This window comes from Amblyomma americanum, chromosome 4 (assembly GCF_052857255.1).
Source record: "Amblyomma americanum isolate KBUSLIRL-KWMA chromosome 4, ASM5285725v1, whole genome shotgun sequence".
In the NCBI taxonomy this organism is placed as follows: domain Eukaryota; kingdom Metazoa; phylum Arthropoda; class Arachnida; order Ixodida; family Ixodidae; genus Amblyomma; species Amblyomma americanum.
In genome coordinates, this window is record NC_135500.1 from 176,013,742 (window position 1) to 176,157,227 (window position 143,486).

Here is a 143,486-nt window from a genome sequence, read left to right on the forward strand (position 1 = left end):
CAAAAATGAAATTCAAGCAGAGCCGCTTCTATTAATCGAGATCAAACAGGCGTATATTTTACCCCACACTTGTCTAAATGATCATTCAGAATTGCCTAACTGACTTTTAAAGTGGTGCTAAAGGGGAGTAATAAGTCAGGCTAGATTAATACGTTAACGTCACATTTTGCGTCATAGCAAATATGACATGTTTACCAGAAACAAAGCTATTAGAAGCAAAAAAACTGCGTAAAACTCAAGACACATGACGCCGCCATGCGGAGATCCGTGCAACTACGGCTGATATGTGTCCAACGTTTTCCGTTTTTCGATAAGGAACTTAATAATATTGGACGTGTTTACTGCGCTGCCACGCGGAACGCTATTTCACCGTAAATTACCGTCGAAATATCAGGACGAAGCGCGGCGAGAGTTGCCAAGAATGCGAACTATCTCACAATTCATGCAGCGCAAAACAGACGACTGAGAGAAAGGCTGAACGCCAACATGAGCTCTGAATCGTTCGGCTCGCATACTGCGCACTTGGAATATTTGGCTGCTGTAGGCAGCAAGTTCAGAACCGCTAGCTCTGAACCGCCTTCATGCTCTACTCTATTTGCTAGGCGACAGGTGAAGCGGTTTTGTCGGCTACTTTGTGCTATCTTGGCTACTCCGGCTGCTCTGTGCAGGCTGGGGGCGTTCTGAAATGGCAAAATCTCTTTTCTTTGTTTTTTTAGCACGCGCAAATGCACGCACACGACTCACATATGCATGTCGTCAACTTGGGAAGTGCACTGTGAGCTTGTAGTTTTTCACGTTTTCTGTGGATGGAAAGGAGGATATGCTTCTTATATATGATCTGAGAAGTATCATATGCATCCATCATCGCCTTTCATTTCGCTAAAAAAGAACAATGTTTCGCAGCGCAGTTCCTCACACTTGCAGTACGTGAGGCACCGGCATGTAAAGCCAGATTTTACCGTCTTTCACTGAACTGCTCTTTCTCAGCGGCGAAGCTGTGCCACAAATATGCGATAAGCCGATAAACAGGCGTAAGTATACACGGGGTTCCGTGGCGAAAACATTCAACCGGCTTATGTGTGTCCGTCAATACTATGCCTGCATTCGTGGGCGGCAGCTATAGCCGGCAGGCGGCAGACTGCAGTTGCACAGAACGTAATGAGGATTTTTTTTCCCGCTTGTAACCCGGAAGAATCTATTCACGAACTTAGCAATCGCAACGACCACAGAAGTCAATCGCAATGGTCGCCAACAATCACACTTATTGATGAGCAATGCAGGTGCAGTTTTCCGCTCAGATGGTCCGTTCAGTGAAATACGTGAAATCGCGACTGCTGCTCGCATGCTTTTGAGGATCCTTCGACGCTTACTTGTACACTTTACAACAGCCCACAACGCACCAATGGGCATAAGCTCACATTGTAGTCGCCGGTGAGCACATGTGTGAGGGCGATCAGCAGTTTGCTCGGCAGTTTTTCGGCTGCCCTCGATAACTTCGCGTAGTTTTTTCGCATCCTCGGAACCTATTTCTGCCGTACGCATGCGCTGTAACGACTCGCAGCCGCACGCCTTGCAGCGGAGATCCCCTGACCGGGGCAGCCTGCTTTCGCCCCTGGCCGCCCTTAGAGGACTCCGCTTCCGGGACACGTTTCCGGACTTTGGGAATGGCGTTTCGGATTGGTCAGAGAGCTCCATCGCAAATGCGTGATTAAAATGATGAAGGTGTTCTCGCTTTTCGCACGTGGTTTGATGCACTAGGCTTTTCGAGTAGAAAAACGTCCGCAGTGTTCCCAAGGAATAATTTCTCTGTCTTGCTTCGTTCCAAAATCTCTTTTCATGTCCCTTTAAAGCACTATAAGCATCCATGAAAATTTTTAACCATAAAGTGAACGGCGTCTAAACAAACCACCTTATTTTATGAAAATGCAGTTTCATTCAGTAGGCTCCATTCACGCCTTTACTTTCGGTCAAAAAACCCTGATGAAGACAGGAATTGCGCCATCTCACATGCACAGATTGTGATTGTGCCGAAGGGATAATTATGGCACGCGCGTGTATGACCAGCAATGGAACGCCGCTAGGTGCGAGATGTCCTTAACACGAATTCCAGCCAGAAGCAATGCTTCGCACACGCTCCGATTTTAAACACAAACTCTTTACCAATATCCTTTCCTGAACAAAAACCATGTGATTGTTTGTTCATCCAACTCATCCAACTTTCTACTTTAAACTTTCGCGTACCTTTAGTGATATCCGGAGCCCTCTACATCGGCACTCTTCGCAGCCTTCATTGTTCCTTCGACGCGTACAAATTGGTCTTTCGGTCAGTCGGTCACCGGACTACTCACTCTGAGTAAACTAATACACTAAATGAAACTATGATTAGTTATGATCTATGAGATGCACAAGATAGTAGTATCCTGTACATCTAGAGCTCTATATCTGCATGATTTTCATGCTAGATTTTTTTTTGTTTCCGGCAGGTGGAGAAGGAAGCATTTTGCCTACTTCAAGAATCTCGGAGTTCCTGGGCCAAAGCCTAACCTGATTTGGGGAAACCTGCGGGAATATTACCAAGAGGCAAGCTGCAACCTTGTTCACGTCCTGTTGCTTAGACTGTGTATTTCACATGAGAAGTACTGAGGGGATTCCTGCTCAAAGAAGTGTCTCTGTAAAGACACACGCTAAAAGCAAAATGCCGAGAAATTGTACAGCAGGTGCGCTGAGCACGAACCCAAGAAAAAAGAAATCGTCTGTACAACACGAAGAAGTTGAAAAACTCTAGAAGCAGTGAGAAAACATAAGTAAGCATATAAAGTACCGGGCTGGTTGTATTCTTAGGACCATGTCTGTTTTGGACCGTTAGCAAATTCGTCGTATATATACCGTTTTCAGGATCGCTACAAAGTTATTGGGAAATGGCTAAAGAAGTACGGCGACGTTTTCGGGTGAGTATAATTCACCGTAAGCAATCTTTCCGCTGCTGCTTGATGCTGCTTACACTTGCTGTCGTTCACCTCAGTAGACACGCTATGGAATGACTTTTCAGACCGTTATCTTCTTCCCTGCCATGAATATGAACTTTTTTACAGGTTCTATTATGGAGACGTTCCTTTTCTGGTTGTGGATGACCTCGAGTTCCTGGAATACGTTTTTGTTAGAAACTTTCGAAACTTCGTGGATCGTGGAGTAAGTATAGTTTTTATAGTAAACCTTTTGTCTTTGAATGCGATTTATGGGGATAAGGCTCAAGTTTACAGGCTGCTGAAAAGTAATAAAGACATAGCGGAGTTTTCACCACTGTATGAAACCAACCAAGTTTTTTATTAATATACACACACAATCACTGATCAGTTTTGAATAGAATATTTCCAGGCAGCCGCGACAGTGGAGCTACATTGAGCAATGGCAGTAAGGTGCGCCCTTGATTGGCTGTGCGTCCATCTCATGGGAGCATGTTTAGGCAAAAGGGAAGTGGCTGCTACAACCAAGGTAGGTTTTGTTAAATATTTATGGGCATCTAATTTTGTTTGCAACTTTCGTTCTCTGTAATCATTCGTAAAACATTAGTATTCACGGATCACCACGTCGTATTTGCCTACAAATGCTAAATAGTTTATAACTGAAGTGCTTCGCTCAGGCTGTTTCAGTTCCAACACCCGAAATATTACTCTTACTTGAAATGTGCGTTTAGGTCACACGAGTCATACAAAACGCTGAAATGTAATCTCTAATACGACGTTTTAGTTTACTACCGCTTAAACCAGCCTGTACCGATGCCGGCGATGAAAATAATCTACCTGTCTGCGATTATGTGCAAGTTCTTTTTGGTCCACATGTGACAGCTATCGTTCAGTTGTTAAAACCGAAACAGCATCAGAAAATAAATTCAGTTTTATATTATTGATGCGATCGTACCTTATAAAAATGGTGTATAGACTTTCTATGGCCTGTTCATAGACTCTATAGTATCCTTTAGACTTTTTCTTTTGTCTATAGACAGTTTATAGAACCTCTCCAGATTAAAGTCTATAACTGCCTAAATTTCCTTTTGTCGATGATTATAAGTCTAAACTGTAATAATTTCCTTTCGTTTATAGAAAGTTTATAGACTTTTTATAGAATAAACTCTTTAAACACTTTAACTTTTGTCTAGAGACCATCTATAAACTAGAGTATAACCTCCTCATTTCTTTTTGTCTATAGGCAGTCTATAGACCATATATAGAATAAAGTCTATGACAGCGTTAATTTCCTTTTGTCTATATATATAGTATATAGACTGTCTATAGAATAGTCTATAACCACCCTAATTTCCTTTTGTCTATAGACAGTCCAGAGGCTATATATAGACTAAATTTCTATAACTGCCTTCATTTCCTTTCGTCTTTAGATGGCCTATAGACTATATATAGACTAAAGTGTTCAAAAACTTTAATTTTCCTTTGTCTGTAGACGGACTATATATTATCTACAGATTAAAGTTTATAACCGCCTTAATTTTTTTTTGTCTATAGACAGTCTGTAGAGTATCTATAGACTAAAGTCTATAACAGCCTATAGATAGTCTATAGACCACTCTATAACAATCCCACCGCAGCGGTGGCCAAGTGGTTGAGCATCCGCCTCGTATGCGGGAGGTGCGGGGTTCGATCCCCAGTGCCGCCGGGTACCCACCGGTGATACAATGGTACAAGCTTTCCCCTGGTCTGGTGCTCGGCTTATTTTAGGGTGAAATGCTTGGGAAATGGGTCTTTGACCCCACCTTGAGAAGTCAAAAAAAAACAACCTATACACTGCCTTTCGACAAAGCCCAGAGCAATGACAATTTATTTTTGCACTTCATGCTGAAGAGAACTGCATCGATTGACTGCTACAGTGCCTAGAGTCCTTCACCTCCTTCGCTATTTAGGAACAAAAAAACACATTGTGTGAGGACAGTGCAACTCCCTTCTGTATACTATTTTAGAAGTCTGGAAAAGCTCCTTTTCGTTATAACGTAACGTATATTGCGAATACGATTCAATAATATTTAATCCTAACCGGTAAAACGAGGAAAGGCAGTCATTCGTGAAGTAAGGGTACCCGCAAACAGTACTACATCAAGCGAACAGGCTCTCCCTTAAAGGAATCCTGCGGCACAATTCCATTCCATCTCTCGATTGTTACTGCCCAGCACGCTTAATTGAGGAGCATTTCATCAGCGATTCTGCACTGCTCGTTAAAACGTCGTGAAAATAAAAGGGGAAATACGGGTGTGAGCATTCAAGGATGTGCCGATCTCTTAGAAGCACCGTTATACGAGCCTTGTGGGCATGGTCCTCGGCGCGACTAACATCTGCCGTTTATATCTTTGCAGTTTGCATTCACGTGAAAAAGTTCTGTGACGAAACAATCCAAAGCCAGTATTTTTTCTTTCGTCCCCATACACCTGCCGCTTAGGAGCCGATTACACGCTGATGTCGCCTATATCAGTTTTCTAAACACGAACACACACAAAAAAGACGTTGTGCTATGCAACTTTTCAATTATTATTCAAGAAATGTGCCACATACTATTCGTTGGGAGATGCTGCGCGTTTGGACAAAGTAAATTTCCTTTTTTTTTTCGCGAAAACAATAAGGCTATTGAAGCGCGAGTGGAGAATTTAAGCTTGTAAGCCAATTTCCCTGTGTGGTCTTGGATACCAGATCAGGCTACATACGGCAAATAGTGCGAGCGGTAAAGATACGACCGTGAAATGGGTTTCTGTTTCACGTTTCACCCATTTTGCCGCGAGGCGGCGGAAAATCATTCGGGCTGCAAGCAACTGTGTGCGCAGATGCGCCCGTGTTGTCGGCGTGTTCTCTTGTGAATTACGTTTTCATCGAAATCCAACTTAATCGTCCACACACGGTAAGTCTACACAATTATTTTTTATTCATTTGGTCTCCTAAATGACTGTATGCTGAGCTGCGTGTGTGGAACAGATTATATGCGTAGCGAAAGACTTCCTAACATCGTTTGTAAGTGGCTTTATAAGCATGGTGTGCTGTTCATTGAGAGGTGTGCATTACTTGTTAAAGTGTAGACGCTTGCTTGGTCGGTGCCAGTCGTGGACAGCACCATTTCACCAAAGATGTTTTGCAGGGCTATAGAATGGAGCACGGGACACTTGTCAAAGTTGGATATTCGTGTTAGACATCAAGAAGTAAAGTATATATATATATATATATATATATATATATATATATATATATATATATATATATATATATATATATATATATATATATATATATATAGTGTGGGCCGAGAAAAGGACAGAAAACAGAAAAAAATTCGAGACTACTGCGGTAACCCGCATTGGAGTAATGGGGAAGCATTGACGCCTCCTCGGCAGTCGTCGCCTCTATTTGCTCCTCTTTGCATCTATCGCCCCTATTTGCCTGAGAATTTTTGATATTCGTCTAATTCCCACCACGCTTTCTTCCAAACTTTCAAATTTGGCGCTGCATGTTCGCTCCGCCCACACTTTCGTTCACGTGGTACTACACTTCCGGCGTTTCAAATTTGGCGCCACTTTCGATTTGGCCACGGCCACTTTTTGCACATTTTTGGCTCTAATTAACTATTCATCCGATCGTCACGAAATTCTTCTTGCGCCGCATCCTCAAATGATCCTCCTTCGATTATAACCACATTTTAGACGGTCTCTCTTTATAGGGCCCCACAATGGCTGCGGGAACGTTTTGATGACACGAAACCGCCGACATAACCTAGTAAAGCTTTCGCTGTAATAATAATGTTGGCCTGGCCGCGCCGCCTAAGGCAAAACGGCCTAAACAAGGAGAAATACATATTCTTTGGCAGGAGCAGCGTAGTTGGTAGCACGCTCGGCTGCGGAATATAAGGGTGGTGGTTCGAATCCCGCCGTGCACATGCATTTTTATTTGTTTTCGAGTTGACGTCATTTGATTTGCAGCTATAGTGACAGATTTCGCGGACGTGCAAACGGACAACGATGAGCCATTAAAGGCTTCCGCCTTAAAAAAGTCGTTGCCGGCGCGATTGGCCAGCACGTTCTACAAACACCACGAATAATCTACGAGCTGCATCTCGTCTGCCCTTTCGTTGCGCACGTATAGATTCGTCGATCCCTGTTGTCCGAGCCGTTGGCTGCCGTCGCTGGCCTGCAGGCACTTCATTTTAGAAGCTATGTAAAAGTCGCTTCGACAAGAGGTGGCTTACATTTGGTTCCGTGAGGCTAGTTCATGAACACCGCTATCGCGTGCACAAATTTCTCCAATAGCATTTGTGCGAGAGGCAGAGTGCGTTTCTGATCTCAGACTGCTATATTACGAAAAAGTCAATGTAACTCGGCACTTATTTGCGCCACGAATGCAATTCAGCTCGCGCTGTTTTATGGCAGCGTCTGTGGTTGAAGACGTTACCTCATTGAAATAGTTCGACATTTATTTGTATAATGTGGTGAATTCTTATGGTGCATGTATTGTATATTCCCAGCCTAGATAGCTTGGAAATCAACTGAATTATTAGGTATATTGATCGTAATGTCATTTGTGAAGACCATGTGGTGACCATTATCAAAGGCTGTTGACTGTCTATAGACAATGGTCGACTGAAGGTTTAGTAGACAGAGGTATATAGACTGTCCATAGAAAGGTCTACAGCAATGCCGGACCATATGTCTGTGGAATGTCTATAGACAGTCTAAAGACCTATGTATACTGGGCCAGTAGACTTTTGTCTATATAAACAGAAATCTACAGTGTATGGCCATAAGTCTACAGATCGTCTAAAGACTGTCTATAGACATTATACTTTCATGAAACATTTGTCTATAGACTGCCTATAGACAGAAATCTATAGGAAGTGTATAGCCATACGTCTATAGATCGTCTATATACTGTCTTTTGATCTGTGTTTATTAAATAGTTTCTCAGTAGACTATCTTTAGACTGTTTATAGAGAAAAGTCTACTAAAGTGTATGGCCATAGATCTATAGGTCATCTATAGACTAGTCTAAGATTTGCCTATAAAACATGTATAGACAGTCTATGGACTCTCTAAACAATTTTCGAAAGTAGTAGAGGAATACGATGGGCTTATCCATGTAGACTAATGTGCAATGCATCACAACAAAATAAGCGAACAGAAACAATAAAATTGACGAAAACGAAAAACAAAGGAAAGAGCAGACAAATGTTCAGACTACCGGTCGAAAGTCCTGGCTGAAGCCAGAGAAGTGAATGAAAGAGAGCATTTACAACTTTGGCGATGGCAGCGGGGGTAGAGATGTTAATGTGCAGGCCAGATTTTCATTACTTTCATTATGTTGGGAAATGCTCCACCTGTGTCCCTTAATAAAAAGGAAAAGGCGCTTCCTACCAATTGTACAGAAGGCCAGTGTCACAAAGAGGCTAAAAGAAAAGCCTTTCAGGACATTTTTAACATTCATTATACATCCTTGCACATCCATCCTCATGGCAAATGACTGATTTCCACGTGCACGCGCAGTGCACACACAGAAGCTACACCTTGCTTATTTTCCTAGCACACTGGATAGATAATTGGACGTGTTCAACAAAATAAGTTCCTCCTACTTTTCAGCTCACGATGATGACAGACCAGATGCATCCCATTCTGTCCAAGAGTATACTGCATGCCCGAGGCGACGATTGGAAGAGTATTCGAGCTGCGGTGAATTACGGCCTCAGCTCTGCGAAGACTAAGATGGTAATTATCAGTAGCGCAAAGGCATTTGGCATTTAACAACAGAAGCGAAAGACAGGAAGGACAGGTTGCGTTATATTAGCATGCTGCACAGGCCCTTTTCAAATCAGCGTTTTCAACAAAGCAGCTCATAACCGCAGCTACCTACAAGCAGTAGCGGCCCGGAACAAAGAACTTGGTGCAGCCGTACAGACATGAGTAATCATGACCGGAATACGAAAAAGACCTCTGGGATTAGCAAGTTAAAGAAAGAGTTGGAAAATGTATTTAGTAGATATGAACAGTTTTATTCCAATTTGTTCCGCCTTGAGTATATATTGATGTGGGGTATGCATCCTAAAGGAGATGTAGCCAAGAAATAGAACCAAAACAAATAAATTCTCGGCGGAAAGCTCGTTTATCCTTGCAGAATTATCAGCTGTATGGTAGCGTCACCAAAGGAGAGGTGACTTTCGATCAACGGGAGACGGCAGGTCTGGTTTAACAGTATCGCTTCGCTTGCACGCAGATGATGCCCGAGATTCGCAAGAGTGCTGACCTTTTTCTGGGGAGGCTGGACGCTGTCGCAGACGAACAGGTGCACTCGTACCAGGAGTACCAGCTCCTGTCGATGGACTACACCGCGCGCGGCGCTTTCGGAATTGACACCGTCTTCCAGCGAGAACCCAACCATCCGCTCCTGTTGATTGCCAAGGGTGTGCTCGACGGCGTAATGACTGGACCGCTGCACATGATCGCACGTACGTAGGTAACAAACGATATATGCCGTACAAGGCAATCACTTTTTAAGCAAGTAGGATCATTGAATTGTTCCATATTGACGCGAGGAAAGGGTTAAGTCAAGTCAACGTTATTTAACATCACAGATATATCAGGAGTCCAGCCAAAAGACTATAGAAGGCTTGACGAAAGGTCTGCACCCCTGCACAAAACTTGGCCATCTTCAGCGAGAGAAAAACATTTCACTTACGCATAAACAACAGGAGGTAACGGAAATTTCACATAAAGCTGACATCAACAACGGAAAAAGAAAGCACACTGGCGGACAAAGTTAACGAAACTTATATGCAGTGTAAATAAAAAATTATTTTACAGCAATACATACCTGTAGGCAGGACTCTATAGAAAAATGCACTTCGTATGCTATAAATCATCTGGTGTGATTAAAAATAGTGGCAAATTATAACTGATCTGGCGGCAAGAACTCGTTCACGTATGCGGAATGTCGAAATGATCATGGGTGCGCGTGCCATAATAATGGGACTGGCGCTGCAATCCGAGTGTTCGTTTTAAAAAACATGGCTGGATCATCACCGGTTGCTCTGTCGCGCCTCAATAATTAAAGTATATTTAAAGAGTTACGGAGCTGAAATCATATTCAGTGTTTAAAAAATTGTCTGTAGGAGCGTAACCGGAGACGCTGACTATTATTCTGAGGGCTCGTTCTTTTAGTTTGTAAAGCTGGATAATATTTGTAAAGTGGTAATTCCCCACATCAAAAACTCCATGGCGTACACTGAGTCCATCTATGAATGAAGGCAGCGTTGCAAGTCCTGGAATGTAGCGAGATGGCTGTAGTGCCAGCCAGGCGCCTGATGCGTTCTGTTGGCCTCGCACACAAGGTTTTTCGTTCTCTCCGTGGGTGCCGTAGAGGTGGTGCTAGAACAGTAACTAATAACGGACAATATTAGCGAGTGGCAAATAATTTTTTTTCACACATTGAGAAAAAAAAAGTAGCGCAGTCTCAATAAAATACCGACGAACATCGATAGTTTCTTTATCGTCGTCTCTATATGTTTATTCCAGGACAAATGCTCATTGAAATTTTCTCCCAGGCTTTTCACTTAGGAAGCAAGCTCAATTTTATTTCAACTCAGACAAAGGGGAAAGCCTGGGAGTTTAAAAATAAATTTCTGGGTCGGAAAAGCACTGCTTTCGTTTTATTAGTATTGATCAGTAAATAATTATTGGCTGTGCATTCATAACGGCCATTTAAACACTGATTCGCTTGCACAACGAAATCATGTGAGTTGATTTAAAGACATAAGACTCATGTCATTGGTATGTATTATAACTGTGCATTTCTTATCTTGAATAATAACATCATTTATGTACAGATAAAACAACAGTGGACCCAAAATTCTACCTTGAGGGACACCAGCTCGTATAAATTTTACATCGGAAAACTTTATCTTTACCATCCTGACCGAGAGGCTAAGATTTGATCAATCGAACAAAAACGCCCCAAAAACCATAGATGCCGAGTTTGGCTATTAAAGAAACATAATTGATCTGGTCGAACGCTTTAGATAAGTCCTTAAATATAACCGGAATAAGCTCTGTCTTTTGAAACGTTTCTAAAATTAATTATTTATATAAAAGGAGGGTGCTCTCGTCAGATCTACTTTTTCTGAAACAATGCTGGCATGACGTTATTAGGCTGTTTTTTTTTCAGAAAAAAATAATAAAATTGTTTAAATGTCTTTTTTTCTAAGGAATTGCAAAAGACTGGAATAATGGACCATCATGATCAGTAGCCTGACAATTTGCAAAGTGATTTCTATCGCGTCCTTTGTGGATAATCACGACGGTCGCTATTTGCATACGTTTGGGAAATACTCCTTTTTCTAGGCAAAGGTCAAATATGTATTCCAGTACTGGGCTGATGAGATGCATAACATATTTCAAAGGTTGTACCTGGAAATCCTCTACATGAAGATACTTTCTATTCAGAAGGGTTGTAATGGAACTTCCAAATACTTGCCTGCCGGCGACAAAACCGCACTATGTCTTCGCTTTTTAGGCACAATTAAGACACGTATTTAAACCAGATTATTGATTTTTATCCCCTTTTGTTCTCCTCATTTAACAAGGCGTTTACCTCTACTGTTTTTTTTACAACACGGCTAGGCACCTATGTGAATAAAAATTGCTCTGTTGTTTCATTTTACGGTTCATTCGATTTACATTTTCTCAAGATGCCATCAGGGAACTGTGCAGGTTACTATACATTATACTACATTGCCAGAAAGTACCATTATTATTCATGGTGTCTTTTCAGAATCCACTACTGCACTCGGCATCCTAATGGTGCCTTTCTACTGGCTAGTCGCACTGTTTGGCGAGTTCACTTTTAAAACGCTGGGCAAGGAAACATCAAAGATAGTAGAACTCCGCAGAAGAAATCCCTCGGTAAGTTCGACAACAGGCTCCACATGCGTATCCTTTCTTGTGATGTGCCGTTAAGACGTGGTTGCAGTCCCTCCAGTGAGTCAGGTTTGGTTGTCGGCCGCAGTCACGAGAGAGGAATGAATCAGAGGTGTGAACTCCTTGTATATTGATTTCAATGCGTTGGCATTAGGACCTCGTGTTTGAAATATTTGTCCATCCGCCGATTGAAGGGAGTATGGGAGGCGATCGGTGGCGGGTTGGGGAGAGTGAAAAAGTAGGATAGCGCGTCCCGCTGTGATACGTGGATTGGTTCGGAAGAGTGGAGGCGGGTTACTGTGTGCTACGCGGTGATTGGCGGACTGGATCACGCCACCCACTCACACAGTCTGAGCTTGTCGGCGGCAACGGCTGCCCCTTCAGCAGAGAACACCAACGCATACTCTGCCGCATCAATTCCATTCATCATTTATAATTGTTTTGCCGCTTAAAATTACGCATCTTGGGGTTATTGAAGATGACGCCATCCTACTTCGTGTTCCAAGGGCATTTAATGCAATGAATCGATTTGTAACAAGACACGCAACCTGTTAGTTAAAACAGAAAAAAAATTATTCATTCTTATTGCAGGTGCTAAACAGAATTACGCCTCCTAATATCTTCTGGCCTTGTTTTGGTGCGCTTGCAGGACACAAGTTCTAGCCACCTAAAAATATAATTTACACACTTAAGCATCTGCGTCCTTACGTTTGCCATTGCAGCTGAATTATAGTCTAAAAAGGGGCTTCGTGGCTCCTTCTTCCGACAAAAGTACAGTAAAGCAGGAAGCTAAACCCCTCTATTCTGCAGCTCCGAAATATGTGCTTTCTTACGCAGGCAACTTACAAAATGTACTAAATTCATGGTCATCTTACTGTATTTATCAAATACTTTGTTTGCCATGAACAAATAAAAAATATGGTTCATTCATTCACTCCGTTCCGCACCATTTCTTTTTAACCTATACAAAAGTACATAGTTTTAAACAGCGATGCCAATAGTTGCGAACAGCAACACTTTAACTAAACTAAATTTTAGTGCTCTGTTCGCTCTGGTGTCGCGAAGTACCCTTCTTGGCACCGTTTACCAAGTATTGTCTCTTTGCATGCGCCACTTTGCAGCTACGAAGGCCAGACTTGCTACAGAACCTCATCGACGCCACAGTGCCGCCCGAGGACGCGTGGAAAAACATGAAAGAATACAAAGCCGATTACGCAGTGGCCGGTTAAGTATGCGTATTTTATTCCTCGGTTATCACGCTATGACAAATTATTTTGTGACTTAGGCAAATAAATAACAAATTCCATTGCACTTTTCTCTTTTTACAAACAGCTCCCATTAAAGGGCGACACCTGAGCAACGAGGAAGTGTTCATGACCGCAAATTCAGTGTTCATGGCCGGGTAGGGGCAATGAACCATTTCGAGTATGTTGCTATTTAGGATTTTGTGCTAAATGTGGTTATCAATTTGCCCGCAAGGTCATAAATCAGGGTAGCTGTTTGGGTGAGTCGGTGTGCCATTGCGCTACGTGGTGTGCTCTTCGTTTTGTGCTATCTGATCGAGCGCTACTTGTCGTCATCAATCAGGAAGCAACGACCACCTTTTCACTTCACCTATGAACACGCTTTGTGTAGTTGAAGGTTTTGGTGGCGCGATTTCGTACTTTGCTATTGGTATATCTTTCTGCCAAAAGTAATGGCCTTCGCTGGCGTCGAGCTGCAATTCAGCACGAAAACAACAAGCTTAGTTCTGTTCGGCGTTAGCGTGGCTGGCGCAAGTAACAAAATAGTCATTTGTATTGTGTCTGGAGCGATTTCAGCGCACGCGCACACACGCTAGCACGGACGCATGCGGAAAAAACAAAACAAAAAATAATGCAGACTACGTTGAGGAAGTCTGTGCTGTACTGCCAGTGCTCGTCGGCTTTATTTTCCGAGTAACAGATAAGGTAGATTACCCAACGTTGAGGTAATGAAAATATGTGGTAAGTCTGCCATAACCCCCTGAGTGGGTTACCGCTATTTCTGCTGACTAGTTATGGATCATTAATACGCTTTTTTCTACTTTTTACCTTCAGAATACGTATGCTGGTCTATGATCAATCGTCAAAGAAATCACTGCGTTGATATGAGAATATATTTAAACCGTGCAACAGCTTCCTACAGCCGCAGGAAAGGCGACAGATGAGGAAAACGTACAGCACCTAAGCCTGATTATGAAGAAAAGCACGGATTTGAGAATAATAATGGTCGCCGATACAGGAATGGCCAAGTTCAGTCCCATGAATTACTAGTGGGAAATAGCAAGAAGGGCACCAATGTGCGCTTTGGAGCCTTAACTTGTGCGTGCAGTGAACAATTTGGATTTCGATATTGTTGCTGAAATCACCCCATTAAATGTTTATTCCGCAGTATCTGCAGTGCCGCAATCACATGTCATAGTCTATACTGACTGTCGCGACAGCACATTTGCTACTCCAGGTTATTAGCATCTGGCAACGACTCATATTTAAACAAGTGGTGGGGTAGCACTCTGGTGGATTCACGTATGCACCCATCGCATTAGTATAATTTAATAAGTTGCCCCAAAGCTGCATAAGGGTTTCTTGCTATGCCTATATTGAAAAAATATATATTCTTTGTTTTCAACTGCTTTCAGGTTCGACACGACAGCGACTGCATTGAGCTATGTGACATTTTTCATAGCAAAACATCAGAATGTACAAGAAAAAGTCCGTCAAGAAATAATGGAAGTACTTCATGACGATGTAAGTTCTAGCTTCCACCTGCGGGGCTTTTCATTTCTTTGTGAAAAGTCCAACTCATTTTCCAAATCAGTCTGGCTTCGCATTGGCTGGTTTTTTTTATGCGTAAGAAAAAACTGAAGATTTTTATAGCGTTTTTGTTCTTGTCTCCCGACGCCTTCGTCAGGGGTTGTTTTAAAACTTTCTTTCTTTAATCTTTAACCAGTCCTCGACTGCGCACTCAATGCACAGATGAAGCGCTATTTGCTGGCTGGGAATCGTATTATGAAGATTTGATTAACAGTTACAGTTTCTTCGAAAATTTGAACACACTAAGCGTGAAAAACTACTTTGTCATGAGAAGGGTTAGCGAAACTAGCAGCGACTAAATTGACCAGCAAAGCAAATGATGATCTCTCCAATTCTACGTTGTGCCTTGTTTCTGCTTAAGGCTACAAGTTGGATAGCCTGTCCTTGTTTTACCATTGTTTGACTCTCTGTACTACAGCAAAAAAGCTTTCTCGATTACGGCACAGTCACAAAAAAACTGAAATATCTACAGCAAGTTGTGGACGAATCGCTACGCCTCCTTCCACCGGCTCTCATGTACGTACTTGCTTACCGCCTGAGTAGTGGAAGAAACAGTGGCTTCTTAGATCTTTATGCTTTGAATTGCTTTTGGTGGGAAAAGAATCTGGGAACATGAGTAAAAGGCGCGGGATGATGCCAAGAGTAGGCAATGTGGCAGGCAACAAAGAGAAGAGAGGGAAATTCCCACCTCCGCGTGTAGGGGTGGCAGAGAGAGGCCGGAATGTGGCCGCCAAAAAAGAAAAACCGCAAGATCAAAGCAATCACTTTGTAACACTGGTAACGATCAGGAATTACTCAGGAAAAATAAAATTCACTAAAAGTACTTCAACAAACATGAAAATAAATATGAATGGCTCAGCAAAACTGAAATGACCAACACTGACTGAGCAAAAATGAGTCCGCGAAGCGAATCGGTTATGGGGTAAGGAGCAGCAGCGCAGCCGGTGAAGCAGACGTCAGCTGTGCCTTGCCTCTAGATCTGTTAGACGTGTCTGGTGCAATATGCAAGAGTTTTGCGAGAGAAGATGCGATGTATAAGAGAAGCAATTAAAAACAAGGGGAAGACCTTATACTATGGCATTGTCATCACATAATAATAATTAAGCACCCAATCTGCTTGTATGCGTGCGACCTAAAATATAGATTACCAATCGTGTCGCTGCATTAAAATAACTAAATGAAGATGGAAGTTTCAGTCTGTTGACATTAGCTGTTAAAAATAACGTCCTGAACTAAGAAGCATACACGTAAAAAAAAACAATCTCACATTCAATCGCGGGTAAGCGTTCATTACATTCTGGTGCTTACAGAACTGCTTCGTGCAGCGCTTTTTCTACGTATCAGTACGAAATCTGGTTGAAGAAAAATGTAATTACACTAATGAGCACAAATCAGAGCCTTATTAAAACATCATAACGTTGAAACATATTTGCACAGCATCCAAGAGCAATACATAAACCTCATTCTGAGGCCTGAGCCCGAAGCTCAAAGCCTAGCCCAGACCAGTGGCTTCAAGTTAAGGCACAGCCCTGGCGAATTTTTTCCCATGCCCGGGCTGCTTCTTTTCTGAGATGTCCTGTCAGTAGGCAACAAAAACTGTATTCTTTGTAATTTTCTCCCTTGAGGAAAATGCAACAATTGCAGACACCAAAATATAAGTAAACACGTATTCAGGATTTTTTTTCTCTCGGTGCTTACCATGGCCTCCTTTCCTCCGTGTCGCCCCTAGGACGCCTAAAGTGCAAGCAGCTAAAATAAGTTAAAAGCCGGACACGGGCCCTCTGCATACTGGCCCGAGTCGGATCCGGCCCAGGCTCAGCTAAACAGGGCATTTTCTAGCCCGGCCGAGATTTTCAAGCCGCCCGAGCCCTTTCGGTGCTCTACAGCACCCTGCATTACATAGAAGCGAAGCTAGTATGTGCAAAACATTTACTGCTTCACTCTGCACAACATCTTAGGATGCTGCCATGAACTTTGCGCAACAAAAATGCCGCCAAAGAGCATAGAAACTATGAAATTTCCTTCGCTGAATTCGCAAATTTTCCCTCCAATTTGAAGGTTCACAACCCGTCAGGCGAAAGAAGATTTTGAGTACAATGGCCTCAGGTTCAGAGCGGGAACCTGCGTTATATAGCCAATGTATCAAGTCCACATTGACCCTCGCCACTGGCCAGATCCCATGGTATTTGATCCAGACAGGTAAGTCGCATTGGTAATAAGGACATAAAATTTAACCTGCATCGCTGATATGATCACCTCTTAGTCGGCCAAAGGGCCTATTGGAAGGTGTGATGGCCGTGCTGGCGGAAGACTCTCACGAAAGGACTACCTGCAGGTGCTATTTGATCGAGATATGAATGAGCACACTAATCTTATTGCTCATTTTTGAAAATAAGCTCTTCTTTTTTATATAAAATGTATATTCGCGAACGTGAACGTCTCATTCGCTGCTACGTAACATGTTGTGTCCGCGGTGTTTCCATAGAAAATCTGTGTCTCAGATTGTACGTTAGATGGCATACCTGTCATAGTTTAAGCCAACAAGACAATCTAACCTGGAATAAACGGGTACCGTTCGTTAACCAGAACATCGCGCTGCTTGCTGCCAGGCAAGCTGCTCAATCCTGTGTAGCGTTCACGGAAGGATGTATATCAGATGTATGTACATTTGATCGTTTTACAACGTGTATTTTATCATTTAGTGCACTTCGAAATAGCCATGCCAAACTTAATCCCTCTATGCCAAAAAAAAATTAAAAAACTTCACCTCCTATCCTCGCATACATCTTTAAAGTAAGAAAGAGGGTTGCAGGGCTTCCTTTTTTTTTTTTGCACTTCAGATTTTCTCCAGAAGGCGTCATTCACAAGATGGCGCACCAGCCCTTCGGCCTCGGTCCACGTCGCTGCGTCGGCATGCGCATGGCTTTAACAACCATTAAGTACACGGTAGCCAGAATCTTGATCAAGTTCAGACTCGAACTGGGGGAGGAGCAAAAGGTGAGAACTGCAGGTCTGCTGTGCTCGACAGCCACGCGATAGTTCTGGGTCGCTCCTCTCACTTTGGAACAGAGGCATTAGGCTGCCAGCTCGAGTGCTTCTAATGCCAAAGGGGTGCGGCGTAAGTTGGCAGCAAATGGTATGCGAGAATATACCCGTGGAAGGAAAAATATTAACAACAAATGGGGAGCGTCTTCTGGCTTCTGCCGCAAAATAACGGGCTTGAAGTTATATTTATTATCATAGTTTAGAGCTCATGGCTAAGAAATGCTGCAGCGATGGTCTGAGTACTAAGATGGTAATGCGGCATAAAATTTCAGCGCCTGTGATGTCCCCTACTTCGTCCATTCCCTGATCCTCTTAGATACAGGTCTGTTTTCTGCGGCACACGATTTAGTCCTTGTAAAAACAAGGCGGAAAATTTTATTTCTACTATGTGAAGCTATAGACCTGGAACGTGTTCGGGGGACACTGATGCAGCAATTTTTCCATGTATCTAGCTATACGAGGATAAATTAGCAGACACAACCATGAAGAACCAATACGGCATTGACGCTAGAGGTGGATGCCTCGTGTGGCATGGTGTAGATAACAGGACTGGTCCGATCTGAGTCACAAGCTCATCAGCTTGTGTCAGCAGCTTAACCACTCAGTCCATCCTCTCAGCTATTCCGAAAAATATGGAGAGCTCTGAAATATAACCCATCAAATTATGAAGGTTCTACTGTCGCTTTCTGCTGCAGGATACTTTGAACATTGCTGGCCATGGAATGGCTTCGGTGCCGGCGACGGGACCCTGGGTAATATTTCGCCGACTGTGAGAGCACAAAGCATCTTTTGAAAAATACAGCAGAAGCCACCACACGTGGAATTTGCATTTTTTTCTGTGCTTTCAGGCACTTCCTTCTATTTCAAAGAAATATATGCATCTCGAAATCTAATACAGCTAAGTTTGCTTTCGTGTGTCATTTTATTCTCTCATGGTCAGTGTCGGCGCTGCTAAGTAGCACGACTAACCAACTTGCCAGAGCTTTAGAGGTTATGATGTGTAAGGAAAGAAACCAGATATTTATCGTCGTTCTTGATGAGGTCAAAGAAAAAGATAAATTAGAAATAGGCCGCATTTTTTTTTCGGAAACTTTCGAGAGACATGTATATGCAAAAAAAAATAGAAATAAGAGAGAAGGTCGAATTATGCAGTTAGATGCCGTACGACAGTGGTTACAATAAACCCTTTATTAAACTGCTGTTGCAGAGAAGTTGATCTCTGATAGCTGCTCCTGCACGAAGTGGCGCCAGCAGTCATAACACCTGTTATATGGCCTGATACAGCACATCGTGGAATGCTCGGCGGGCCTATTTATACTCTGTGCGTGTTCTTCAAATAGAGCAAGGCTTGCGTTCACAGGAAAAAAATTTACGCCAGCCGCATAGTATAAGCACATTTTCTAAGTGCAACTGATTGCTTACGGGGTATAAATTCCTCTTTTCAGTTCAAATTTTCACGTAACATGCGCTTGTTAAGTGAACCTGTATACAAGTTGAGCTTCTATTACGCGTGGTCGCGTGATTTGGCTGAAAGCGCCGCGTGATTTGGCTGAAAGCGCCGCCCGTCTTTCGAGCAGGCCAGTATCGCTTTGCTGCCCTCACTGGGTAGTGTTCGGCAGTGAAAATCCGCAGTGCAGGCTGGTAGTCCGCTGTGGTTTGCCATCGAAAAGCATCTCGTTAGACGCGGTACTCACGGCTCAAAGGGCTTGTGTGGAGAGTGGGTGGGTGTAGAGGTGAGTGCGGAGACGGGGGGCTTTGTAAGAGAGCTGCACAATAAAGCTTTATTCTACGGATTTACAATATTAATAAACAGCATACTTAAAAGAGGAGCAGATAAAATGAGGAGGATACAAGAGGCCGCCATCTGGCTCGTTAAATAGGCTCCATGGTCCCTGCATCCCTTGCTGGGGAATCATGTTCGGAGAGTAAAGTCCAATGAGGTCGCCGCTCGTGGTACGCTTATGCACCGCTCATAGAAAGCGGCGTCACGAGCATACACACACACCCCAGCTGCTCCTCTTAAGAAGAGGATGACGCTACTGCAGGAAGGCCGGGGTCTAATTCGAAGGCTGCACGTTGACCGAAATGGATGAGAGGAATGCATCGTTACTGCTACAACTGTCGTTATCTTCGAGCCGGGGCATCTTTCATTTCCTATTGGAGCATGTATTAGACTTCACCGCTAGTCGCTGTCGACTCTTGGTTGGGCGTTTAGGCGCATTATCTGGGAAAGTTCCCACACAACACTACACATACGCATGCACCAGAGGGCCGGATGCCACTGTCGCCTTCCTAGGTTGCTTGTCCCTTTGCTTTAACTGCTCGTTGGCAGCATGGGAATTCCCCTCATTCTTCAGGACTTAATTCTTCCGGTCGAAAATTGGTGATTGTTTTTTTTTTGGGGGGGGGGGGAAGGAAATGGCGCAGTATCTGTCTCATATATCGGCGGACACCTGAAGCGCGTCGTAAGGGAAGGGTTAAATGAGGGAGTGAAAGAAGAAAGGAAGAAATGGGTGCCGTAGTGGGGGGCTCCGGAATAATTTCGACCACCTGGGAATATTTAACGTGCACTGACATCGCACAGCATACGGGTGCCTTAGCGTTCTGCCTCCATAAAACGCAGCCGCCGCGGTTGGGTTCGCACCCGGGGACTGCGGAGCAGTAGCCGAGCGCCCCAACCCCTGAGCCACCGCGGCGGATGATGATCTTCCTGTCGAGGATCTTAACAATTTGACAATTTGTCTAGGTTTGTAACCAAAGCAACTAAATCAAATATGCAGCAACATTGATTTAAAATTACTTGAGTTTCAGTTATGTAACACACATGACCATACCGCGTGATCACAAGGAATGGTACCACCTGACGCTAAGACTCATGTCGCCTTGAGCAAACATTCATGAATACTGTTTATGAAGTGCGCCTCTTTGCCGTCTGCCTCTGTAGGTCTAGATCCTCAAAAAAAAGAAAAACGTGCGACGTTTTTAGATAGTGGCTGTGCAAAAGGCTTGCAGCAAGCACGCTTGCGCTCGCGCATTTATGAAAAACGCTAAAATAAATTAGGCAGATTATGAAGCCGCAATTAGAAGATCTCTACCTGACAGCTTTCTCGCACTTAGCGAACGGAAATCAAGAGCAGCGTGTATTCTAGTGTTCTAAACACAGCGATGCCCTTTGAAGTGAGAGCAACTCCATGCAGAGTGAATTCATTGCCTGGTTGCTTGTTTATTTATATTTTTATTGAAACATGCTGCACTAGACTCACGAGCATGTGGAAGAGGTTGAAACACAATACGCACCTCATGCATGTTCACAGCTCGCACGCTTGAAGAGCCAAGTGTAAGCCGATTTCCATGTTCTATAGCAATAATTCTCGTATCAAGCTTGCATTCTGTATCATCAGGCAGACAATGGCCGTTAGGCCGCAGCGGTGGCCTAGTCGTTTGAGCACCCGCCTCGCATGCGGAAGGTGCGGGGTTGGATCCCGAGTGCCGCCAGGTGCCCACCGGTGATACAGTGGGTACAAGCTTTCCCCAGCGTGGTGCTCAGTTTCTCTAGGGTGAAATGCTTGGGAAATGGGCCTTTGACCCGACCTGGAGTTAAAAAGAAAAAAAAACATTGTGCCATGGCGCTCTTTGGCCACAGATGCCCTTGCGCCGTAAAAATTCATCATCGCTATCTTCTTCCCTGAACGTGGCCATTAATTCGTCGCCGCCTTTGAGACCAACTTTGAGAGCTTAACATTTGAACCTATAGCAGCAACATCGGCGACGCTGAGGAAGAGGAGAGAGCAGCCGTCCGTGAATGTGCCGAGCGAGTGGAGTATGATAGGCTAACAACAACAACAACGAGAGGAGCTGCCCACTGTATTCACGCCGAGCGCACGCTGTGACTTTGGCCGCGCGCTTCTGAAGGAAATAAAATTTTGGTTTCGTAGATCCGAATTTACTGCTGTTTCTTATCAAATCACGCAAACGTGATGCCCGCGACATCTACAATCCTAACAAGGGGCCTGTTCTCCCACTAAGGAGCTGACTTAGGATGGTCGTTGCGTGATGAATGAGGGAAGCAGCATAATAACAGCACGACAGAACATGCCTTTGTGTGTCACTTTGTTTTGTCGTCCGGTCTTCGAGCTGTTGCTATCACTCTGTCAAGCCTTTTTCGTTGGCACAAAAATAGAGGGGTGGCAGCGCTGCGGGCCCGAACACATAGGCGCATTCGACAGCAGCTCCGACGGAGGGGTCTTACTTTCATACACTATGACCACTATGTATGCGACGCCATTGCACGCGTCAAAGCTGCTGAAATCCACCCTGGAATTTAGCTGCCCGATAACGGAGCCAGGTGACTTCAATGTCGGTGAATGGCCTCAGCTAGCGGCCGCTAGTTCCCCTGCTACTCGTCCGCCAGTCGCGTGGATGTCGCTATTCATAACATTAGCATGTTCTCTGCCTCACCACAGCGAAAACATCCGCCTTGCATACAGCTGCACAAATATGGGTGATAAGGCTAGCTCCGGAGCAGCCGGGCGCCTGCGGCTGTCCGTCAAATTGGAGGCATGCCGCGTCATGCTGCTAATAATGAGTACGGTAAACAAAGTGGAACACGAGTACGCACCTCGGTGGTAACTAAATTCCCCGCTTGATTCACCAGGCATGTTGCTATCCCCGCGCCATGTGCAGATTTCTTTGCGGGAGGGACAAAGCATACTTACACGGGGCTCCTCACACGACTTTCGTGTGTGCAGTGGTGATCGCGCTGCCATGGCGGCGCAGAATGAAGGCCTGTGACAGCGAGGTGGCCACCGATCCATGTGACGCGTATATGGCGCCCTATTTTCAAAAGCAAACGCCACGCCAACCTGACTGAACGTGCCCCCAGTTTCAGGGCCTTATTTCAATGCACACGAAACGCGAAAACATCCGTGTGCTGAGCCATGGCAGTACGCGTTATTATTCTCAAATGGGCGAAAGTAATCGAAGCACTCTACTAAGGCGCCTACTTTAATCTGACTCCTTTTATATCCTCCTTCATCTCTTCTCTCACGACACGGTTCGGGTGTCTGTTGCTAGTGGCACCCATGCCATATTGCTTTAACTTCTAATTTCATTCTTGCTATTTTACACGAACGAAGTTTATGCCATTTGACTTCATACCGTCAACAATTCTCAGAGTTTGCCCAAACTTACGCAGAATTCAATGTAGTCCAGAAATATTGTGTCATATAACAACAAACCTGTCAGTAATTTTCATTAGGACGGAATCACCTCATTTTCCTTCAGGTGCCATTTTCAATGGCGTCATTGTCGCCGACAATTCTGGTCGGCCCATTATATTTCTTTGAGCCAGCGCAGTGGCTCTGTGGTTATCGTGCTCGGCTGCTGGTCCGAAAGACTTCGGTTCGATTCCGGTCACTCCGATCGCATCTCGATGAAGGCGAAATGCTAGAGGCTCATGTACTGTGCGATGTCAGTGCACGTTAAAGAACCTCAGCAATATCAACAAGAGCACGCACATCGTTAGCCTTACGAACGAACGAATTGCTAAGCGATCCCAAAAACCGTGCACAATAAACGCTAATTTTTTGTGATCTAGAGGAGGCGACACGAAGCGAAAGCTTGATGCAGTACTTATTTCTGATAACGGTACAGAACAAAGCACGAACTCTGCAACAATTCAGCTGAAGCTTGCGATTGTCTCTTTTAAGGTCGTCGCTGTGTTCTGGATCAAGAAGGACCAGGAGGGTGTCGAAGTTTCTCCCAACAGCTAGGTGCAACACAGAAGTGAACCTCAGGGCTTTTTCAGTCAAGTCAAATTTGCAGCTTAATATGGAGCCTAAGTATTGCTTGAATTTACAAGGAAACGAGCTAAGAGTTTGGGTACCAAAGTAGGCTGCGTGTAAGCCTCCTTATTCAAGCGCAGGTGCTCTACGACGGGTGCGCAAGTGGTGCTAACATTAAGCTAGCGCAGTTCTGGCAGCAGTGTGCAGTGACTCTTGGCATTGTGGAATTTCTGAGGCAGGAAAATTCAGAATGTTTTAAGGCCCACTGCCTCCTCATTAATGCGAACATACAATGCTGCCAATTTCATGTAATCGGAGCCGCAGTGCCCACATCATCAGATCCCTAGCCTCTCAGGACCGTTTTATGTTTAGTTTCGACGTCAATTGGTGGCATCTTGGGCAAAATTTTCCTGAATGCGTGAGCCGAAACCGAAGCCTTTATAGATCTCTGTCATTAGGTCAGTGGCTAAGCGCACACCCGTGGAGGTGAATGTTGAATTTACCTGCACTAATGTGTGATAGTGAAATAAGGTGAACGCTGAAAACATGAAACCTATGCGCCAAAGACGATTTTGCAGAGACTTTTGTCCATGGCAGGAGGTCCATGACAGGATGGCAATATTTTACAAACGAACTACGGTGTAAAAAAGAGCAATATAGATAAATGAAGGGATACGATACAATCAGCCGCGACAAATCTGCAGCAGCCGGGTATCAACCGTCTCGCCTCCGCTTGTGTTTCGCTTTTTCAGCGCATTTCTTTTCGCCACCGCTTCAGCCAGTCGCGCCGCCGACACCTGGCGTACTGTTTTTCCCTTTGTGACGTTAACCGCCGCACTTCGGCTCGTCAGGCGAATCGAGCGGTCGCAACGTCTTCTCTAGTCGAACGCAAGACCGAAGATGGCGCGGCGTCGACGAGGTCATGGAACGGACTAAATCCGTGCGCTATTCACCACGCGCCTCCACCTCCCACTGCTCCGGGAGAACTCAGGCGCACTCCGCTAGGGCTTCTGGGGTGGTTTACGGACAGCACACAACGGCGACATTGGCGAAGGGTGGCCACAATGCTGGCGTATTAAAAATTACAGCTGCTGAGATACTGCTTTGCACGAGCAATTAAGCGAGCAGTTCTCCCCGCGGCGGCTGCTGTTCGACTTTGCGAGCATGCAGCTCACTCATTAGAACAGGTTTAGCTGGCGGCGGCTACGTCGACTGTCCGGGCACGGCCAAGGGAGCAGCTAGTGCAGACGCTTTCCTTTTACCCTTGTGATACTTCGAAGCATAAGCGCCGTTCTTTTGGCGACGATGCTCGCTTTGACAGCGAAACCTCCTGCCTCACGTACGGCTGGATTTTGCCGCAGTAGGCGCTGCATTTGACAAGAGCACGCCGCACCACGGATGCTGAATGTAGCTGATCTGACGGTGGCGCTTCCGCATGGTGTAGGAGCAGCGCGCCCCGCGTGCTCTCCGCTCTCAGCAGTGCTCATAGCAGCAAAGAAGACAAAGGGTCACGGGAGCGCGATGTGCGGTCGGAATAGACACTAAGCCAACAACAACAACTACTACAACATGATCTTGCTGCAAAAGCAGAAACGGTACAGGCGCTGAACCGTTAAACGAAGCATTACCAGCGTAACAACCCGCGTCCTCTGCTTTGAGCCCCAGAGACGATGAAGCGGCCGTGGGCGCGTAAAGATTGCTCGGGCTGTGTTCCAGCTAGGCTACGCCCCATGATATCGACTTGCCAAGACAACAAAGAAATAGAAACGATAACAGAAGCAATGATTTAGTGATAGACGGAAATGCTGTTCAGTTCAGACTTGGAAGTTAAGCACGAGCTGACCGAATGGGCTAGAGCGGCTGCAAGATCCAATGGAATTCTGTGTTTGAGGATCGACTTCCAATTTTAGTTGCAATTAAAACTATTTCACCATCATCATCCACTTATTCTGTAGTTGACAGGCAAACGAAGACCATCGCGGTGGAGCAAAACCTTTTCGCTGCAAATTATTCGTACTTCTTAGTTACGTCCAGGGAAAACCTGATAGTCCTCTCTGTGAAAAAACCTTTATGGCCATACTATTCGCTCACTAAGCAGTAATTGTCAACGCCTACATTTCCATTTCTTCACTCAAGTAGTCTCTTAATGCAAAGTACAAGGCCGCCACTTTACGCGAATAAAAGCGAGTCCCACTGAATGGAGCTAGACACGATTCTTACAAAACTCCTAGTCAACTTGACAATGCAGCAAATGTGTGACTTCCAGGTGGGTACAGCCGGGCCAGCTTCTGAGTTCAGAAAAGTGAAAACTTCTACAGAAACCGACAGCGAAGAACCCGACGGGAACTGGCGAGCGTCACAGCGCTATTCACGGGGCGCAAAACCGGTTCCAATTAAGTGGGCCGGTGAATGTTCAGCGTCGTCTTGGCATATACAACAATCTTTTGATTGCCGCGGCTTCTTTCCTCTTTTCCCTCGTCGTCCACAAGACCGCGCGTGAGCGGAATTCAAGCAACGACGGCCTTTGAAATTACTCTTTACACAATAGAAAGGTATCAATATTTATTAAACAGAGATTGAGTCTGAACATAGCATCCACGAGAATTAGTCACTTATTTTAAAAGCGCACGTTGGCATCTCACAAGGTCGCCCGACCATCCGTCTTGTAGGTTGGGCTACATATTCAGTGGGTGTACATTGCATATCTTTGCTGCTGTGTTCAGCCACTGAGAAGAAAAGCGTGCCAACTAAGGATAACGTCGTTTACTTACTACATTGAATCCCCCTAACAAAACCTCGCTGTTAAGAGATTCATCTGGTAAAGAGAGTTATTTTATCGGCGTCCTAAAAAGATAGGTGAGGAGGGTGCGTCGAAGGAAGTGCTCATTTGCTGGCCACACTTTCCTTCATGCAGCTCGGAATTTTCGCACTTTCTGCTGACATGGTCATTGCCCACGCCAGCGCGTTATGTCTAACTGCTTTTCGAAACGGTGTGGAAGAAACGGTGGCGCCTCGTTTTCAGAAACATGAACATTGAAAAAAGCCACCGGGGCTCTAAACTCCACTCACTTGCTGAATTGAGTACGAGAGCTCTTACGCTTTGCCTACTCGCGGCACCAAGCAGCGAATGCAAGTACTAAAGTCTACTGTCCCTGCAAAGTTTTTGAAGCCCGATCTCCGCATGAACGCTGCATAGCCGGGTGCAAAAACCTTGTCATTTGTCTGCATATTGCCTTGAGACGTTCTGACATTCGCATGCGCATTCTGTTTCCACTGAACATGGGGAACGGAGGCGTGCTGTTGCGCTTCATAATTACTGGACTCGTTATTTAAAGTGAGAGGAAAAAAGTTTTATTAAGCACGAAAAGTATCCTTTTCTTGTTCAACGATATTAAACTCACTTAAGAGGACACGGGGAACTTATTCACTCTCCACGGTCGGCTGCCTGTACAGAAATCTAGAGCACGTATGGCATAACGGAAACAAATACTACAACTTCGCCTAGAGTCTATGGCAACATAAACGACGCTGATACAGTATCTATATTTCTATTCATACCTATAGACCAAAGAAATAGGCAACCCAAGCTAAAGGTTGGCGGCACAACGTCAGAGCCATGTATCTCCACTGGCGGCAACAAGTGAAATTGCCTTGAGCATGTGGAAACGTGCTTAGCCGTGATAAACACGTTTGGCGTATAAAATTTGCTCTACTTTTTCCTGTTCTTCGCCCTCGCTGAATGCTGAAAGTTATTACTGTTGTGCTGTGGAATGCCACTGGGTTGCGAAATTCGCGAATGGTCAGTAAACTCCCCCCCCCCCCCGCCCCCGTGAAATTTTGCCGCTTCAAAAGCATGTCGCACGAAAGAGAGCGGTGCAGAGACAGGATCGTAGCCGTCCGCACTGTGAAGTGTTTCCTCTGCGATAATATGGATTTAATTCGTATCACGTACGTAACAGTATCACTGACCGCAAGCAAACCTCTGAGCCTAAGAATAATGTCGGCAGAGTCCACGACCGTCACTCTCACAAAAGAGTTCGATGCTGTAACGTTTTTCGTAAAAGCAATGCCCTTCATTAGCAGGTAATTTAAATTAACACGACAACATTGAAAACATTAACCGCATGGGTACTTGAGCTAGTCTGTTTTGATCAATTTATGATTTAGCGGCGCTAAAACATGAAACACAGAGGGACAAGCGACACGCTGTAAGCGTTGTCTGTGTCGCTTCTTGCTTTTTGTACTTGGTGTTTTTCAGGGTGATTTTCAATTAACAATGGCAACTGGCGCTACTTCACAGCGGATTTCGTTGCGGCTATACGAGATCGTGATAGAGTCGCTAGCGATTGCTGGCTTTACCTCGTACGTGCGGCGGAATTCTCGAAGCTCAGTCAGCTGGTTTATAAGGAAATACTTACAGGCGGCCGTTCTTTAAGCACAGCTTAATAGTAACGTTATGTATAAATGAGAAATCTAATATAACTATGTTCATGCTGCAGTGAGGCTACTTTTTTTATTGTGTTCGTCGACTACATGCGCTATTATGCTTCTATATGGGTGACAGTCAGCATCTGCAAGGCACTTTGATGAATTGCATTCCACGGGGACGCGGAATGACCTTGGCAATTAGAGAGGCGTATTTGCTCTAGCACCCCACAACTGTTTCTTGTGGCCAGCGCTTTCTTTGCTCTAATATGTTGCTAACATTTGGCGTTATGCTTTAGAAAATGCAATGAAACAGAGCTGGGGTCCTGTAGAAGCACTCCAACGTAAGTACTTTGAACCAAGGTCATCGCAGTCGGGAAAATAAACGTTCATGTTCAGGCGAGCACCACTTTCTAAGGAAGCTCCGTAGCCAACCCTGCGCCCACTCTGAAAAATTTCCGCTAAAGATGGAGCTGACTGAGCGCTCTCGAACCGCCGCCTGGCAGTGGTGGCAATCTCTAAAAGGTAGTTGAAGGAATACTTCGCTAGGTGCCTCTTGAAATTCATGTTAGTTGCATGTGTTTAGAGCTTCAGCTAAGCTTGGGGATGTTTTACCATTCAAGTAATACTAAGGGATTATCAAACTAAGCAAGACGGATAGATTATTGCTCGGGAACACTACTTATGCTTTTTCTGCGCGGAAACGCGGCTGCGTTGATGAGACAATCACAAATGAAAGTCCCTAAAACATTCCACATTCCAACCACCCGCGAAAAATGAGAAAAGTTGCGTCATTGATACGGTGCATTTGGACGGAACCTCTCCGGCCAATCAGAGTTGCCACTTCCGAAGATAGCAAGAACAGCCGGAAGCTAGAAAAGTGCTGGCTCCCGAGAAGCCCATTAAACCCCACTCCCCCCCCCCCCCCCCCAAATGCAGATCCTCTACACTGCACTGCGTGTGGCAGTGGGTGAGAGAGAAATTGCGCTATGTTGTCTAGGGCAGCCGCAGAGTGCAGAACAAACTCCTGACCTCGCTTACGCACGCATACATCGGCGGCGACAACCCGGGCGTGTGGCTTTCTGTGTGTTGTGCGCTGTCGCCAAATGTACCCATAAGCTTCGAAAGATCCTCAAATCAGTCTCGCTCCAGCTTATTTCATTAGAGTAAATTGCACGCGCATTGCTCATCAAATGTTTTGCTGTGCTTCTGACTATCGCTTGTTTCTCGACTAAATACACAGTAAATATGATTGTAGAAGACATTTCTTACTGACTATACCATGGTCGTTGAGGTGTCCACGTCTAAAAATTGCTTCCTGTGCTTTTTTAAGCGGCAAAAAAAAATCAGGGTGCACTCTGCCCAAGTGCAGCCTGCCGCTTGCTGGTTATAACTGTCGGCAAGGATTGCACGCATTAACTTCCACACACATCAGCTCTTTGAACGTCGTGCTAGCGGAAAAGCGAGTGCCATCAATGCCTGTTTAGCTGCATATGGCATCTGTGTGATAAAGGCGTCGATATAGAGAACGAGCATTCACCTGCCGACCGCTTCACCTGCCAACTATCAAGCCGAAGAAAGCATGAATGCTGATGAGAGCATATGATTACGAAACTGCGACGAACCGCAGCCACACGCAGTCTGCGTGCAGAGAATGTCGGAAGCGAAAGATCCATCGCTGGTTCTTGCGTCTATCCTTCCTCTTCAAAGTTTGTTTTGCACTCTTTGAATTATAACACTGTTCGCCTTCTTGGCTACGCTTGCCACCCTCCTTTCCCCGTATTTTTTTGGGTAATTTTGCCGTCGTCCACTGACCTGTCCAGAGCGCTCGAACTCCGTGCCGCCTGTGCTCCGCAGCGCGCAGAGTGACGTCTAGCGGCAGCGCCTGGTTCGGGATAGCGCATATCTGACGGTGAATTCCAATCGCAGGCCCGGAGCGGTCTGCACGCTCTGTGACAGAGCGCCTGAATCCGGCGCAGAGAGCGCGACCTGAAATTGCGATTGGAGTACACTTGCTCTGGCCAGAGCATGCAGGCCAGAGCATGTAAAGCGCCGCTAGCGCCGCTGAAAAAGAACGTCACGCAAACTTTCGGCCGGATCCGCCGATTTCGGTGGAGCAGTCCCGACTGCTCCATGGAGCAATCTCGGCGCGGCAACCGCTCCCTGTCTACGATTGGAAGACGCGATTCGTGCCTCAGATCTGCGTTTGGAATACAGTTGCTCCGAAAAGAGCAGGAAACGTTGCTCCAGAAGTGCTCCAACTCTGTGATTGGAAGTCACCATGAGTATGGTCTCAGCGTCAATCATGCGCAATTTCGATCCAGGCGCTGCCGCTAGACGTCACTCTGCGCGCTGCGGAGCGCAGACGGCCCGGAGTTCGAGCGCTCTGGAGACGTCTGTGGACGACTGTACACTGGCAGCAAAATGGCTCTCCTCGAAAACGCTCATAAATTCGTCACAAGCCGCAGCGAATGAATCCGTGCTGCACGACGGCGTGACGTGTTATTCACTTTACGAAATTTTCTGTCTTATAAAAGCTTTGTTCCAGGGAAGAATTCATTATTTACTATCACGTAACGCTCACCTAATATTCTAGCCTGATTTAGTAATATCAGTCTAGCCTGATCAATATAACAGCAAAGTGCACACCAGCACACAGCTGAATAGAGAGTTCAGACTGCGTATGAAAGCTTAAACAGCCACATTCGCGCGATCGGTGAGATAAGCCTCGTTTCCTAATGCGTTCGTATAATGGTCGGAATCGTACAGACAAGGGAGGTGCAGACCAAAGCCTGCAGCTGCTGTCGAATTCTATGTTTGATGTCCGTCAGTGCGCCGCTAGCGAGCCTCATACAAGCACGAGGTTTCCCCTGGAATCAGTGCGCATGTTTCCGCGAACACGCAATTGCCAACGAATTCTTTCGCTTAAAGTAGGTCAGCCTGTCAGTCGGAATTGGTCCAGCTGCCGACTGTGTGAAGGGCGCAGTGACCGTTGCGGTAAATGAAACTGCGCGGCCTTCACCCTCCTCCAGGGACCTTCCTCCAGTGAAAAATAAAAAGCAAAAGCAGGAAAAGGTCACAGAAGATGTATTGCGGCGAGAGAGGCTCTCCTGCTTTCCTTCACTCTTTCCACCCATTTCGTTGGGCCGCAGCTGCGCTACAATACTCCAGTGCAGCTTCTGCCTTTCAATTAGCACGCCATATCTTGTTGGCACAAACGCATTCCCCCGTCCGCTCTACTGGGATGTTGCTGCTAGTCGGGGCCCTTACTGTGATCGCCGTCCTCGTGGCCACTTTCTTCAGGTGAGGAGTTAATCTCTCAAACCTGACATGAGTACCTCGCTGTTCAGGTGGGGCAGTGCATCCTAAACGAGCGTTTCTTGTCCCGTCTTTCACATTAAATAAGTGTTTCGCTGAAGAACAACGAAGCATGCTTGAAGCTGCACGGCATTTCTTCCTTTTATTTTTTTAGTTTATGGAGCAATAGGGCTTAGACGGTTGAAAACGCGCAGGGTTCGTAGGTAGCGCAGTGGACAGGACGAGAACATCGATAAAGTGGTGATGTGCAGGCGGCTGTTATTTGTCAAGAGATAAAAAATCTAGTTTTCAACGAAGCAACTCTTTTCTGCGCAGAATATGTGGCATGTGGGATAAAACGTCAAAAAGTGACACACAGACTTTGAGGGAAGCCCTAGTGGAAGGCTCCGGACTAATTAAGACCACCAGGGGTTGTTTAACGTGCGCTAACATCGCACAGCACACGGGTGTTTTTGTATTTAGCCTGCTTCGCAATGCAACTGCCCCGGCCAGGATCGAACCCGAGATCATGGAATCAGCAGCCGAAGGTCAAACCCACTGAACCGCCACAGCGGCTACGGTTATAGTGTGAGAGCTTTGTTTTATTTCTGGCAAAAAAAAACTGTCCGTTCTTTTTTTATTCTTTGCCGTCAAGGCTTGCTAACACTGGTGACGCTTGGCTGCATCAGTTACTATTTCTTATATGAGATAACGCACATTTCGGTTGCTTGGCAGATTGCATTTTGTGCAGATAGTACGTTTACGGGACGAAAAAAAACTTGTTTTCCCCAAGGGCACTAAACTTACAGCTATTTGATTTGCGGGGGCTGAAAAGCACGGCTTCTTTTACTTCACTTTTAGGGTTAAATTCGATCTCGAACTACGCATCATGAGTGTTGCTGTGCATCGATGAAAAAAATTAATATGGATTAGCCCAGCTAATCCGGGATATGCAAAGCGAAAGCGAGATTGAGGTTTCCACTGACCCAGGGAGCCGGCTGTGCGTCTTTCCTTTCGTGAAAATGAACGGTCTTTGCAAAGATGTCAGCGCCAATGAACTCTATGAACGCCGTCAGCTCACATGTTTTGTTTGCTTTTTGAGGAAAGGAAATGGCACAGTAACTGTCTCGCACATCTCGGGGGACGCCCGAACCGCGCTGTAAAAAAGTGATAAAGGAGGGGGAGAAAAAGGAAAGAGAACGGAGTCGGCGGCGGCCACCTGCGCCGTGCGTGACGTCACTCATGCTCCGACATAAGCTGGCTCGCGCGGAGCGCGGTGTTGACTAGCGTAGTGAAGCTTTTCGCTTCAAAATGGCACATGCCTACTATGAGAGATTGTCAAGACATGGGCGGGGACTGGCGCCTCTGTTGTCATCTTCAATGGGACACCAACGACAAATTAAAGTTGACCTCTATGGATAGATTACCTGGTGTTAATGACAAATGCACTGCATTCACTGCAGCCGGAACTTTTATAAGGCGAAAACATTGAAACTTAAATACTTACTTCACTTCTTCCGGGCCGTTTTCGCACGCAAAATTTGGCGCATGCACATTTATACCGAAGATTCTTCAGGTTACTTTTCAGAGGTGGTGACGGGGAGGTCATAAAATTGAATTCATTCGCGGGAAACTTTTTAACGAATTTCCTCGGCAATGAAGAGGCTTTGTGATGCCTGCCAAGCAGCACCATAGGCAGAAAGAGCCACATGATAAATTTTTACTGAGAACAACAGTCAGATGAAGTTGGCCTCCGTGCTGTTTAACATATCGAAAAGCAAGACTCAGGAATGATAAACAAAAGAACCTTACGGGGCACACCTTAGAGGGTGTACATTACTTTCTGAAAAGTAGGGTTTTAAAAACTGAGCTGTCTACTTTTCTATAGCATAAAAGAGCGCTTTAGGCATGCTCCTTTCTTTATTCCTTTCTGGTTTCAAAGCGCTACTCTGGTTGAGCAAAGAAAGACATTTATCTTGACCTTCCTATCAATCTTCGTAAGATTGTGGCGCAATGAGTGAAGATTGAAGAAGTATTAAGATTGCTCGGGGGATCAAAAGAAACGTCGTCTTAAGCAGGCTTTGTCGGCTCACGAACCCATCGGGGAATCGAAATGCAGGTTGTCAGACACGGCATGCCAACAGGTATTGTCGACTGTACAGAGGGTATCGTGTATGAGATACCACTGTGACGCGACCGCTCCTGCGCTGGCCAGAGCGGAAGATGTGTAAAAGACCTACTGGGAGAGCATGGCAACAATTTACGAAAAATGCATGAAACTGTTGCGATTTGCTGTCGGGACTGTGAATTAGAGCGCGGTAACCACTGTGCTCCTGATTTCGAGACATGGTTATTAAAAGTCATCGTACGCAGCTCACACGTGAAATACTTCAGACGCTGGACATACAGGACAGGCTGCGACTGCGTAAGCGCATCAGTCGATCTTTCACAAAAGGGATTCGATATCTGTGCCCTAACCGAGGGACAACTTGTCTTTCCTTGGCTTGGCTTCTGTTCCAAGCCTTTTGTTGTGTTCTTTTTCTTTTTTTCCTTTTTGCCTCTCTATAATATCCTTGTATATTTCATCATATATTTCGAATCAAATTCAGTTGGACGTTTACCCTTATCTGTCTTTCCACGTCTCCGTCTTCGTCGTTTTCTCCGGGCATTTTTGTCAAGAATTGGCTACCAACTAGCCCAAACTCACACATTATTATGATCCATTGTGTCGATTGAGCACTCACCTCGCAATCGGGAGGTGCAGAGTTTGATCCTCAGTGCCCGTCGACAGTGATACAATGGGTTGAAGCTTTCCCCTGCCCTGGTGCTCGTCTTGACTGGGGTGAAATGCTTGAAAAATAGATCTTTGACCCCATCATCAATAGACGAAAACACCTGCCATGTCGCTCTTTAACCAGAGATTCTCCTTTGTCATAAAAGTTCATCATCATCATCTATTAACTTGATAATTAATGTGTTGATCACCAACCCTATTCAACCTGGCCATGTGGAAGCTTCCCGCCTAGCTTAAACCATTCTCATGTGTCAAACATGAGCGCTACGCTGATGACACCACAACCTGGGCCACCTCAGGCTCTGACGACGTCATGAAAGATGCCGTGCAAACTGCAACCGATACTATGCAGGAGTAAGAACGCAGAGCGGACCTCAACTGCTCCGCGGCCAAGTCAGAGCACCTTCCATTGCTCCGCAACAAATGAGGCCACCCTCTGAAGGCACCGGATGTCCAACTAACGCTGGTTAACACTATCATCCTTACGGCAACATGTGTAGGCATCCTCAGCCTGCCCATACAGCAAGATGGCAGCGTTATCCACACCTTACACAATCTCAGTAAGACCAGAACACACATCCTCGGATGATGACAAGGGTGTCTAACAGACTGACGCGCTCCGGATGGTTAAGGCACTAGTCATTAGCCGTACCACATACTCAAGCGTAGAGAGCTAGACCAGGCTAGACCAGAAACCCCTATCATTCTGACTCGCAAAGCCTGAAGCTAGCGCTAACCTAAAGCCATCCACATATACCGAGGAGCTCCTCACCCTGGAATTCAATAACACGACCAGCCAACCTTGCCAGTCAAATTGAGCGCCTGACCATGGCCTGACTTTCAGCAGCATGGGACGTCACCTGCTGCAAAGCGTCGTCTATCCCTACCCACATGCCACAATCACCACCAGGAACCACTCTCATCGGTCAACAAGGATCACATACAAATTGCACCGATCCCCAAAAATATGCACCGTGTCTACCATATTGAACAAAGGAAAGCACGAGCCGAGGCACTGGGTCACATGTATTATAGCACATTACCTGAAGTGCGCTACAAGGACGCATCTCACTACCTCGATTGAAAAGCCACCAAGGGCGTAATCAACCAAGCGCTGGATACGGTCATGACAGCTTCCATACCAACCAGCACCGCCTTAGAAGCAGCCATACAGACAGCTAACACTAACACCACATATATCATCACTGACAAGCAAGCTGCTTGTCAAAACTAACGCAACACCTTGTATTCCCGTGAGTGGATAGAATGCTCAGATCCGGCGCTACCATCTTACCCAAGGTCGTATTTTACTACGGGCCCTTGCAGTCAGTTATATCCTGGAAACAAGTATGCACACGCTGTCAGGCGCTCAAGCGCTACCCGGGCGTCAGGAATCGCCATTGACCGAAGTCCCTCGCCGGAGCCAGTGCCGAACTCGTACGCAAGTCTGTTCCAGCATCAACGTCTGGGCGGACACAGATATCCACCAGCAACGTACAACTCACGCGAGACAAGACGGGGGCTTCCCGGCAGCTTAAAAACCCATACATATGCTTAATTGAGCTTCGATCCTGCTAAAACTACACTACAAATATTGTAGTTGTAATTTCGCCTCCATCGGTGGAATTTCGATGGAGGCAAAATTCTAGAGGTCCGTGTACTATGCGATGTCAGTGCACGTTGAAGAACCCAAGACGGTCGAAATTTCCGGAGCACTTCACTATGGCAACCCGCGTAGCCTGAGTTGCTTTGGGACATTAAATACCCAAAAACAATAAATCGTACCACCTATGAGTGTCAACTTAACCACGCATTTCTCATAGTCCCAGCCCCATCCCCACAGCCCCATCCCCACAACCGTGCATTAATAAGTTAGGACCTGGATGACCAGCGCAAGTTAGTTGACCGGACCTGTCTGACGGCAGCTCCTTCACGAGGCTTGGAGTTATGGCCCCTCACCGATTCGCCAAACTTCTTATTGGACCAATTAAATATTATACATTAATATCATCACAGTCCAATACTGCATTTCAGAAGGAAGTTTACTCTAAATTACAGCTCTAGCTAAACATTCCACTGACCCCCCGAATGTACCTCAACATTCGTGACCAAGCAACCGCACATTAGAAAGCTCTGTCAGATCTTGCGGGTGTTTGCAAACTTGGATGAGCAGAATGTACGTCGTGTACTTTCAAGTGATGGGTGTGTGAAAAGAAAGCGTTTTAAACAAGACGCAATTTGATAGTCGTACTGAGCATGAAAAAATTACAGAAGAAAAGCCTTCAGAGTTACTGGCAATGACATTACTGAAACTTTGAAGAGCGCCTTTGATGGAGGCTCACATGACAGTTCTGAGCGAAAAGTACCAAGCAAGCATCGCGCTTGATACATATAAACCGGTACAGATATATGAAAAAAAAAATATCCACACCAGAAGCTTGTTAACATCAAGCGCTCTATATTTATGATATCGTGTTGAACGGGTTAATTTGTACTCTCTGTGTTCTCTCTTTCAAAAGCCGTGGTTCAAATAAATAACGAAAAGAAAGAGGCAAAACTGTTGATTAGTCATTACCACCTTCAGCATCCAATGCCCAATATGGTGCCTCGCCTCTTATGAGGTATGTCACATTTCGAGGGACATAGTGCCCCAGAAATGCAGCCCAGCAACATGTTGCAGCGCCTCTGTGCTGTGCTCTTCACTGGAACCTGATTCCGGTCAACTATAACTGTACCGCCTGCTCTGCAAGAACTGAAAAATTTGGCCCGAGGAAGCAATGCCACTGCGATTACGCGATTACTAACCAAATAAAAGAAAAAGATAGCAAAAGTAAATAAAAACAATATGCAGGAACTCAAACATGTACATTATAACTGCGCAGAAGGCTTGACCTCTCGCTCTCGTTCTGACAAACACAGTGCTTATGTTTCTGTTCTTTTTTTCGTTTCCAGATGGCGACACAAACACTTCTCATATTTCAAAACCCTCGGAATACCCGGCCCAGAGCCGAGTCTGCTATGGGGAAACATCCGCGAGTACCACGAAACGGTGAGGCCACGTGGAAATACTGCTGATACAGAGTGATCACTTTTGGTATGTCAATTTTGCAGCACCCCGACACAATATGTCTGCGTGTTTTTAGTGAACTGACAACTACGTTGAAGGTACAGGTGCAAACACCTGTTTTCGGTCGTGTCAGACTGTCTGTGCGCAGTTGTCGGGGCCATTCGGAAAGCCCATCTTGCCTTTTACATGAGCGAGGCATGGTGTACATGATTCTGTATCAGAGCCCTAGTATAAGAAAAAAAGAAACGAAGAAAAATAGCATTGCAGATGACGGTCATGCAAAAGTATTTATTTCGTACACTCAGCTTCAGTGCTATATTTCTCTGCAAAGTCAGCGCACTGTACAGTACCTCAGGTGGTCTAAACTAATCCGGAGCCCTCCACCATGGCGTCCCTAATAGCCCATGTGTCATTCATGGGCGTTAAATCTTACACTTTACAATTTGCAGTTTTCTAAATTCCGCTCCCTGTTCAATAGAAATTGAATGATGTCCCAACTGCACTTCAAAGAGTCGTGACGACGTCGTCACTTCCGAAACGTGGTCAAGCCCGTCAAGATATCTTCAGACATGTATATCATAATGAAAAACAGAAGTGGCCGCCGTCGCTGACCGCGAGATTCCGTTACCCTCAACGTATGTAGATAGAGAGTGTGCACTGTTGCGCACTTTGAGCGATGCAGCTGCGTCGCAAGCACCCCCTGGAAAGGTAGATGAGACCTACAAAATCAATAATAACCAACAACTTCGCAGATAGAAGAAGTGGTGGTGAGGTGTAGTATGGCGTTAGGTTAGGGATCCATTGCTCCGAATGACGTCAACATAGAGGCCATAATAAAGCGCTTTTTCTTCCAATAGCTGAAAGAATATATCTTAGATACCTTGATTAGAAAAATACCGCAAAGATGTGGACATTAAAGCCAGCACTGTAGGGCTGTCACGTTACGTTGTTGCACCTTGTTCCCTGCAGATCTTTCAGTGGTTTAATACTGCATTTATTAAACGACTTTATCTGAGTTCGATTTTGTTCTTGAAAGAAAGTTACCGGGCATGCAGAAATGTAAAGACTGAAAGAATATATCTTAGATACTCCACAACAGCGCTCTCGAAACGCTACCCTGACTGTGCAGGGGCAGGTGAAATGAATAGCTGATATCTAACGATGCTTGCTCAGCACTCCACGACTCGACTTGTTCGTATTTTAGTCTCACGTCATTTAGCATCCACCGTGGAACGAAAGATGATGAAGCATGCGAGCATTTTGCCGTGTAATTACTGCATTCAATATTTTTTACAGGATCACATCGAGGTTCTTGACAGATGGTTGGAAAAGTATGGCGACACCTTTGGGTAAGGCCTACAAGAAAGCTTTGATTGCGACTGTTCTTTTCTAGTCGTTAATTTGTGGACTAAAAACTCACGTCACATTTCTTATTGCATCTGTTCAGTTTTGTAACTGTAATAGAATTTAGGGTTTCAAGTACCCTTGTTTCTTCAAAAAACATTCATGATATGCGTTGCTCTATAAGGATTTCTCGCTTGTCACCGAAAATGGACGAACACATAATTCCCGTTGGTTATCTAATCGTCCAGCCGTCCGGGTCCTTATGGAGTCGTTAGACCGGAGGGGGAGACTTGTAGCGGCGCTGATGAAGACGAAGCTGGGAGCTCGACCTCGCTCGCGCAGAAAAGAACAGAACGCTTTCGGAAACCAGCCTGGTCAGCAACGTCAACAGCCCGCTCCGCCGGCTCACCAGCCGCGGTTACCGGGACTCCAATAAATGTGGATCACCTTCCACAGACTTCTACCTGGCCAGCACGGTCTTTATCTCGCCTACTAACATTTGTTGCAATTTTCCTAGATCATAAATTCGTTTCAGAAGAAGCTGTGCTGGTCGCTTTGGCATAGTGCACCGTCTTGCTCTCCTTGAAAGCAAGACTCGCCATTAGAGCAAACACCTTTATGTTGCATTTTTTACAGATTCTTCGACGGAGACGTGCCCTTCATTGTAACAAAGGACCTGGACTTCTTAGAATTTGTCTTCGTTCGCAACTTTCAAAACTTCACGGATCGCGGCGTAAGTTTTTGCGAAAGAAGGGCATTTACTCAACGGTACAATATTTGGTGGCCTCTATTGCAACGGAGTGTTTTTCTCTTTAATTTCTTTGTTTCAAGTTCATCATCTGCGCCCATCTGTTTTCGATTTTCCTATGCGCACGCCTATGTTGGCCATTTCAGATTGCTTCCCTATACCACGTGTTGATTGCTCATACACGTCTACGTGTTCACGCAGACGTACACTGCCGTCACAGCGTGTTATTTAGAATTTTTTGTGTTATCCTGATGGCTTAAAGGAACGGTCTACAGGCCGATCTGAACGAGCAGGGACATGCAGAAAGGGGGAGAGGAGAGGTGTTGGGTACATAACCTATCTCTTTTAGTGCGAAGCAATACTTCACGAGATGAAACCAGCTGGCGAGTTTGCGCGATGCTTGACCTTGAGGGCGGCCTTGGGCAAACCATAAATAATTAAATATTTCCGCGACTGCCATTCAAGCCCGCGGCGGCCCGAACAAGTCAGCTTCGCTGGCCTCAGCACGGGAGCACTAGGCTATCGCCGCAGTCGATCACCCCTCGAGCAGTGAATTGCACATCGTCCTCTTCATCAACAAATACTACCACCAAACTAATATTAGCTCGAGCTATGTGGCAGTAGGTACAAATAGATGTGCGCTGCATGCGTGGCGTGAACAACGTCGGGGCAGGAACACAGCACTAGAGCAATACGCGTTGACGTTGACAACATTGCTTAAGAAAAGGGGTACTGGAGCACAGGCTGTCGGTGTACACTGGGTAAATTTACACTGACGATGGAAACTTTGAAGACGCGCATAACTGGCTTCCAGGGTCAGTTGACAACAACATTTGTGTGTATCATATCGCCTTGCAAAGCATCGTTAGAGGGTACTGCCGCAACGTTTTGTTTGCTTATCGTTTTCAATTAGTTTCGTTCTCCGACCGCTTGGCGCTGAAGCGATGCATAATAGCTTTCAGGCTCGCTTCACTGGGAAAGCTATCCAGTTATATGTTTGCGGAGCCCGATTAGCTTACTCGCGAATATCGAAGACCATGCAAGTGTAACTGAAGGGTTCGGAGTTATTCCTCATGATAAACGTTTTTCTTTTATGTAGGCGTCGTGCATCAAGCACAATTTTACAGGGGCCACACAATATGTGAGGTGAAATTCCTGAAGTTTTAGCAGTTTGGGGTTAATGATCCTTGAATTGCACAGGTGTAATCGAAAACGTGGCAGATATGTACAATTAAGCACGGCAAGTGCATTGAATGATTTGGAAATCTTTTTACCTTACGAGCCTCTCAAGACAATTACATTGTCCATACGTCCTTCGATGTAAATCAAACCATACTAAAACCTTCCCATCACTACTTCTTTTTGTCCAAGCTCCCCGGTCACAATTCTGAATTCTAAAAACACGTTTCAATGTAGTTGTGCGATAGTGTAAAGTTTGAAACATATATGAACAGAAATTAATGCATATATACCTACAATTTCCAAATGCGCCCATCACTTTTACCACCGGCGTGTTTCTTTCACTGAGGGTGCAAGCTCCCCAACAAACAGTTCACTGCTGAGGCATCCATCCGCCTTCATCTCTGCCTGCCGTCACCTTCCCGTGACGTTATCGGAGAAAGAGACAGAAAAATCTTTAACGAGGCCAAAGACGGAGAGGTTGGCCAGTGGAGAAATGAGCATAGGATGGTAATGAAACAAAGGGGCAGGGCGCAAATTGAAGGTGATGATGTCGTAGTGCAATGAGTTCCATAGACTGATCCGGACACTGCCATTCACTAGTGAATCGCACAGATTCAAATGCGTACCAAACGCTGTTAAGTCCTGCATACACATGGACGCGAATCACTAAGGCACACTCCGGAGATGGGCTTCTAGGCACACACGTTTTGGTGCACACACTGACGCACATGCAGCTTTCGGAGTGTTATTGATGCAGTCTGCGCAAAGCATGTTCCGAGACTGGCTTCAACTTTATGCACGCACGATCACTTTCACACGCACGCACAAGCACGCACGAGCACGCTAAAGCACACGCACACCACATGCACACGCATGCACGCATGCACGCGCAAGCATGACTTCGTCGCGCATCTACCATCAGCGACTTTCTCCCTGGCTCCTCTCTTATAAAAATGGTCGGTAGATAGTCCATACACTTCTTATAGACTCTATTGTCTGCCCATATATGTTTCTTTTCGCCTATTCATGGTCTATAGACAAAAGTCTATTAAAAGTTTGTGACCATAAATCCGTCCATTGTTTATGGACTGTCTGCAGGACTTGTATTGCCTATAGACTATTTTCTAGCATTTGTTCATAGGCAGTCTACAAACTTTATAGATAGAAGTGAACGGACAGTCTATAGACTGTCTAAAGAAACCTTTGTAAGGGCTAAGAGTGCTTCCTCACACTGAGAGCGGGAGACCAACCGTCGGAGGGTGCTCTCCTTGCTTCAACATAGCGAGGGAACTCGAAAATGACGTGATGAATTGTCTTTACGACCTTACAGTCCGAACAATTGAGGCTTACTGCAACTCCCATGCTCTGGAAGCAGCGTTTTTTCTACCTGACACCATCTGCAATCGATTGTGAAGGGCTTCTTGGTGCCGCAGGACGTTAAATAAACAGGGAGAAATGTAAACAAACATCTAGACTACAGAAGAGGCGGTTATGGTTGGTCTCTTTCCTACGCACTTCTATGGCAGCTTGCATTGGATAACAGCAAGGCTGCAGCGTCAGTTGTGGAGAATGCTGCTTTGATTAAAATCACATCAGCATGAGCCAACTTAGCTTCAGCGTCAGTGCGCATTTGTTTCCCGATTTCCACAATGGCTAGGTGTCAACTGAAGCCGCATGATTTGACCGACTAATAGCTCGCATGTTCATTGCTGTATGCACCCGTATATTATGATGAATGGTGATGTTGCTCTTGAGTTATCAATTATGGTCAATTGCCTTGCGGTCTGCTGACCAATATCGTGTACAGCCTTTCGTGTGCCAGCCTATTCCAATGTTATGGAAGTTGATATATGTATAAGCCTTATGGCGTTTCCTGTCACTATCACCGCTTCTTCTGAAGGGGTCTTTGTTAGCGATCCATCTGCAAAAAATTCTCTGTGTCGTTATGCGTAGATATGGCGTATGATAGCGGCAGTTGTTTCAGTCTGACTGCCAGGAATGGGTAAACGTACGCGTAATTTAGGAATCATCCACAATGAAAAGCTGGGCGAGGAAGGGGCAGCTGTGATTTAAGCGACAATGTTCATTTTTTGTTTAAGCACCCATCAGAAATACACCAGGTTCATCTTACAGCGCTATTTCACTTCATTGCATGGAATACTTTACGATAGGCAGCTAGAAGAATTTTTTTTTCTTTTTACAGCTATTGCTAACTCTGGAAAAAAATCATCCTCGCTTGGCGAATGGTATTGTATATGCTGACGGTATGCAGTGGCGCAACCTGCGTAGGACAATCGCTTCGGGTTTTACACCCATGAAGCTGAAACAAGTAAGTTACAATCCATTCACCGCAGAACACGCGTATTTAGACAGTTAGCAGCCCTACGGAAAGCTGGCAATCGTTTATCTCATGTAATCGGGAAGGCATTTATAGCGTTCGGTTAGCCTTCATGATTCCGACTGCACGTGCCAGAAAAACATGGCGTTACAATCTTTGTGAGACTGTTTTCTCCTACACCCATGACAGCCACAACAAGCGTCACCGAGTAGTGTAGAGATCACATGACAAGCAGCAAAAACTGGAACAGGAAATACTGAATGAACGTAACGACTGTAGTGCCAGTAACATCGCACTTAGCACTTAGGGTAATACGCTAGGGTACCAACTAATAATAAGTGCTCGGAGGTAAAACCATTCTTTTCATTTTCGTTACATATTCAGTCCCCTCTAACCTAACACTCGGCGCGCACCAATCTTAAAACTTGTCCGCTGAAACAATTGACAGTGAAATATTTGGTAGCGTCTGGGCATAAAGATACCAAAGGTGTAGGCTGAAGTCCACCGTCTCCCATTCAGCGTGGCTTACTTCCTGTTCACGACTCTGTCGCCTACTACAATAGTTGGATGATAAACGGACGAAATAAACTTTTAAGGGTAAACCCGGCATAGATCAATATGCACTATATTTCACTTCCGACCATACTGTTTCTCATTGCTTTTTGAAAACATTTTGGAAAGCCGTACCAGTCTCAAAATATAAATGTAAATCTTCCCTCTTCGTTCAGCTTGCCGGAGGCTTATTTACTTTCACCCTAGTCTCCTTCACCAAGCGATGTTTTGTAGGGACCGCTTTCTATCTCTGCATGACGCGCGCCTTCCTTTCTGACTGGCTTCTATCTCCGAGCAGATGATGACGGAGCTAGGAAAAAGCGCCGACATATTCGTGGACATCGTGCAAAATCTCGCCGACAGCGGCAAAGAGGCGAATGTGTTCTCTCTCTACCAGCATCTCTCCTTGGATTACGTGGGGCGCGCGGCGTTCGGCGTCGACTACAGCTTCCAGAAGGAACCCGATAGCTCCTTCGCCACTGCCGCCAAGGCGGTAGTGAAGGGAATCATGAAAGGACCGCTCCACATGATATGCCGTGAGTGAAGGGTGGATGTCCAATCCAGGGTACACAGATGTGAGCCTGTTTGCCTAACACAAGTTAGACGCTCAGAGCAAGAACGTGAACTTGTTGGTTCTGGTATTAGTCCCGATAACAAACACTGGTACCTTTGTGGTCGCCGCAGTGTGACGTCACTGCAAAGGCTCCGTCAATTCGGCTGCCAGCGTGGCGGCTGCTTTCTTTTGTGTTCCCACGCTATAGTTTAGAATCATGGCGACCCACTGTTCAGTACCACGGTTCAAATCACAAAAAAGCTGGTGTTTCTGCCTATTTCAACACGAAATCGTTAAAATGAATGGAAAGCTGACATTATTAAGTTAAGGAGGAGGACGCAGCCGCCAGCATCCACTGTTGGGTGCGGCAAGCAGTTTAAAGGGCAAGACCTTGTTTTTTCTGATTCAACAAGCTCAGTAAGCCCTGAAGCAGTGATTTTCTCTGCGATTCATTAGCGAGGTTATTATTCATAAATATAAGGTAACACGCTCTTGCGAAAATTTCACATGCGTGAACTTTCCTCACGTCCAAGCCGTGCAAGGCGATCGCATTTGGAATCGACGAGTTGGCGAAGCAAGTCCAGTAGACCTTACTCCCGCGTTATTCTGCTCTGCGTTACGTCAATGCTTGTTCCGAATGCTTATTTAAAACGGGCGAAGAGTCTGTATACGACCATTTCCAGCTTCTTTCCTGGAGCACTCAACTACATCGCCCGCTTCAGTGCGGCAGAAGCTTGTCCACATAGCGATTGATGCGACTCAGTGGCAGGGCGACTGCGGGTTGTTGTTGTTGTTAGCCTATCAAAAGATGGCACATACCCACACTGGGGGATCGGCCAAGAATCGGGTGGCTGTTCACCTGAACGCAGTTAACAAAAAGGAAAAGCACGTGGGAGCGCAACACCGGTGAATTGTTCCTCATGAACAGAAAAGTGATGAGTGTTTTGATTTTAAAATTTTAAGAATAATAATAAAGAGAGGGATTAAATATTAATGATTTAGTCAAAATGTAATAATTGATAGAAAAGAAAAGGTTGGAACACTTATCAAGGCAGTCGGTGAGAGTCTATCAGGAAATTTAGAACAGCGGTACAAACAGATCTGTGGCTGAACACAAATGTGGTGGCGCCAAATGATAGCAAGAGCGGGCTGCTCAAACTAAGGCCAAGATGCTGCAAGGGCTCCTCCAGCAACCTTTTTCTCAGAGAGTTGAATCGGCGACAATACAGCCAAAAATGTTCAATACATTCAGGCTCACGGCAAAATGCACAAAGGGGAGAGAGCGCCAAACCCGACTTGTGTAAATAGAAATTTAGAGGGGAGATGCGGCAGCGCAGCCTCGTCAGTGATACTTCAAGCTGCCGAAAGCAACAAATTTTCCTGTTCCAATAATATTTAAGGTGCTCATAATCCGCCGATGTTAAAAGTGATGTGTCTTCCGTGCTTAAAAACGCACGTCGCCGAAATCTAGATGCTGTAATATAGGCTGTAGCCGGGATGATTGGCAACACGGGGCCGCTGAGGGAAGCCTTTGCGAGATTATCAGCAATCTCATTTTTGTCATTCGCATTTTTTTGTCCTCTTCCTCGTTGCCGCTGCAAAATGCCTCTAATTTTAGCTACTTGCACGGTCTACAAATTCATCTAAAAATTAGCATGTTGCGTTTCCGACAACCGCTGTGCACCGCAGTTTTCTCCTCTCATACTTGAAGCCACTTGTGCAGACCAGCTTAATACCATACTTGCAGGAAGCAAACGAATTAATACACGTAGGGAAGCGGTGGCTAGCGTCAGGCAAATGAACAGGCTAGGCAGCGCCGAGAGATCGTAGGAGGGTAATGCGCACCTCAGAGGATGGAGTTTCAAACTGTAAAGACGACAAGAAACAAGAAATATCGGCAGATCATGTGCGTGGTAGCCTGTAAATCTTCTTTCTGTAGCTTGTAAATTTTCTTTCCACATATACAACTTTCACGACCTATTCGTTTTCAATCGCTAGGCCTTCATTGCTGGTCACGTCAATTAACTCACAAAACGTCCTGGTTCACTTACCACAAATACATTTGCTGATAAACCCATACACAGAGGACACTTTTGAGGTCCATTCAATAATAGCCAAATCAGGCATAGATCAGTACCTTAAATTTTGTGGTACTTAAATGACTGATGTTATATGCGAATATGCTTTTAAAAAAAAGCTAGCTTAAAAAAAAAGAGAAGGCCAGAGCGAAAGGAAGACAATACATCTGTGCTTAAAAAATATCGATATGAGCCCAGTGCTTTTGTGAAGGCGGATTTGTGCAGTGACGCTTGCAGAATGTTGTAGCCTTTTTATCAAGGTAACGAGAAGGCTCAAAATCTCCTTTACTAGGCCGTCTACTTTAGCTCCTATAATATTAAAGAACATCTAGCTACTACACGTTTATTTGGCGTAAAGAAAAAAAGCAGATCTTCAAATATATAAAGTGAATTCCATTGGACGCAGTAAAAGTGTGCAAGCAGGGGTAAAGCAGTAAACAGTGGTTCGGGACTTACCTATTTATAAAACAGAATATTGGTTTAACACGATGGACATTGTTTTACATGAAGCCTTTGCTTGTTCTTGTGCGGCAGAGAGCACCACCATGCTGGGGCCTTTAATGAAACCGTTGTGTTGGATCAACATGCTCCTCGGCGCATATGTTGTGATGCCTCTGCTCAATGAAACTTATCAGGTTATTGAGCTCAGAAGGAAAAACCCCAAGGTAAGTGCTTAGCTATGAGCTAGTTAATACAACTTTGAGCTAGATCGTAATACGATCGTATCATGAGGAGCGAGATCGCACCATGGAGCGCAATAAAATTCATGACGTACAGAAAAGCATATCTTAATGCTCAGACTCTGAGAGAGTAAAATTGTGCGCAAGTGTTTCATCACCATTGAGTCGTTTCTCGCTCTCAGCATATTCTACAGCGCAGCAGGGAGAAAGACCACACCGGCGAGCATCGTGCGCTACTTCTAGTTTTTAAGCACAAAAAACTTTTTCTAACACTTTTTGTCCATTGTAGAAAATGATCAAGCAAAACGGCCATGTCGTAAACAGCTCACATGCTGATGCCCAAGGCAACTCTCCGCGAGAAACATCTGATGCAAGACTTGTGAAAACAGGAAAGAGAAGAAATATCACATTGCATGACATTAGCCCTGCAAAAATTGGAAAGGAATAAATAAGGGCGCAGAAAGTAAAAGTACAAAAAATAATAAAATGCGGCTAAAAATTTTGAAAGTGCATAGCGCCGCAGGATCTGCGTAAAAAAAGGGTAAAGGAAATGTCAAAAAGAGATGGATTGAAAGAAAAAAATTGACATGTCCAAGCAAAAACACAGCTCTTCGTAAACACGTGGTAATAAAAACTCAATAATAAACCCCTTACAATAGGGGAAAAAAGTAAAAAAAAGTGGCAACATAAGACTAGAGCCTGAAAACGTCCTGCTGCTTTGAGACGGACAGCATAGGGGATAGCAGAAACGCTGATATCGCGATCAGAGAACCAAGCACAGCAGCTTCAGTGATCTCATGACTATTTTGTTTTCGCGTTAGTGAAGCACTTAGTAGTCTACAAATTCTCGAATCCAGCCAGCCAAAGTTCGAGTAGCCGACGGCAGAGCACTCGGTAATAGCTTTGACCACATTGTTCGAGTGCTACTTTAACCTTCTTTTTTGGACAGCTCCCCGTCTGGACGACATATTCTTTGTTGAATGCTAACGGGAGTCTTCCAAATCACGCCTGTTCATTAAGTGGTTTATGTACTGGCTACCGTACTCGCGCTTGTTTTTTCTTTCTCAGTTAACGCCACTACACAGCTTGTGCAGCTTGAATGATGGAGAAAAAACGACGTTTATGTTAGTGCGACGGCTGATATTTTTTCAGGCAATGGGATGCTGCTAAAATGTTTTTTTAAGAGCATTAGCTCTTGCTCATCACGTTTCGAGATTTCGTGGGGCCTGCTACAACCCTTTATCACAACGCCATCTGTGGCAGCAACTACTCATCACGTTTCGAGATTTCGTGAGGCCTCCAACCACCCTTAGTGTTCCTGTATATGCTCACGCAGGGAGCAGAGTTGCGCGACTGTTTTCCTCGCGCCGCTCTTGACGCCATTCGCCAAGCGGCCGTCACGTCATTCCGCAGACGACGTTTGTTCCATTTAAAGTGGAAGAGCTGACTTTCCAGGCGCAACGCCGGTTCCTCGCCAGCCCCAGTACCTTCTCGGCTGCCATCATGATCGGACGCGTCCGGTGCGGTGTGTTCCCTCCTTTTCCGTGCGCTCCAGTTGTATATATTTTGATAGTGTGCAATGACAGCAGCCTTCAACTATGACGGGGTGCAGTGCGGAAATCTGCAAGAACCGTACCGAAAGCGGCAAAGCTTTTTACGCAGTGCCGTCCGGACGGTCAGTCGTACGTCAGCGACTGCGCTGGCTTTTGCGCATGGGACGCGTGAAAGCATCTCCGAAAGGAACTCGAATATGCGAGATAAGACAATAAACAGCACTACTTCACGTTTTTGCATGACTTGCTTAGCCACATAACCTCCATTGTCTCATACCTCCCTCCGGCGTTGCATCCATCATTTGCCTATGTGCCTAGTCTGATAAAAATTACAGTTCAATATAAACTATAAATTGTTCAACAGGCACGCTCAAACCCCATGCGACGACTCATGTTTGCCATCAACAAATTATTTTTCCTGCAAAGTTACAAGTTCCAAATGAAAATGTGTACAAAGGTTCTGTTCCTAACCTGGCTGCACGCGACAGAGCATTTCTCATGTGCAGCCGCTGCCAGCCGTCTGCTTATTCTGCTGCTACGTCCAGCATTTTGCAGAAATGATTTGTTTTGTGAAATAAAGAATGGTTGACAAGCAAACTGTATGTGAAATTTTGTTCTAGTCCCAGTTTACTACGCAGAAGTGGGAGGCCAGTCTCTCAGCATGAGAACAAGCTTTGTCTAGACATTTTAACTATTTTATTTGCTAATAATACCCATAAAGTTCTGATGACAAGGATGTTAACACTGGAGGAGAGAGGAACAAAAATAGAATGAAATACTTGCAAAAGCAAAATTGGTTATTCAGATAATCATTTTTCTTTGAGTAAAAGCATAGAGCAGTCCAAAACAAAGATATTTCAGAATGCAGTGAAGGTACATATAATTAAAGTAGGTGAAGAGAAAATGCAATAGTGCTTAGGGAAAAACGAGCAATTAAATAACAGCACCAGAAAGAGATATCACTTTACGAGATCCTTGGAAACACGTATACCACAATTCAGCTGCAGTGACTTAAGGCAGGCTTCTCTAACTTTTGGATATTAAAGAAGTACGGCACGTGATGTGTTTGGCTTGTAAAGATGACCATGGCATAGGAAAAATGCAATGGAGGGCTCGAAGTCAGAGCGACAAATGAAACGTATATTTTGTGAAAGATAAGCGCGCGAGTTTGCGATATCTGTGCCTTTGGTTGGTTAGATTTACTTGCGTGCAAAATGCATAGCTTTAGACTGCCCGCATTCACATCGTATGCAGCGTGGTTTCACAAGATTCGTACCACATCGGCGGTCGCAACCCTATAGAATAATGTATTTCAATGTGGTTCTGCAGGGAGATGCATTACCGCACTTCTCTTCATCGCACAACTCACGCAGGTTTTTCATTGCCAAGCATTTCTGCGCCATTATTGTCCGTACTGCGAGCTATCGCTGTCAATCCGCGATCTTTCTGTCATGCTGTATGATATTTTCGGAAAATCAGATTATTTTCCGACGTTTTTTTTCAACGAAGTATGATTGGCTTAGCATCGATCCCTGAGCTCTGACACAGTAAAAGGAAAAAAGGATGCCCGCAATCAAGCGCCGTTTGTAAGCTTTTCAAAAAAAAAAGCGAACTGCTCTACAACACCAGCCCCGTCATAATCCTAGCGTCTGTGCGCTCGAGGAGCTGCTTTCCCGCACAGCTTGGAACAAAATGGTGGACCTTCGCGCAACTCTGCTCCCTGCGGGAGCATATACAGGAACACTAACCACCCTGAGATCAAAGCGTTATCTGTAGCTGCAACTAGAAAACAGCGCATTTCGCATTGAGACTTGTAGCGCCATCTACAATAGCATTGTAGAAACAAGCACCTGCCGCGTGCCAATGATGATGCCATGGTCCAATATGGTGGACAGAGGTGGAACTATGTGAGTATGACCTCAGGGGACGAAATGGCGGCATAGTTTCGGTTTCTCGAATCTCGAATGCATAGTGCCAAAGTATATTATACGCTCTTTCCAGAAGTATGAATATATGCTAGCTCAATCTCGATTATTGCGAGTATCAAACAGTTTTCGCTTGTCACAGCTGCGAAAGTCCGATGTCCTTCAGAACTTGTTGGATGCCGAGTACCAAGAGGAAGACACTGCGGGGTCCACAGGCCCTGTAAAGAACGGCAATGCGGCTGGTAAGATGACTCAGTAAGAACATAGCCTATGATCTATATTGTGTCAAGGTCTGTGGTGTCCACGGCAGCAAAAGCCGCCCGAGCAAATACACGTAGTTCGACTGCTGCTTTAACCGCCTCATACCCTCGCACATAAAACGCACATTTGTTTTTACAGACCTTTTGAAAAATGCATCACTTCAGCAACCTAAGTGCTATTGAAAGCCACACAGTACCCACTGCGTTCTCATATAGTCTGGTTTTTAATAACTGTGTAACAATAGGGGTGCTCTGAGCCGCCTTCTTTGTTGGTTTCTTTGTCTAGGTCACCTTCGTGCAACACAGGACAGGTTTACTGCGAAGTTTTTCGTACCTTAAAATGGCATTCTTTGCTTTTTTACTTATGCAGGCATTCATTAGTAGACTGATTTAACTAAATGCAGCAGTCATAAAGCGTTATTGCATGTTTCTGGAATCACAAATGCACGAATCAATGAGCACGGAGAAAGTTCAGAGGAAGAATGGTTTTACCTACGGCTGCGAACATTTTTTTATGCTGTCACGGGAACCCTCAGAATTCAAATATGTTTTTTTATTACCGCCAACAAGCTGAACTTCTGCTCAGCTCTGAAGAGGTAAAGTTAGTGTAACGTTGGTGAGCTGTACCCAGGCATTTTGACCACCTTAAGAATGTGTGATACTGCTTAAAACATCATTAACACTCAGAAGGCGCATTAAAAGCATCTATATACATATTAGTAGTCTAAACGGGGAAAGTAGAAGCTTCAGTTTCCCACATATTCTGTTCAGAAGTATCTAGGCCTGCTTTCTTCGTCTTTGGAGGAACATACATACATTTCAAAAGATTTATTTAAAGGTTCATGCCATGTTGAGGTCGACGCGCTGTTTACGACCCCGCTGGAAACGGCTGCCACACGCATAAGGGCTGGTGTATGGCGGCTGAAGATCTTGTCCTATAGAAGCAAGAAATACCAAGATTAATTATCACTCAGCAAAAGAATGGTAAAACTGCACGTTTACAGAATGACAGCCTTGTCGAAAAATACTGCTGAATCGAGCCAAACTACGTCAAAATAATTTCTCGCCCTATCACAGGCCCACATTTTTCTGTAGTATTGTGAAGTCGGCTGTAGTCACAAGAGAAATGTTTATCTCACTACTACAAGAGACTGCACAATGCTGCAGAAATTCTGTCGTTACTAGAGACAATTTTGTGGTTACTACAAGTTCATGTCCGCAAAACCGCAAAAAAAAAATCAGTCGTAACGGCAGAAAAATTTTGTTTTCCGATTGGGTTGGGAAACTTTCTTTTTTACTTACAAATAATTATCTTTCTTCTGTTAGAAAATTATCAGTGGAGAGTTACACAGCTTTTGGTTACAACCATGTCAAGTAACATGGTTAAGCAGATCATTAGCCACCTTAAGTGAGTCCGATAGCTACCAAACCTTCAGGCATAGCTCCTGCTCAGGCATCATGTCCATGCCTTAGGTAACTTTCCAATTTCGGCACATGTTTACTTGCTAACAGGGCTAGGCAAAGCTCACACGGAATGATTGAATTTTATAGGTGGCATGTGGAAAAGCCGTTCGTTGACCACGGATGAAGTGCTTGTCAGTGCTGCCACTCTGTTCGTCGCAGGGTAAGAACAATTGCCGGTATATAGCATTCAATCACAATCCTTTTTGGAGGTTCGTTTCAGCAGTTTGCTCTCCAAAATGATATATGATGGGACACAATACCTTACTTAAGCACAGTGCGAGTAAATTTTTTTTCAGTTCTCTAGACATTCGGCTGGATGCTATGCACAACACGTTCTTTTTATTATTCCCTGTCGTCGTCTTTGTAGGCTTTCTTTGATTTCTATTCATTGACTTTTCGACTGCGACGACTATGCTTCAAAAGAGTACGAGTACCTTTGATATAAACTGAAATCAATTACATTCGACCAATAATCATTGTTTTATCTAAAGGAAAATGTCGAAGCAAAGCTGATAGTCAACCAAGTGTATGAAATGCATTTCAGATGAAACGCTTCATAATACAACTCTAGCACATAGCACGATCCTCCAAATGTGAAAAAGAAGAGAGAATGTTCCAAAATATTCCGGCAGCTAGTTTGCTTTTACACATTCGAAAACGCCCCTGTGTATTTCGCCCTCCCTATTATGAAACCAGACCCAGCGTTCTATTGAGTTGTAATGAACCAAAGTATAGTGTGCTCCAATTACGGAAGATGTATAGGGGTCGCGGATGCACTCAATGAGCGCTTCTGAGGTAATCAGGCTCCTCAAAGGAAGTTTGCTGGAACAGTCTATGGGCAAACATTTAGTGCGAAGGCAATACTTCACACGGTGCCAACCGAGAATCTTGTGTGAAGCTCGGAGTAACTCGGGTAAGCTCAGGTTAGTTCGGAGAAGCGTCGCGCAAGCTGCCGCCAATGGGAGGAAGCACGGTTAAGTTCGGAATAGCGTCGAGCCAGCTGTAGCCAATGGGACTAAGCTCGAGTAAGTTCGGAGGATCTTCGCGCCAGCTGCCGCCGAGTGGAGAGAAGGTGTGACGATGAAGAGCTAGAAACAGATGCCAGAAAGATGAGGAGAAGTAAACTCACTAGTAGACCACCAGAGTGCACGAATTAATTTCTTACAAAGTGCGCACTCATTTTCAGGTACGAAACCACATCTACGTCACTGAGTTACATTACGTACCTTTTGGCTAAACACCCGGAGGTCCAAGAAAGAGTTCGAAAAGAAGTCAACGATGCTGTTTCTAGCAATGCAAGTAGTGCCATATTCTCCAACTGCATCTGTCCACCATCTACGTTGTGGCTAAACACTCTAATGCGCCCAAATTCGCGTTGCCATTATTCAAACTCATATTTGAGATGTCACTTTGCCTTCATACAATCACTGCGACCTAGAAGCCTGAAAACGAGTGCTGCATTATCTGTAACTATAGTCTACAAAAGACACAGTGGTTGAGGTGGCCAATCTAACCGCTTAAAAGAACGTCTTGCTGGGCAAGTTGGTACATCTTTGGATTACAGGCGCGAAAACAGACAGACCACAAGGTAGATAAACGGGAGGCGCTCCGTCCCGTTTATCTACCTTGTGGTCTGTCTGTTTTCGCGCCTGTAATCCAAAAAATCTAACCGCTGTTTACTACATACCAGCTTGCCTGCATCTGTCTGGTAGTGGGCCAACTTTTCTATATTGCAGGCAGTTGAACATCTGGCGAGAATTTTGGCCGCCGCTGTCGCCGCTGCTTCAGAGAATTTCCGCTTAAATGAACTTGAGAGGACTTTAGGGACATTTTCATGTAAATAAACGTTTTCCAGATCGAAAAAGAGTACGCAGCCAGTAATTTTGATAAAGGCATTCAAGTTGCATTTTAAAGACAATTAAATGAAGGATACTCAAAGCTCCTCGCGATTATTGTTTAATTTGTTGTTTTATGCAATGCCGCGATTTCAGTTGAACTTTTCTATTCACTATCATTCCATCGTAAACACGACAAATGCCTTCTACTGTGCCTTCATGCATTCTGTTCGTTTTTTGGTGCAAATGCATTTTGTGTGGCAAATGCTCTCAACTTCTATAAATAGAATTACGCATCTCCTGTCCGAATTACAGGGTAATTTTATTTGAAAGCAGTTGCTTCCAATGCTGCCCAAGACTCAGAATGGGACTAGAGTGGTACGCAGTACGTTCGGGTTCTACTCAAGCAAAAAGCCAGTTGCGAAGCCGAACCAAGTAAAAGAGATGCGGGTTCAAGCAGTTATGCAAATGTATTACGTGACTGCAAACTTTCGCAAGCTTTCCATTTGTTACGTACGAAGTTTCTTCTGCGAAGTTTTCAGGATGTCAACCGGAGTTTTGGCTTGTTGCCCGCAGACGCGTGTGTTCCTGCATCAAAAGTGTTCGCTGAATGTAAAGTTGTGGTATGTGTAATCTGGCTTACCTGAAACACAATGACATTCGATTCAATAATGTTTCAGCTGAAAAAAACAATCGTTTAAGTGTCATTTCACTGTATACGCTTAAGAACGGCGGCTGTGTGCCACAATAGGTTGCTTTCGTTCTTTCTATTCGCTGGACGAGGGATCGAAGTGGGAGCTGTATTTAAAGGTTGAGCAGCCCAAGACTGACATCCGGGGTTAGTGGTACTTACACATCTCTTTTGCAATTTCACAAAGTCTTTGTGTAGTTTATTTTTGTTCCAAGTTACTCCTGGTTTAGAGCACGTAGAGCTGCAGATCACATTGTTTTTTTTTTCGATGGAAAGGAACGCAATGCATTGCTTTGCTGCGTGAGGTAACATTTACACTGTGAACAAGGTCTATTTTTATTTTATGTAGGCACACATGGATTACGAAACCCTGACATGGAAGCTACCGTATTTAGGCCAAGTCATCAACGAGGCTTTGCGCTTGTATCCACCTGTGGTTCTGTGAGTACAGTCAAGTGAACAATGTGAAGATTCTTCGATAAAACGCCGTAGGGTATCCTTGAGTTCACTGCATTCTTCTTCACATATTGACATTTTCACTGCTTTTGAACAGATTCGTCACGAGAAAGGCTGTCACTGACTTTGAGTACAACGGCCTCAAGTACAAGGCCGGAACGTGCATCATGTCTCCGACACTGCAGATACACCGGGACGCGCGCTACTGGCCACAGCCGCTGACCTTCAATCCGGACAGGTACGATGCACAGCATTTCCCTCTGCCTCCTACTTGGATCGGTCGCTTCATGGTTGATATCGGACCAAAATTTAGAAGAGGGATCTGCCTCTGAAAGGACATGTTAAGCGCTGAGGAATGCTTTGGTTTACTACGGTGAGAGTGGAGACGGAATGTATAGACTAGATTCTTTTACCCTCGCACGCAGGCTGCGGGCGCGCTCCTACTCTCCACACCAGTCGCCATCGGTCCCGCGCGCAGCACGTCGGACTGCGGACGGGTCGCGCTTGCGCTACGCGTAGAATGCGTGTTTACACGTCCTTCGCTTGCGTCATTGATGCGCTTCGTCGCATAACGTATGTGAGTGTGTGCGGTGTACCGCTACTCACATGTTCCCCCTCCAGGCCGTTCTACAGTTAGGTGACACACATTGTTACTCGTATAGTGAACTAGAATACCTATCTAGTGGCGCGAAAGGAGGCGCGCGGCAGCGTAGCGGCTGAGGCAAAACGCCTCTCCTCGCCGCAAGGGGCGCTACTGCGCCTTTTACTAGCCCCGCGCTGCCGCTGCCGTGCTGCTTCTCGCATTCGGAACGGCTCTCTGGGTGCTGAACTGGCTGAAACGAAGTGTTTTGTCTGCGTTCTACGTTTCGGCGTGGCTCCTCGAGCTGTAAACTGTGAGTGATCCGTAGAAAATCGTCTTGCGTGTGTGAAGTTCGTGCTATAAAGTCGCTACAGAGAGGCACGATGCCGAAAAGGAAGACGGACTCTCAAGCTTTGCCCCGGGCTGTCGGAGCGGTTATCCAGGAGCTCCTAAGGCGTCTTTGTTCGCCGCTCCCACGGACTACGAACTTAAGAAGAAGTGGGAGCTCAATCTGCGAAGAGATGACAAACCTTTCACTGAGTCCTCTGTGGTCTGTGAGCGCCACTTTGAGCCCGAGCGCATATTGCGGGACTACATACACATCATAAATGGCTCCGAAGTGCGACTTCCCCGTGGGAAGCCGTCACTGGCACATGGTGCGGTGCCTACCCTCCTGCCTGACTGTCCGTCTTACCTTTCTGTCCGAAGAGCGCAACAGAGGCCAGAAAGAAGGCCAGCAACAGCAAGCGACAGGACGCACAGAATGAAAGTGCAGATGTCGCGCAGGAAGCGCTTCGTCAGCCTGTAACCGATGTTTCGATTTCCGAGCTGAACGCTCTAAATGAAGCTACAGGCCCCACCGTGAGTGGGCCCTTCACAGGTAATATGCTTCGAGGAGTGATGCTTCCCTCAAAGACCTGGTGCCGGATAAATTGCGACAGTGACGCCAGCGTGCTCTTCGCAACAACATCGATACGAAGAGACACCAAACTTGACATTCTTCACGGGAAATCCGTGCTGTTCCCTTTTGGATGCAGATGCTGGCCAGCGAAGCTCCCAAAGTATCAGGCAGGAACTTGTTGATAAATTGCTAGATGCAGGCAACATAGATGCAGCAAATGCAGTGTTCCCGAAATTACCCCCAGACCATTCCACTTGCACTGTGGCATCAAGTGACAGCCGGCTAATATTTTATATAGCTGGTTATGTGGCCAGGAAATGTGTCCTGAAGATGGGCTGTGAAAGCTGCCTCAATTTGGTTTTGTTGACCAAAGAGGCGGCTGGAAACTTACACCTAGCCTAGTTCACTCGCACGAAAGACAATGGTGGTCTTCTGTATCCCGCTGCCGCCCTGTACAAATTTGTACCTGACCTAGAAAATGCTTTCACAACATGTTTTAGCCTCCTATAGAACTACATGCAGACAGTATCATTGATATTGTAGATGTGGTTAAGGCAAAAACAGAGCTTCGACTTGGCTGTCCAGACCACTGTGAGAATGTTGCAGCCGAGCTCACTGCTTTTTACATAACCCGCCTTCACTTTTTTATGAAAAGCATCAATAGCAGCAACAACCGGAAATTCCAAGCTTCCAAGTCCCTGAAAATGAGTCGATGCACTTAGATTTGCGAAGCACCCTGTTAGGATAGCTGCAATTAAGCCCAGCCTTGTTTCAACGGGTGAAATTTCTATGTAACCTAATTTAGGCTGGTTACGCCAATAATGTGCCTGCCATCAAACCAATATTTGCTTCAGTTTTTCTTTTACATATCCGCACTTGCCAATAAAAGTATAATGCTCGCCTCCCATGTATTATCAACCTGGCTTATGTCATGCATACACTGCAAGTAAAATTTGCCGATAATTGAGTTCGAAATATTTTCAGTCGTGGGTAAAATTTTCTGAACAAAATGCGTTTCTGAGGCCGCTTAACTGTCTCAAGAAAAAAACTGATTTCCTTATAAGACTAGATCACACGTAGGCGCGCGCACAGATATGAATGAGAGGTGTAGTTCTCTATAATTAAGCCGCCGCGGTGGCTCGGTGGTTATTGCGCTCGGATGCTGACTCAAAAGACACCGGTTCGATCCCGGCCGCTCCGATCGCATTTTGATGGAGGCGATATGCTAGAGGCCCGTGTACTGTACGCGATGTCAGTGCACGTTAAAGAACCCGGGTGGTCGAAATATCCAGAGCCCTCCACTACGGCGTCCCTAATAGCCTGATTTGCTTTAGGACGTTAAAGCCCATGGCACCAAACTATAATCGCAGGTAAAGAATATCAGCCTGGCAAAAGATGCACCAATACAACTAACATCCACCGACAAATCTGTGAGCCTCTCTCATTGCCCGGCGCCCGTTCTCGGTAGCAGACGGCATACGACGACGCGATTTTTGATCATCGCCGAAATGCTCAAAGGGGGAAAAAGGTGCCTATGAGGTTACGTTGAAGCAAATGGCATGCATGTTTATTAATAACAGGCTTATTAGTACACCACACCGGAACAACGACTCGGAGAAACACACACAAGCTCCAGCGACGACGCCGCGACGCCGCTAGAAAAAGTTGCAGTGGAGCCACCTGGTGGTTTCTACGCCAAACGGCACGCCCGCGCCCTTCCGTTCGCGCCACTAGGATAGTGTTCTAGTTCACTGTAGTTACTCGTTAAGATGACATCGAAGTGTAGTCGACCAGGCAGGGCGCGATTGGAAATTGGTCCTTACAAGCAGATTTCTGCTCTGGGGCGACATTTGACTCGTGTCTTTTACGTAGGCCACCATCTATGATAATTTGATGCATCAGTATGCATATTTATTGATTTGAATGGATAATGCAACGATGTGCAAGCGATAACCGCATCGGCCAGCTGCAGACTGAAGGTTGTCCAGGCAAGGCGCATGTTTTCAACCACCAGTACGTCTTCGACATTCGTGCGCTGAGCTTGCTATTGCTCCCGTTAAACACATTTCGTGTACGGGGATGTAAGCACGACCGCTACCAATTTAAGTTGATATTTCCGCATTTATGTCAGAGGGATCGGCGCGGTAAAGGGCTGACCGTAGTATCTCTCCGCTGTTGGCACCTGCCTGAATCACAGCAATGCATACACGTTTTTATGACATTCTATGACACTTGGCCAAACGGTTACGCAACGCTGCTACACGCGGCGAGAGCTTCTGAAGAAAATAAACGCGACTTCGGGACACAGAATTCCTGAAAGTGGGCCTCTCTGCTGATATTGATTCAAGCTTTGATAACTTAAGGGGAAAATACCTTTTTATGTGCCAGATAGCATGAACTATGACAAAATTTGTTTTCAGCTCGAGCGTACGTGTGCTAAGCGCAGGCACAATTAGCGTGATTGTCAAACTAAATGTCATGATTAACGCATCAGTTATATCCCTTTGATAACGCAAAGACTTCCTGCAACACAACCACGCTGTGAAAGTATGCTGGACAATGTCTTTTTACCGCCCGAAAGGCAAAAATCGCGGCTGCCACAGCCCACGGCCGTTCTCGAGGGAAGTGCGCGCTTTTCTTATGGCCTTCGCAATGGGGTCTGTTTCCGCCTCCCGTCGCAACTGGGTGGGGGCACAAAAGCGGCATTAGCAAGAATTCATGGTGCTTCCCACGAAAACGTATCATTCGCGAAAGGAACGGGTATAGACGGAGCCCAACCCTGGCCGCAGGAGCAGAGCACGTTGCACGCACGCGACCCCCAATATGTCCTCTTGGAAAGACATTTTTAAGTTTGGCGGCGTCTCACGACCGCCAGTTCCACCCGATAACAACGCAGAAATTAAGTTGTTGACAGTAATTGCAAGCATGAACTGCCCGCAAAGCAAAATAGTTCGGAACTGCGCTCTGTTTCAATAAAATCAGCCTTCACGAGCGAACAGGCTTATCTGAGAGGCGACGACTACCAGCTTTGCGTCATTCTCCTGCATTTCTGCAGCCTCGTCATCCGTTTCGATAAACCTCCCGAGAGCATGAATTTTTTCTCACGTCATTCAGGAAACGAGGAAGCGCCCCAAAATGTTTTCGGCAAGAAACCTAATGGAGCTTCACTACACCTCACAGCAATGCGCGATACAGCTGGCTTAGTTTACAGCGTAAGGAACTAAAAATTATGATTTGCGATGCTTACATCGTAATAAAAATCACCGAATTTAAGAGAATAGAGGGCATTGGACATTGAACTGCATGATCTGAGATATTTTACAAAGGTATTGAATCCAAATATTTTTAGGCAGCTTCAGGACACGCCGCAGGTTGAATATACGTGGACAACAAAAAATGGCGCTCTTTATGGTAGCTGAAGTCACTCATTGGACATACATAATTTCTGAAATTGCAATACTCAGTGCGCGTCAATGTCTGTAGCAGCATACGCAGCTAGTTCTGGTTGCTTCTGTTACGTTATAGTAACGTTAGTCAGGCCAGAATTATGACAAGAGTGCTTGCGTCCAACTCGAAAATTATTTATTGGGCGAACTCGTGTCCTCAAACAGCAAGCAGTTCGGCGGAGCAGCGATAAAACATTTCCTCGGTCAACCTAAGATACGCAGCTTAAGCATCTGCATTTTGTTTTCTTTGATTTCGGTGCTACGCTCACCATGAACCTCCGGGCTACAGCGCGAAACCAGGCAAAAGCCACCCGCCGTCGCAGATGCAGGCGTGGGGCCAGCGGTATGCTTGTCGCGCCTCTAGCGGCGGCGGGCGGCGTAACTCCCCGAGAAAAACAAACTCGCATTCCTCGCTAAGGCGCCCGTGTGCTGTGCGATGTCAGTGCACGTTAAAGATCCCCAGGTGGTCGAAATTATTCCGGAGCCCTCCACTACGGCACCTCCTTCTTCCTTTCTTCTTTCACTCCCTCCTTTATCCCTTCCCTAAAGGCGCGGTTCAGGTGTCCAACGATATATGAGACAGATACTGCGCCATTTCCTTTCCCCAAAAAAACCAATTATTATTATTATTCCGCGGCGAATGCGCAAGCCGTACGAAAGAGCGCGCACGCCATCCTAGAGACCGGCCGTGCGCAGCCCCGCAGTCCGCAAAGAAACGCCCGGACGCGGCGCGCTAGTCGGCGGAAAATGGCTGCGCCCGAGAGCGGCTCTGAATTCCGGTCTATAGAAATGCAGTGGTAGGCGGCAGAGGCTTAGGTGGGGTGATCTGGTTATGGCGAAGGCTCGCATAGGATGGCACCGTCTGGTGCAAGACGGGAGTAATTGCAGCTCTTAAAGAGATCTGTGTCCTCCTCCAGTGCACGTTATCCGGAAATGGAACATGAGGAAGTGACTTCAGGAGCAGTGCACGTTCAAATCTTAGTGTTTTTTTTTTTTCGGTCCATTGTAGGTTTTCTCCCGAGAACGAAGGCAGGTTCCATAAGGTGGCGCACCACCCCTTCGGAATTGGACCCCGCAACTGCGTCGGAATGCGCATGGCCCTGTTGCAATTGAACTGCACCATCGCCCGACTCGTTCAGGGGTTTCGTCTCGAGTTGGGATCTTCGCAGAGAGAGGTAGGTGATACACACAAAAAAAAACAGGAAAATAAATTTAGGTGTGATCATTTGGATTGATTCCAATCACGTCCAATCACGTCCATTTCCCATTCAGTGCCAATTCTGATTCTATTCTTATTCATTTTCATTCGTAATTGTCCTTCTGTTTATTTTTGGTGAGCGATTTTAGTCTAGCGCCGACACCAGGCAGTTTTCGCCTTCATGGCACACATAAAAGGTTTTTATCCCTGTTAGGTGTCAGCATGAAATGCATAGCAGGAAAGGTCTATAGTGCATTAAGGCGGCTAAAAGATGGTAGTTGCCACTACTTAGTATTGTCCAGGTCTTCTCTGCTGCTGGACATTCGGCTGCCATCAGAGGCTTCTCTTCGAGGAGGACAGCGCACTCGTCGATACTTGTCGCATTTGGTGCTTCTGGGGCTGCCGTGTTGAGCCGCGTCTCTTCTGCATGCTGGCCAGCGCCCTCAGCGACCCGCGCTGCATGACGTGTCATAGCGCTCCGGCCTAAGGCTTCGGGAAGCCTTAGCGACTCGTGCAGCTGACTTGGACCCTTTCCCAACTTCTTGTGCGGACAAATAGCGCCAACACTGGAACGGATAAATAGAGCTGCCGTTGGCCTTAAGCTAGCCACAATATTTCTTGGCGTATCCGGCTTCACTGCACGGCAATGGCTCCACACTGCTAAATCTGATCGCCCGGAAGTGAAGAACGAACGCACGAAAGGTGACGAAAATGGCAGAAGATGGCAAACGAAGGTGACGAAGATGTCAATATACTAACTGAACACATTGCGCCATGCGCCTGTAAATCTGGTTGGCAACAGTCGGCCATAGTAGAATTTACAAATATCGCCTGTCAAACAACAAACGCACCTTGGCAAAGGGCGGCGAAAAAATTTTTGCATGCATGTTCCGAACGCTAGGTCCCGTGACAGGTCCCTCCAGATCTACCACCAAGCATAGGCTCCATGAGATCTGAGGATTTATGTAAGCCTGAGAGGAGAAGGAGAACGAAAGGGGGGAAAGTTAACCGGATGAAAAAAACAGTTTCGCTACCCTGCACGGAGGAAAATTGATTCGGGGATAGAAAACTTAAGGAGAAAAGGAAGTAACAGAAAACAAAAGTCAGCCAGCATGCGGTGAAGTCGCAGCTTATCATGCAGGTCCACTGATATCAAGAAATGGAACAGTGCTTGGGAGGCCTTCACACCTGACGATCGCCGTGGTCACTGTCCAAGAATCATCATCTCCGTTAGCGGGCGTGCGTCAAGACTCCTAAAATGTACCGCGCAGAGATTGCCTCTCGGCACTGTATGGAGGGCATACATAAAAGCAAAGAGTGTGGCCTGTAGTCGCGTCGCACCCGCAGATGGTACATGCAGGGCTGTCAGCCATACCCTTAACAAAGGAGCAATGGTTCGTGCATGCTACACGAAGCCATGGGAGACACAGTGGAGCTCCTTCAACTCCGGTTAGGTCTGGTGGAAGCCGGAGCCCCAGGTCACGACCTGGGGATGGTAACTGCGCGTTTAAAAACTGGCCGGTATTCCAAGAGGCAAGCATGATCGCTCTTAGAGTATCCAAATATTCCCCGCTGCCAAGGCTCTTAATTGGGCTAGTTTGTTGCTAGAATTCCCCGCTGGGTCTCGATTTGAAATGCGGATCGACACAAAATCACATTGGTTGTGGACATTTCGTCCGGTCATATCCGCGCAGTGAATGCTTGCGATACCGCTGTGTCCTCGTAGCCATTAATGGATGATATCGTACCCTTTACTGATGGCATACCGATGTAGCTATCGGATCTCTCTGATCAGTTTTGAATGGCTTGACTTATGGCTTACGGCGTTTGGAGTCTCAAAGCGACTCAGGCTATGAGGGACGCCGTAGTGGAGGGCTCCGGCTAATTTCTACCACTTGGGATTAATTCTTAAACGTGCGCTTACATCGCACAGCTCACGAGCCGCTAGCTTTTGGCCTACATCAAAATGTTACCGCCGCGGCCGCGATTGAAGCCGCGTCTTTCGGGCCATAACCCTTGAGCCACCCCGCGGCGTAAAATGGGGTTTTAATGGGGTACACGGTGAAGAGCAGCTTACAAGCCTTGGAGGGTTGTTTTTGAGCAATTGAAAATAGACTACTGCTAGGGCTTTCCTGATTGATACAGTCAGTGAGGACACGAAGAGCTGTAAGCTCTTCACCCGTCGAAGAAGTTTGGTTAAATGAATTGGCTCTCATTACTGCGGCCCTTACGGGGATTAACGTAGAGCACGAAGATCCGATGTAGTTAAATGACCCGTAGGTGTAGGCCTGTAGCCGGTGTCCGTGGGGCTCATGGAAATCTTTTAATTCTGTCAGCGATAAATTGAACTCCTTCCTGGTGTCTTTATGTAAAAAAGCACAGGAGGCTGGTGCTGGCTCCACGTTAAAGAAGAGCGTAAATTGAAATAGCAAAATGGCGCAATGTGCATCAAGGTAGGTCGGCAGGATGCTGAGAGGGAACCCGGGAGAGCTGTCGAATATGTACCTTCAAGGCGTAATCTATAAACTAACTGTAACTGTTGTATATACTTAATACTGACATATGCATGTTCACTAATTCGAACGAAATTTGTAAATTGACGGGGGCTATGCACGAGCATAAGAAATCATTTATGGGCAGATCTTTAGTATTCTTCTCATCATGTTTTTAATGTTTACAATAACTGGAAGAAGGCTTAATAGCTAGCCACTCAGTAACCATTTTTATACTAATATCCTCAGGTAATGACTGTATAGAGCGTAAAAGTAAAGTTTGCGAAGCCGCCGCAGTGGCTCATTGGTTATGGTGCTCGGCAGCTGAACCGAAAGACGCAGGGTCGATTGCGGCGGTCTCATTTCGATGAAGGTGAAATGCAAGAGGCCCGTGTACTGTACGATGTGAGTGCACGTTAAAGGAACACAGGTGGTCGAAATTTCCAGACCCCACAACTACGGCCTCTCTCAATGCCCGAGTCGCTTAGGGGCGTTAAACCCCATAAGCCAAACCTCGAGCCAGCTATAAACATGGACCTGTTATATTCTCTGGCAATGAAAAAGTCGCATATGACTTCTAAATATAACGTAGCAATACGTGTAACATTGCTGCCTTTCACGAAAAAAAAAACTATTATAGCTAGTCTTATTAACAGCAGTTCCCAACGTCTAGTTGGCGCTTTCATCTAGTAATCGGTTTATCAGTTAGTTTAATAAACATTAAAGATACAGAGAACTGAAATAGTGGCATGTAGCATGCTAAACTTCGGAGAAAAAAGAGAGCGTGTTTCTTCCGCGTAGAGGTCATCGTTTGTTTTTAATGACCCACGGGGTTTCAGCCTGTAACATGGCATGGTATTTAGATCAGAAGCAATTTATTACTTTGACTCACCTAACGCTGTTACAAAAAGCGAACAGTTGGGTCGTTGTCTTGCATTACTTTTATTATTCTTCCTAGGCATCTGTCTGCATTTGGCCAGTAGATGCGAGTGGCTATTTCATATTTCTTTCTGACTGCTTTATATTAAGGGCATAATTAGTTCAGTCCTCCAAACAAATTGCGGTTCATTCAGCGAAGAAAAATAACCATTGTGAGCTACGGAGATAACAACCGAATTCAATTCTGTATGTCTTAACGAAAGTGCTTTGATATGGACGCTTCAGAACCGATTCATACCGTGAACGGTTTCAGATTTCTAACTTTTTTCACACCTTCGCACTTACCTGCAGGACTTTCTGGATATTCATTCTTGCGCTGTGGTTTCAAAGCCCACTCTTGGCCCCTGGGTTGTCTTTCGTCGGCTCTGAGCCCCGATTGAGGCCGGAAAACCGAGTTACCGACCAGATGCTCAACAACAGTGTTGCTACCGGCGAAGATGAAACCTGTGCTGGCCATAAGGTCGTGGCCTTCCCAAAGCGATCGCATCCATGCTCTTCTATCAGTGCTTTTACTTCACAGATTGATAAACCTCAGTCAACGAGAATCAGCATTCAGTAGTTGGTGCTTTTCACACTACTGGCGGCAATTTTTTTTATAGTTCACAGCTCACCTGAATAGCGTGGATAATGTACCCTCTTTTCAGCATGGTCTTGCATGAAGTGCATCATTTAAGAAACATAGGCGTTTTTATTGTTATACTGCGGATGACCGACTGCTGCCTTGACATGCGTGTACCTACAAACGGTGAAATCGTGAGTGCTAAGCACTAGAACACACTGACGCATTGCAAACATCTCAAAGTGAAAAAGTGTGTTGCAGTGCATTCCTTCTTCGTTTCTCAGGTTTTCTCCGGAATATATATTTCGCAAAATGGCGCACCAGCCCTTCGGCTTAGGTCAACGTCGTTGCGTAGGAATGCTGTAAACGCTGGCCAGAATATTGATCAAGTTCAGGCTGGAACTAGGAGAGAAGCAGAAGGTGAGAATTGCAAGCCTGCTATGGTCGGCAGTCGAACGACACTTCCGGGACGCTGTTTTCATTTTGGAGGAGAGGCTTATAGGCTGCATGCCGGCGTGCTTCTAAAAACTTAGCGGCTGCGACAAAAGGTCGTAGAAAATAATAAGGGAGAAAGGAAAACTGGGCAAGTATATAAAACAGTGCGTTAATAATTTTGTGTGAAACAGTGTTGAGTATGTAACGCATAACAGCGTCTGGAAGCAAAAGCATAAGCCACAATCCGGTTACGTTACTACGGTGTCGTCGTATATTTCAGAACTAAAGAACATGCTTGAAATTTTTCTTATCATTGTTTTGAGCTCCGGGTAGGAAGAAATGCTGCATCTACGGCCTGAAGACAAAGCTGGCAATGTGGCATGAACTTCGAGTGCACGTCGTACCTACACTGCCACTTTCCGTGATCCTCTTAGGCACCGGTCTGTTTTATTCGGCCCTTCATTTATTCCATGTCAAAACAAGCCGCGAATATTTATTTCTGCCATGCCTAGCTATAGATCCGCTCAAGCTGCTTGAGCGGAAACTGATGGAGCATTTTGTCCGTTACATTTCACTCTTGTTAGACGCGGCACGCTCGCTTCGGTGTCAAGTTTCGGTCTACATGTCCCGCCTAGCAGGGCTTGTGTGGATTGTGGGTGGAGGAACAGCAGGGGTCCTTCGTAAGAGAGCTATACAAGAAAGCTTTATTCTGCATATTTACAGCGTGAATAAGTCGCGTGCTCAAACCAGAAGCAGATAGTATTAGCAATATACAATAGGCCACTGTCCGACTCGTTAAATGGGGTCCATGGTTCCTAGATCCGTTGCTGGGGAATGAAGTTCGGAGAGTTTAGTTCAATCCGGTCGCCGCTCGTTCTACGCGTATGCACCGCTCATAGAAAGCGGCGTCACGAGCACACACACCCTAGCACATCCTCTGACGTAGAGGACGACGCTAATCCAGGAAGGCCGGAGTCCAGGAATGCACTGCTGCTGCTTCAACCGTCGTTCGCTTCAGGCAGGAGCATCGTTGCTTTTTTTTTATTAGAGCATCTTATTTATTTCTCCGCTCTTCGCTGTTGTCCTTTTGCAGAGGGTTTAGAGGTATGATCGGGAAAAATTTCCACACTGCGCTACACACCCACACGCCCCGGAAGACCGGATGCCACCGTCACCTCCTCGGCTCCTTGTTCCTTTAGTAGAATGGATAGTTGGGCGAGGAGTTTCCTCCACCCGAACTGCTCGTTCACATCGGAAATGCCCCCATTTCTTCAGGTCTTAATTCCTCCGGTCGACATGTTAACAATTCGACGATTTGCCTATGTTTGCAGCCAAAGCAACAAGACCAAACATGCAGCAACATTCATTTAAAATTACTTCGATTTCAGTAGTATAACACGTATGACCATACCGCGTCATCACATAGAGTAATATTAGGGAGTGAAAGAACAAAAGAAGAAAGAGCCGTAGTGGAGGGCTCCGGAATAATTTCGACCACCTGGGGATCTTTAACATGCACTGACATCGCACAGCACACGGGCCCCTTATCGTTTTTACTCCATAAAAACACAGACGCCTGAAACAAACAGTGCGACTTTTTCGCTCGGTCACTGTGCACAAGGCAGCAGATATGCATGCGCTCGCGAATTTATGAAAAGTATCAAAATTAAATTAGGCAGAGTACAAAGCTTTCATTAATAGTTCCCTTTTCGTCTGCTTTTTCGCACCTAGCGAAGGAAAAATCAGCACAGTCTGTAATTTATTGTTCTCTAACACCGCGACATTTTTGAAGCGAGAGCAACCCCATGCACTGGGGGGGGGGGGGGGGGTGAATTCGTTGCTCGGTTACCTGTTTCATTTTTATTTTATCGAAACACAGTGCACCAGACTCAAGCGGATGCGGCAGAATTTGAAACGTAGTACACATTGCATTCATACTGATAGCTCACAGGCTTGAAGAACCAGCATCTAAGTTATTCTCCGTGTTCTTCAGCAATACTTGTTGAATCAAGCTTGCATTCTGTATCATCAGGCAGAGGATGGCCATTAATTCATCGCCGCCTTTGAGACCACGAGAGCTTAACGTTTGAGCCGAACAAGGCGCCTGTTCTAGGAATAAAATGCTCACTTTGACTGGAAGGTGCGTTAAGGAATGAACGAAACAGCAAGAAAGAATCCACGTGTGTGTGTCACTTTTTTGTGTCCTCTTCTCTTTGCGCTGTTTCAATCTCTCTGTCATGCCTGTTTTCGTCAACGCAAAAATGCCAGGGCAGCAGCTATGGGGGCTCAACCACACCGGCGCACTCGGCAGCTGCTCGAACAAAAGGGTTCACTTTCATACCATGTGGCTATCATGCATGTGACGCCATTGCACGCGTAAAAGCTATCGAAATTTAACCTGGTTGTTCTTTTGACCTCTCCGTCATGCCTCTTATCATTGGCGTAAAAATGACAGGGAGCCAACTATGCGGACTCGAACACACAGGCGCATTGGAAAGCTCTTCGAACAAAGGGGGTTTGATTTCATGCATTCGACGACGTTGCACGCGTCAAAGCTATCGAAATGCACCCTGGAGTTAAGCTGCGCGATAGCAAAGCCAGGCGACTTTAATGTCGGTTAGAGGCCTCAGCCAGGGGCTGCTATTTCTCTTGTTTTTGGTCTGCCTATCGTTTGGACGTCGCTATTCATTAACATGAGCATGTTCACTGCCTCACCCTAGCGAGAACTTATCCCATACATACAGCTTCAAAAATATGTGGGATATGGCTCCGGATCAGCCGGGCACCTGCGAATGTCCTTCATATATTGTAGGCATGCGCCATGACAATGCCCTTTTGTCTGCAAAATAAAGCGGAACGCCAGTTATTCAACGAGCGGTGGTATCCCAGAGCCTTTGCCGACCGGCTGCGGAGTTCGAAGTTGTGGGATCAAATCCCAGGCGCGGCGGCCGCTTTTTGGATGTGGGATGTGTGATTCCAGTGCACGTCAAAGAGCCTCAAGTAGTCTAAATTAATCCGGAGCCTTGCACTGCGGCGCCCGTCATAGCGCATTTGCATGTACGGTGCGTTAAACACTAAATATCATAACGTATCGTACCTCTTAGGAGGTGAAGGAGAAATCATTTCTGCCCAAATGCTGGCCTCACCCCGCATGTATTCAGCATCGAACCAAGGACCCGGAGAATGCACGAGCGGGGCCTTTTCTGACAAGGCGCCTTTCTCCTGACGGCACCTTGCCGCTCACGGCGTACCACCAGGACATGTCAGCTAAGAGAAGAAAAGCTTTTAAACGACACCAGAAAAACTCGATTTTCGCATCAGAAGAAAAAAAAAAGCAGTTTTCAGGTGGACAAGATAAACGCGGCATCCAGTCACTATCAACTTTTATTTGTGAACTTGCACCAAATTCGGCTGCTTTATAAAACGCACATTTATCCTTATTTGTTCTCAACAACACATTTGATAGAAGCCTTAAACTGGCCTTTTTTTTTAATTTTCACTTACGACTGCAAGTTCCTCGACATCTTGGACGCGGCAACAACTATGGACGTGCATCGCTGCCACCAGAAGAGCCACTTGGCTAAGGCTCAGGCATTTGTAAAATTCATCGGCTTTCCTTCAATGATCATGCCCAACATAAAAAAGGCATGAATACAGGAACCACAAGCCACAAACACAAATTTTACCGCTTCACGGGTATGTGGCGGGCGGTGCAAAGCCAGGATCGCAGTCTGCTCCGTGAAGTGTTTCCGATGCAATAGTATGGACGTGTCGCGTATCACGTAGTACGTAGGAAACCTGTGAGACTAAGAATAATGCTGACATAGTCCACGACCGTCTCAATGACTCAGCAGGCAATGTTGGTCTTTAGTAGACTGTTTAAATGAATATGATAGTATCGCAAAGATCAACAAGATGTGTAGTTGAGCTAGTTTCTTTGGATGAATTCTGATTTAGCTGCTCAAAAACGCGAAACACAGATAGGCAAGCGACTGCCAGCGTTGTCTGTGTCACTTCTCGCGTTTGGTGCTTCGTACTTTTAGCGGTGATCTTAGGTTAAAAATGACAATTGGCGACGCTTGACGGCAAATTTCATTGCGGTTATAATTACTCCGAGATGAGATCATTACAGCGTCGACAGCGATTGCTGGCTTAAGTGCGGTGCAATACGCGGCAAGTGCCGTGTAATACCCGAAGCCCTATCAGGTGGTTTATAAGGGCGTACTTACAAGCAGCCATCTTTAAAGCATAGCCCACTAATAACATAAATTAAATGAGAACTTTATTATCAATGTTATGATTTGCTGAGGCTACTTTTTTTGTTGTGCTCGTCGATTACGTGTGCTATACAAGGGTGACATTCTGCACTTGCAAGGCATTTTGATCAAATGCATTTCAACTGGACGCTAAATGGCCTTGGCAATACGAGTGTCGTATTTGCTTAAACACTCGATAACTGTTTCTTGTGCACAGTAATTTATTTTTTCCTCTGATGACGGCCATTGTTTCAATGCATTTGCCCAGAGTGCGTTAATGCGCCCTGCAAAAAGGCTTACGCAACGCACTGCTCCAAAATCTTTTCCCAGTGTGTCTTACAAGCGCCACAGAAATTTATACTGTTGTCTGCCTCGACAAAAAGTTTAGAAAGGGTGCTGTCATCACTCGCTTCATTTCATGTACACAAGCGTAACGCTAACGCTGGCAAACATTATTATAGTGTGCTATTTGTTCATCGCCGCCAGTACTCTGCCTCATAACTCTGCTTGATCACAGCCGCTGGATATAGAAAAGTGTTTTAATACACAAGACACAGCCAGAGAGAAAATGCATAAATAGTACTGCTCAGTTTTTTGTCGGATGTATCTTTGTAGCAATGCAACTTTGTAGGTTTGCCACACGTCTCATCTTTCACCCTTTGGGACAAGGCCGTCCGACGCCAACGCATGTGCAGCATCAGCGTAACGGTTTTTCGTTATCGGTCACAGCTGCGCCCATATTGCATCTGTGAAAATCAATTCATCCGGAAAACTTGCATTATAATTTTAGTAGCGTCTGCACTTAGTAAGATTAGTCTGCCTTGCGAAAGTAAGAAAATTCTTTTCTTTTTTTGTGACTTAGCGCGTTTCGAATTGACGACGTGAACAGGAGTTCTGCGCACGTGCGAGGCGTCTCCCTAAGGTCAGTCCAAGGCCGTTACCAGTCAAACCGAAGTCGGCTAAGCCAGATGCCAGCCCCGACTGTTCAGCCACTCCTTTCTGTTCATCCGCAGCAGAATTCTCTTAGCGGACTCCTCGGCTCCCTTTGGGCCGTGTTGAGAAGGAGGTGACGTGGCTTGCATGCTTGGTTGGTGCGCTACAGAAGAGAAGCGGGCGTTGTACACGGGGGTCTTAGACTGGCCGCCACTGTTGTCCGTGTTACCGGAAGCTGGGTGGGGTTCCGGTTCACGCTCTTCCCTCCTGCTTCCGTTTCCGGTGCTGTAAGCAGCGTCACCACCTTCATGCACGGCCGCATGCTCATGGCTTGTGGCGTTGGCGCTCGTACCATTCTCGCCCGCCGCCGCATCGTCATTGTCAACGTCGAGGCCTCGACCAGCGTCACGAACTTTGTCGGCGTGTCGTAGTGCGAACGTCAGGCCGATGAGGGCGGCCAGTGCAAGCGCCACGACAACGGCCGACATCTGCATGTACCAGGTCGTCGACCTGCGATGCGGCAGACCTTAGGGCTTTGCCCGGCGACCACAGTGAAGCGGCTTATATCTAAAACTGTGTGGCGGCAGTCAAATCTAATGCTAGCATGCGTCGGAGTGGCTTCAGCTTTAATCTGGATCATACTTTGGCTACAAGAGGAAGTAAGTGATCACGAGGTTTACATCTACATGCCTATACTTGATCTCGTCTCTGTCGTAAGCGAAATTATCTACTGGCGTATCGGGAATTATAAATTAAGTAGCAGTACATTCTGCGCAATCATCAGTGCGGAATACTGAAGTTTTATGGAATTCCTGCCCAGACGGCGGCAAGAAACACCAGACCGTGACGTCACGGAGATACGGCCGAGCTGGCGACAGCAGTGATTATAGTTGTGTAGTCGATAGGCGAGGCCGTGCGCATTAGGCGTGCCACGGTTGCATTTGTTTCGGCACAGTTCGCGAAATGTCGACATATTGTGGTGAGGTTGGTTGAGCTGCAAGGCACAAGAGAGAAAGCGGTGTCAGATAAAGGCGAACGTCATAAGGATCGGATCCGCAGCTAGAATTGCGCTTCATGGAAATATAATCAGTTAGCTTGCATGTCTCGGTCCACATCGTTGCTCTTCGGTCGCACAGCGAACAGTGAAAGAATCAACGCCTGCAATTTGTTTGGGTTCTGTCGTGCTCTCAACACGAGGAAAGGAAAAAGGAAAGGACATGACACAGTATTGTCTAGCTTCTCGGTGAATACCTGAATACGCCGGGAGGGAGGAAGGTGAGAGGGGACGAATGGAGAGAGAAAGAGGTGCCGTAGTGGAGGGCTCCGGAATAATTTCGACCACCTGGGGATCTTTAACGTGCACTGCCATCGCGGCGGCTGCGTTTTTTATGGAGGAAAAATGCAAAGGCGCCCGTGTGTTGAGCGATGTCAGTGCACGTTAAAGATCCCCAGGTGGTCGAAATTATTCCGGAGCTCTCCACTACGGCACCTCTCACTTCCTTTCTTCTTTCACTCCCTCCTTTATCCCTTCCCTTACGGCGCGGTTCAGGTGTCCAACGATACATGAGACAGATACTGCGCCATTTCCTTTCTCCCAAAACCAATTATTATTATTATTATTATTATTATTCATCGCACAGCACACGGTGCCTCAACGCTTCGCCTCCATAAAAACGGAGCCGCCGCGGTCGGGTTCGAAACCGGGAACTACGGATCAGTAGCCAAGCTCCCGAACCATTGAGCCAGCGCAGCAAGTTCGTTGCATTTAGTGACTAATGAAACAGAACCGATATATCCTGGTGTGATCAATCATACTTAAAAATCCAATCCTCTACGCACGTAAATGTTACAACTTTTGGTATAATCTACCACAGTGGAAAGCACTTTCATCTTGAGCATGGTCCAAAGCAAGCAGCCGGTACACAGACCCTTACCAGTGCTGCCGCTTCTGAGACGCCGGAGTGCGCCCAAGCCGGCCGAAGGCCGAACGAGGCTCTTCTTCACACCAGCTCGCCGCCAAAGGCGAACGCCGACTCCGCTTCTGCTCCCGCTGCTTCTTCGGTTTCGCGTTCTGGTGGCGTGCTGCTTGGCAATAGGCTTCCAACTGCGAGGCCATAGCCTCGGAACTCCAGGGCGCACCACGGTTCTCTCTATGAGTAAGCGGCGTCTCGTCTTCCTCGTCACCGAACGAGATGTGGCCGGCGCCCGGGAAGCGGCCTTTAGTCTTGTGCTGCGACGCAAGAACGCGATTGATCAGGATGCTTGTTATCGCATATTGCGTGCAAGGGAAGAGTGGTGTCGATTTTTATGGATAGCAATGGTTGTTGCCAGAGGGAATTTGTGTCTTTATTAGAGCGATTTCTTTTGTGCAATGTTATGTTCTGAGCTGACTCAACTTCCGCAAAATCTTTTCACACCGACAGCTGTACGACCTCGCGTACTCAAATGCGAAGTGGAAAAAAAAGCATTTGTTTCCAGGAAAACAAAGGCGCAGTAAGTGTCTCGTCTCACGTTAGACACCTCAAACCGCCGTGAGAACAGCAAGTGAAAGAATCAGAAACGAACGAGGAACGAACGAGGGGATTCTATACGTTCGCCGACATTGCATAGTACACGGGTGTGTTGTATGTTTCCTCCATCGGAACACAGCGGTCGAGCTCCTTGACCATGAACATTGTTCGTGAATGAGGGAAAGCAGATGAAGGCGGGAGCTCTGGGAGCTAGTGCTATCTTCGTCCTCTTGAGTGCGGCAGTCATCCGCCATCACGTGACCAATCCCTGCACACATGTCAAGCCTGCGGTTGGCTTTGTGCAACCCTTGTCGTCATCGGGCATGGAGCACTAGAGTTACTGCACATGCTACCAAAGGTGCCTTTGGTTGTGTGTACAGTAACTCTATGACGCCTCTCGGATGCAGCAAGAAGCCAGAGGTGAGATCCTGCCATCATGCGGAGGGTTGAACGTAGGGGACGCGCGCTGCCCTCGAATGCAACCTCCGAAAACATCCGCGCGTCTGCACCATCACATTCAGTGCGACCGTTGACTCAATTGTTAACCACAAATATTCGGAAACCTGGCATCAGAGGTAGCGCAGGAGTGGTTCGCTCATACGTATTACACAGAAGTGGCCAACAGTAAAGAGCTGAGAGGTTTTGCTCCTTACATTTCTAAGCGCTTGTGATGGACGATCGTTTCCGGCTACGAACCGCATGGGTGGTATATCACAGGAAATTACGGCCTGTGCCCAAACACGAACATGGTTAAACGGCGCAGCCAGATGAAGTCTTACAGCTTGAAGCATATGAACTCGGAATAGCTCAGTCTTTCTTGCAGCTCGAGAAAATTAGCTAGCGCACTGCGACTGACATAAATTAGTTTGAGTTACTGCAACTTAACCATGCCAGGAATTAACCAGACGGGAATAAAATTCAGAGACAATTCCTTTTACTGCTTCGAACACCATCAAAGCAGTCACTGAAGCCTCGATGAGACCAAGCCACTCAGTAGGCGCTTCCGGTCAATGCTCTTGGTGCAGCCTGCACTAGGCTCTGAGCAGCCATGTGTTTAGTGCGAATGACAAGCGAATGAGCCACGCGGAAAGGGTGCAACAAATATGGTTCTTACCATTGTGAGGTCGCTCTTGGTATTCGCAGACGCTGAGGCGGGAGAACGAGAGATGCGCGAGGCCTGTCAATCACGCACAGCTTCTTCTTTTAGCGTCGCGTTATCTCGCGCCCATAATGCTGATATCTGTTGCCAGAGAGACCTTAACGATACCACTGGGCATACGCCAAGACATGTAGAATAACAAAAGCTATAGAGAACCTTAAGTTCACCTCAAGAATCGGACGCAGTAGCGTTAAAGGGTCCCTACAGCAACTCGGGGGCATCCTGCAGCGCCACTCCAAAGACATCGAAACGCTTGTTGCCATTACATACTGGTTTAATAATGCACATCATCGTCCACATTAATTGGTGACGCTAATTATTGGCCTTAATTAACTAATTGCTTTTGTAATGTAATTCGCCTACTGTGCAGTAGAGGCGCTTTTACAGGGCGTGTAGAGCAATAAGCAAAAAGAAAAAGAAAGAAAGCGTGCCTGGCTCCCATCCCACAAGACAGAAGTTCCACTACAGAAACTCAGTTTGCGCCTGTCTTCTGCGGTTGTTCTATCCCTTGACGCTTCTATGATTGTACATACCAATTGGAATGTTTGCTCTGCCGTTCAAAATTTTCTTCTAGAAACAAAACGCCTACCATCATAAGCTTTCGTGATGCCCCTTTTACCCTTTATTTTGGTATTTACTTCTTGCTATCCCCACATAGTATTTTATTTTCTTCTTTCTTTTACTCACTCCCTCGCATAAATTTAAGCTTGTTAAACCCCCTTACCACCCTCAACTACCTCTGTCACGGAAACTGAGTTGCCCAAATTTTTTGGATCATCTCATGTTTGCCGCATGCAATTTCCAATACAAATAGTCACCGCCTAGATATGGCCAATTCCCATTGTCGGTATGTACCATTTTATGAGGCTAACAACAACAACAACAACAACAACAACAACAACAACAACAACAACAACAACAACAACAACAACAACAACAACAACAACAACAACAACAACAACAACAACAACAACAACAACAACAACAACAACAACAACAACAACAACAACAACAACAACAACAACAACAACAACAACAACAACAACAACACAGGACAGCGGTTAGATGCTTCGATTCCGCTTGAACCGCTTTTAAGGATGACATGTTTTAGCTGCCGTTGTCGGCGCTCCGCTGGTGACCTTGGCCCGAGATCGGAGCAGCGTCTTCTGTTGCAGCACCGCCAACGGAAAGGCACATGCGTCAACAACAGCGTCTCCGTAGACCTGTACAGGTCGGCCAAGCCAGCGCATAGCACGAAGGAGCCAATTTCCAGAGTCCTTCACTACGGCATCCCTCATGTCTGAGTCGCTTTGGGACTTTAAACCACCATGAACCAAACCAAACCAAACCAGTTCTGTCTTTCATCCCGAGAGGCGCACGCGCAGTGCTGGTAGCACTTGATGAACGAGCTAGCGACGGTTCCGCGTGAGTAGCCGTCTTTAAGTTATGCGCACGCCGGCGACACAAATCTTTTAGCCCCATCCATCGGCACGGCCGATACCTGCTCTAAATTCTTCTTCGACTTGGTGGTCGATGGAGCGGAGGAGGTGGCTTCATCCGGCCGTGGCTGAAGTCCCAGCGTCCCGTACCCTGTTTTTCGGCATGTGGCGAGCGCTGTTCGCGCGGATCACCATACATAAAAAGCGGCAAAGGAAGCCGAGTGCGCTGTCACTCGCGAAGAAAGGCTAACAAAAGAAAATTGTTTGATGAGGGACGCCCTTCGAGACTCAAGTGCGGCTCTCAATGCCTACAAGCCATCCAGAAATAGGCCACGCCTTTCCTGCTGTGAATTTCATGCTTAGTACATCTACTGTCGACGACGAGATAGCTTGAATTTTAACTTGACAGCGTTAAGGAGCCTGTGTTGCAGAAAAGCCGGTGTTGTCGTCGGCGTCGGCATCGTTGACCGTGAGCGAAATATCGAGAGAAGCAACCAAGGTGGGCCACATACGCCACGTGACCTTGTGGCGCCATCACAAGCTTCCCACTGAATTGTGAGCAAACTGCCCACCGCTGCAGGTGGCAGTTAAATTAATGATTCGTTGCTCGGGAAGGGCAACCTGGGTCGCTCAAGCCCCGCCGGCGGTATGACCTCCCATTGCAGGGCAGTGGGGCTTCGCTTAACCGCTGCACCACTGCGGTAGGAGTGGTATAAGGATTCCCAGGCATTTATGAATGTAAAAAAAAGAGAATGGCCAATTGCGCATATGTGGGCACTAATCCATTAACACGAACACGAGCTTCCCTACGCTCTCGACCGATCAGTATTTTTCGGTCACAAAAGTCGCCGAAGTTGGGTTTCCCGCCAGATCGAACCTTAAAAGGTATCGCTTTAAAAATTACGGCTGCTTGTCATTTGACCAGAGCGAGTGATCGGCGGTAGCTATTTAGCAAAATTATTAGCACAGTGATGATGATACGATGACTGGCATTACCTCTGAACTAGTTTGTCATCCTGACTGAACTTTCACTGAACAAATACAAACAGCTGCATAGCCTCCGAGTGACTTATAGTAAAGTTCGAGACATCTCCAATCAAAACTCTTATCCGACGTTTCGGAGCCGGCACGGCTTTCTTCAGGGGTGATGGGTTGCTCTTGACTTGCGTCGTTAAGTACATTATTAAATTAGAGATTTCAGGATGAAGCTATCTCGCAGTGAACTATAAGTTATCGAACCCTACCACAGAGGCACTTCTATCGAAATGTTTTGTTTTTCAGCCTGTGAATAACTGAGTGAATTCATGGATGGGGGAAGTATACTCTATATGACGGCCGGCGCTTGAGCCGCAGGTTCGAATTAGAGGGTATAATACGTTCAGCAAGATATTTGGAATCTTCCTTACCCAATAAGCTTCGCGTATAACATTTTTATTTCCTCCACCAGTGCGAATTCTGAGTCAGGAAAACCACCTAAATCTCTCAAAACAAAAATGTCATTTCTACTTGTGTCGCAAATTTTATGTGACGGTCACCACTAAAACTCAACAGCATCTCGATAGAAATCGCTTTTTCGCTGCACCTAGAAAAAAAAAACTCGCGCTTTATTTGAACACAACTTCCGACAGTCAAGCTCTTTATAAGGACCCCTGACCCTTATGGCCGTGTGGGCACGAGGATATTTATTTATTTATTTATTTATTTATTTATTTATTCGTTTGCTTGTTTGATGTTATTTCCAATACCCTATGGCCCGCAGGTCATGAGTGTACTGGAAATAAATTTGCCGCGCATTATTATCGAAACCAGGAAAGCGCAACAGTATAATGACAAGAGAAGCTTTCCTTACGCATCTTGAAGCTAATATTTATTCCTTGCGGCCCAGAACGCTCTAAACTGACCCTGCAAGAGTAAAAACCTGCCACTGCATCGCCGTCCCTACAATGTTGCGTAGCCCCGGCCGTGGCTGCTTAAGTGGCCTCACTTCATCCTAACGAGACGCCAGTCCCGACTCTCCAGCAGCTCTTCTCTGTTCATACGAGAGAGCGCTCTCGTTTTCTTTTGACGCCTGCCCTCTTTTCTCCGGTGCTGCGAAAAGGATGAGAGCGTGTCTTGTACGTTCGGCTGGTCAGAATCCACCTGGACGTCGTACGCGGTGCGTTGAGATTGGTTGCTGCCACTGCCAGTGTCATCGGAAGCAGACTTGTTTGGTATCACTTCCGGATATTCTGGGCGGCTTCCGTTCTCATTCCTGGAGGAGTGGTCCGCTCCTCCGACCAGCCCTGTAGGCTCATGACTCTGGGCGTTGGCGTTGGTCCCATTGTCGCCTGCAGCGCCGTTGCTGATCTCGCTCAGCATTCGACCGGAGTCTCCGATCTCTGGCTCGGCAATGTCCGCGTCGCGGAGGGCGAACGTCATGGCGGTGAGAGCGATCACCGCCAGCACCACGACCACGGCTGACGCTTGCGTGTACCAGGCCGATGACCTGCGGTGTGACAGCCGCGAGGTGTTTATAACGGCTTCAAAAACGAGGCACGGTTTAATAGTGGCTTTACAGAAAGAAACTGTAGCATTGTCTTGATTTTACATCGTCTTTCAGTAGCGCGGAAGCTACGAGTGCGCGGCGGTGGTTCGAAGAAGTGTGTACGATCTGCTCGGGAGCTTGGAACTGCTCGGGCTCGTAGCCTCCGCTCTGTTGCAAAGAGCGGTTAGATAGGCTACCAACCAGCCGCAGTGGGCCCGATACTATGGTTTTCAGCCACTGAGTACTTAGCCGTGCAGTAGAATTCCGCCCGCTGCGGTCGCATTTCGTTGAAGCGAAAGGCTAAAACACCTGTCTGCTGTGCAGTGTGTGTACGTGTTAAACAACTTCAGATGATCGAAATTAACCAGAAGCCTTCTACGACATCGACTCACTATCCGCTCCATCACCCCCTTCTCCTGGTTCCGCGGCATAGCGCCTGAATCCGGCACCCACCCCAAGCACCCGCCCCAAATCTGCGTATGGGAGACTTGCGTCCGCCCTCCGCGGTGGCTTGGCTCAGTGGTTAGGGCGCTCGGCTACCGATACGGAGTTCCCGGGTTCGAACCCGACCGCGGCGGCCGCGTTTCGATGGAGTCGAAACGCTAAGGCGCCCGTGTGCTGTGAGATGTCAGTACACGTTAAAAATCCCCGGGTGGTCGAAATTATTCCTTAACTCTCCCCTGCGGCACCTCATTCTTCCTTTCTTCTCTTAGTCCCTCCTCCTTCCCTTCCTTTACGGCGCTGTTCGGGTGTCCGCCGAGACTTGTGAGAATGTTACTGAGCCATTTCCTTTCCTAAACATCAATTTTTAAATTTCACTTGCGTCCGTATCGAGCAAGCTGGGTCGCCTCGCTTGCCGCTGAGAAGTGCACAACGTTCCTAGCGGACTGCAATGCGCGTCGTCTACAACGGAACGACAGACAATGAGGCGCTGAAAAAAAGAACGCGCCGCTAAAGAAAGTACGTCACGCAGGCTTCCGGTAAAATCCGCCGATTTCCCCGGAGCACTCCGGACTGCTCCACAGAACCATCCTGTCTCGACGATTGCCACCGTTGTGCCACTGAAACAAGCGATTCGTGATCCCCATCTGCCACGGGAATAGCCTAGCTCCGAAAGGGGCACAAGAAAGGTTGTCCCATGTGTGCTCGGAATTCCCGCTTGGAATTCAGCAAACCCACCACGGTGGCTTAGTAGTTAAGGCGCTCGGCTACTGATCCGGAGTTTTCGGGTTCGAACCCGACCGCGGCGGCCGCGTTTCGATGGAGGTAATAATAATTCGTTTTTGAGGAAAGGAATTGGCGCAGCATCTGTCTCACTTATCGTTGGACGCCTGAACCGCGCCGTAAAGGAAGGGATAATGGAGGCGAAACGCTAAATGCGCCCGTGTGCTGTGCGATGTCAGTGCACGTCAAAGATCCCCAGGCGGCCGAAATTATTCCGGAGCCCTCCCGTACGGCACCTCGTCCTTTCTTCTTTCACTTCCTCCTTTATCCCTTCCCTTACGGCGCGGATCAGGTGTCCGCCGATATGTGAGACACATACTGCGCCATTTCCTTTCCCCAAAAACCAATTTTAATAATAATTGGTTTTTTGGGGAAAGGAAATGGCGCAATACATGTCTCACATATCGGCGGACACCTATATGGGAAATTATATAGGAAATATATAGGAAACATTCCAGAAGATAGAGACCATATTAGGCGTATGATGAACTTTTACAGAATAGAGAGCGTGAACATTTGCATGTTAAAACTCGTGACTATGGCTCAGAGCTGCCGAAACGCTAATTTGACCCGCCATAGTGCAACCGTGAGGAACGTTGTGCGGCGTTCATATCGACGCCATGTCTTGAGTAGTAAGGAACATGGCCTGTCTATTAGTAGAGTGCTACAAATGCCCGAGAAAGTCTAGCCGTATTCACCTCAGACCTCTGGACGACGCACGCTAAACTCAATTCAGACGTCTTCAATTATTGCTATAAACAAATGAAAAGAGGCGTGTGCGAGTAATAACTGCATGAACTTAAGTGAGAAAACGAACTGACCAAACGTACAGATCCGTCTTGCGCATCGGTTTTCTCTACTGTTCTCGGATCGCGAATGGATATCGGTAGACAAAGCGGCCGTTGTGGTGATGTAACGCGTCATCCAGCCGCCGTTGATGTCCTCACCAGTGTCGCTGGTTCTCCGACCCTGGCCACTGCTCAAGGTCAGGGTAAAGATGGGTGTCGCTCCCGCTCCCGGTCGGTGGTGAATGCTGGCCCTGCGGCCGTTGCTTCGCTTTCTTCTTCCGGGGCGCCTGATGGACGGAGAACGCAGAACGCGAGGCCGAGTCTTTTTTCGTCCGCAGGGAACTATTGCTGACGCCTGTCTGGGTGAGGGGCACATCGTCCTCCTCGTCACGGCCCAACCTGATGCGGTCGTTGGCGGAGGAGCGGCTCTTCTTGAGCTGCAGGGTAAATTATGAGAACGCAGCATGGGTCCACGAATTTGCTACGGCTCGAAAGACTGTCTACGTTTTAAAGCTTCGTCCTGAGCTGTGTTAGGCCCGAAGACGTGCTGTCAACTATCAAACGGAAACGCGTGAATCTGGGAATTCAGAGAACGGACAGGCGGCTTACCATCGTGCAGATGGTCCTGGTTCTCGCTACTCGAGACACAGGAGAACGGGCGGTGCGCGCGGTTTCGCCATACGCGCGCTACTTCATTTTGTGGCACGCGTTCTTATCCCAAGGCTGAGCGGAAATAAAATGCGCCTGTGGAGAAGCATAATTAGATCTTTGGATAAAAATTAACTACATGCAGAAAATAAAGATGAATAACGCTATTCTCGGAACTACTCCATGTAACTTTATGTTGGTGGTTACAGTGAAGCGAGAGTTTTCTTCCATTGAAGGAAGAGGAGGAGGAGAAATCCCTTCAATCCATTCAACATTGAATGCATAGTTTTTTTTTTGTTTTCTAATATTACCTACAAGGAAAGCTGGCGCCACCGTCTATGCGAGTTCCTAAACGGCACTTCGCCTACAATGGGAATGCCGGGAAGGCGAGGTTTCTTATTAGCCTTGGCAAGTGTTCGGACGAAAACATGGATTCTGCCATCGGAATCATACGCGTTTTTGGGGCGTTTTTCATTTTTCACTTCTTCAATAAATTTCGCACAGGCGTTGAGTGGGATCTTCGAGGTTTGCCCCGAGAATAGTCGTATTGTTATGCCTGAATCCATTTTCATGTCCAACAACAGCCAATCCAAATAATGAACCTCATCTTCCCGGCATTCCTTCACCTCGCCATTGTGGATGAAGTGCAGTCCCACCTGCTTTCCCTCTAGGTAATAACGAGAAAGTTGATGCATTAAATGCGCCGAGGATTGAGTCGATGTCCTTTGTGGAGCAAGGATATTGAAAGGATGGGATACAGGCAAAACATACTAGCTAGTTTAACATTACGCAGTCTACTGACGTCAACTTAGTAAATCTTGCCAAGTGCCGTTTCCAACGGAAAGGACGGGACATACGAAAATGTGGTGCACAGAAGAAGGAAAGGAAGAAAATGTTAGACAGTGGAGGCTGTATGAGAGACTCTATGTCTCCCGAATATCAACATCTTCTGCATCCTTGGAGTAGCAAAGACTGGCGCTCGCGCAGACTAGAGGTCTCTTTCACGTGTTTGCGTTGCCGGGTTCCTCATAAATTTCTACCTTCACAGATCTGGCCTGGCGGCTTCCCCATTGTGCCCTTTTTGTGCCAAACCTGAGACAATAGATCACTTCCTGCTGTTCTGCCGCCGCGTCTCTCATTTAAGGAAGCGTCTTTTAATAATAATTGGTTTTTGGGGGGAAAGGAAATGGCGCAGTATCTGTCTCATATATCGTTGGACACCTGAACCGCGCTGTAAGGGAAGGGATAAAGGAGGGAGTGAAAGAAGAAAGGAAGAGAGAGGTGCCGTAGTGGAGGGCTCCGGAATAATTTCGACCACCTGGGGATCTTTAACGTGCACTGACATCGCACAGCACACGGGCGCCTTACCGTTTTTCCTCCATAAAAACGCAGCCGCCGCGGTCGGGTTCGAACCCGGGAACTTCGGTTCAGTAGTCGAGCGCCCTAACCACTGAGCCACCGCGGCGGGGCAGCGTCTTTTGCAAATTCCATTTCATCAACTGGGCTTGCCTGTGTCCTCCGCGGTTGTTCTTTCCATTGGCGCTTCTTTGCTTGGACGAAGCGACAGGAGTGTGCGCTCTGCTGTGCAAAATTTTCTTCAAGAAACGCAGCGACTCCCATTCTAATTTCTTTTTCCCGCTCTCAGTCAGTACGACATTGAAACATACAGGCATTGTATACTATTATGCACATTAAGCCATTGTCCCGTCCTCGATCTCCAAGTTAACAGGACCGCTGTCCTTCCGTCTTCCAATCTATCAGACTACATACTATTACCACTCCTTTTCCAGCCAAAAGTTTCCTGTATCCAGCAATTAACCGCCTGTGTCTTGGCCACTCCCCCGTAGTGGGTATGTGCCAGCAACGTCTGAGGCCTTCCTTCCTTCCTCTATGTCGATGGTGCTTTTAGCGTAGTTGTGATCCTTCTTTTAGTATGACTAAAATTAGCTGGTGTACCAATGATGCGTCTCGAATCATACCTGCGGTCTTGAAGTGGGCGACAGGTTTCCTTTTTCTAATTTTGGCAATTAAATATTGCAAATAATAGTCAGCTCTTAGACTCCGCAGAGCCAACATCCACCATGTAAAATTTTCACTCCCCTATGCTCCTGCTCATATATATCTTATGGAAAGACCTCAGAAAACAATCTCTCGAAAGAAGTGGTGCTCCTGCCAAGGCAGTATCGACATTTCTGATTTAGGACATCCGCTCTATCATCTCCACTCAACTCGTTTTACGTCTAACATTTCTATTTAGCACTCTGCACATGATCGCTTTCAAAACATAGAGGGCACCGCACGACTGGCCAGGCGTGTCGGAGATCCGTCGAATTGTGCCTATCGAAAGTTTTGTGCATGGAATCATGAAGATTCTCTCCTCGTAAAGTATTCCAAGAGACGTTTCAAATGCTATGCGGAGATTTTTTTTTGCCATCATAGCAGCAACGGGAGTTGCAGGAGAACGCCGTTCCCAAGCACTCGTGCTGTGCGATGTCAGCGCACGTTAAAGATCCCCAGGTGGTCGAAATTATTCCGGAGCCCTCCACTACGGCACCTCACTCTTCCTTTCTTCTTTCACTCCCTCCTTTACCCTTCCCTTACGGCGCGGTTCAGGTGTCCAACGATATATGAGACAGATACTGCGCCATTTCCTTTCCCGCAAAAACCAATTATTATTAAGCACTCGCACGATCTGCAGGTTGGCATGTTAGACGGTCGTTAATAAATGATCATCTCCGTTATATGTAGCTTGTCATCTTCAGACTAATCTTCAAACATGTCAAGTCTACACACAATCACCTATGCGTTGCTGTGTTGCCAACTGATCTACGTAAGCGTCTAAGTCTCCACCAACGTCAAATGCACCTGCTTTGGTGGCCCGTTGCGCGCTATAAAACTTGGCTTAAAAAATAAAAAAATAATTGGTTTTTGGTGGAATGGAAATGGCGCAGTATCTGTCTCATATAACTTGGCTTCCAGAGAGCGTCCTTGTCACAGCAGCAACAAAAGTTGTGGAAAAACGTTCTTCTCAAGCAGACCTCCTACGTTCTGCAGGTTTGTGTATTTCATTTAATTCTTTCTACGATACTACCTCTTGGTCGCAACTGCTGTTGCCGCAACTGAAAATGAGTGTCCTGCACCGTGCCTTCCTTTACAGCATTGACTAAAATAATTGACGAGTTAGAAGCGAATTATCAACAAAGGTTGAATTTTTTTATTGGGACAGTGTTCCTGCTGGCATAAAAAATTATTAGAAATAGACAAGATACACACTGGACTCTCGAAAGAAGTCCAGTAACGTCCGGTAGTGCGGCCCAAAAATATATTCTTCTGCATCCGGTGAACGGCCTGGGGGCGGTCCGCACCGGAGCAGGTGTTTCTGCCGGATGGCACGCAAAGAGGGGCAGGTCCAAAGCCAGTGTTTAATATCCGCCTCGAAGATAGGAGCGGGACAGAAGGAGCAGGAATCGCCGAAAGGGGCATAATGCTATTCCGACCACGACCAGGGTTACCGCCACGGTGACGGTGACACGGAGGACGATATCATGAAACAAAGGTTGAATGATATCGTCAACAGGCTTGCTATGAATATGCCGATAAAGCTGCAAAGCAAAATGCTGGCCTCGATATCAGTGGCCTGCGAGGGGAGGTTGACAACATTGGAACGAGCTTACAGCCGATGGATGACCTCTTCGAAGCTGTACGCTCGCAGCAGAATCATCTCTTGATTGCTACTAAAACCCTAAACAGCGGGAATAAAACTTTAAAAGAAAACATGTATCTCACCTTGAAGAGGACAGAAGATTGCATAACTTAAAAATTAAAGTACGGTGCCCCAGCTCAATGTAGGATTTTTCAGCCATTTTAGCTTTGATTTACGAAATGACCGAATGTGCTCTCTCAAGCAAAGACGTTGATATCATTCATCGCTACCCCATGAAAAATGGTAACGTGAATACCATCGCGCGTTTTCGAATGAAGTGAGTTCGTAAAAAGGCGCCCAAGGCCCAGCAGATCTTACTGACTTCTAACTGACAGGGCAGATAACCCCTGCGTGCGCTAAGAAGCATCTCCTCTTGGGTACCGAAAAACTCTGTGCTCAGGTTTTTAACTTTGAAGAACGAAAAACAATGCTGGTTCCTCTCGACCGAAGGCTTCCAAATTAGAGTACGGAATTCTGAGGAAACCCCGGTCTTCAACGTCGTTTCCGAAGCCGACCTGTTGATTTTCACTTGGGCGTATCTCGATTTTCTCCTCACCGCCTCTTTCATATATATTCGATTCTTTATCACATTGGCTGCGTACTTTTTACCTTCGGAAGGCGACGCTGCCGTGCTGATCAGTGCACTCGCTAACACATTAGAGCAACTCATCATGAGGGATTGAGTAGAACAAATCTTTAACGTCGACGGAAAAACCCTGAAAGGCTCTACCGTGGTTGGTTTGCAGGAAGAGAAAGACGTCTTTTGAATTTTTAACTAAAAACGGGTCATCAATTGATAGCAGCTTCAGTTTGGCTTGGATAAAAGTTTCAATGGACTTCTGCCCAGTATCTTTTTCTTAGACGATGACACGGAGTACTCCCAACAAACATGCTCAGGATCAAAGGTTAATTTCAAATCTAAAAACTGCAAGTATCTTCTAGATTTGAAATTAATCTTTGATCCTGAGCATGTCTGTTGGGAGCACTCCCCTCGGAGCGGGAAACCTTTGCTCAACTACGTGTCTTTCCATTCTAAACTTGAGAAAACTGGTATTGTTAAGAACCGCATCGGTATGGCCTTGAATAAATCTTGCCCCCGTAGAATGGGATCCAGCGTCAACGCACAGGTCAGCAGGTGCAGGGATGCTGGTTACCCGGAGGCTCTTATCGTGTCCTGTGCGGAAAAAGTGTCTAAAACGCTGAAGACGCCCTGGCTTGCCTCAGAGCCCAGCTCTAGTTCAAAAGAAAGGAAGTTGGCGGTTATGCTCTACATTCACGCCCTTTCTCACCAGCTTAAAAGAGTAGGAGCCCGATACGGAGTAAGCTTGGTTTTTTCTGCTCCCAATAAACTGGGAAAAGTTCGGGCTGCAGTACAGAGAGCGGGGTTGGCGATAGCGCCCGTGCCTTAGAAATATGTTTCATGTACTTTTTTTTTGTTTTATCGTTCGTGGGTGATTGCAGTACATCTGTGTTTGACAAGGCGTCCAGACACGTGAGTGTCTGTTGTATAAATTGACTTCTTACTATCGAATAAAATTCAGTTGTAAGTTCAGCGTCTTCTGTGTGACTAGTCTCATCCTCTGTTTGTTTTTTTAGCGCTGGCTTTTAATACGATGGATCAACACCAACTCGCCCGATCCTCAGTTCTTCTAGATAGATAAGTCACACGCTTTCCCCTTATGCCCTGTGTGAAGTGGTTGGGAGGGCTCAGTAAACGGGAACTTTGTTGAATATGTATTAGGTGTGTGCGCAGAACGCGGTATTTAGGTGTCCTTATACGCACCTTACGCCAAATGCGGAGGTCGTGGGTTCAGATCCCACAGGCATGCGTTTGTTTCATCTACTTTCGATGAATTATCTGTCATGTAAGGAATGTTTATACTACTGATATTCATGTGACCAACACCAGAAATAAAAGATTAAAGCATTCCCCTGTGTTTTCTTTGGTCTCAACGACTGTTGAATTCTTTCACATGTATGTTAACGAGCCCCTCATTTCCCTACGCTTGTCTGCGTGAAAAAAAGCATAACGCTGAGCTCGCTATTTTGTTGTCTCAGAAACCATCGCCGTTATAAAAATTTGTTTATGGAAATACACTTTGAACAGAAAGAGAAAACGAAAGCATTATGTCGCGCTGTACGTTTGATGATTCAGTGACTGATAGTGGAATGGCCAGGGCTTCTTTCATCATACGTTAAATACTTCAAAGCCGAAGTGCAAGCCATTTATACGAAAGGCAGCCCAAAAGCGGACTGCAGCACACAGGGTGGATTAACGCTGCATTTGCCTGCAGGTATAATCACATGATTTCCTTCTTACGGAGCTTTAACAGAAATAGTAAGTGCATTGGTACCCTAAAATTTGGTACGCAGCCCACGGGCCACATACCTTTCCAACTGGGGTCCTCTGGGCGTCGCCATTTTGTTCGTTGGGCTGTTCTGTGCCTGTGATGTCAGCATAGTGGAAGCGGCAGTAGAAACTGTTTGCAACAGCCCAAAGAGGAGCCGCCTCGGCATCTCCCTCACCCAGAAGTTGAAATTTCACACTTTGCTGATAGCTGTTTTTTTTTTCTCCCTATTGCCCTAATACATCATGATATCCCCATTGCGGTTTTATCAAAAAGTTTTGTGATCCTTGGGCTGTGCTTTCGTCACCGATGCGTGGCTGGCCGATTGCACGTGCGTTTACTGGCCTCATTTGTTATCTCTATTTCAAGCTCCGTGAACCTACGCACAAGCCTGCCAGTGGGTCTCGTAATCGCGACAAGCGATTCCTTGTCATTTTACCGTCAATGGCTTCGCGGAAGCCTCCCTGCTGGCGGACGTCTGAACCCGCTGACAACAGCAATGGCTAAGATATCGAAGACAATGCCCAGTCTCCCTACGACGTAGAAACGACAGGCTTTATTTACTTTGACAGCTTTGACCACATTACTCAGCGCATGCGAGGGCATTTTATGCGCGGTTTGTGCGCCTGTCCTTCGCGGACTATGTACTTTCCAAATACGGACCATAAGCGAATTCTTTTTTATATAGATTCGGTGGGGACTCTATACTGTAAATTACGGCAGTAAGGTGTGCAGAGCTTTTCCTTTTTACTTCGAGAGGATGGCTCAATCAAAATTGTTGGTGAGGTAAAAATCCCCAAAGAGCAAAGAAAGAGTTCTCATTATCCAGCAGCTTAATTAAAGGCCACTAAATGAACAAGCTGCGGGAGCAAAGCCTCAATCACCGCTATAGCCAACGCTTCGACGCGAGGACTTGTCCTCGTTTAGCCCTAGACGTCACTTTGTGCTGTCGACAAGGCCATCTCCCCTGCCTTCTCTCAACCGTGGATCTTGAAGCATACAGCGACACGCAACGTTGATTGCGCATCAGTTCACTCCTGCTTTCCTTATTATTAGAGTTGGACATTTTCATTGCATTTAGCATTGACGTGTCACCAACCATCTCAAACTGCTATGGTGGCATCTTGTTCGTATTGCTTCCTTCGTGTTCTACGCCATGTTTGCTGATCCTGACTCTTGACATTGGCTTTTGAGAGTGAAGGAGACATTGTATCCTCTTTAGGGTAATTTTATATTTAGGAAAGCCGTTATCCGGTATCTCTGCTCAAACTAATTCGCGCAGCACCAGAACTAGTGTATTTTTAGAGCGGACGCTGTACTTCATGAAAAAGACTGCAGAAGGAATTTCATCGCTGAAGCCCACCTTGAATAAATAAATGAAGAAATAACACACTACCGCGACTGGATTTCTCACCTACGGCGGCTCGAACAGATAAGCATCGCTGGCTTGTGCACGAGAGCACTATGGTACTGCCGCAACCGATCACGCCTCGTGTTATACTGCAACATTTGCTCCTGCTGCGCATTGCAAGTCGTCGTCTTCATCAACTAATACTACTATCGAACTAATAACGCCGCCAGACGTGTCGACGACCCAGACCAGCAAAACCATGAGCCAACCAGGCTCAACACATGCTTTCGCACGTCTTCTCTCTTTAACTACGTTAAAAACCTACCACTTTCATATTTTTATTCTCCGTCCCGTATTGTCACATTCTCGCAAAAGCCGCACAGAGGTCAGAATCGCACCACGAAAACAACCACTGCTCTAGGATTCCGCTTCTGTCGCTGGTCGACGCACTACTCGCCAGGCTTAAACGAAGCTAGTTTTGAGCCTGAACGTGCCACAGCTCACATTTGCGACTGTGTCGAGTGACCATTACAAGTCCTAAATAGCACGGCTCGTTATTTCCACCTGGCTGCAAACACCTGGTCTTTCATTCGTCATGCATGAGTTTTGAAGAAAAAAAAAGTGGGAATAAAAGAGTAGAAGTATGTCCGAGTGTAATGCCCGACAATTTTCAGTACCACCTCTGCACATGTTACATTTTTGAACCCTTGTCTGCTAATCAGTTTTTCCGTTTTCTTCCTGTATATATAGCGTGATGGCCACAGTGTACCTGTGATTGTTCCCTTTTTCATTTTTCAATGCTCTTTTAACAATTGTTTTGCCTTCTTCACTGTTATATTTCAAATGTTCCTATTGTTTGTGATTTCGTATTTTTGCTCCCCCCTTATGTAATGCCCCACCTAGGGGTCCTTAAGGGAAAATAAATGATGATGATGATGATGATGATACATGATTAGCTGCTACGAAGACCGGTCTTTATTGTTCCTCAGCTGGCTGATTTCCTTATTTTCTTTGTTACGTTGGTTGCAATGTTAACAACGCGTCGGCCGTAAACGTTCACGAGCTTACAAATTAAGCGGCGTGCAGTAGGTCACGGAACGAGTTCGAATTTTCCCTCCCAGAGATTGTGCAACGACGGCATTGAACATCGCGCTCGAGAGGGTGACGCGGCCTTGCTTATAAAAAGAAGAAAAAGGAAAGGGAGTCTTAACCGGACACGCAAGACCGCTTCTCTTTTCCTTCTCTCTTGCCACTAGGAACGTCGCCGTACAATCTACTATGCTGCCCTCTTGCGGTGGCTTGTCTTGAGGCCACACCAGCAGCCGCTAACGGCCTTGCCTGGCCGCCCTACAGCGATGTTTTTGCTAGTCGCCGCGGTCAGCGTGTTGGGCGTATTCGTGGTCGCACTTTTCAGGTGAGACAGTTGTACTTTTGCTCCCTTAAAAAGTATTTCTCTGAAGCGTATCGAACCTTGCTAAAAGGTTTGCTCCTTCTTCAGTTCAGCAGCGTGCTTGGAAGATACAGCTAGATGCGTTTACGACGAACCATAGGCGACATAGAAAAAGAGCGTAGTAGCTCCATTAATGAATTCGTGGTGCCAACCATTCACATTCTTCTGAAGATGCGATTCTTGGCCTTTAATGATGAAATATTGTGGCACTTAAGATATAACAACTTGCTTATTTCAGAACCTCCTCCCCCTCCCCCCCCCCTCCAAAAAAAAATATTTCTTTGGGCATCAAAACTTCTAATAACACTCAATGTTTATTTTATCGATCACTCTGTTCTGATCAGCACTTAGAAATGACTGACACTCATTTCTGCCTATTTATTTTATTTAAGGGGAAGAAGCCGGATACAGGTTCCAAGAATTTGTGTGTGCAGTCATAACACCTAATTGGTGTTATCACGTCACCTACAATACCCGTCACAGTTCTTGCCTTTTCCATTGTTTAATCTAAAATTGATATGTAGCTGGAGTTCAGCATTATAGCTTCGAGGCAACCCTGTTGTAGCTATATTAAACATTTCGAAAACAAGTCTTTGTGTTCAAACAGAACTTGCGCTTGGCCGGGGTGGAAGACTTACAATCGTACAATTGTCTTTCCTTCCGAAAAACGCTTTCGAAAAACCAACCTGATAATGTTGGCATGAGCATGACCTGAATTTGACGCAACGCACGTTATCTGCTTTCACTTAGATTGTCTATTGGCAGCGACCTTGTGGCACCGAGCCAACCTCGCCAACAGAATAGCAGGCTGCACAGAATGAAACCAGTTTTTTGTGTGTGCGTGTGGTTAGGGCGCTCGACTACTGATCCGGAGTTCCCGGGTTCGAACCCGACCGCGGCGGCTGCGTTTTTATGGAGTCAAAACGCTAAGGCGCCCGTGTGCTGTGCGATGTCAGTGCACGTTAAAGATCCCCAGGTGGTTTCAATTATTCCGGAGCCCTCCACTACGGCACCTAATCTTTTCTTTCACTCACTCCTTTATTCCTTCCCTAACGGCGAGGTTCAGGTGTCCAACGATATATGAGACATATACTGCGCCCATTTCCTTCCCCAAAAAACCAATTATTATTATGTGTGTGCGTGTTTTTCTTCCACCTAAACATAGCAGTGGTTTCAAATTATAATGCGTTCCGACGCGGTCTGAACCCAAGATAACACATCTTGGCGCACATTGCAGCAAGAATTTTCCGAAACGTGTTATTTCGGTTTGGGTTCGCGGCCGCGGCGCATCCATGAAGGCAGTGTGGCGGCGCCTACTCGGATGCAGGCTGTCTCAAACCAGGCGTTATCGGTAGGCGTCGCGCATGCAGCCAGAAGCTGGCCTTTCGAGTGCTCTAGACAGACGTGCTGACGACTTTACAACTTATCAGTGCGGAAGCTATTCCTGTGCTCTCGGCAACGTTTTTAGATAAGGATAGTTGGAAAGCTTGCCCGCGGGAATCGGCCCCACTTCCGTTGCCGCTTTCATCTCAGAAACGCGAGCGCCATCTCTAGGGTTCTGACAGTACCACGCTAGTTTTCTTGGTTTTATCTTCGCCGCCGCTACGCCCTCTGGCTGCGCTTGGTCACGTGGAGAGAGTGCTCCATAACTAGTCTACGCTGGCTCGCGCCTTGCATCCGGTGCGCCGGGTGTGGCCGCTTCAAGCCGCACTCATCCACGTATTGCGAAGTTCGCGTGCGCTCTACGCCTGTGGTACGAGAGGCCAGGATGTTCGGGGTTGAGCTTTTGGCTGTGGATTTCGGCTGAAACTTAAAGCCCTTCTTTCCGCGGTTCCACGCGGGAAAATCAGAAACACGACGTCCCGCTTACCCCCTCGTAGTTTGGGTTTCTCCCGTGGGTAATATGCGGTTGTGCAATGTAGACTGTAAACTTCCCTCTATTGATTAAATCACTAATATTGAGTGTCTGTAAATAAAGCCTGGAGAAAGCTTAAAAGGACACTAAATGCTTTTTCTTTCTTTTTTCCTGCGGCATACACACTGATTTTTTTCTTCAGCCACTGTCCCTGTTTTAATGAGTCGTGATGAAAATATGGTCGTCATGGTGGTTGAGGCACTTTGTATAAGTAACGTGATCGATACTGGGAGCACGGTAGCTTTACTTCTTGAATGCGTATCTAATACACATGTGATAAGCTGTTTGCCAACGCCTCTTCAACGTGCCCGGCTAAGGTTACGGTTATAAATGCTACTTTAAGCCGTCTTGTTCCATTAATACACAAGAGACGAAGGCGCAACTTACGTTTGTATTCATTATCAATACGTTTCTGTACGCACGCGAGTCACCGTCTGCAGACGCCCCTCAAGCTGAAAGTAGCAGACGACGCGCCCATCCCAAAGCGACCGCAGCGCTACTGCCTAGGCGGCACCCGTTTTGGGTCCGCTCTGCGCCCGGCTGCTCTTATACGTTTTTAGATAGCGTTGGATAAAACAAAACTAACGTGGTACTGTCAAAACCCTAGAGATGGCGCTCGCGTCTCTTTGCGATGAAAGCGGCAACGGAAGTGTGTCGATTCTCGGAGGCAAGTTACAGGCAAGTTTTCCAACTGTCCTTAACTAAAAACGTTGACTCTCTCTGCGCCAAGTCTGCAGAAAACCGAGTGTAGTGCTCCGATAAGCAAGACTTCACTGCACTTTCGTCCCGTTCCAGGTGGCGTCAGCGACACTTCTCATATTTCAAAGCCCTCGGAATACCCGGCCCCACACCGAGTCTGCTATGGGGAAACATTTTGGAGTATCACGAAACGGTGAGGGCAAGTGGAAAGCGTACTTGTACGAGATTAATCACAGTTAGCAAGACATTGCAGAAACACGTCGTTTTAAGGTGGCTACAAAACTTCAGCGCACGGACACAATGAAGCAGGAGTAATTTTTTTATTTTCCCACCTACAGCATAGGGTATTCAGACAACCACATCATTCAAACAACTACTGTTAGCTCTTTTTGTAATGATTGTTTCTTTGTGTCTTTACTAACGTGTACTACTCACCTTGCTTGTATGTAGTGTCCGCAGTATTTAATAGCTAAATAAATAACAATAAGGCAAAATTTTGAAAACGCACGGCGCATGCATCCGAACTTTGTGCGTATTATTTATTTGAACCAGTTGTGCTTTGAGCCTTGTTGCTGACATGAACGATTTCTTAAGACCGCCGGATTAAAATAACGTCATGTGATGAACATCAGGTTTCTCGAAAGCAAGTGTTCAGCATGCATTATGCGCACAACAAAGAAAAATGCTTTTTTTTTTACTTACAGTGAAACGCGCGTCCGTAAAGGCTAAAACTGCATATCTGACTCATATCTGAGCAGCCTAGATTCTTATTGCTAGGCTGTACCTTATCTGCAGCTTTCAAGCCTAAAAGGCACTGATTTTCAGTATTTTTTCGTATCCGATTTTTTCCGGGTCAGGAAATGTCGATCGCGGAGCAGTATATAACGAAACAAATAATTATTAGCAAGCAGAACATCACTGTCACGCGTGTTCTCAAGGCAATGAGTTTTTTTTTTTTTTAAATATCCTTATATTGTGGGTAAGCTACTAAAATTGAGAATGCTGGGCGTATTTTTGTTCGTTTAGGTTTGTATAGGTGTTGCTGTGATGCTTAGAAGTGATTTGTGGCAAATGTTTTCTCCTGTTTGTCAGCTTCTATCGGCAATTAAAAACTTAGCTGAATATCGCGAGTTGTGATCAATACTTCGGTGAATTTTCGACAGGATCATTTCAAGGTTCTTGACAAATGGTTCAAGAAGTACGGCGACACTTTCGGGTAAGGCCCGACTTCTTCGGTTGTAAGAAACTCTGCCCAGAGATAATTGATGAGCGTGTGTCTGGATGGCCATTAAGAGGAAATAAATTCTTCAAAATCAACTTTTCTTTGTTCTAATTGCGCTCATAGTTCTTCGTAGCAATACATAAACACCCGTTTTCAGAAGTAACATTATTGGAACTTTAGTGAATTAGAATTCTTCTAGGAATTCGTTTATTTTGCTGTTAAATTAGTGACATCACGACCAGCAGAAGTATACGTGTTGTTGAAACTGTACTGTAACCTTAAAAATCATGAAATTATTATGTCGTGATTAACATAACAAAATATCGATATTATGCATATGAAAACAATTACCAAGGAGCCAATAGTTATTCCCTGAGTGATGCAACCCAGACCAAAAAGAAAAATTACGGAAATCTAGGCGCAGAGACGCACCGTGCGCTCAATTTCGTCGTGGTACGGTCTCCATCGCTTATAAAAACGGTCTGCAGACAGTCTATAGACTTCTTATAGGCTCTATTGCCTTCCTATAGATATTTCATTTTGTCTATTTATAATCTGTAGACCCTCTATAGGTAAACGTCTACTAAAATGTATGGCCATAAATCTACAGATAGTCTATAAACTGTCTGTATGATTTGTATTGCTTAGAGACTGTTCTTTAGAATTCGTCTATAAATAGTCTGTAGAGTTTATAGACACAAGTCTGCGGACAGTATATAGACTGTCTAAAGAACTTTTTGTAAGGGTTAGACCTCAAAGATCCGAGCGCGCGTTTGCATGTCTATTCCACTTTGCAGATTCTACGATGGAGATGTGCCGTTTATAGTAACGAAAGACCTGGACTTCTTAGAATATGTCCTTGTTCGCAACTTCCAAAGTTTTACGGATCGTGGTGTAAGTTTATGACAGCAATTCCTTACCTTTGAATTACCATTCATACATTATTGCGTTCACTCGCTCTGTGACTCTCTCTCTCTGTCCTGTAGACCTGTGGGGCCCAGGTGAGGTCGGTGTCATGCACTGTTTTCCAGTTCATGTACCATGCTAGTTCAACGAAACATATTTCTTTGTTATTTCCTTTCTAGATGTCCTATGTCGATTATTGTTTGTGTGTGTCACTCTTAATTTGATTCTATTTCTCTATATTTCTTTTGCTCATTGCATTGACTCCCAAAGTGAAAATAACTTTTGGAGGAACGGCTCTTTCAGGACACAAGTTAGCGCCTCTTATTAGTTATTTAACAAAACAGAGAAACAAGGAAAATTTCAAATCAAGCTGACGCCACAGGTATGCCGTCAGTCTCCATAGAAAAATATGCCTACAGCCATGTCTAAACCAGGGGGCCACCATTTGCTTCAAATTGGGAAGATTGGGCACTTCTGCCCTTTCTCATTGTCACTCTTGCGATCTTTCGCAAGCGTTTTGTTATATTCCCGTAGATGTATAGGCGTATTAAATGTGCAGCACTCGCGTGTCGCGACATGGCGAAAACGATGCTGCTTGTTCCATAACGTTGCACCAAAGCGTGCTTTCTATAGCAATTGAAAGGTACTTTTTTTTAGAAATTTCCGCTTCAAGTTCTTCTCGTCATGTTATTTGTGATGAGTAGCTGACTCACCTGGTGGGCGGAAAAATGCAGAAAATTTGCCTAACATGCTTGCTATATCTTTTTTCAGAAGTCAGGCACATTGTGATGACGCATATTAATTGGTTTCAAGCATTTGGTCGTAGGTTTTTCGTTTCTTTTTCAGGAGGAGGCATTGTTCTACTATATTATTTTATATATGTTTTTGAGCTATATACATTAAAGCGTACGTGTTTCATCCTTTTAGTATCCGAGTTTCCTACAAGCTCTACTACGATGGTTTTATCAAGCATAGATTCGATCAGGACTGAGTGTTAACAACAAACTTTCAGTTCGCAATGCCCACTTTGCTGACCTGTTTAATCGATGCGCTGGACCAGCAGCATCTAAAATAGAATCTGTCATAGCGCTTATGTATGTATAGATTCCTTGTGAAAAATTACTGCGTGCTATTATGTCTATATATTGCAACGTTGTTACGGGAATAAAGGTCGTTACGGGAAAGTTGTTACAGGAATAAACGCGCAGGGCACGGCATAGGCCGACCAATTGCCCTGGGCGGAAGAAGATAAGGCGCGGGGAGCGCGCGGAGGAGCGAGCACGCGCAAACGAAGATAAATACCTAAATAGATAAATACTTAAATACCTAGGCGTTGCTTATGATCAAAGTTTGGACTGGCGACACCATATTAAGAATAATGTTATTAAAGGGGAACGTGCTCTGGGCCAGTTGACACGAGTTGGCAATAAAAAAGTTTGGCATGCGTCCTGACACGTTACTGTTGCTCTATAAGGCTTATATGAGACCGATTCTGGAATTTGGTTGTGTCTTGTTCTCTGGTAGCGCAGACTACAATCTGCAGTCATTAGCTTTACTGGAAAGGCGTGCCCTACGGCTCTGCCTCGGGCTCCCAAAATCAGCTTAAAACGCTGTCCTTGATCTGGAAGGCCGTATCCCCGATCTCTTTTCCCGCTTCCAACCTCTAACAGTGCGTACTTTCCTCGGGTCCTTTGACCCGGCCCCCGGCGTTCGTAGTCCCATTTTTCTATCCCAACCACACCTGTTTTTCACTAACCATTGGCCACGCTATCAGCTCCCGCAAGTTAGGTTCTCACAAAATCTGTTAGCCCCACTTCAGGTTGATCTCATCTCCTTGCAACAAGTTCCAGATACGCAGGCTGACACCGCCTTCTATTATGACCATATTGTCCCGTCCCGCAGATATCCTAAATGGCCTCCTTTCTGAACACCTACATAATTTTCCTCTTCATACTGTTATCTCCATTGATGCCTCCTGCTGCTGTGGGAAGGCGGCGGTTGGGATATATGCGCAGGAGCTGGCTTGGAGCTATTCCGTTCGTATCCCAGATTGTACTCCTATATTCTTCGCAGAGTTTCTGGCCATTGGTTTGGCTCTTCTCAAACTTCCTAGGCATGTAGCACGGGTTCTTATTCTTGCAGACTGCCTTTCAGTTCTAGTCTTTCTCCAAAATTTGGGAAAATCTTTATTGAATCGTTCGCTTAGGTTTATTGTTCCACGCACAGTGCGCGAGATCCGCTTTGTCTAGGTACCTGGGCATTCGGGCGTCTATTTTAACGAGGTGGCTGATTTATTGGCAAGGCGAGCTCTCAGCGCTCCTGTTATCTATCCCGTCCCTCACCTCATTCTATTAGATAAACTTCACGTTTCCAGCGCTTCCAACATATTTCAGCCAACCTGAGTGATCCATTGCTCAATATCATGGATTTTAACCACTTAAAATTCCCATGGAATATCCGGTGGTGTAAATCAAGGCTTTGTGAGGTGTCAATGACGCTTTTGCGATGCAGAATCCCTCACTTTAATTTGTACTTATGCAGATGTGGGTTCGCTGCGGCCAACCTTTGTGTATCATGTGGGCAAGTTGAAACAATAGATCATTTTCTCCTCTCTTGGCGGAAGTCCCTCTTCCGAGGTTAGGACTCCCTCTGTCTCTTCGTTATTTTTTCGTTCGGTGCGAGCGGAAAGGGATTCCCGTTAAGCAGTGTCTGTGGCTACCTTCATGGTTACATAAGTGCAACTGATCGATTACCTTGTTAACTGTATACAAAATTTTGTCGCATGTCCAAAAGTGCTAGATTCTATACCTGGTAATTCATATTTCTTTAATTCATTTGACTTTTCCAATTTCTATCTTCATTTAGTCTTCTCACGCCTATTTTTCCCCGCGCAAATGCCTCATTGTGATTATCTACTGAAACTTGGCCAATCACCCTGCGTGGGTATGCGCCATGCTTACTAAGCAGAAGAAGAAGATAAAGATTGGGGCCGCCGGCGGTGTTCCTTCGGCTCTCTCCGACCTGGTTGGGCTTCCTTTAGGCGGGACCGTCGTCCCGTTGCATATTTTGGTGGCAGCGACTGCAACGCCAACCGCTGAACCGCCGCGGAAAGGTCCCGGTAGCTTTCCCCAGGCTCCTGCCGGTGAGCACGCAGGCGCTGGTATTGGAGCTGGGGCTGACCCGACCCATAACGATCGGCAAGGAGGCCCGCGATGGCGTCGTACCGGCCCAGCTCGGTGCGGGGCAGGCTTGGGAGCAGCTCCGCCGCTCGGCCCCACAGCCTAGAGACGAGCATCACAGCCCTCGTGCTGGCGTCCCATCCCTGCTCCGCCGCGATGGTGTCGAGCTGGAGTTGGTAGGCCTCCCAAGGGCCAGTGCTATCAAAAGTTGGTAACTCCGCCACCATCCCAAGCGGGCAGGCCGGATGTGACGCACCTGCGCTGTGCACACCAAGGTCGTCCTGCGAAGCCAGCCTGGCGGGCACGGGTGCGGATTCCATGGTGTTGATGGAAGGCACCGGCCCGCCGCAGTTCGGATCAGTCGGTACAGCATGCCGGGGCCCATGCTCCACCACCTCCAACCTCGCCTCTAGTCGGTCCAGTCACCAATGGAGGTGCTCAAAGGCGGCCTCCGGCGCCGGGTCAGGCCTTCGGAATGCCCGAGATCAGCAGCGCCGTCCGCCGCGCCAGCCGGAGGTTTCTCGCCGTCCTCGGCCCCTTCCGCAGCCTGTTTCCGAGCGCGGGTGAGCGCCATCCCACCGCTGCCAGCAAAATATGCAACGGGACGACGGTCCCGCCCAAAGGAAACCACGCCAGGTAGGAGAGAGCCAAGGGAACACCGCCGGCCGGCCCCCAAACTTTATCTTCGTCTGCGCGCGCTCGCTCCTTCGCGCGCTCCCCGCGCCTCATCTTCTCCGGCGCAGGGCACTTGGTCGGCGTACGCCGTGCCCGGGGCGTTTATTCCTGTAACAATATACATCTTTTATATTTTATGTCCATGCATTATGCATATAACAGCGCTAGTGCTATTGTATACGTGTATGGGCAGCGCATCAATATTTTCCTCATAATCAAGAATGCAGTATAAACCTTGCCGGTTGATTATCTGCATGCAAGTGCGTTGCCATAATGTTTTCTTCCACGTGCTTCCTCCGTGGAATAGATAGACAGGAAGTCAGATTTTTTTCTTACAGATGGCAATGGTCATGGAGAAGAATCACCCCCTCCTGAAAAATGGTATTGTCCATGCAAGCGGCATGCAATGGCGAAGCTTACGACGGGCAATTGCTCCTGGTTTTACTCCGGCGAAGCTAAAGCAGGTAACCCAGGGCAATAGCGAAACCACATCAACAGGTATCTAGCCACTAGAACACAGTGATGTTCTACTCCTGGACCAAAAATTCTCTCGATTAGACCCCAAATTTTCTATTTCAGGCACTTTTTTCATCAAGCAGTTTGAACCCTCCTTTAACTTCGAAAAGGGGAAAGTTTCGAGTCCTAAAAAGTTACCAGAAACTGCGCAAAAAATTTCCTTTAGGCCAAATTTTTCTAATCTGTTTCCTTGGAAAAAACAAGATTCCTCAAATGGAACATTACTGCTCGAATGCTGAGAATTCCGAATCAAACTGAAGAATTCAGACGTTTGACACGCTCAGCCTGCGTGGTGTTAATTACCCATTGGAAAAGCTTTTTATTTCCAAACATGGAAGCCTACTTCAATTTAGACAAGAAAGAGCTGTAAATGACTTATTCTAATTTACGGCCAAGCGTGCTTAGAGCGGTAACCAGAAAGTAGCTCCGACAGTTCACTCAGCAAGGGCTCGATCAGTGCTAATATCCCACAATATTTAATATGTACCGTAACGCTTTGCATAGTTTACACACACCTGAAATCAACTTAGCCGTAAACTGTTTCGACAACGCTGCTGTTTCTTTAAAGGGAAGCTGAAGCACTTTTCGAAAAAAAATGAGTTCTCTACGTCATTTTGTAGCTTTTAGTCCGCTGAAAAAGAATATCTCTTTCAAAAAGGGCAGAAATAAACGCAAAAAGCTGTTTTTTAGAAGAAAACGCGCCCCATCGCCTCAGGGCGACGAGCGAACGCCGCTCTAGCCCGCGATTGGCCGGGACTGTCGTGACGTCATCCACGGGGATCTCCGGCCTGCAGCGACGGCGTGGCTGCGTAGCGCGTTGTTTCAGCTGACTTTTAACGACTACGTTTTGGAAATTACGGATAATTCAAGCAGTGTTGAACAGTTTGGACCATGGATGTTCGAGCCATCAGCAGCGTCAGAAAACGGAGGAACCAACGAGGCCGCGGAGTGCGCCGGCAGTGAAAGTCAAGTCGCGACATTTTCACGTGTTGGAAATCACGAATGGATGGATGGATGGATGGATGGATGGATGGATGTGTGTGTGTGTGTGTGTGTGTGTGTGTGTGTGTGTGTGTGTGTGTGTGTGTGTGTGTGTGTGTGTGTGTGTGTGTGTGTGTGTGTGTGTGTGTGCGTGTGTGCGTGTGTGCGTGTGCGTGTGCGCGTGTGCGCGCGTGTGTGCGCGTGTGCGCGCGTGTGCGCGCGTGTGCGCGCGTGTGCGCGCGTGCGCGCGTGCGCGCGTGCGTGCGTGTGTGTGTGTGTGTGTGTGTGTGTGTGTGTGTGTGTGTGTGTGTGTGTGTGTGTGTGTGTGTGTGTGTGTGTGTGTGTGTGTGTGTGTGTGTGTGTGTGTGAGACACAGCTTTTATTTCCACCGGAAATGGAGACCCCTTACTACTCACTGCCCCGGGCACGCAGGCCTGGAGGGCTGGGGCCGGAGCCTCCGTGACTAAAGGCTAACAAAGAGATTTTATCTCTTCGCGGCCTCAGCCGCCAGGCGGATTGGCTTGTTTCTGCCGAGCGGGTACTTCGCTGCGCAGCAAGGCTTCTCAGCTTCCTTTGTTATCAATACCTTCGTCGACTCCGGGGTAGTCAGCGCATTCCCGTATTCTCTGCTTCCGGGTAACCGTGGAACCGCCGGACTCTCGGAACCTGGACGAGCGCGCGCAAACCTATTCCGAAATCGTTGAGAACTACAGACTAAACAGAAAACTGCTGCCACCGCCAAATAAGAAGCTAAGTAATAGAGAAGCGACCGCATGGCGGCGCCTGCGAGCCGAAAATTTCGTTAACCCAGTATGGGCCTTTCACGTCCTACCAGGGTAACACGAAAGCCAAATCTCGACTAAAACGTATGTTTTGCGTACGTGCATGCGAGTGCATTTCTTTTGTGTAGGTGCCCGTGCAAGTGGCAATAATAAAAAAAGAAAATTGTGCCGAAACGTTGTTGTGTACCGCTGCTGCATAAAAGCGTGGCCACTAACTTCTTTCCGTCGACAGTCTGTGTGTGTGTCTTCTCCTGGTCCTGAGTCTTTTTTTACCTCGTTTTTTCTCTTGACCCACTTGTAATGCCTGCGAACATGATCTAAATCAGATCACCGGCACACTTAGAGTCGCGCGAAGTAAAGCATTTGTTTGTTCATTTATTTATAGTTACTTGCCTAACTACTCCCGAAGGCCTGTTAGAACTACAATACAATGCCAAACTGGATGAGTTGGAGTGGGTTCACTGCTGTACTGCAGCGCGAAGAGACGAGGCGACCGGGAGGAAGCTCCCGTGTGCGCTTTACTTCTGTCGCATGTTCGGGCTACTGTTCAACCACGAACCTTCTGCACTTACCCCCGTGCTTTGCTTTTTTTTCTTTTTGCATGCTGAGCACGCTTTTGAGCAATAATTATGGCTGCGTTTCGGAGCTCGTAGTGCTGCTCGTTAAAACTATAGTGTGCTGCGAGATATAGTTGCTGCTGTTGCGTATCGAGATAACCAGCAGAATTACTTGTGGATGATAGGCATGTATGCGTAACGCGGCTCTACAACGTTGCCGTTCTGACTCAAGGACAAATTAGTATGAATTCTGGCGCCATTGTCGATCGTCAGCCATGACCAAGCGCTCATAATGCAAATGTTTGCTTTGCTCAAGTATACTAGGCTTATATAATCGATTTTTTGTTTAGTTAGGTGCAGCTTCGTGTCCTGCGCGCTGATGAAAGAGTAAGAGAATCGCTTGTGCTGCCATGAGGTGCAAGCAATCGGGAAAAAGCAAAAAGGCACACAGTGCGCAATGAGCTCAAAAGAGTTCAAGACTGTGTGCCTTAAAGACTGTGTTGGAAGGGGCCTTAGCTCAGCATGGAGGTGAACCAGCTGGAAAAGGCAAAGAGTTTACAAACAGGTAAGAAAGTAATATAACGAAAAGAGAAATATTGATGCACATATTTTGTGCAGGCAGTTTCGGCATGCTGCGTACCACCAGATTGTCTGGTTAACTTGGAAGAGGCTGGAGGAGAACAACCGACGGATTGTACCAAGCTGTGTGCTGAGCGCTGTTCGAAAGAAGTGCCATGCAAAACTGGTTTATATACATGTAGGCTTCAAGCATTGCACAGAACCCCTGAACCAGAGAAAGTGAACGGCACTGGCAGAATGTTACGTTGATCTGTGGTTCGCCGCCAAAGCGCGGGCCGCAGCGAAGCAAGCGCAGGCGGAGGGCCGGCCGACTCTCCGTGAATGGCGTCACTTCCGCTAGTTCTCCCTCTCGGCCTTCCCCCCACCCGACGCCTCCGGAAGCGACGAGGGCGTGCTGGCGGCGGGTTTTTAAGAAGCGATTGCAGCTCTGTTTACGGACAGAATCGAGAAAAAATTTACACGCATGATTTTCAAGGTCCTTTCTTCCCAACCACAACGTTTCGTGCGATTTGAAAACCGTTTCAGCTTCTCTTTAAGAACAGACACTAGGTAACCCCACTAAAATCTCTCATTTGCTTCGAAAACATACCTTGCACCCCTGCTTGAGAAGACACCGCGGGTACACAGCAGTTATTTGTAGAGCTGTGCAGCTCTAAGCGAAATTTAGCAAAGTATGTTTTAAATGAGTTTGCAAAAATTCCCAAACTTCTTGCTTTATCTCGGAATTGAGAAACGTTATCGACAGCTATAACACGCAGAAAAATGTAATGTTTATGTTGAACATAATTCGATAACGCGGTCTTTGTTTAAGTAAAAGGCGGTCTTACATAGCATTCGTCAAAGTAAAAGGTGAAGTGCAGTTGGCGGTTGTGGACCCGCAAAATTCTACGAAATTCAACTTCGCTTTGTCCTCTGAGTTTGAAATTGTGAATGTCCGTTTGCTTTTCTCCATCGCCAGATGATATGGGGACAGACTGCGCACTAACACGTGCTCGTTTCATTGATCACAAGACGAGCCTTTTTCTGTGGTTTCTGAGCAGAGCTTTTGCCTGTTGGCAGATGCTGGCGGAGCTAAAAATCGGGGCCGATATCTTCCTCGACATCGTTGGAAAGCTCGCCGACAGTGGCCAGGAGGCGAACGTTTACCACCTCTACCAGAGGCTCGCCATGGACTACGTGGGGCGCGGGGCGTTAGGCATCGACTGCAGCTTCCAGAAGGGACCCGAAAACGCCCTCGCCGCTACTGCCAAAGTAATACTGCGGGGAGTTATGACGGGACCCTTCCATTTGATCTGTCGTGAGTGGAAGTCGCATATTCGATTGAGGGTGCACGGATGTGAACTCGTTGGCACAAAAAATAACAAAACTTCCATAGCAGAGACATTTATTTATTTATTAAAGAACGGGGGCATTGGAGTCACCGCACTGCTTGGAATGGTTTTGGCTCTCTAACCGTCTGCTATAGTATATTAGAGTAGTCAATTTTCTCCAGTAGCAAGTTATAATATAAACAAACGAGCAAAAACAGCGATGAAAAGTAGCTGCCAAGTGCCAACTACTGGAGAGACAGAGGCATCACGAAACGTCCATATGCAAAAAAACGTGCAGCTCAGAAGATAACAGCGTACACAGACTGAAATTGAGAAAAACGGTACACATGAACGACAGTCTAAATCAATGCATCGGAATTGCTGGGCTAGCTTCATATTTCACTTCAAAATATCCAACTGGCATCACAGCCCAATGGCGTACTGCTAGGTAAACTTTGCTAGCGTAAACTGCCGCATATCCCATGTTAATTGCCTCTCCTAACGTCTGGGCTTGAGCGCCATAAATTATACTGTGCGTGCGCACTTCTGGGTGCACTCGACAGCGACTTTATCGGACATCAGTAACTGAGCCAGGGTCGGTACCCCGTCAAATTGCGTTTATTCAGTTTAGAGTAGATACCAGAGACAGCACTACAGGTAGAGAGCAAGATATTCATCATAAACATTGTTTCCTGATAAGGCAACAAATGTGCGGTGTAGCTTACGCTTTTAGCGTAGCTTTCATGCTTTTAGTCAGGAATTTGCTGCCTTGTTTTTAATCCTCACTGGAAAGAAGAGGGAAGTTAACTATTTCTGGTGGTTTACATTGCTTTGAAGACCTTAGGGACAAGTCCATGCATTTGTTGTTCTCAGTAAAAAACGATTATCTTGCTCTTCCTCGCTATGCTCACGTTTTTTCCGCACCAAAGGCGCATTTGTCGCTAAGAAAACGATATTAGGATCTTCCCTCCGCCGTGAATACATACCCATGATGTCCTTAACGAAAAAAACTGGTTGCCACTGCTTCAAGTGAATGGCGATGTATTGTAGCCTCTGGAATCCGCTCCCAAAATCGATGTCGACGCACTCATTTTACTTGCGAAACCGGCCGCTGGTGGCGACACCTGTACCTCGTTTTGCTCTATTTTCTAGCTTATAAAAGCTCCGTTTCCCGTGTGAGTGGTATCTTTGGATTAGAACCCAGTATCCTATCGACACAGCCCAACTTCTATTAGCCTTCAGTGTCCTTCCAGAGCGCAAGCGCATATTTCCTTTCTCTGTTCAAACTTCGCATCCGTACACGTCAAGAAAAGGCGCCAAGTCGGCATTTGCCACCGAAGAAGCATGCCCCAATCCTCGCATTTTTTTAGTGACAGCTATGGTATTATCTTTGCTTTCAACATACTTGCGCTTAACTCTTTCCTTACCGTGAGAAAAATTACCGTTTTTTGCACATTTCACAGTGTTGTAAGCGTTACCGAAATAAAGTAACTAAATACGTTACTCGCTACGCCAAGAGAAAATTAACGCGTTACCGCCCTACGTTCCCTATAAAAAAGTGATGCGTTACCGCTACCGAAAAAAGTACCGCGCATTACTTTGCTGTTACTTCATAGCCATAAATTTTAATTAGTGCGTCTTCGCCTTACGAACTCGCGATAACAATTTTATAAAGCTGATATTTCACATAAAACTTCTAGCCCATACAACCATTTTACGCGAAATCTTGATTTAACAACAATACTTTGCGCAAATGTGCAGGATCTTAGCAATGTTATAGTGACCTAAAGTTGCCTGTAGAGTTACATGTGATGGATTTTAACCCTGTGGCACATGGTGAAGCCATTTTCTGAATGTGACATTAAACGCAAAATGACACTTCATCATCAATTCTAACTTCACAAAGAAAACATCGCTGAACTCTCGGCAAATTTACAGTAATTCTGAAAAATGTGATGTTTCATAATGCTCGGCATGCTTCCACTCTTTAGAGAGTTATGTGTGTGAGTGGTTCGGGAAGGGGAGGTAGGTGAACGCAAGTGTGTGAATGCATGTTCGTGCACGTGTTTTGTGCTTTATGGCTATTCTGTCTTTTTTTTAGTTGGGTGCGTCGTCAAGGGCAGGCGTTTTCTGGCATGCATGCGAATCGCAGCGAAGGTCATCGAGAGCACCTGTTTCTTTATTGAATTGCACATAACCCTTTTCTTATAAAAAGGGGGGGGGGGGGCGGAGTGGGGAACAACTGGAACAAAAGTAACTAATAACGTAACACCTCACGTTACCGAAAAATGTTAACGTATGTTACCCGTCACAGTTCCCAAGTGGCAACGAGTACGTTACTAATTTACCGAAAAAAAGTAACGCGTTACCGGCAGCGCCGTCACTTGTAACGCGTTACCGCCTATGTCAGAACTGAATCCCGACGAAAAAGCAGTAAGCAGTAACTTCAGATTAGCTGCTGCTAGGATCGTCGATAAAATCAAATGCAGACAAAGGTAAGTCCTGAGATTTGCGACGTTTTAGAACACGCATCGCGCATGCGCAGGCTGCCAGGTGACTTTGACACTAACTCATTTTTGGAGCGCATTCTAAAAACTCCGTCTCGCGGGAAGAAAAGGAACTACATCGAAAACGAAATTCTATTAGTCTAATTACAAGCCAGGTGTGTCCGTAAGTAACGCGGAATACTCTGAAGTCAAGCGGTAAAGTCATCTTTAGCGGGAAAAGAGCGCGGTTCCGTGTCTTGACGTCTTCGGAACGCGTTAAAAAAAAAAATGGCGCCTCGCAGGAAAAATGAAAACTATATCGGGGACGAAACTTCAATTCTTTGACTACCAACTACACGAGCAGCGTGGCATTAAGCAACGCGAAATGTTCACCAATTAGAGCGCGAAGTCACTGTTAGCCTACTAACGACGCTCAATGGGCGCGGTAAAGGAGTAGTTTTAAGCAAGGAATCCACCTTTATGCGACGGCTGCTCTTTTTATTTCGCCATAGAGAGCACCTCCATGCTGCAGCCCCTAATGAAGCCATTGTACTGGATGAACATGCTCCTCGGTGCCTACGTTGCTATAGCTTTTACCAAAGAAACAGCAAAGATGATTCAACTTAGAAGGAACAATCCCGAGGTAAGTGCTCGACGTAAGGAGTCTTTCGAATCGATTGACGTTCATGCACCTTTCTTTCACAAAGAGGTGTTCGGTAACGCTGCTTTTCTTGCGGAGTCGTAAGCAATAGCAGCACAAAATTTACGGCAGTGTTTTATCGTCTGCATGTCCCCAACTCCCCATGCTCACCTTTATTTTGTTCAAGTTGGCTGTGGTATTTAAGAAAACGCATGCTTTGAAAAAAGAATTAAAGAGCGTCAACTTTCTGCTCTCATATTTACTACACATGCCCACACGTACCATGGAGTTCTTGCTTAAAGCTGCACCTGTTGTTGACGGAAACCCAGTGCTGTTATATATTTTCGTATGTCGAAACGCCTCAGTCTGAACACTTTCCCGCTTTGTACCATGTGTCTGGTAACGAATTAGAAAGCCGTAGCTGTTATCAGTATAAAAAAGTGCATATTCTCGAACGACGGGAGGATAAAACAAGCTCTCATAGTCTGCACACTGATTAAGATTTATATTTCCGACTGCTTATCCCAGTACAGAAAGCCCGGCATACTTCAGAACCTGTTGGATGCCGAGTACCGAGAAGACTGTAACGCTGTTAACAACGACCCTGTAGACATCAGCAAAACATCCGGTAAGCAAACTAAAAACGACAATTACATGTCTACTGTTGATGCTGCGAGAGGAGGAAATAGAACAAGTGAATTCAGGAGGCTTGTTGGAATATTTTTAGCGAGTATTCGGTCAAGTGGCAAAGTATCCGACATTCGATTCGATTCATGTGTTTGGTATCCGAAATCTCTAAGCAATTCTCTGAAGCGAACAACTTTTCTGGAATTCTCGTTACGTCTGGTTTCGGTTTGAAGTGCTTCCTGCGCGATGGCAGTTAACGGCAGCCGACGCGTATCTACGCAATCACAATTGAACACAGCAACCGAAGGCAAGTGGCGGTCGAAAGCAATAGAATCGCGCGTCTTCAATGCCTGCAACTCACGTGCCGCCCGGCTGACTAAGCGGCAAACCAAACCGACAATGACCCTGCAGTTAGGATCCCGGCGCGATGCACGCCCGTTGACCTTGCGCACGCTTTGGATGTTTGGAGGTTTGGAGGCGGGAAAGCGACCGCCAGCTAAAGCGGACCGGTCTAGGGCGCGCACTTCGAATCTTCGTCAGTGTCCTTGATTAACAATTTGCTTTCTCGACTTGGAGCTCCGCGAATCGTGGCCGGAATGGCCGCCAGGACGAGGCGCTTAATATCCGCGAATCGGCCGAGCTTACCCAGACCACGTGACTACTACGTCGTATCCGTGTGTAGGTGACCAGATATCCAGCATCCTTTACTGGGGGAAGTGGAGAGATGTAGAAGGGACTATTATAGCCTTTCAAGCAGTGTGCGTTCCTGATTTGCTACCTAAATCAAGGTGAGGGCACAGTCTATGCTGTTCATCGTAGGATAGACCCCGATGTTCTCTGAGAATAATAGACAATGTGCCTACGGCTTCATCAAAATTACATCTCAGGTTGATCTGTCTGCATGCAGCCAGCCCGCCTATATTTACTCAGTGAGACTCTTTCAGCTAAGAATGAATACGAAGAATCGCAGTCGCCGCATTTACATGCGTGCATCGGTGAAGCTTACCAAACCGGGAAAGCACTCGTGCTTGGCTTCTACACAAAAATAAAGATGAATGCGCAACATTTACACCTCCGACACATCCAAGCATATTTCCTTCCTCACGAAGAAACGGCCTTTTCAGGGGTAACACAAGCTCTTCGATATGATGGCCTGCAGGCTGCTCAAAATCGTGGTGCGGAAGATGAAACTAGGATTATGACCTTAGTTCCTTGGTTGCCATCAATATATTTTGCTCAATGAATGAGAGGATGCCGAGCGTGGTGAGCATAAATGTCAAATAGCACTCCGGTTTGAGACGGTATCTGCAAATACTTTCCAGCATCTGTGCACAACGTTAGACATGCAGGCCGCGTGTGGGCGTCTTCTTAATGAAGTAACGGATTTGTACTTGCCGCTATCATCTAGGGACATAAGTGATAACAAATTTTTTCCTGTTTTTAATTGCTTTTTGTAGCTGGAGCTTCCAAAAGCCGTATGCTGACAACAGATGAAGTGCTACTCAGTGCTAGCAGCCTTTTCATCGCAGGGTGAGCGCACTAAGACTCCAATCCTGTACCCGCCTTTTCTCTTAACTCAACAACAACATTTTCGTTGTCGCTTCTGTTGTTGTTCTGGGAATAAAGAGAGAGAAAGGAAGAAGTACGGGAGTGGGTGTTAACCACAAGGCCTGGTAACAGGAAGGGTTGCGAAATAGTGACAGGGGGCTCAAGTGAGACGTTGAATATGTGCCTTCATGGTGTCAGCCGCAATGTGTGTTGTAATGAAATATTTTCAGGTGATAACAAGAGTTGCCGCCGTGGAGGCACATTTCGGCAGACCAAGGCGCTTACGGAGAACGGATGTTTGTCTTTCTATCTTTTCCAAGAATGGAGATACTGCTCATAAAGCCAGATAAGAGCAAGCTCTACGGTTTTAGCATTAAATGTACTGATTCGACCCATAAATTTCCCCCTCAAAGAGGAGAGAACGCATGTAATCGCGGCGAGTGGGCTCAGATATGGGAGCTCCACGAGAGATTTCGGTCGATGACAGCTCCCAGAAAGCGGCGATCAGATGACTTCTCAGAGAGAAAGCCTAACCCTTTAAAACATTTTTGAAATTGTGACTCTTTATTAAGTAGGGAACATTCCAAGGGCAAGAGACACACCTCGCTCTCGCCGTTACTCTTTTCTTACATTTTTTTTAGTTTGAAGTGCAGCAATTTAACTTCAAGAATATAGTGACTGTTTTCTGTTTACGGGACTGCTTACTGCCCGCAACTATGCACTGCTGGAACCAAGAGGAAGCTTCAGTTCTTATTCAGTATTCTTTAAGCATCAACAAATTGTTTAAGAGAGCTGCGGTCGCAGAGAAATAGTAAATGCTTGACTGGGGCCACGCACCCTTGTCAGGCAATAGCAGTAGCGAATTCGTTCCCATTTTAAAACCTTTCGGAGTGGCTGCGTCTCTGGCTATGATATTGTTAAAAACTACGATGATACTGAAGTTTCAAGTGGCTAAGATTTCGCTTCCTTAAGCAGGATCCCTGTGTAATGTAGCGCTATATTACATGTTTTGAGGAAAAACAAGAACAAAGCTCCAAAGCTGTGCTTCAGACAGCTTCACTTACTCAACCCGTACGAATTCCCTTGAGTCAATGTGGGGCGCATGTGTATAAGAACAGACAAGAAAAAACACTTCCGAACTAACGTATATCAAATGAAACCTCAGTGTATAATGAATACGAGTATGTTTATGGCAGCAGAGTAAGGATATTGCATTAGTTTTCTTCAGAATAGATGAGGCTGATTACCAGGTTGCTAGAAATGTAAATGAGTAGACATGTGATATTCGAAGGAAGAGGGGATGCGTTTTATTTTGCAACTTAGTTTTAGCCACCGAGAAGAGAACAAGCTTGTTCCCCCAAGGCCAGTTGACCCTCTAACGGATCCGAAGTAAACCAGCACCCCAGGAGAGAGGGGGGCAAGGTAAGTTGGAAGATTGTATGGCGACTTGTCACGTGTAGACGCAATGCTCTAACTTCAGGTTTCAGTTAGTATAGGCTGGGGTGGATCACAGGAAATATAAGTGGGATCAGGCGGGGGTGTGTAATGTGCTTAGTTATAATTTGCGGAGTATGCGAAGTGATGGCATGGGTAGCGCTGGGTGGGGCCAGGCAGTGCTTGGAGGGCCGGATGTCGCTTGGAAAGTCCAGGGGACAGCAGGTGCTCGGAAAAGGGATTACGGTGAACTTTTACATGTAACGTAGTCGTGCGCTCAGCGTGAACGGGATACTAAACTTCTGTCTCCATATCTGAACTTTGTTTCAGTTACGACACTACATCAACGTCATTAAGTTACATCACGTACCTTTTGGCCAAGCACCAAGACGTTCAAAGCAAAGTTCGAAAAGAAGTCAACAATGCTGTTTTCAGCAATGCAAGTAGAGTGCTCTTCTTCTCTCCAGTTTACGGACATTGAGCACTTGCGCTTTGTGTGATACGTTGAAGAGGGATGCGGTGACATTTTTGTGCTCTCTGGGTGAAACAAAAATTAATCCCTACTGCGAAAGCATTTTTTCGCATGTTATTCATTCGCAGCAGGCAAAATGAAACAATTTAAAAGCTTGACTGAGTACGAGATTTTCATTCCCGCAGCTATTGTTTTTACGAAACTGTTCTCAGATTTCATGCGGTTGCTTTTCATTGTTTTCTTTCCTCTCCTAGTGAAGAGGAGGGCTAAGGCCGTTGCTTTTGATTTTTTTGTGCTTTCATGGGAAGGAGGGGAGGTCGAAGAGGTCCCAAAGGTAAAAGCGTACTGTACTGCCCAAACCACTACCATTTCAAACTTGCGCAGTGTCTTTAATGTCGTGACATCTGCGAGTAGGGCCGAACAGGGTAAACTGCAAACGCAGCAGCGGTTCTTTAAAGACGAAGTTTTCATACTGATTTTGTCTTTTTTTTTTTGCAGGTAGCAAACTTTATAGTCGTCAGCGAAAATTTCTTGACAGTATTAACCTATGCTGGTATTTCACTATCCATTGGGTTTGTCCAATGCCAAACTATACGCTTCTTCGTAAAGAAAGACGCTTGTATCTCTTTGCGTGCTTAATATCGAACACTAACATTGTTATGTAGAGAGTAAAAAGCTACTAGCTGCGAACATAATAGAGCGGAGAGCTAGAACAGAGCACTCATCGTGAGCAACGTTGGTCGTTCACCTGCTTTTTTCTTCAGGGGACACTCAGGACATATACCGGGTGTTACAAGGAAGACCTAAAGTAATTTTAAAAATTAGGATTTTTGAGGCGAAAATATAGCTTTTGCGGCATGGTATTGCCAGGGTTGGCGGAGCCCAGAAAACCGGTGAGGTATTTTAACTGGTCAGATGGTTAACTAATTTCCAATAATTAACTTTTTAGTTATTGCAGTTAGGCATCTAGATGCAATTAAATATTTGTAGCCGGCCGTTAGCGACCGCCATATCAGTTTTTGGAATTTCGAAAACGCGATTACCCTCGCCGCTGAGGCTTGACGAAGTTTGGTTTCTGCGACTAGTTACGTGCACTGGAGGGGTTGCTTGGCCTGCATCCTTTTCGAAAGCGCGTGTGTTTCTCACGATGCAGCCAAACTTTGTAGAGTCACTGCGGCGAGGGTAATCGCGTTTTCGAAATTCCAAAAAAATATATGGTGGTTACTAACGGCCTTCTACAAATCTCTAATTGCAACTAGACGCCTAAGACAAATTGTTAAAAACTTAATCATTGGAAATTTGCTAACCATCTTACTAGTTAGGATGATTCACCTGTTTTCTAGCGTCCGCCAACCCTGGCAATAACATGCCGCAAAAACCATATTTTCGCCTCAAAAATTCCATTTTTAAAAATTACTTAGTCTTCCTTATAACACCCGGTAGAAGTCGGCCTGTATCGACACGGTACCGCGTTCATATCACCCAGAGACTACTTTCACCGAAAACGGAGGTTGTATAACCTAGAAAATAACAAAACAAAATAGAGGTGTCGCCATCATCGGCTGACTTCGCAAGTAACTAAACTGCGTGTTTCGTACCGATTTATGAGCGAATCTCAGGGCAACGCAGCAATGTCATTCACCTCAAAACGATGGCAAACCGTGCTTTTACATAAGGACGACACCAGTTTCAATCGACTGGCGCGAAAATGAAAAAAAAAACTCATTTACACGCCAACGAATTCGTCTTTTCTGTCGGACAAAGAGCAACACAACCAGAAAAAGCCAGAGAATAAATAACCGCGAACTGTAAATGTATGTAAGTATCAAGTGTCCCTTTAATGAAGTGCCGGCACACGGCTCCTAGCTGTACAGATACTACTGTCGAAAATTTTGAAATTGTTCTGCTGAAAACGCAAGCAGGTAAAAATTGTGTGTTAGAGCACTACATATATATATATATGTATATATATATATATATATATATATATATATATATATATATATATATATATATATATATATATATATATATATATATATATATATATATATATATATATATATATATATATATATATATACATTTTTATTCTACAGAAAAGATACATGTTTACGTTGATGCAGGTGTCTGGGTCCTTAGCCAATCGTTAGTATTGGATTCGTTATCAAGATAAAACCTATCTAGGCAGTTCATCATGGCTAGTAGGGTTCACTAGTAGAGTGAAGTGTACTGTTCTGATAATGTGTCGTTTTACAGCGAGTGCTATGTTGGTAAGGTGTTTGACAATGGATAGAATGACGTTTCACACTATGGCACTGACAAATGATACCGTTGCACGTCCGTATACATTGTGTGTTATAGGTAGATTGAGGTTATGGTTATTTGCGTGTCTAGCGTTACTTGAAGGTAGTAGAAGATAGAAGAATTGCAAGGTTTATTTGCGTTTAAAAAGCTCTTTACTAGAAGTGCAGTCTTTTAATCAAGAATTAAATATAAACGCATGATGTTAAAGTTCTTGTATAATGCTTCTGACGAAAAATGCCGCGGTACCGACGCTATCGTTCTTAACGGTCTTTTTTGGAGAGTCATGAGTGGAGTGAGGTACGATGCATAAGTGAAGCCCCATGACTGGATACAGAATATTAGATGGCAATGAATACACTGAAGTAAATTGAAGAACCTTATATATTACATGGAAATATCGACCTCAATGAGCACCGGAGGCACACCCAGAAACATTTTAGCGGGACGATATTGTGAGCCTGCCCAAAAAATATCTCGGAGAAGGAAGAATGGAAGCTGAAAACGTTGAACATTTAAATACAGCTTGTATATGACGGAGGGTGTGAAGGGGCAATGGTATGTCGCACCTCCAGCCCGCTTGCGCCCTTTGGTCCCAGCTGTCGATTTTCTTGTGGAGTTGTCAGTCGTTGTGCTCAGGACACAATTGTGTCCCGCTAGTTCGGTCGTTAGACACTGAGATGATTATAGCTTGAGAACACATTGCTCTCTTTTTCAAGGAAATCTCACCTCGTCTAATGGGTCGGTTACTAAGCAATAAAGCATGTAAAAAGCCATGTGGTATTTGCACAATGCTAGCGACTGACAGCGCGACGTTAAGTTGAAAAGAAGGACCCGCATGCTTTGCGCTGATGCAAAAGTATGTGCGCTTATGCAGACGAAATGCGAAACGGAATATACGTGCTGACGCTGCGTCAGAGCAGTGATAGATAAACTGTGACCTGGGTTCGAATTTGGGCGTAAAGAGTCTACAAAAATTATGATATATTCGCTGAGAACAAAGTTGTCTGCTTTCCTACGGGGAAAAGCTGGCAAGCTTTCCTGCTGTTGATTTCGTGTTAAGACGACTGAGAGCACCTGTTTAATTGCCGCCTGCGATACCAAGGAATGTCGCATACTGCACTGCCGCAGTTCTTGCTGCTCTGACGATTGCATTTTATTCTGTGCAGGAAGACTTCGAGTATGAAGCAGTGACAAGGAAGCTGCCGTACTTGAGCCAGGTCGTCAACGAAGCCCTTCGCCTGTACCCGCCAGTACTTGTGTGAGTACTGTCTCCTACACATGGCCTGAAGCGCATTTGATAGTGATACAAGTGTTTTCCAGAGGCGTGAACGTTACTTGATTCCCGCCACAAATGCCCTGACAAGTGCTTTTTGGGGACATAGTTCAGGAGAGTTACTGAGGGGCCAGTTGGTCAGCTATTGTGCTCAACGAGCTCATGTTTTTCCGTGGAACATAGCTTAGCTCACACCATGCCTTCAAGCATTCGTTAAAAGGATAAAGTGAACGCTGTATTTGTGAGCCGCCGCGGTGGCTCAGTGCTCGGTTCGGTGTCCCGAAGGACGGGGGTTCAATCCCGACCGTGGTGGTACCATTTCGATGGAGGCGAAATGCTAGAAAACCGTGTTCTGTGGGATTCCAGTGCACGTTAATGAACCACAAGTGGTCGAAATTTCCGGAGCCCTCTCCTACGACGTCCCTCATAGCCCGAGTCGCTTCGGGATGTTAAACCACATAAACCAAACGAAACCGAACGCTTTTATTGTAATGAAGTTAAAAAAGCGCATCATTTTATGCACTAAAAACCCTGAGCAAACTCTAGGGTCGTCTTCACAACGCTATCTAGCAGCATAAGCGGATGGGATTAGATTTCCTTCTTATAAATGTGTTCTCAATTTTTCCTGGCTCCATCTTGTTTCTATTGTTATGTGCCTCACCAAAATATTTTTATATCATGTAATACGTCTCACACGCACAAAATTACCTCCACCGCCTATGCTGGACCTTATTTTTCGCATTCACCTTGTTTACTTCAATGAACGATGTAGAAAGCTTCTAAATGTCTATACTCTTCTCTCGTCCTTATTTCATTTCGCCCGCTGGTGGCTGAGTCTTTTTGCAGACGGTGTTCTTCTGGCTCCATTATTTCCTTGCCGGCATCATTTCCCTCGAGCAGGTTCATCACAAGGACAGCTGTCAGTGACTTCGAATACAACGGCGTCAAGTACAAGGCTGGGACGTGCGTCATGTCTCCAACACTGCAGATCCACAGGGACGCTCGGTACTGGCCAGACCCGCTGACCTTCGACCCGGACAGGTACGATGCAAAGCGCTTCACCTCGCGACACATACGGCATTGAACGGTTCTGGATTCCTAGAGGTGATGGCATCAGCCCTGCTTCCAGCATTCGCGAAATGCCAGCAGCCTTATCAAGAAACCCTGGTTTATATAGCGCACTTTGCTCCACAAAGAATGAAAGCTTACACCACGCTGGCTTTGCCAGCCACGAGCGCTCGTCTCTCAATGGTCAAAGAGTGCAGAAGATATTTATAAATAGATCTTCAGAAGTCTACATTCAGGCAACAAAGAGTAATCACTGATGAACTTGTACTTTCGAAAGAAAACGTAATACAATCGGAGTTGGTTTCACACCCCTGTGTGAAAACTAACGGCTGAATAAAGTGCTAGGGGTGTTCTTTGACTATTCTTAAGCTGACCGATAAAAAAAAAATCCATGTTCTTGGATACAAGCAGTGCGATTGGACAGAAAGGCAGCCATTGGTATACATTATCACTGCGTAGCTAATGCTGTGATTAAAGTGTGTGCTGAGCCGCCGCGGTGGCTGAGTGGTTATGGCGCTCGGTTCATGGCCTGAAAGACACGGGTTCGAACCCGGCCGCGGTGTTCGAATTTCGATGGAGGCATGGTATACTTGTTTGCGCGGTATGCTTACTTTTATGCTTACTTTTTTTCTTTGCTCATAATTTCGTGTTAAATGACTGTTAATTTGTTTGATTGTATTTGCTGTAACCTACTGATTTGCGCGAGCCATATTCTTGTTCACATTTTTGTGTTACTTGTTACTGCTGTTCCTTTGTTATTTTGTCTGTTGTACCCCACTCCCCTCTGTAATGCCCTCGGGCCCTGAGGGTACTAAAATAAATAAATGAATAAATAAATAAATAAATAAATAAGTAAATAAATAAATAAATAAATAAATTCTAGAGGCCCGTGTACTGTGCGACGTCAGTGCACGTTAAAGAACCCCAGTTTGTCGAAATTTCCGGAGCCCTTCACTACGGCGTCTCTCATAGCCTGAGTCGCTTTGGGACGTTAAACCCCCTTAAACCTTAAAGTGTGTGCACTGTGCGGCAAGTATTTAGAACACTATTTCACCACTGTACTCGTACCTGGCGGGTGGTGCAACATTCTGCAACAACCCATTTCTGATTGTAGTCACCTCTACTGCTCATTTTCAGATTTTGACACTTGCTTGTGGAGAGGCGAACAGTGCGTCGACACTCGGCAATGCACACTTGGTTCGGTAGCAGCATGAAGCTTGGGACGCGGTACTAGACGCGCGCAAGGAAAAAACCGTTAGGCGGGACACAACGCCATGTCGCATCTCATGTTCTATAACCCGTGTGCGCCTAACTTTCTTCTGTAAGCTTCAGAATACTGCTGAACCAACTGATCCGCCAAAACTTCTTTTCTTTTTTTATTTAGGTCAAGATTACTTCGAAACTGGAAGAGGGGAATGTATACTGTCTCACATTTAGTAGACACTCAGATGAAATTTACAATCTGTGTCAGAAAATACGGGTAGAATTACTAAAGGACTCGGAAAGGTAATTTCTGCTGTCTTGGTAGTCAGGTGTATTTTCGAATTCTAACTAATTTTAATCTGTGCTAGAAGTAAGGGTTAACTTATTGGTGCTGAGTGGTCAGGCTAAGCAAATAACTTAAAAATGAGATTAATAAATTCTGATCCTGGCGCCACCAGGCACTGTCCCCTTTGAAAGGAGAAGCTGCTTTCATCCTTGCATCCATCCATCGAGTACGCCTCTCGCCGTTTGCGTTTTTTCCGGCGCCAAAGTTTTCCACGCCAACGCACCTTAGCTGCATTGCGGTTGCACGCTTAAGTTATAGTCAAACGGATATATTAAGATGTTCGCGCTAGCTCGTAATTGTTAACAAAATTCCTCCTCACAACTTCCCCATTTGAGAGAACGGCGCGCGGCCTGTCTTTACTCTTGTGTGCTCGTGGACTTCGCGCCTTACAGTGAAATCGTGAACAATAACTACCTCGGCCCGCTTTTTGTTTTGCTGAAACTCCTCAATATCGTTAATGGCAAAATTAGTGGGTAGTAGCGTATAAAATGCCCCCATGTGTCTATGTACTAATTGGACAAATGTTTAAGGGGATCCCTCAAGGTAGTGTAGATTTCTAAAAAAGGGAGTAATTACTCATTGGCATCCACCCAAGCGCAGCCATACGGCTATAAAGGAAAGCTATACAGAAAACAATACAGAAACTTCGAAGTTAAAAAAAACGAATTTTTCTTTAACTACGAGGTTTCTGAGAAAGCTGTATAGCTTTCCTTTGAATCCGTATGGCTGCGCTTGGGTGTATGCCAATGAGTAATTACTCCTTTACTATGTACTTATTGCTCGCATAAAAACGTTGGCCCGTGAACTTCTGCAAAAGAGTGCGCGTTCTACAGAAACAACAATGAGCAGGTTTTCGCGGTTGTTAGTGGTCACGTCCGATGGTCCTCTATTGGCGACAGGTTTTCCCCCGACAACGAAGGTACCTTCCACAAGGTTGCGCACCAGCCTTTCGGGGTTGGACCGCGCAACTGCGTCGGAATGCGCATGGCCCAGGTGACGCTGAACTTCACGATTGCTCGGTTGCTTCAGCGGTTTCATCTCGAACTGGGACCTTCGCAGGGCGAGGTACGTGTGTGTTGTGCCACTATCCGACTAACAGATAGGGGCGACTTTTATGTTCTTAGGTGCAAACTCGAACGCGCCCCTGTGTTTGTTCGCGATTGATTGATTGATTGATTGATTGATTGATTGATTGATTGATTGATTGATTGATTGATTGATTGATTGATTGATTGATTGATTATTGAAAACATCTTTATTTGCTGAATACTCGTAGAACACGTGGGTGCGCCGCCTAGTCCGGTTGTCCACTGGTTATTGCTGCTGCGCTGGCCCTCCCCACCAGCCAGTGCTGATGGTTAGGATCATTGCTGAGCAGAATAGCCTCCCACTGCTCCTCTGAGGGGTTTGGAATGGGGTCGACTATGGGAATAAATTGGCATGCCCACAGCATGTGGTAGAGTTTAGCTACCTCTCCACAGCATGGGCACTGCGGAGAGTATAGTGCAGGATACCACTGGTGTAAGTTAACATTTTTGCTTTATGGTGTGAGATTCTTTTGTCCATGCTTGTGTGTGTGTGTGTGTGTGTGTGTGTGTGTGTGTGTGTGTGTGTGTGTGTGTGTGTGTGTGTGTGTGTGTGTGTGTGTGTGTGTGTGTGTGTGTGTGTGTGTGTGTGTGTGTGTGTGTGTGTGTGTGTGTGTGTGTGTGTGTGTGTGTGTGTGTGTGTGTGTGTGTGTGTGTGTGTGTGTGTGTGTGTGTGTGTGTGTGTGTGTGTGTGTGTGTGTGTGTGTGTGTGTGTGTGTGTGTGTGTGTGTGTGTGTGTGTGTGTGTGTGTGTGTGTGTGTGTGTGTGTGTGTGTGTGTGTGTGTGTGTGTGTGTGTGTGTGTGTGTGTGTGTGTGTGTGTGTGTGTGTGTGTGTGTGTGTGTGTGTGTGTGTGTGTGTGTGTGTGTGTGTGTGTGTGTGTGTGTGTGTGTGTGTGTGTGTGTGTGTGTGTGTGTGTGTGTGTGTGTGTGTGTGTGTGTGTGTGTGTGTGTGTGTGTGTGTGTGTGTGTGTGTGTGTGTGTGTGTGTGTGTGTGTGTGTGTGTGTGTGTGTGTGTGTGTGTGTGTGTGTGTGTGTGTGTGTGTGTGTGTGTGTGTGTGTGTGTGTGTGTGTGTGTGTGTGTGTGTGTGTGTGTGTGTGTGTGTGTGTGTGTGTGTGTGTGTGTGTGTGTGTGTGTGTGTGTGTGTGTGTGTGTGTGTGTGTGTGTGTGTGTGGCGGTATTCAAAACTTATCCTGTCGTACCTTTTATTTGGACGAACAAACAGTACTAGAAAAACGCAGCATGGTATGGTACTCATTTTGCCACCGAGTGGTATGATTATTGTGTTACTGCAGATGTGTGAGGAATGTTGTGCCGAAATTGTAGTCCTATGTCATACGGGCTAAAATAAATTTCTACTGATATCCGAGCGCTGCTAATAAACCCAAGACATCTGACTCACGTGTACCAATTAAATGCATGCAAAACTGTCGCATGAGTTTAACACATTTAGTTGTGAGAGTTTGTAACGACTTGCTCTCTTCTCTTCGCCCCTGCCCCCATCTCTTGTGAGAAATTTTCAGTGGGCAATCCACTATAAATATTTTTTTTCGGCCCTGAGAGGCCCACCAATGCAACGCGCAAATAGAAGCCTTTCCCTCCCCTCCATTCTCTCCAACCGCCTCCTTCGAGAGACGCCGCTAAATCCACCGCGGAAATTAGCGACGCTTTCTCTACCGATAAAAAAGCATCAACGCAATAAAGAAAGGCCCGGCTATATCCTTCCAATATAAGAGAAACAGAGTGAAATTTCCCTCAGGGTACTTTTAAAGTTGAATTTTTAGAAAAAAATAGCCGACCTGTCTACATGTTCTGCCACATTTCCTGTTGCTGTACAGTCACTTACTACGGGACCTCCTTCTGTATAGATTTGTCCGCCTTATATTATTTTTTCTGTTTCAACAAACTGATCCTGTGTCTGCTGCGTTTTTTCTTAATCATGGATGCATAACGCAAAATACTGTCCTTCTTTTCGAGGGCTGCTTTTAACTGTTTATCTCGTTGTTTTCTCACTTCACTGTTTGTTAAGCGAGCGATGTTTACTTCGCATATTAAATCAAAGAAAATGAACCACTAATTAATGCATTACCCTAGTCTGTTGAAAAAATAAATAAATGTTTGGTGCTTTCCGCGACGTGAAACCCGCTAAAGAAGTCTGGCAGCGATGTTGTTACTATTACGCTCATGTGCAGGGCTCCCTCGACATCGGCTCTCGTTCCATTGTCTCAGAACCGAGTAACGGCCCGTGGATTGTCTTTCGCCGGCTATCAACGCCTCATCACGAGAGAGTGAAGCAAGCTGTCGACTCGTAGCTCACCGACTACGCCTCTGCCCCGACGTTGACAAAGAATAGACGGCACTTGTGCTGCCTATTCGATGTCGAGCAGCTAATTCGTGACCATGAGTGTTGTCCCAGCTGCGCTGTATAGAAAAATACTGCGATAAATCTAGATCAAGGAGCGTCGTTTTTCGCTGTTTTTTCACTCGCGCCCACCACGCTTTCGTGCAACGCGGTTTGGTCGATCGAGTTTATTATTCATTCCTTCCTCATTTGGCAGCGTTTTCTTTTTTACATAGCGCATGCAGAGAGAATGGAAAGGACAAAATGCAAAAAAAATGAAAGGCTCTTAAGAGTGGAACGCGACAGCTTCGCCTTTAAGAGTGGAACGCGACAGCGTGTTGCAGCGCTGCCAGGGAGTCCACGGAACGTCATCGCCCGTCCGGCGCGACGCCTTGCGCGTTGGAAACACCTTTGAACGCATTTCATTTTTTTCTATTTCAATTATTAATCAATTACACGCCCTAAGTTTTTTTAATTATCATCACCAAGCATTGGCTTTTCATTTTGAGCATTTTGACACCTTTGGGCCCCCTTTTTTCTTTTTTTATTTCTTCAAAATTAATTACATTGATCCCATTAACTCGCCATTGCCTATCACACACCAATCAATCATCAGTCACTAGAAGCACAAATTACCATGATACTCTTTTTACGCAGTACCGATTACTTCCGTCACGCGGCGTCAACTACACCTATGCGCCGACGGCTTTTCCACCGAACGAGCTGTATACGCTGTCGCGTAACAATTCAGTGTGCACACTCCTTACCGCTTTCCAGAAATGCGCGACAAAAACGGCTCCAAATTTTTGGCCGCGCTCAGGACACGTAAGTGTTATGTTACGATGCCAATAGTTGTCGAATTCAGCTCAAGGGAACAAGAAGGCTGGTTGAGAGCCAGAGTTGGTCTTTCAACCTACCTCTAGCTCTGGTTTAACGCCGGAGAGCATTTCAACTGTAGTTCGCACAGTGTGTCGTGTTCCAGTTTAAGGCGCTCTTCAGAACATCAGCATCCTTATGGCTCTTTGCTATTCTTTATGTACACTTGTTCAGTCTTAGCAGTTGTTTATTCCAATTTAGCAAAGTTTTCACAACAGTGAGCTTCCCACACATCGCGTGCTGCCTTAAGTCGTGGTCTCGCCAAATAATTGTGCGCCTTTGGCAATAAGCTCACGAAATTTCAAGCTTAACTTCGACGACACTATTTTTTTAAGAATCTATTAGGCTTAAATAAGTATGACTGCATTTGGAAAGTTTCATCTCTTGCGGACGAAAAAGTTTTTTGGGAATACTATATATTTTGGTCTTTTAGACACTGTTTCGCATAAGGTGGCAACATCAACACAAAGCCTGCACGAAGCATCGCCTCCACGAAGCAGCGCTTATCTAAAGCCTTGCCTACGCAGACTCAGTGCACAAAAACTAGACGCCAGTCCTCATTCTCCTGCTCAGCTTTCCTGTTGATACGCAGCAAAGTTCTTCTTTGCTTCTGAGGTTCACCGCCATGTCTCGGGGACCACAAGCCTCCAGCGTTTTTCTGGCCGGCCAGAGCACTGTCTCGCGTGCTGTACACAGCAGTATTTGTATTGTAGACGGAGGCTGCGACGATGGCTGCTGGACTGGGAGCAGAGTTGTTTACCGGTGGCGCGTCTTCCGTCCGGCTTCCGTTCGCAAGCCTGGCAAGGTCAGCGTCACTCGCGATAAGGGCTATACGCTGGTGGCTTACGGCGGTGACGTTGGTGCTGTTCTCGACTGTGCCGCCACCACTGTTCACGTCCAGGCCTCGCACAGCATTGATGTCCGCTTGCTCGTCTACGTCCGCGTCGCGGAGACGGAGATTGAGCGTGAAGCCGATGAGAGCTATGGCCAGAAGCGTCGCTACCACGGCCGACGCCTGCGCGTACCACGTGGTAGACCTGCGAGTCAGCAGCCGAGAAACACAGCACGATGAGTGCCAAGAAGAGTTGATGGCCTCGATGCAAAAGACGGTGTCCAAAAATTCTGAACAATGACCACCTCTTTTTAGAAACTCCGTGCCGCATGGTAACTAACATCTCTAAATAAAACCTACAACGGCATTGCTTCCCTAGTTACGTCAACTATTGCAAAGGTCCTTAACGTTCTCCATCATGACAAAGCTACGCATTGCTTAGGCAACACAGGGCATGTGAGGAATTCTGAACCGATATTGTTCTTGGGAGGTTTTTCTAACCAGCACCTCAATCTGACGTAAAAATAAAATGTCGCTTTTTCGCCGCTGCATTGAAGCATGCCTGGTCTGGCCAAGAACAAACTCTGTGATTAAAGACTCTGCACAAAGAACCAAAAACGCACGGGCCATAGTCTGCAATAGGAAACCGATAGAAAACTCTTTTGACGATAGCAAAAACGTTGATAGCAAAAAGATGCAAGCCTGCCTAAGGAAGATTTATTGCCTAAAGGAGATATATCGCGTTCATGAACTCTTTCGCGTTCAAAAATGCTTTGTTTCCAAGATTTTTGGGTATACTAATGCAGCAGAGGAAGATAGACAAGCCACCAGAAACGCTTGAAAAAGCAGTACCTTGAACGTTCTCACTATGTTTTGGAGAGATGTCTTGTAATTGCTTTATTTATTTATTTATTTACTTATTATTTAAGGATACTGCGACCTTGTGTACAAGGTCATAGCAGGTGAGAAACGATTTAAAAATACAAAAATACGGTGCATATATAAGATAAAAAAACTTGGCAAGCTCAGTAGCGTGAAACAGTTTCGATGTTCTTCAAATAAACAATGACTTCTGCATGACATCATCGGTGAGATTATTTCAGTCAGTGATGTTCCTAGGAAGAAAAGAATATGTAAAACAATTAACTCGCGAGTTTAATGATGTCATTGCAACAGAATGGCGATTTCTAGTTGGATACCTTGAGGCACAAGTAAAGATACTGAAGGTGTTCACATTAAAATGATTATCAATTAAATGAACGAATTTCAACCGACAGGTGCGATTTCTATTGGTAATAGAGGGAAAGCCGCTTCTTTTTAGAAGATCGCTGAATCATGTTCGATGTTGATGTTAGATTTGTGTTAACGAGTAATGGCTTGCTACATGCGGCAAGAATTCTCTTTTATTCTGCATGCCTAAGCTAAGGGAATATTAAACTCCAGTGTACTGAAAACTAGAGGCATATTTTGGTTCTTGAACATAACAGCCAGAGACGAAAGCAGGTCTTACCAGTGTGGCCGCTCCCCTGGAAACAACGAGCGTCTGCGCCGACTGACGGTCGCAGAAATCTGAGCGCCACTGCTGCACAGTGGCGGAGACGACGGAGGTGAGTGCTGACTTGACGTCAGCGGTTCCTCCTCGTTCGCTTCGGGCTGCGACCAGTTTTGATGGCGCGCTTCTTGGAAGGGGACCGCGGACTCTGCTGCCGACTTCTGGCTGCTGATGCCGCGAGCCCCGCTGGCCTTCGTGGCAGTGAGCGGCATCTCTTCATCTTCGACGTGGTCTAAGGGACTGTCGCCGCGGCCCAGAAGACGGCTCTTTGTCTTCCGCTGCGAGTAGCATGCGAAGATGCGGATGCTAAAAGGTGGTTGCAATCCAATGTGCGGAAACGGGAAAGCTGACGCTGGTAGAGGTGACACAGGGAAAGCGGACAGCATTACGACGGATGCCAGAAAAATAAAAATGTAACCGTTTAATGCGTTTCAACACTTAAAATGGGCAGATGCGGTGAAAGCGGATATTGCAAGGTGATAATTTAACCATGTAATGCATTTCACACTTTAAATTTATGCAGTGGGAAATGACAGCTACCTCTTCCAATTACCGCAGCGCTGGCCTAGTGGTTTGAGCATCCGCATCGCATGTAGGAGGTTCAGGGTTTGATCCCCAGCGCCGCTGGGTACCCACCGGTGATACAATGGGTACAAGCTTTCTCCTGCCTGGTGTTCGGCTTCTTTAGGATGAAATGCTTGGGAAATGGGTCTTTGACCCCACCTTGGGCAATGAAAACTTCCTTGTGCCATGGCGCTCTTTGACCACAGATACCCTTGCGCCATTAAAATCATCATCATACCTTTTCCGATTCCGTCGGCGGATGACGTCAGGTATGGAGGTTTTTGAGTCTCTCTACTCTACATGTAACCTGTCGCTGCCCATAACTTCAAATCATGCCTTCCTTCAACAGCGGACTTATCAGCAGCATGAAAGCACGCTCTGAGCAAGCGTTACCATCACTGCTTCACTTGTTGCATAACTTTGTGTAACACACCCAAAACGGCTGCAAGAAAAAGTACGTCTTAGTGAATTTAGTACTGAGCTTTGTGTCCATGTTTCGCGCACGCAAGTCATGCACACAAGGTTATCGATAGACCATGATACAATCATCTCGCACCGAGACCGGCTCGCTCGTACTCTCAAGCCCAGGCACCAGGCGCAATCTTCCGCCGGGCTGCCAAAACGCTACTAAGTGTCTTTGCGTCATGCACAACATGGGGGTGTTGTAAGCTTTCAGAGTGCTTAGACGTGTCCGTCATCTGGATTCCCCTCCTTGTCTACGGATGCCTGAAGAACCAGAAGAAAAGAAGCAGTCGAGTTGTTGAGCGCTGTGTGCGACGTAAACAAAGTGTTTCGAGGGCCCTGCTGCAGCGCTGTTCAGCCTGCATCGTTTTTCATCTGGTGTTAAAACCGTCGTCAAAAATGTATTGCTTCGGAGCGCAGAAAGAATTACGAGCTGAAGACGACAGCACGAGTAAGTACTGTTTCAAAGCGTCGGCCTAACTGCGTGGCTTTCGCAGTACGTTTAGCATTCAGTGACAGTGCTATGGGAACTTGCAGATATGGTCAGAGCAGTAGAACAAGTGCAGCTTGCAGCTACAACGTTGGTTTGCTGTTTTTGCATATTATAGGAATCGATCTATATCCTTGCATTGACATAGCATGGCGGCTAGCAGTATGACAGACAGAAGCCAATGAATTTAGTCCAGTGGGACACTCAACTATGTGCAAATTTTGGTCGTCGAAACCGCCTCGGCTGCATTTGTAGTTTGATTGCTCAAGTGTTATATAATCGGATAACCTTTCGTCATGATCCCCAGAATTATCGTGTACCACGAATTTCGTAACCACGCGACTCGCAACAAGTGAAACCGTCGAAGGATTTGAGATAGTAGCTTGGCGCAAACATATCACGCCTGCTATCTGCGCAGTTATTTCTGCATTCTCGCGCAAAGGGCAGGCATGTAGGTGAATGGTTTCTTGCAGTGTTTTCTGTAATGTTTTAGCATTAGTGAAAACAGAAACAGTTGCCATAGTGAAAGGCTATGGAATAATTTTGACCACGTGGGGATCTTAACACAGCTCTCGGACTTCTTTTGCATTCTGCCTACATCGGAACATGGCCACCGCAGCCAGAATTGAGTCATCGCCGTCATGCTCAGTTGTCGAACACCCAAGGCCCTCTGACCAGAGCCACCGCAGCGGATCGGTTCGAGTCTAAAGACTGTGTCACTCAAGAGAGGAAGGCCTGCGAGCTATACACCGTTTCAAAGCAAGGCAAAGTATCCAAAGATCACATGAATCAAGGATGAACACAACGGTGCTTTTTTCTGGAAGTTTATTATCACCGGCTCGGAAGATAGTGTGATAGGTGCGTCAGATGCCTTCCTCAAGAGCACAAGTTTTAGTCAGGGATTATAATCTGCAGTTTAGAATTACGTCCATGCAAAGCAGCGCAATCTACGCCTGAACGATCTCGCACGGCTTAACCTCTTTCTCAGCTACGAAGCGTTTCGTGGTTCTTCAGAATAAAATTAATCCTGCTTTACGCTGTGAACCAAGGAGCCCAATGCGGAGAGCAACTCGGTCAACAGGTGCCGTGTATGCACGTCTGATTTGCCGCGTCTTAGTTTGTGACACCGCCTGCCCATCGGGCCAATAAAGGATAGGAGTAGCCCTACTCAGCCCCTCTCTCCACTAGAGTGTCCCCTTCTATGCCACCACGAGCCTTGCTCGTGTCATTATGACTGGCACTTGCGTCGGGCAGCTTGGCAGATAGGCAGGCAAGTACCAGCAAAGCCGAATGTTGGGCGAGTTGGATAACGCTCATGATGAAAAAATAGCGCGAAAGGTCTTATAGGCCGAAAGCCTAGCCACTGCATGTGGCTAAGCCGAGAACGCGCTTGGCTGCGTGATCACGTGAGGCACGCTCTGGGCCCGGGCCAGTGTTCGCCTGCCCGGGCAATAAACCGGTCGCTGGTCCTGCTTTCATCAACTCAACGTGGTGTCAGAAGTATCTCGATCTCCACGGTGAGCCAAGCCTGCCCCTGGGCCCATCCGATCACCGGCTACTTCGCTTACGGCGGTACAAGTCAAAGCAGCATCTCCGGCTCGGACTACGTGGCTAAACAGGGCGTCCTTCGCCATCCAGCCGCCCGAGGCCTTCTGCTTCACGGCTCCTGGCGAGTGGCCGAAGTGGAGGAAGCGATTCGAGCGCATCTACACGGCTTCCGGTCTTTTTGCCAAACCGAGATCACACCAAGTCGACACACTCCTCTACTTGATCGGCGACCAAGCCGAGGACGACTTCGCAACCTTCCAGCTCTCAGGAGAGAACGCCCAGAACATAGAAGTTGTCTTGAAGCAGTTCGACGGGTACTTCATTCCGCGGCGCAACGTTATCGTTGAAAGGCTAGGTTCCACACAAGGGTCCCACAAGACGGCGAGTCCGTGCAAGAATTGTCACTGCGCTTCACACACTTTCTAACAACTGTGGGTACGGCACCCTCCGTGAGGAACTGGTACGAGACCGACCGGTCTTCGGCCTTCAAGATCATCAACTGTCAGCAAGGCTACAACTTGACGAAGCACTTACCCTTCAGAAGGCGTTGGAGTCCATCAGGCAGGCCGAGAGCGTCCGTCAACAGCAAGCAGAGCTTTACCCTTACACGCTCACCGTCAACAAGGTTGCATCAGGCAAGCAGCAGCCCGGGCATCATGCAAAGGCCACTCATACCAACAATGGCCAATCGCACTTGGAATCAAGGCCAAATCCGCGTCCAGCAGGCAACTACGTCTCGAAACCGTGTCGCTGGTGCGGAAAAGACCGACACCCACGTGCAATCTGCCCAGCACGGTCTCAGGTGTGCAAGGTTGTGGGGACCTGCCCTGCAGCCCCCTGAGTTTGCTTTCCCGCGAGGCACCGTGCAGCAGCAGTCGTACCCCGAAGATGAGCGCGTTCCCTTGCCAGTTACATTAACTGGCAAGAGAGGGCGCCAGCGTCGCTGCGCGGCAGACTGCTGAAGCCTGCCCGCGGGAGATGGGCTTTCTTGGGCCGGGATAATCACCCTGGGCGGACGCGTCGCTCGGGTCTCCGCTCTTCGCCGACGGGGCGAAGAAGCGACGGGGAGACAGGCTCCCGTACTCGTCCCGTCCGGCCTGCGGAGTTTATATCCCTTGCCCTAGCGCGGGCGAACATTCGCTCGGAACCTTGCTGGTGAGTCGGACGTCCTTGATTCATTAGCGTACCTTGTTGCTAGCTGGCGTTATTGTTTCTGTAGCAATAAATGCCTGTTTGTGTCAGCCAATGTGTCGTTCCTTTGTTCCCCCAGAGCAAGGCCCGCCGTGGTCGGCGTGCGCTCGGTAGCGTACGCGATCACGGGGTGGGGTCCGGGCGGCTTTGAACCGTGTCAGCCGCGATTGAGTGGGGAGAAAGTACTTATCTCCCCATGTCAAACCCCACATCTGGCGCCCAACGTGGGGCCTGCTCTTGGAACATTGGACGACTGTCGGTTCGGTTCGAGGAACGCTCTTTGTCCGGACTTGACAAGTGCTAGGCCTAGAGTGAATTTTGATCGCTAGGACCTGCGGCATGCTTTCTTGAGTGCGAGGTGTATTGCGCTGCAACATGTTTGAACTTTTCGACATGCTCAGCACATTTTTTTTTTCCTGGAGTTTCTTCGTGAGAATGACTTGGTCCGCATCGAGGGAGTTCGAGGCCTAGCGCCCGCGGAGTCGCCGAGCCCGAAGCGAGTGAGTACGGAAGCCGCGTGGGTGGTCCGAGTTTCTGTGTATATTTTCTCTACTATCTCTTTTTCGACTCTGGGAGTCGCGGCTCCGGGAGCCGGGTGGCCTGGGGCCACGGGTGCCGCTACGAGCTCGCTGGTATTGCAGCTTGGCACCGGGCGCTCCGACACCGTCCGATACGGTGGGCGCCGACCGCTCAGAAGCTGCTTTGTGCAGTGAGCGGGGTAGGACCACCCCACAAAGCTGATGTCTCCTCGCGGCTGCGCGCACAAAACCCGTTTCGGGTCTTTCTTGTGGTCACGGTCGTTGTCGGAGTGGTCGTTAGGCCTGAGGCTTTTCGGAGCTGCCTGCACCACATTAAAAGAGACATGACCACCGGACCGTGACGTTGAGAGGGGGCGCACTTTGCTGCCCGTCCGTTTTTTTTTTTGTAACCTCGCACGAACTGAGCAGTCTCGTTCAACTCAAGAAAGGGCTTTGTTCACTCGAACTTTGCGTTTGCACAGCCGCCGACACGTTTTGCTAGCGAGTTAGGCATTGTGCCACGAGGCCCTTGCGGATGCCGTTTCCCCTCCCGTGACCTACGTTAAAGGCACGCCGAGAGCGTTTCGACAATTTTGCAGATCCGGTGGAGCCACCCAGGCTTGCTGACCGGTGCACATCGTCTCGCTGCCACCTGCTGCGACGGAGCGGCCTGTATCCTGTTCGCCGCATCCATCCGGGGCAGCTGTGGCGAGACCAGTCAGCAGTCACCTCCGGCTGCTGCTGCCCTGGCGACTACTGCAGGATCCTGGCCTGCAGTTTTCCCACCGGCCTTCGATTCGCGGGCCTGCGGACACGGTAGTCCGCGGGCCATACGAGTCATCCCAGCGGAGACCGTCACGCCGCCTTCGGAATACCGCGGAAGTCTGCGTGGACGCTGTCGGCGTGACCTCCGCTGCAAGACGTGCCTCAAAGACATGAAGACCAGGAGACTCCTCCATAGCATGTACTTTCAGGCGCGTGGGTCTATTTAAGGTTGGGGGGATGTGGGGACCTGCCCTGCAGCCCCCTGAGTTTGCTTTCCCGCGAGGCACCGTGCAGCAGCAGTCGTACCCCGAGGATGAGCGCGTTCCCTTGCCAGTTACATTAACTGGCAAGAGAGGGCGCCAGCGTCGCTGCGCGGCAGACTGCTGAAGCCTGCCCGCGGGAGATGGGCTCTCTTGGGCCGGGATAATCACCCTGGGCGGACGCGTCGCTCGGGTCTCCGCTCTTCGCCGACGGGGCGAAGAAGCGACGGGGAGACAGGCTCCCGTACTCGTCCCGTCCGGCCTGCGGAGTTTATATCCCTTGCCCTAGCGCGGGCGAACATTCGCTCGGAACCTTGCTGGTGAGTCGGACGTCCTTGATTCATTAGCGTACCTTGTTGCTAGCTGGCGTTATTGTTTCTGTAGCAATAAATGCCTGTTTGTGTCAGCCAATGTGTCGTTCCTTTGTTCCCCCAGAGCAAGGCCCGCCGTGGTCGGCGAGCGCTCGGTAGCGTACGCGATCACGGGGTGGGGTCCGGGCGGCTTTGAACCGTGTCAGCCGCGATTGAGTGGGGAGAAAGTACTTATCTCCCCATGGCAAACCCCACAAGGTCTGCCATAAGAAGGGACGCTACTCGTCTGTCTCCATGTCACGCCGGGTGGACATCATAGAAGCACCAGGACCCGAAAGCGAACGAATATTCTTCGGAACTGTTTCGTCCTCCGATTCGTCGGCATGGGAGGTCACCATCCTTGTGCAAGGCCAACCCATAAAATTCCGGATCGACACGGGGGCCGAGGAATCAGTCCTACCACCTGCAATTTTCAGCAGGCTCCAAGGTCAGCCTCCGCGGTCACGTGCTCCTCGCCAGCTGTATGGTCCCGATGGGCAGCTTCTCGTAGCCAAAGGTGTAGCACGTCTTCAACTCGTGTACCGTGGACGCCAAACGCTCCAAGAGATCTACGTGCTGGAAGTTCACGCTCCCCTACTAGGAAAACCCATAGTCGGCGACTTACAGATTTTAACCTTCGTCAGCGCTATCGCAAGGAAGGTGAGCCCAATAGACAAATTTCCTTCACTGTTTCAAGGACTTGGCAAGCTGCTGAGAAAGCACCAAATTCGCTTGCGTGAATGAGCAAAACCATTTGCTTTGAGCTCACCTCGCCGCATAGCAATTCCACTATACCAAAAAACAAGGCTTCAACTACAACGAATCGAAAATATCGGCGTCATATCACCTGTCGATGAGCCAACCGAATGGTGTGCGCCTATCGTGGTAGTCCTAAAAGTAACCGGCGATGTTAGAATTTGCGTAGACTTCACCGAACTCAACCGCCACGTCCTTCGAGAGTGGCATCCGATTCCCCCTGTTGAGCATAAACTCGGGCTGCCCCATGGAGCGAAGGCGTTTTCAAAGCTGGATGCCAATTCAGGGTTCTGGCAGATACCACTAAGGGAAGACAGTAAGAAGCTCACCACATTCATCTCGCCATTCGGGAGGTTTTCTTTCAAGAGGCTACCATTTGGCATCGCGTCCGCTCCTGAGCACTTCCAGAAGCAGATGTCACATATTCTCGACGGCTTCAACAGCTGAGTTGTATGCTACATGGACGATGTCCTTATCTGGGGCTCAGACGAAGCAGAGCACAACGAGACGCTTCGCACCGTTCTTCGAAGACTGGCTGCGGCAGGCCTCACGCTAAACGAGAACAAGTGCCTGTTTCACGTCGACCAGCTCACGTTCCCGGATCACAAGCTTGACCAGCAAGGAATCAAGCCGGAGGATAAAAAGGTTGAAGCCGTCTTAAAGATGAATGGCCCGACTAACAGAAGCGAGCTGCAAAGGTTGCTTGGGATGGCAACCTATCTTGCCCACTTTGTCCCAAACCTCGTTGACGTGCTCCAACCGCTCACTTGCTTGCTCTCAAGAAAGCAGCAATTGGTTGGGGCCTTCCTGAGCAGCAAGCGTTTGACAAGTGGAAGCGACTACTTTAGTCTAGCCCAGTGCTAAGGGTGTACGACCCTGCGAAAGATACAGTAGTCAGTGCAGACGCCTCTTCCTTTGGACTGGGAGTGGTTATCCGACAGAAGCAGTCGGATGACAAGTTTTCTGTCATCGCCTAGGCCTCCAGGCTGCTCTCCAACACGTTAAGGTGCTATGCACAAATAGATAAAAAGGGTCTTGCCGGCAAGTCCTTCACACTCAAAACCCACCACAAGCTGCTGGTACCAATCTTTATGTCAAAGAGTCTTGACCTTACACCTCGGCTACAGAGGCTCAAGATGAGCAGGTTGCGTTACCAGTACGATGTGGCGTACGTCCCTGGGAAAGACCTCCTCGCCGCCAACACGCTTTCCAGAGCGCCGCTTCAACAGACCGGTGACACCGAGCTAGAAGGCGACGTCGAAACTTTCGTACGCTGTGTTAGGTCCACTCTTTCCATCAAGCAGCTTTGTCTGGAGTGGTTAAAAAAAGCCCAAAAATCAGATCCGGTGGGCTAGTGTATCCAAAGGCTCTGCCAGAAAAACTGGCCTTCCAGACGGGATTTGCCCCTTGAGGTCAGGTCTTTCTACGAGCATCCTGGCCAACTAACCCCAGAAGATGATCTGCTACTCCATGCAGCCCGTGTGGTTGTTCCACTATCCTGCAGGAACGAAATTTTGCGTATTCTGCACGAAGGCCATTTCGGCGTTACGAAGACGCAAGCTCGCGCCAAGGACGCTGTTTGGTGGCCAGCGGTGGCCAAAGACATCACGACTACCGCGAAACACTGCCGAGACTATAAAGACAACCAGCAACCGCAAAATTCTATGCAGAGCACTGAGTTTCCGCCTCGACCATGGCAGCGCGTTGCAATAGCCCTGTTCTTTTTCAATAGTCATTGGTGGTTAATCGTGACGGACTACTACTCCCGATATCCTGAACTTGTTCGTCTGGAAAAGTTAACTTCAGGTATAGTAATCCCGCACTGCAAATCAATTTTCGCCCGCCACGCTATCCCAAAGGTGGTGGTCTCCGACAATGGTCCGCAGTTTTCATCGACTTTGCCAGGATAACGTTCATGATGAAAAAATAAAGCGAAAGAAACACGAGGGATGTCGTTCTCTTTCTGTCTTCGTGTTCCTTTTGCGCTATTTCTTCATCATAGCCAATTACAAGGTCATGCGAATACGGTGTCCACAAACTATTCAAAACATCGGCCACTAATGTACCATTTGCATTCCTATTGATAAGGCTGTGATAAGGCCATATACCAGCGGTTATAAACAAAAAGAGCCGATATAAAAAGTGAACACAGCCTTACCTCCCGACAATGTTTGTACTCCTAGTAATTTGCAAATCCTTCATGAAGCCAGATAAAGCAGTCCAATTTTAAACCTAGGGAGCAGAATAGCTAGAATGTGACATCTTTTGAAACATTCCCGGGCCAAAGCGCGTCGCAAGGGCGGCATCATGCGTGCCTTTCGGGATAGGGGGAATGTATCACTTCGACTGCAGAAGCGAAAAGTGTATAGAGTTAATTCCTCCTTGACATAGTTAATCACTCACCTATCCAGTGACCAGGAATTACTGTGCCGCCGTACGGCCAGGAATCGATAATCCGTACAGTGTCTTGAGAAATGATCGCTCAGTTGAAACTTTTCCTGGCCTCTTTGGCATCACCGGATTCAATTAGATAGTGCTTTGTCGCTCAGTCTGGCGTCTCGTGCCACGCGCGTATCGTATTTTTTGCGCATGCGCACTGATGCCTCGGAATTCCTCTATGCCCCTAACCGATAGATTCACCGTATTCTAAACGTCCCTATAGTCACCGAGACACAACGCAGTGCTGGATGTTTCGCACTGACCGTCCAGTGAGGGACACTTTTTACCAGCCACAACGGCACAGTGGTTAGCGCTCTCGCCTGCTCAGTCCGAGGAGGCGGATTCAAACCTGTTGCGGTGGCCTCGTTTCGATGGAGGGGAAACGCGCAAAGGCACTCTTGTGCTCTGCGGGGTAAAGCACTGTCAAAAAACCGCAAGTGCCGGAAATTATTCCGCGGCGGTCCGCTATGGTGCCTCTTTGCGATTTCAATGCCTCCTTCATCACCATGCGGTTGCGGCGTCTGCGGAGAAGTGAAGCAGTTACTTCGTTTTTCCTTTGCTCAAATCCAATCCGTTTCAGAACAGTGCGTGCTCGAGAACTACGAGAGCTGGCTCACGCCACGACCGGAAACCGAGTAATCCCTACTTCCGTTCCTTGCTTAGAAAGTACGCGACCTGCTGGACCAAAAATGGTAGCCCTTTTGTCTTGAAGGGGCGGACCTGTCTCTGCGAAAGTAAACTGCTCTCTACTCCTAAGAAGCTCTGCTGCCAGCGAGAAGAGCAGAGCAAGAGTCAAGGAACTCGGCTAAAATTTCGTCTTACCATTGTATGTTTCCTGTTGCTCCTTGAACGTGGAAGGGCGCCGCGAACGAGGTGTGCAGGGTGCTGTTGTCGTCCACGATATACAATGGCGCATACTCCCAAGGGCAATTTGCCCGCCACATCGAACTTCTTCTTTCCGATGTTCACATTTTCGTGATGGCGATGCGTTTGAAAATAAATCCGTCTACCTCGTTGTCGAGAGTAGATGCAAGCATAAAGTGTATAGCAGAAAAGGTGTAGGCATTTCGGGCTGGCTCGTAGTAGGTGACAGCCGCCCTCAAGTCTTGGAGCTTCCGTCATAATTAAGCCACTTCTCTTTTTTAACATGAGCAGACAAGGCCAACGATATGAGGGGCTCGTTATTACATACTTATGAGGGAATCCAATAGTCACTGAATACAAGGCCAGCATAAGAAATTTTTATATAATTATTTTTAAGTTGTAGTGCTAACCAAAAACGTAATTAATAGTAAGATAGTTTTAGGACTCAAAGGTAATTGATTATAAAATAGAATAAAAAAACGACGGCCGATTTATCTTGGTTAGGCCAAATGCGACTAAGGTGCGCTAGCGCTAGTGTGCTTAGTTTACCTTATTTGTTTGAATTGGATTTTTTTTTTCTTAAATTACCGAGTCTCGATATCACTCCTGGCGAAGTGGTGCAGCGGTTAAGCGATGCGCCACTGCCTTGCGATGGCAGGTGTTGCCACTGTTGGGGCTTGTGTGACTCGGGTACCTCTTCCCGTGCAACCTCTCGCTACTAATCATTAATCTGAACTACCACCTGTCATGCTGGGCAGTTCACAATCTGCTGGGCAGGTTGTGTTGGCATCACAAGGTCACGTGACTTAGGTGGTTCACCTTCCACCAAGTCTTAAGGCACCCAGCTGCTTAGCTCTTTGAGGTCTCAGAGGGACCGGACACGCATCGGCAAAATCGACGAGTGGGCACTCTAGCATTAGTCCACTAAAACGACCACATGCCGCCGGTAGAATCCGAACCCAAAACCTCCGAATTTCGCGTTCGGTGAGCTACTAGGACATCTATGGCGCGGATGTCCAATCTTCTACTTTTGGGGTGTGTTTATGCAGTGCCTGACAACCTGTATTTATGTTGCGTGTAAACGCTCCTGCTGTTTCGCACTCCTCACAACGCAAACTTCGCGAACGTCTGAAATATGGACTCCAACCACGGGGTTCGTACTCACTTTGGTCAATTACCATTTTCAACAAAAACCATGGTTCATTACCTTCGTTTCCTTTGGTTTTTTGGCTGTAATTCCCCAACGTGACATAATGTACCTTCGCAGGCAAGCGCCAGCAGTGTTCGATGCTGAACGCGAAGCTGGTGGACAAAGGTCCATGACCGAGCATCGCCGCCAGACGAAGGCTGGTTTTGATGCTGGCACGGAATGAGCGTTCGCTCGGAAAACACGCGGTTGACGACGTGAACCATTATGTGCTTCGCTGAGCAGATTTGCTTCGTCTGTCGGAGGCTACACATACGTTTGAGACGACCAACAGCCAAAAAACCATGTGCCTGGCACGGCCATCTGCATTCACAAAGATCCCTGTCAGTAAGTTTCTTCCTAGCAAAATGCCAGCATAGCTTGACGTATATCATCAGCCTAATTACGCCCACTGCAGGGCAAAGGCCTCTCTCCTTTCCCTCGATTTAACTATGTCCTGTGCCAGCTGCGGGCACCTTACCAAGAAAATTTTTTAATTATATTCGTCCGCATGACATTCTGTCACCCCCTGCTACGTTGCATTCTCTTGGAATCCATTCCGTTGCCCAAAAGGACCGTCGATTATCTTAACAGCCCCACAGTTTCCGCACCGTAGGTGAGTACTGGCATGAGACAAATGTACACGTATACTTTCTTCTTGACGGTTGCTGGTAAGCTACTATTAAAGACCTGAATGCGGGACAAATGCACTCCATTCCGTTCAGTGCGTCAACGTATAACAGGTCTCAATGAAATCACGCGTTGTCACTAAGCTTCACCCCGTCATGATTGTTTATCTGAGTTGCGCTTAATGTAGCTAACGCTTTTTCATTATTCTCATCCCTAACATGGTGCGACAAGAAAATCCGAGGACAACACATGCGCAGCGTCAAGTAATCAAGCTAATCGCTTTTTCAAATCAGAGTTATGATAGCTGCTGCTATATGCATGTGCGAGAAAGTAGTCATCCAGAGAGCTTGCTTGATAATTTGGCCTGCCTCTGCATTGATTGGAACAAGACTGTCAAAAGAAAGGAAAAATTGCGTTTTTTTTTGTGAAATAGTGCGTTTCAAATTTACAACACGAACAGAAAGTCTGCGCAGTGCGGGGCGTCTTCCTAACGCCACTCCGAGGGGCCATGATGACCCGAACTGCAGTCAGCTAAGTCAGATGCCAGCCCCGGTTGTTCAGCCACTCCTTTCTGTTCATCCTCACCAGAGTCCTCCTCCTCGCGGTCTCGGTCCCCTCTGCGCCTTCTTGCGGAGTAAACGTTTCTTGCGCGCTTGGTTGGCGCGCTGCAGAAGGAACACGAGTGTTGCTGTAAGCGGAGATCTTAGACTGGCCGCCACCGGTCCGCGTGTAACCGGAAGCTGGGCGGGGTTCCTGTTCATGCTCTTCCTTCTTGCTTCCGTTTCCGGTGCTGGAAGCCGCGTCACCGCCGTCGTCCACGGCCGCATGCTCATGGCTTGTGGCGTTGGCGTCGGTTGCATTCTCACCCGCCACATCATCGATGTCCACGTCGAGGCCTTGACCGGCGTCTCGCACCTTGTCGGCGTGTCGTAGTGCGAACGTCAAGCCAATGAGAGCGGCCAGCGCGAGCACCACGACCACGGCCGACATCTGCATGTACCAGGTCGTCGACCTGCGATGTGGCAGACACTTGGCACCGAGTCTACAACCTGGAAGTTCTAACAGAAACGGCCCATGTCCAGAAATTTGCGGTGCCCGTCTGCTCGGATCTGCTGCCAGCATGCGTGATCATGAGACCGCGAAAAGAGGTGACTGACACCCGGGTTTATACCAACATGCCTACTTGATCTTGTCCGTGTCCCAAATGAACTTGTCTAGCGACGTATCGAAACTGATGGTCTATCCTGAATTAAGCTGAACTACATTCTGCACAGTCATCAGTGATTAATAGCAAAATTTTTTGGCGTGTATAGCCAGATGTCGGCAAAGCTAGCTCCTATATGTTAAGCCTGTGGTGGCCACTAAAATACAGGGGCATGAGCCGCGGCGCCGACGTAAGGTAGGAGCCCTAGTGTTGTGTGGCCTTGACCTGCATTCACAGTGACATCGAGTTTAAGCAGCCTGAACAGGCAACACCCGAAATTTGCTAGCGGTAATTATTCTGAATCTACAGGCAGACGTGGCATGGCAAACGCGATGCTAAGCAATAGTTCTGTAGTCCTTGAATGGCTACAAGCTTGGAAACTATATAAACTAAAAAACAAAAAAGTCAAATAAATCGAATATGTTTGACTGCATGCTTCCACCGAGTGTTACTGTAATTGAAGTACCAAACTGTACTGTGCGGGAGAGCATAAGTTTTTAGCTTGAAAAGTTTCTAGCGCCTGCGTGTTCACGCTAATCTCAAAGGGCATGCTCGCGAAATCTTGGCGGAATGGATGTCGAAACCGACGCCGAGTGAAAGGCCTAAAAATGAGAAATGCCTTTATGTCGGGAGCAAAGTCTTTCCAAGCGTGGCTGGATTCGAGGCAACGCCAGAGCACTGGCTTGGTCATCACGACATCAGTGCGCGCTGTGTATGCATCAGGTTTCCGCGGCATAAGGAATGGCACTCGCTAGAGGCTGCTCGCGACCTGATAGCAGGCGTCATCAGTGTGTGAGAGCACATAGTCATTTTTCCAGTGTCTTTAAGAGCACAGCCGGCTACGCAGTCGGGTTGGTTGGTTTACATATTGACGGAAACGACGGAACAGCGCCCACAGCCAGACGGTAAAGAAGACTTGCGCTGACTAGAAACAAAATTTACTGCGGCAGAGAAGGCAGCATTTTAAAAATATATGGGAGCTAAATACACAATGAAATGATCAACTATGAGGAAGTATCAACATTCAAGAAATATCATACAGAGCCGCTGATTAACAGATGCAATTTCTCGCATGTCCTCACTAGAACTTGCTTTTCTTAATCTGTTTTCTTAATGTGACATACTTTCCGCTTCTTATTTTTCGGTGGATGATTGTTCCTTTGTGTTTCTAGCTCACCATGTTTCCTTTATATTGTTGCCTTCCTGCCTTTGGTTGCCAGTCAGTGCAAGTGTCTGTCTTTTATTCCGTCCCATTTGTTAGCAGTGTTTTGTTTTTTTCCATTGTAACTTATAACCAGCTAAAAGGAAATGCGCGGTTACTGTCTAAAAGCGTGTAGGCACTTAGACCATACTGTACCGTAAAGGGATAGATTAAGGAATGGGAGAAAGTTGCAGACGTTAAAAAAATTAATGATTCGCGAAGGCGAAATGAAATGAAGAGCTTTAGCTGAGTTGTTTTCACCCATGCGTTCAACTATGCTTTACGTTATTATTAACGATGGTTATCAGCGTGCACCTTCGTTATATCCGAGGCTCAAATTTGTTATATCCGAATTTCACTCCCAGGTCCCAAATTTGAATACGAACGTCTGCACCTCGAAATGACCATTTGTTTGGAGGAGGAGGAGGAGGGGGAGGAGGAGGAGGAGGGGGAGGAGGAGGAGGAGGGGGGGAGGAAAAACTTTATTAAAGTGAAAGGGAGTTGGGCGAGCTCGTTCACACAGGCAGACGACGAGCGCGAGTATCCTACCTACGCCGACGCCTAGCCGATTCCCCGAACGTGGTTTCTGTTGACGCCGCAGCATACCCGGATTTGTTTGGTACCACCCGCATCCACCTGCGGCCACTGGTTCGCCCACCACGGCCTTCTGAAGGTCGCCCCCATTACGGTTTCGAGGACCAAAGGTCGTCGGTACGAATTCCTCACATAGAGCAGGCTTCAACTCGACTAACAGCTTTGTGCGCCGAATGATGCCGGTTCGTTTGCCTCCCCTCCGAACCCTCTGAGGAACGCAAGCATGCGTGGTAAACCGCCCGCCGTGCCGGCCCGGCGATGGGGGGTGACATTTTGCACGATGTAGCAGCAGCTTGACACCATGGCCGGAAACCATCTTGAAATCTCGGACGGACAAGAAACGTTTGCAACAGCTCTGATTTACGCAAGTAGAGTAAACTTTAGAACTATTTGATTTGGTCCGTTACACAGTAAAGCGCAGTCAATTTGACCACGGAGCAAATCAACGAGCCGCCATAGCGGCCCTTACCAGTGGTGCCGCTTCTGCGACGCCGGCGTGTGTCCAAGACGGCTGAAGGCCGAAAGAGGCTGTTCTTCACACCAGCTCGCCGCCAGAGCCGAACGCCGTCTAAGCCTCTGCACCCGCTGCTTCTTCGGTTTCGTATTCTGGCGCGTCTGGTGGCGCACTCCGTTGTAGTACGCCTCCAACCGCGAGGCCATTGCTTCGGAGCTCCAGGGAACACCGCGGTTCTCCCTCTCGGTGAGCGGCGTCTCGTCTTCATCGTGACCGAACGGGATATGGCGACCGCCCGGGAAGCAGCCTTTAGTCTTGTGCTGCGATTCAAGAATGAAATTGATCACAATGCGCGACCCGCCGCGGTGGCTCAGTGGCTAGGGAGCTCGGCTACTGATCCGGAGCTCCCGGGTTCGAACCCGACGGCGGCGGCTGCGTTTTTATGGCGTCAAAACGCTAAGGAGCCCGTGTGCTGTGTGACATCAGTGCGCGTTAAAGATCCCCAGATGGTCTAAATTATTCCGGAGCCCACCGCTACGGCACCTCTTTCTTCTCTCACTCCCTCCTATATCACTTCCCTTACGGCGCGGTTCATATGTCCAACGATATATCAGACAGATACTGCGCCATTTCCTTTCCACTAAAACCAATTATTACTGTTATTAAAAGGAGAGGGCGCAGTAATTAGGCCCTCGATTTTTTAGCCTTCCCTGACCATTCAAGTGTAGGCAGTGTGGCATGGCCGCATTTTTTTTTGCCTGTTTGGAATAAGTGAAACTCCACCCACCCACACGAACGCGTTTTAACGCGACATCGTTAAGGGCCTCGTGTCGCAGAAAAGCCCGTGTCGTCGGCGGCGTTGGCCGTGAGCGAAAAATCTCTCCTCTCCCTCCTCCTCGCAATGTACGCCACTGCCCCAAAAGATGGCGCGCGACGGCAGTGCCTCCTAGGGAGCCTACATGTCGCGCCCCCTCCCGGCTTAGGGTGGTGACTTCCTTTGACACAGCACATGCCGCCTCCCGCTAAGACCGATGTTGCCAGCGCGTGTGTTGTCATGGTTACGGGAAGACGCCGCGCCATCTTGTTCCCCGCCGTGCATAGGCGCGCATTAGCTGCTGCAGCAGTTGCGTCTTCATCGCCGTTCATCGTTGAGTGGGACAGTCATATGTTGTCGGTTGTTGCACTAAGTGCGCCAGGAAGCTTACGCAGCAGCAATGCCCGGGTGTTGCGTTCCGCAGTGCTCGAACCACTGCAGGAAGGGCACACGGATGTTTCGTTTCCCGGCTGACTCCAACCGAAGAAAACGTTGGCTGGCACAAGTAAAGCGAGACTGCTGGGAACCCACTGCTGCTTCTCGCATATGTTCTGTGAGTACCGTACCTTTTTCTCTTTTGTTACCTGCTCGCTTGTTATGTTTGGTGTACTGTGCTTCACGTTTACGATAATTAAACCACGGCCGCCTCGAACGGCGTGCGCGGCGTGGGTTTGATAACAGGCTACGCATTGCGGGCGTGGGTGCAATCTTCTCGTTAGTTTTTAGATGCGCTGGCGGCGTGTCTCGAGCACCAAGGGCGAGAAGCAACGGTTCGCATTCGCCCTCGCTGACTGTAATTCTCACGCGAGTGCACTCACGATATATTGGCGCCCGCTTCCTTGTTTGCGCTGTAATACATGCGCCAAGACTCATGTCAGAGAACATGACTGAGGTAGTGAAAATAAATTTCTACATCTCTCTGACATTGTACGCGTTCGCTGTTTCGTGAGCGCTGTGGTCGGAGGAACTTATTTTCAGTCAGGTCTGGTTATCTAGGCACCGTTCTGCTGTACGACGCTATTCGGTAGAAAAAGATTGGAAACCCAAGATCAGACTAAAAGAACACATTTTGTATATGCCCGGTTACTGGCATGCATATGAAGCCTTTAGGAAGCCCTTATCCAGTTTTTTTAGCTTAGCACTATAGCCTGGTAAAAGACAGCATGTGAAAACATTACAGCAGGTAGAAACAGCTCTGTAGTTGTAACGCTAGTCATGTTCCGGTTTGCAGCATTTGTCACAGTTATGTGCAGGTATGAATATACTTCTTGATGCTTATGAAGTACTTGCTGCCATTCATTTCAGGCACATTTTGAAGAAACAAGTTTCGAGCAAAACAGACAGGATGGCTTAAAGAAGCTAAGGCCAGATGCGGTTCCCACACTTTTTACTTATCGAGGTAAGCTTCTAATTTTGATCCATCTCTTAAATACAACTCTGCCTCATTCATATGAAATGTTTGCAAAGAAATTTGTCTACACGTATACGGTAGTGCTGTGGTTGCTTTGTGCAAGCTCAAAAATGTGCGCTCATCTGCTTTTAGAAGGCTGCAAAGAAAGGTTCATCACCATCAGCATTTCAAGGTCCATAGCAGGACGAAGCCTATCCTACTGACTTCCCTTTAACCGGTTCCTGTGCCATCTGTGGCCACATTATCCACACAAACTTCTTGGTCTATTGATATGGCTTTTATATCCAAGCATTCCTACAGCGCATGTTTGCATCAGCATCTAGATCCCTAGCTAGAAATTTGTTGGGATCCATGCAATTCATTTCTTGTAAAACTAAATCGCGGGCATAAAAAAATATGTATATTGCACGTTATTGTAGGGTCATGCATTCGAACAGCACCTTCAAACATAAAATCACCTTAAGCCGTGTTTTAACGGCTTCTGCATTACCTCTGGCTCATTTTTCACTGTAGATTGAAAAAAAATGAATGAATGACAATTGAAATCTTCCGTGTAAGCCATAAAGGTATAAAGTATGGCACTAAACAAAACTTTTGCCACCTAACTCTCTGTCTACCCCTACTATATTTGCTTTTCTTGAACACCCACTGCTTCCCTAAGGGACTACTGTTTATCTTCTCTACACATTGAATGCACTCATATATATGATACTAAGATCCAAAACGTACAACACAGATATAGCCTTGTATTCAAAGAGCACAAGGCCACCTATAGTGTGTTTATACTTTGTATAGCATCGTTTTTTCTTTATAATTCACCCGACGCCTGCGAGAAAGGGGGCGTCTAGAATCAAACAAATATCCTAAAGCAGACTGCATACTGTGCTGTCTCATTTGTTCTATGTCACCTGGCACAGAAGCTAAAATGGCAAAATTCAGGACGATTAGTAATTCTAGTTGCATCAATGGTACCTCAGCTGCTAACACAACCTGCTGTTGAGCACAATTTTGCACGACTGAATCATTGCCAGTTGTAGCATGCTTTCCGACGCTGTTAAATATGCACTGGCGGTAAGAAATCTAAAGCCCCCCAGTACAGCTTTGGGATCTTAAAACCCAACTGATATTACTACTCCTGAAGTTTATTTGGAAGTTTTATGCAGGTACTAGGTTGCTCTTCTGTAAATGCAGAATTTCTGCAGTTCTTGAGTGTAGTGCTACCCTATTGACTGAATTTTTTATTTCAGCCATCCCGAAACACCGGAAGCCTCCGAAGAAGCGGTCTTGCTTTCGTCCGGCCACGCCAACGCAAAGCCCAGTACTTGACCCCACCGGAAATGAACCATGTGGTAGTGCTGCTCTAGAGCCTGTCTTCGCATCAACAGCCGAACAAACACAAGACTCGGCTGTGAGTGACAGCATGAGTTCCCAGGACACTGTCAGTCCACTACAATGTGCTCAGGTACCAGGGTATGATCTACCTTTAACAACCACCTTGCTGCCGCCCAAAGCTGTCGACACTGTTATCTATGCAGACAGCGTTGCCCATTCCTTTCTGAGAACAGATAAAGCCAGTGGGGAAGATTCCACTGATGCAAGTCGACTTCCTCTGCCCGCAGCTTCACCCATGGAGGCCGAATCCTTAAGCGCTGAAAGGTCACAGCATAGTAATGAGCGATCAAGTAAAGAAATAGCTCAAGCTGCATTCACACTTGGTTCAAGTACGGCTTCAACTGACTTGTCTCTTCAAAGACAGAATGCTGAGCTGAGAAAGAGAAATAAGGACTTGGCCCAAAAGTGCAGAAACCTACAGAGGCTTCACAAGCAAACAAAGAGAAAACTGCGCAGTCTTGTAAAGAAGTCACAGTCGCCACAACAAAAAATGATAACCTTGGAACAATTACCGTTCCTCAAACACGACCAGAGAAGGGCTTTGACGATGAAAACTACGAAGGGCCTTAAGTGGTCTGAGAAGACTATTCGAGAGGCCCTTCAAATAAAGCACGCATGTGGAACAGCAGGCTATGAATTATTAAGATCATTATCATATCCACTGCCATGCAATAGGACATTAATACGAAGGCTTCAAAATATTAAATTTTTGCCTGGAGTTCTTCATGAAGTTTTTAATGTCCTGAAATCCAAAGTAGCCACAATGCAAGACATAGAAAAAGACTGTGTGCTCTTCATGGATGAGATGGAAATCTCCCAAGGATTTGACCACGATCGCTCGCTTGATTGCTTTTTTGGGAGCACTACATTGCCGGAGTCCGCTACAGATGTTGCCAACCGTGCTCTTGTGTTCATGGTTGGTGGCGTGAACACGAGATGGAAACAGGTTATCGCCTATCACTTCACTGGAAGGTCGATAGATGGCTCTATTTTGAAGGACATTGTGTTCCACTTGATTGAGCTTTGTTTTCAAATCTCGCTTAGAGTGCTTGTTGTCACAAGTGACATGGGAGCTGCCAACCGTGCAGTTTGGCGCCTGCTTGGCTTGTCCAACCACAGAAACTCACAGACTGTCTGCTGTATTCCGCACCCGCACCTCCGTGGCAGGCAACTATTCTTTATGGCTGACCCCGCCCACGTCTTGAAGAACATCCGTGCCCAACTACTCCGAGTGGGAGAATTCACTCTGGGTG

General features: G+C 46.7%; 6 protein-coding genes across 10 annotated transcripts in view; 3 read left to right on the forward strand and 3 right to left on the reverse strand.

Moving 5' to 3' along the window:
- LOC144128704 (cytochrome P450 3A41-like) overlaps positions 1–14,712 on the forward strand; it is a 15,572-nt gene extending 860 nt beyond the window's left edge. The window contains exons 3-11 of one of the 3 annotated variants that reach the window (XR_013313817.1): positions 2,484–2,580; positions 2,896–2,948; positions 3,093–3,189; positions 8,615–8,740; positions 9,246–9,477; positions 11,799–11,929; positions 13,066–13,173; positions 13,277–13,369; positions 14,604–14,712. Coding sequence is in view for 1 of the 3 variants with exons in the window: in XM_077662331.1 (XP_077518457.1) it covers positions 2,484–2,580; positions 2,896–2,948; positions 3,093–3,189; positions 8,615–8,740; positions 9,246–9,477; positions 11,799–11,929; positions 13,066–13,168; positions 13,277–13,350 (913 nt within the window). In the remaining 2 variants the exon portion in view is untranslated. The remainder of the gene's footprint in view (positions 1–2,483; positions 2,581–2,895; positions 2,949–3,092; positions 3,190–8,614; positions 8,741–9,245; positions 9,478–11,798; positions 11,930–13,065; positions 13,174–13,276; positions 13,370–14,603) is intronic. The other 2 variants (XR_013313818.1, XM_077662331.1) reach the window with 2 other exon arrangements.
- A 3,028-nt stretch (positions 14,713–17,740) lies between these two features.
- LOC144128706 (cytochrome P450 3A9-like) lies at positions 17,741–64,941 on the forward strand (the record flags this gene model as incomplete). Its single annotated transcript, XM_077662332.1, has 14 exons — positions 17,741–17,775; positions 37,075–37,171; positions 38,486–38,538; positions 39,170–39,266; positions 42,667–42,792; positions 43,652–43,889; positions 46,519–46,649; positions 50,285–50,384; positions 51,954–52,026; positions 53,053–53,161; positions 54,742–54,833; positions 54,946–55,086; positions 60,785–60,950; positions 64,696–64,941. Coding segments are annotated over 14 exons (1,536 nt in total), but the record flags the coding sequence as incomplete, so codon positions are not given.
- A 5,234-nt stretch (positions 64,942–70,175) lies between these two features.
- LOC144130462 (uncharacterized) lies at positions 70,176–74,314 on the reverse strand. Its single transcript, XM_077664383.1, has 3 exons — positions 74,212–74,314; positions 72,522–72,817; positions 70,176–71,097 (listed from the first exon to the last, which is right to left on the reverse strand). The coding sequence occupies exons 1-3, from the start codon at positions 74,212–74,214 to the stop codon at positions 70,614–70,616; spliced, it is 783 nt and encodes a 260-aa protein (XP_077520509.1). The 5' UTR covers positions 74,215–74,314; the 3' UTR covers positions 70,176–70,613.
- Positions 74,315–77,499: 3,185 nt separating this feature from the next.
- LOC144128708 (uncharacterized) lies at positions 77,500–80,910 on the reverse strand. Its single transcript, XM_077662334.1, has 3 exons — positions 80,841–80,910; positions 80,391–80,668; positions 77,500–78,180 (listed from the first exon to the last, which is right to left on the reverse strand). The coding sequence occupies exons 1-3, from the start codon at positions 80,841–80,843 to the stop codon at positions 77,676–77,678; spliced, it is 786 nt and encodes a 261-aa protein (XP_077518460.1). The 5' UTR covers positions 80,844–80,910; the 3' UTR covers positions 77,500–77,675.
- Positions 80,911–89,540: 8,630 nt separating this feature from the next.
- Positions 89,541–119,998, forward strand: LOC144128710 (cytochrome P450 3A14-like). Of its 3 annotated transcripts, none has more exons than XM_077662344.1 (14): positions 89,541–89,695; positions 92,442–92,538; positions 93,509–93,561; positions 94,365–94,461; positions 98,666–98,825; positions 102,802–102,993; positions 106,051–106,181; positions 106,707–106,806; positions 108,263–108,335; positions 110,118–110,230; positions 113,737–113,824; positions 114,740–114,880; positions 117,356–117,521; positions 119,732–119,998. In XM_077662344.1, exons 1-14 carry the CDS (start codon positions 89,637–89,639, stop codon positions 119,849–119,851), a joined length of 1,590 nt encoding a protein of 529 aa, XP_077518470.1. In that variant the 5' UTR covers positions 89,541–89,636; the 3' UTR covers positions 119,852–119,998. The 3 variants fall into 3 exon arrangements, with proteins under 3 accessions (XP_077518470.1, XP_077518469.1, XP_077518471.1); XM_077662343.1 differs by having other exon boundaries at positions 98,666–98,791; positions 102,802–103,039; XM_077662345.1 differs by having other exon boundaries at positions 89,653–89,695; positions 98,666–98,791.
- A 15,603-nt stretch (positions 119,999–135,601) lies between these two features.
- The window catches only part of LOC144130463 (uncharacterized), a 14,702-nt gene continuing 6,817 nt past the window's right edge, over positions 135,602–143,486 (reverse strand). The window contains exons 2-3 of the mRNA XM_077664384.1: positions 138,632–138,936; positions 135,602–136,175 (exon numbers count right to left, since the gene is read on the reverse strand). Of these exons, the coding sequence (XP_077520510.1) occupies positions 135,695–136,175; positions 138,632–138,936 (786 nt within the window). The 3' untranslated portion in view covers positions 135,602–135,694. The remainder of the gene's footprint in view (positions 136,176–138,631; positions 138,937–143,486) is intronic.

Excerpts from the sequence above, each read along its gene's own strand:
- LOC144128708 (XM_077662334.1), bottom strand. Across the intron at positions 78,181-80,390 it reads TCGGAGAACCAGCGACACTG|GTCATCGGCCTGGTACACGC; the intron begins GTGAGGACATCA and ends GTCACACCGCAG.
- LOC144130462 (XM_077664383.1), bottom strand. Across the intron at positions 71,098-72,521 it reads TCTCAGAAGCGGCAGCACTG|GTCGACGACCTGGTACATGC; the intron begins GTAAGGGTCTGT and ends GCCGCATCGCAG.
- LOC144128710 (XM_077662343.1), top strand. The coding sequence starts at position 89,637 with ATGTTTTTGCTAGTCGCCGCGGTCAGCGTGTTGGGCGTATTCGTGGTC. Across the intron at positions 93,562-94,364 it reads AAGTACGGCGACACTTTCGG|ATTCTACGATGGAGATGTGC; the intron begins GTAAGGCCCGAC and ends TCCACTTTGCAG. Across the intron at positions 103,040-106,050 it reads ACCCTTCCATTTGATCTGTC|AGAGCACCTCCATGCTGCAG; the intron begins GTGAGTGGAAGT and ends ATTTCGCCATAG.